General features: G+C 46.9%; 1 long non-coding RNA gene across 2 annotated transcripts; it reads right to left on the reverse strand.

Moving 5' to 3' along the window:
• Positions 1 to 12348: 12348 nt before the first annotated feature.
• On the reverse strand, positions 12349 to 93172 carry LOC112589325 (uncharacterized). 2 transcript variants are annotated; one of them, XR_003113467.1, is made up of 4 exons: positions 93009 to 93172; positions 92817 to 92928; positions 92577 to 92618; positions 12349 to 12618 (listed from the first exon to the last, which is right to left on the reverse strand). It is a non-coding gene; the product is annotated as an uncharacterized LOC112589325 (long non-coding RNA). The 2 variants fall into 2 exon arrangements; XR_003113466.1 differs by having other exon boundaries at positions 92817 to 93172.
• Between the last annotated feature and the right edge of the window lie 51007 nt (positions 93173 to 144179).

Consider the following 144179-nt stretch of genomic DNA (forward strand, 5'->3'; position numbering starts at 1 on the left):
GTTGGTGCGGTCGAGATCCAACCCATTTTGCGATCAAAAATTATTAGCGGAATCCGGCGGGCGGAGAGTCCGCCGACGCCTCGAACTGTATAAAATCGGGCATATTTTTGTGATCGAATTCGGTCTGACGGGATTAGCCGTCAAGCTCACGACGTTGTATCATATAGAATATATTTGTGTGTTCGTAACCAGCAGCCGAACGAGTTATTAACTCCGCGACGAGATCTATTTCGCGGACACGCCCATCTGTGGGACCGATTGTTCTATCACTAGCTCGTTCCACGGTTGTACTTCCGTTTTTTCGCGGTCTGAAGCGAATAACTCCTTCGTGAGAGAGTCCTCGTCTGTCGGGATGCCCGCAGATAGAAAAGTATCCGTCGGTGTGTCATCCGTGACGAGCCGTGATTCGAAGTTCACGTGACCCTTGTTTGATAAACCTGGAAAACATCGAGAGTTATTCCTTGGAAGGCTGTGTCGACTTTTCCGCCCATGTTCTGCAAATATAGATCCAGAAAGCTCGTACACACCTAGGTTATGATCGGTTGACGGCCCCTTCTGACTCGCAGGCGTTGCCCTGGGAGAGTTGGTCAGGTTTATGTCTACCTGGCTAGTATCGTTACCTGGGCGTTACCTCTATGTCCTGCACGGTCTCCCTTTGTATGTCCTGAGTCTCCTGTCGACTCGGGGATACGGCTGACGACGAAGCTGCGGAGGGGAGAAATACCCTAACTTCTCTCTGCGTCAGTGTGTTGATTAAGCGTGCCAGCTTATTTTCAATGCCCGCGAGGCGATCTCTGGAAGGTGCCCCTCCTCTTTTCTTCGACTTATGCGAACACTTACCCATATCGGTATATTAGCTGAAAATTTTGCTGATATGTAGAAAATGCTCACGAAGCTGTTGGAAAGCGCAGCAACAGGAATACAATGAAGATTCCGACGCTCGCAACGGCGAGACCGCTACGAGCGCGCCACCTTTCGCTTTAAGAGGAGTTCAAGCCTGTTGGAAGGGCCGTGACGGAGCGTGACTACACAATTATATTCATTCAGAAAACTATATATCCACTCACGAAAACTAGCATAATTCCCTTTATATCTCGGGTATTTTCTGTGCACATAATATATACACGAGATTGGCCATAACCCTCTTTGGCATCAGTATATGGCAGTAAGTATGGCAAAAACGGTGATGTACTATTGTTTAGGAGCGATAGCTCTTCAGTCTGAAGCAGATCTTCAAATAGTGCGTTGAATACGGTTTTTCGGCATCCATCAAAGCTGCGACTTGCGGCACATCACGGGCCACACGCTACGTGAGAAGTCGCGTAAACCGCCGCTTTATCGCGAGATCAATTTTTAGCGCGTACGGCATTTCGGCACCTACCAAAGTCGCTACACATATATTTACATATATTTTATACCTTTCACATACTTATAAGTTTATGTTACAAAATTGTATGGTCTGTCAAACGATGTCACCTATTTTATTTTCCTATGTTCTATGCTATATAAAAATATTTGTGTTGCAGTTAACATAGCGTTACGTTTACGATTATCCTTCCATTCATCACTCTTGTCAGCGTGAAATACAAAACACACAATTAATTTATAAGTCCCTACAGATGCATTACCACATTGAAATTCCATCATAAAAATAACGCCACGACATACAAGCTGTATGTACAAATATTGCCTTGTTGCACAACACATACATCCTTTGTACACTTGCACGCTATCTTAAGTCGAATAAGTTTCAAGGTTGCGAATACCGACGAATTCTGCTTGTGGAAACAGATACTTTACTCTTAAGCCGAATAGGTCTCGGAGGTGGTTTCCCAGAGAAGGGCAGGAGTACAAAATCTTTGAGTGAATATTTGAGAGGTACAAATTATTATGCTTCGAGTGTCGCAGTACCGATTGATTCCGCTCGTAGAAACGAGTACTTTACTCTTGTACCGAATAGGTTTCGGGGGTGGTTTTTCAGAGAAAGGATGGGGTACAAAATCTGTGAGTGAATATTTGAGAGGTACAAATTATTATGCTTCGAGTGTCGCAGTACCGATTGATTCCGCTCGTAGAAACGAGTACTTTACTCTTGTACCGAATAGGTTTCGGGGGTGGTTTTTCAGAGAAGGGATGGGGTACAAAATCTGTGAGTGAATATTTGAGAGGTACAAATTATTATGCTTCGAGTGTCGCAGTACCGATTGATTCCGCTCGTAAAAACGAGTACTTTACTCTTGTACCGAATAGGTTTCGGGGGTGGTTTTTCAGAGAAGGGATGGGGTACAAAATCTGTGAATGAATATTTGAGAGGCACAAATTATTATGCTTCGAGTGTCGCAGTACCGATTGATTCCGCTCGTAGAAACGAGTACTTTACTCTTGTACCGAATAGGTTTCGGGGGTGGTTTTTCAGAGAAGGGATGGGGTACAAAATCTGTGAGTGAATATTTGAGAGGCACAAATTATTATGCTTCGAGTGTCGCAGTACCGATTGATTCCGCTCGTAGAAACGAGTACTTTACTCTTGTACCGAATAGGTTTCGGGGGTGGATTTTCAGAGAAGGGATGGGGTACAAAATCTGTGAGTGAATATTTGAGAGGCACAAATTATTATGCCTCGAGTGTCGCAATACCGATTGATTCTGTTCGTGGAAACGAATACTTTACTCTTGAGCCTAAACATGGTAAATTCATCGTTGTTTCAAGCGGAATGGATCTATATATCTGCTTGTTTTGGACGGCACGAATAAGCACAAATTCTGGCCGTTGTATTTATACCTTTTCTTCCGTTTTTTTCTTTTTTTTGCATGTGATACTGTTAACTTAATATTAAGCTAACAGCGCCACGATTTTTTCAAAACGACACGTGGAACAAAATTTTTATTAATGGCACAAATTAGCACAAAATAAGTACTAAATAACTAGGAAGTCCCATTTCATTAGCAGTAGGATCTGCAATAAAAGTTGTAAAGTCGTAAAAAAGAACCAATCACAATTGATTATTCTTCGACCGTAAGGAGAATAATCGAACGCGATTGGTTAATTTTCTTACGACTTTACGATTCAGGGCTTTATGACTTCTATTGCAGATCTCGCTCAAGTTGTCCTCTTCACTTGTATGCACAATTAGATATACTGGGTGTTGAAAAAGGACTCAGGACGTTAAGGGCAGATAGTACTCACAAAATGGAGGAAAAAGGTCCTGGTAAACATGGTTCGGAAAATTAATATTGTTAGAGTTGCGAACAATGATTTGTTATGATCAAAACAAGTGACTTACTCGCTTCTGCCGCACGGCCATGCACGGAAATGCATTTCTGCCATTTCTCGATTAGAGTAATGCGATGTCATTCTTACCGCACTGTGAAAACTTTGCTCTCTGGATCCGTTCACTGCTCGCGAACATGTGTGACTAACAATCGCTTGGTGACGCGTGCATATAAATGGGAAGAAAATGGATGTTTGTTTACATTCCGAACGAGAGCGAAGAGACTTTTCGCAAGGATTCCGTTAAAACATGGTATTTTCTCTCTTCACCGATAAATGACAAACTACATCAGAGGATACAAAAGCGCCAGAAGCAGTCACTTATTTTAATTAAAATGAATAATTGTTCCCAACTTCGACAATATTAATTTTTCGACACATATTTACCAGGACTTTCCGCTCCCATTTTGTGAGTACCGTCTGCTTTTAAAGCCCTGAAATAGCGAAAGAACCAGGCAGCATACGGGAAAACTGAAAAGGTTGACGCAGAACGCCAGGTCGTGTGTGTCTTCGGGCACTGAATTGAAAAAAAGTCAACTTCTGCAGACACAAAAGACACAGCCTGCGTATTTCGCCGTACGACGACGGGAAAAGGATAAATAATTAGATTAATGACGAGTAGAGATTGCACAGTTATATAATACGGAAATCTGCCTTACGACCCCCGCGAGTTTCCGCAATAAACTTGCCAAACTTCCGCCAAACACGCAGCAAGGACAAGGTATCAAGGACGATGAAGTCGGGCGTGTTCAATTTCCTCCGAATCTTCGAAGGGACCTCGTTTCCTCCTCGCGATCCACGCGGGGCGATGGCCGCGTAAATATTGAAAAAACCCATTAAGTCGTTCAAAAGACCCGCGCGCCCTCTCCATCGTCCCCTCTTGCTCCGATCAGTCGCGAGTAGTTTACGTAACATCGCAAGAAGGCCGGAACTCCTTGTCGCCGGGGTGACGAAGTTTGGCGGCTCCGAAGGAGGCCTCGGTAGAGGCCGGAGGGCACGTCGCGGCGGGGGCAACTCCGTCGACTTCCTCGGAGAGCTCAACCGCCTCTCATTGTTTGGCCGGAGCTCGATTACGGGTTAATAACGTTATCGTGACCCTCCGCCGTCGCCGCTGACGTCGCTGGGTAAGCAGCGGGGCTCGGCGCGGTTTTGAGGAAGACCGCATTGCTCGCCGTGGCGTAGCCGGTGCATAAAGGAGTCGATCGGCCGATCCAATTACCGGCTAGCTGTTTCTTGCTTCGTGGCTCGTTAACGGCGACGAGGGCGGCCCGAGCGGCGCGCGCGAGCAGCGCCGGGGCTTAAAGGCGAGTTCATAAGACTTCCTCCGCATCTCAGGCCGCCTTCGCGGCGCGGTGTCTCAGCATTGCCCGGCCGATCGCTCTTGGCTCGTGTTACCTAGCCAAGAGCCAAGATTGCACGCAAGAAGAAGCGCGCGCGGGTCTTCGGCGCGCTCCCGAGGGGGATCGCGCGCGCGACCCGCCACCGGCTCGGCTAAGATTTCTTTAAGCCGGCAAACCGCACCACCGAGAGCAGCGAGACGTGCGACCGGAGCACGGAGAAGAGCAACCGGACGAAATCGGATTAGCCGGCCCCGCGTCGCCACGTTAACAAGACATCGGCGCTGAGGAATCCGAAAGCGCGAGAGCTTCCGGCGGCGCGCGAGAGGAGCGCGCGGAGCGAGCGTGACTGCGACATTAGCGCAGGCGAGCGTGCTGTATAATCCGATGAGGCCAATAACAAACGATTATGGCTGATTAAGTTTACGAGGAGCGGAAGGCGGCGAAGCATCGCGCGACGAGAGCGCGAACCAGTTCCAGCGCGCACCGCCGGATCGCTGGAATCGCTCTCTCACCCGACGTCTCGCGTTCTCGCGACTGGAGTCCGGGAGGGAGAGGGGAGGGGAGGGGGGGGGGAGAAAATTCCTCGCGTTGCTCGAGCGCGGAATTGATGGCGACGTGTGGCGCACGGTGTACGTACAAGGACGGATTAATACCCGGCCGCGCGCCTCGGATAAAAGCGCGCTCGACGTTATTTCGGATCCAATTACGTCGAAGTCACGCGCTCACGTGGGGGTGGGAAGAAGGAGGGGGTGGGATGTACATCGCGCACAATTTACCGCCTCCTCTTCGCGGCCGGCAATTAACGCTCGCAGGAGGGAGCTCGCGGTGCGCGCGCGAGCGTGTAAAAGCCTGAGAATTAGCGAGCGCGAAGAAGCGCGGGAAGTTTATTTCAGTTTGGCGACGTCACGTCGTCGCCAAGGAAATCTAGACAGCCGGCTGGCTGGCTGGCTGGCTGGCTGGCCGCGGCCGACCTTGGTCGGGTTCGCGAAAAATTACGGCGGATTGTAAAGAGGATTTAACGACCCCCCATCTCTCCCCCCCCCTCTCTCTTCCTCGTCTGGCCGGCACGCCCTTGCCGCCGAAAACAACGAAAGCTTGCTTGCGCGCGCTCGATAATTTGTGGTTCGCGAGCCACCGGCGTGGAACCGGCCTCGCTGTAATTACCAAGGTAAATAATGCTCTTTCTCTCTCTCTCTCTCTCTCCTCCGTCGCCGTCCAATGGCGTAACGCCGCTCGCGAATAAATTCGACTCTATATACGTGCCCGGAATGCGGAATGTCGTTCCGTGCGTGCGTGCGCCCGTACGAACGCGCTCGCCGAACGAGGAAGCGAAGAGAGATCGTTACGATAATCACGGATTCGTTTTTTGCCGCGCAGAGATTTGTCCCGCCGCCCGGCGGTAGTCGCGGGGAGAGGGGGGTTACATTTCCGGCCGAGGTCCCTAATAAGCCGCGCGCCGGCCGGATCATATCGAGTGATCGGCCGGCGGAACCGCGGAGGAAGTATCGCGCGTATATTTCAACCCCTTGCGCCTCCCCCCTCCCCCCCCCGCCCGAGGGTGTTGCAGTGGGGTGTCATGGGGAATTTCTTACCGAGCCTGATGACAGGCGCTGATAACTTGTCGCTATGGCGGTCAGCAGCGAGCTCGCACGGTGAGCTCACGGTGCTTATTATTGCCGCGTCTCGGTTTAATGATGATTAATAATAATTGAATAACGTGCATAATAACTCTAATAACATGTATGATAATGAGTTAAATAGCGTGATATATACTTTTACGACATGTATATTTACGAGAGTGTGTATTTATTTACGGATATATTTACGAGAAATGTATAGCTTTTGGCATGACGTATGCGCAGAAATTGATTACGCAGAAATTAATCAAAGTTGATGAAGAAAAGGAAGGAAATGCAGGAAGGGACGATTGAAAAAAGTGTGCTCACTCAACGTGAGAAACGTTGTTTGTGAAAAATTGGAGCAATTTAAACGGAATACATTTACAAGGCCCCACGGTGTTGTTTTCTTTGATTATACCGAAATAAAAAAAAAACCGAAAAATAAAAGCTCCAAGACAGTATAAAATAAAAAAAATACGAAGAAATTAAAAAAGTACACGTAGTCCCCTTGAGAGATTGCGCTTTTATAATGTGCAATTCCGCGCGGCTGCATATATGAGTTTTGCGCGAATAAAAAGTCCCGAGGACGATTCGAACGTGGATTGAGCGTTGAGATAATAGACGGAAGCACTCGACGTGATAAATGGTGCCGGTGAAAATTTGGAGAAACTTAAACCGAGCACGTTTACAACGCTTTACGGTAACTCTCTTAGGCCGTACCGAAATTAACAAAAAATATAAATAAAAGATAAAAGTTCCAAAACGGCACGAAATAAACGAATACGAAGAAATTTGAAGAAAACACGTGGTCCCCCTGAAAGATTGCGCTTCTATAATGTGCGATTCCGCGCGGCTGCGTATACGAGCTTTGCGCGAATAAAAAACTACATGATAATATTTCCTGTGAAAATTTGGAGAAACTCAAACCGATCACGTTTTACAACGTTCTTCTAGATCGTGAAAAATTAAAACAAATCCAAAGAAAAAGGACGGAAAACAAAAATTCCAAGCATAGCGCGAGATAAAGAGATTCTAAGAAATTTGAGGGAAACACAAAAGTCCTCCTAAAAAAAAAGCAGCAGTGATCGACGAAGACTTCTCAATGCACGCTGCACTTCTGCAACGTGCAAATTCGACGTGGCTACACATATGAGGTTTGCGCGAATGAAAAGTCCCGAAGGCCGTATGCGTACGACTGGCGCGACGGAAGGGCGCAATTCCACCGGCTCGCTGAGACGGAGGTCCGAAAAAGTGTCGCAGGATCGCGATAACCCGCGGAGGAATTATGAGAGAGCGAAGCTCGGCGGAGCGATATCGCGTAGATTTCAGGTAACGGACGGACGCGCAGCCACGGGTCTAAGCTCGTGCATCAAGCTATGCTCGAGAATCTTCAGTTAAGGCTGCCGGGTCGCGTCGAAGACGGCGGAGGGATTAAGATTGCATTTATTATCCGCCACGAAGGAGGGGGAGAGCGGTCCTTGCCGTGTGGAAATCGCCTTGGCGGCGGTCCAGCGCGGCGCGGGCTGTTCCAAACGTTCGGCGAAATGGGAAAATAATCGAGTCCACTTGAAATAAAGAAGAAGTTGAATAAACTGCGCAAGAGCTGGCGAGAGGAGGGCAGGCAGCAGGGGGGTAAGAGAAACTGAGCAACGGAGCTGCGGGCGACGAATCGCCGTTCACTTGGCCGACGCCGATGACTCTCGAAGAAGGAAGACGCGAACGCGAGGCGACTCCTCTCTCTCTCTCTCTCTCTCTCTCTCTTTCCTCTCCCTGTCTTCCACCCTTTCCTCCTCCATCGCCCTGCTCATCCTTCGCCACCCTCGAGCGCACATTGCGCGCTCTTTCCGGCTCCTTTCGCTGCTTCTCATTTGCCGAAAACGTCTTTCATTCGTTTCCCCGCCGGGGCGGCCGGCGCGCTTCGATCGGCCACGAGCAACGCCGCTCGCCAGACGTGTTTTTCGTCCTTTGATCAGCCGCGGTTCAACTGAATTAGAGATGAAACCCGTCGCGACGGCTCGCCCGCGCCCGCGAATTGTCAAGTCGCCTCGCTGCGTCGCGCCCGCGAGGCGCCTCTCCCCTCCCCCCCCTTCCCGCCCTTCCATTTACAATTGCTTTCTTTCTCGCGGCTCAAAGAGCAATCGCGTGTCCCGCTTCCGGGGTCTGATCGCATGCCTGCCGACGTGTGTGTAGGTGTGTATGTGAATGCGTTGGCGTGTCGTATCTCGAGGAATTTGCACGTTTATAAGGCCGAGCGAAGATTCCGTCTCGATCTCCCGCATTCGTACGCCGCGACGTCTCGTACAATGGGAACGTTTGATCGCGCGACATATATCACATTCTCATTATCGCGGAACGCCGTCGATTTCAGTGGGGAAAACCGCCAATTTGCGCCGGGCGCCGGGGTCCCCGGGGACAGCGCTATTAAAAGTCCTCGGGAAGCAATTGAGCCGAACGAGAGGCGTCACAGGGGAAGCCCCGACGAAGGACTTAATCAGCCGTGCGGTGGGAAAAAGAAAAATAAGTTCCGCGCCTTCCGAGATATATGTAATATATATGTGTGTGTGTGTCGATTTCCACGGATGTAATATATATATGTGTGTGTGTGTGTCGATTTCCACGGATACACTCTCTGAAATCTCGACAAAACTGCGCTCGAAACGTACGAAGAAACGTTCACCCGAGACGCAATGGTAAAATATCACTCGGGATCATAAGAGTGAATGATTCATTCGAGCTTAGAAAATGGATTCCGACCCTGTCCGAGCGAACGTTTCAATCGACTGGAGCGAATTTGTTCCTTTGAAGGTGGAACGTGTCGAGTTCAATCTTCGACAGCGAATCAAAATATTCGCTTGCCCGCGGAAAACTCGCTCTGTATAAGTGAAAAGTTAGTCGCATCTGAGAGACTGGGCTGTTTCCCTACTTTGCGACTGCAATTTCTCGTCAAAAGAGCTTGAAATTAATGAACCTTATTATACCTCGCGTGGAGACTATTGTACCGATCGATAATTTTTAATTCCATACCCACATAGACAAATTCCGTTTCTATTATACATAAACACTACTGTTTTAGATTAATATACAGGGTGAGGCACCTAAAACAGGCCACCTGAATAAATTTGCGAACATGCAAGATAGATAAAAATGTTAAATATAGAAGTTGTAAAGTTTTAAATGGCGCATCACATAGCAGTACTAGTATGACTTTGAACAGCGTCATCAAGGCTACGCAAAGGTCACCTCGAATTTTTCAAGTGAGAATTCCCATTTTTATTATATTTCATCTTTTTCTACCAATTAATTTGGACAATTTTTATCTGAAACATATTTGTTTTGCTTAATATTTTTTGAGAGATTTAAAGAAAATTAGATAACTTTTTTAAATATTTAACTCACAATCGGTGACTATTGGTCAGAAGAAGAAAAGAGACCTTTTTACTCCATTTGAGCTCAATATACTGTTACAATAATGCCTTAACTTTTGTCAACTTGATGATTTTTAAATTTCCAAAGATCATCAAGCTAACAAAAGTTGGGGCACTATTGCAACAATATATTCTTAAGACTAAATAGAGTAAAAAAGTCTAGTAATATCTTTTCCTTCGACAAATATTAAAAACATTACCAAGTTTTCCTTATAATATCTCAACAAATATTAGGCAAATAAAAAAAATGCTTCAGACAAAAGTTGTCCAAATTAATCGGTAGAGAAAAGTGATGTAAAAAATGGAAGACCCACTTGAAAAATTTAAGATAAAAGAGATTCAATGATTTAGAATCGGTGCAATTCACCGGAGATGCGAGCGGATAAGTCGGAGCCGCTGCGCTTTCCGAGACAGTAAAATCTCCCCGCCAAAAATTCCGAAACTAAAAACGTGACGGAAAGACGCAAACGGCCGAGAGTTCGTCGCCTCGACTCGGTCGCTGAACGAAAGAATCATCCAAATCGTCGCCGCCGCGCAATTTCGACCATCCGGACCACTTCAGGCTATAGTGTCCCCGCAAAGCGCACGTAAACGTTTCCCGTCTCGCTCCACGTCAATGTCCCTCGCAAAGGGGCCAAAAAGCACGCGCCTCTCTCTCTTTCTCTCTCTCTCTCTCTCTCTCTCTCTCTCTCTCTCTCTCTCTCTCTCGACGTTCCACCGCGTAAGTACCGCGCGCGCGTGTGTTTAGCGCCCTGGGGGAGCCTCCAATTTGCGCCGATGCCCGGCGATCAGGGTCGCGTCCCCGTGGTTCATGCGATTTGAACCTCGTTCTGGCCTCGTCGACAGGGAAGAGAGCGAAAAAAGAGAAGGAGACGCGCGCGCGTTAAGCCGCGCGGCGGCGGCGGCGGCGGCGGCGGCGGCCACGGGGACTCGATGAAAAGGCAATTAGCCGAATGAAAATGTAACACGAGACCGCACGTGACTACGAAATACGCGGGTCGGACGGGTGGCTGGGGAGAGGAAGGGGAGAGCGGCGGCCCGCGCCACTCGTGCATGCGTGCCACGCGTAATTGTCACTTTGTCAACGCGCAGCCGGCTCGGCAGGCCGAGGGGCTTCCTCGTCTCGGGCGTGAGAATGGAAGAGAGAACACTTCTTTTAATTGGCGCGAAGAGCTCGGCAAGAGCGAGCCCGTAGAGAGGAGCGGACGGCGTCCGCGAGAGGGTGAGAAGACGCGCGCGCGCGCGCGCGCGCGAGAGGGAACGGAGATGAGCGGAGAAATGAGATCGAGTAGACGAGACACACGGAAAAGTCTCTCCTTCCGGTGTCGCGCTCGCAGCTACGAGTCTCAGGAGGCCCGGAGTCAGCCGCGCTCACGAGGAGGAGCCGCTCACGAGGAGCCGCCGCTGCGGAGAGACGCCGGCAGTCTCTCCGGCGTAGAGGGAAGAAATCAAGCGTGATCGAGCACCTTGCCGCGCCCTCGCCTCGCCCCTCCCTCCCTCCCTCCCACCCTCCCGCCGAAAGAGCAGCAGCCCCGACACAAAGGGCGCCGTCGCGAAAGAGAGTCGTTACTATGCCGCGGTTCCTCGGTCTTCCTTCCTTCCTTCCTTCCTTCCTTCCTTCCTTCCTTCCTGTCACTTCCTAACGATGTATTTCCCGCTATCGGTTTCCCGCGCGAACAATAGTCGGGGAAAAAGGAGCGATCTGGCTGGAAGGACCAGGCGAGCGGCAGCGAGAGAGAGAGAGAGAGAGAGAGAGAGAGAGAGAGAGAGAGAGAGAGAGCACGTCCTCTCTCCTCTCGCAATCTCCTTACGAGTAAAGAGAGACGTTAGAGGGAGGCGAGAGCGAGAGAGCCGGCAAACGGAAGAGCGATAGCAGAGGACCCTATCTGAAGGAGCGAGGAAGGAGGCAACAGGGCCGGATCAATTGGAGGTAATCCCTCGGGTAGAGTCTCCCGCTTCGCGGAGCGTGAAATTCTTCCTGTCTCCTCGCTACACAGGCCTGCCTCTCTCCGAGAGTGGCCCTCTCTTTCCGCCTCCCACACGCGACGAGACGAGTGTGGGTGAGGACCGGGAGTTGCACGTGCACGTCCTCGTGCTTCCGTGTCGTCCTCCTCCTCCTCTTCTTCCCTTTCTTCGTCTCTCTTCCGCCCGCCCGCCCTCTCTAATCGCTCCTTATCCGCCCCCTCGGGCCGAGCGGGGGATACGCGCCTTGATTCGAGCCAATTACACCGGCGGTTCACAATTCAATTTCTCCCAGAACAGGAGGAAGAGCGCCCCTCGCGCTCTCCTTTATCTTCCCCGCGCCCCCCCCCCGTCCCCCGTCCCAGCCGCCGCGAAACACGATGTATCGATCGTCGATCCGGCGAAAGAGACGCTCTCGCTCTCGCGATCGCGTTCGATTCTTCTCGCGCGAGTCTCCGAACGCATCCGTCTTGCCCAATCGGAGGATTCTCCCATCGGAGGACTGGTGGAAGGACTCCATTGGACCGGACGGACGCGTGGCGAAAGCCGCGCAGAAAATGACGGACGGAGACCAAGCGGGAATATATTGAAAGCACAAGCGGCAGCTTGCCGTTTCGTGCGCTTCATCGCACGCGATCATCGGTTATTAATTAATTATTTACACCGATTTTATCATATATATATTCGCTTCCTAATTACGCCCCTTTACGCCCCTGCACTTGTAAACTGCTGATCGCGCGGGCGTTGCACGGCGAGCGGATGACTCCCTTCGCCGACGCGTATGAAACGTCGAGCTGCCAGGACGTCGCTTTCTTCTTCGATACATCTCCGCTTGCTGAATTATTCAACAATCATGGGAGGAAACACAGGCTGGAGGCGATGAGGCTGGTCGAGAACTTTTGACAACTATCGACCTGCCGGCGATAAGACATCCGCGGCCGAAGATTTGTGCCCGTTTCGTCTGGAGCGGCAAGTCCAACACAGATGCTTCTCCAGTTCTGCCTGCACACGCAGGAAAATATTCTGTAGTGACAACTGGAAATTTTCTGTTACATGAAGCTCGGCTGCGGTCACAAAAAAATCTGTTTCGCAGACCGAAGAACCAGTCGCATCAATAACTGCTTTCGATTGAGGGAACTCGAACTTTCGATTCCGGAAATTTATGATTTTAAAATTTCCAAAGATCGAGCTAACAGAAGTTAGTGCGGCACTATTGTAATAGCGTATTCTTGAACCCAAATAGAGCAAGAAAGTCTAATACTTTTTTTTTTCCGAAGTTAAATAGTTAGATAGAAACATCCTAAACTAAATATTGAAAAAAGTTGTCAAGTTTTCTTTAAATATCTCAAAAAATTCATTAGGCAAATGAAGAAATGTTTCAGACAAAAGTTGTTCAAATTAATTGGTAGAAGAAGATGATACAATAAAAAATGGCGGCATCCATTTAAAAAATTCGAGGCTGCCTTCCCGTAAGCTTGACGTTACGGGAAGGCTGTTCGAGGTCACACCAACATGTTATGTATTGTGTCACTTAAAAAAAAGACTTTACATACTTCTATATTTAACATCTTTTTCCACCTTGCATATTTTCAAGATTACTTAGATTAGGTCCGTTTTAGGTGACTCACCCTGTAAGAGGTAAAGAGAAACGAAATTTCAGTTACCGCGACCGAAAAGATCCGTTAGATGAAGCCGAATGAAGCTGTCGATGACGCAATTTTCAACCCAACCAAGCAAGCGCTTTCCCCTTCCTTACATATCGGGGAAACTCTGTTTATTCGTGTGAAGAATGGGACTTGTACCCTTGACTACATTAAGTCCAGTCCAGGTGACTGAATACATTTCTGAAACAATAGAGACCTTACTAAGGGAGTTTCTCTCGCGTGGCGAAGAAATTTTCAGTTGATTATTGAGGAACAGAAGCTTTCACAGTTCAGTCATAACTGAAATACAGTTGTACCAACCGAATAATCTTCTGCGTCTGGAGGAATCACCCCAGAGAATCCGTATCAAGCTAGGAAAAGCTTGCGAGTGAGAAATAAAAATTCGCTGGAACGACGTTGACCTCGACTCGCGTCCTTCGGGTTGACTTCCAAATTCCGACTTTCAACAGCCTGGCTTGGTTTCTCTCCAGAAATGTTCTTCCAGATCAGACCAGGATAGACATCCTTTGCCCTACTAACGGCCAATTCCACCACCTTCGATTAACTCAATCAGTCGATTATTCCATTGAAATCGACCAATCGCCTTCGTCGCACAATCGCCTTCTGAGCACAATTAACTAGAACCGATTAATCACGGTGGACGCTTAATCGGTCAATTAAGCCGATCGAAGACGCTAAAATTAGCCCTAGATTAAGCGGAGCGCGAGTCGCCCACGGGGCTGCGTTGCCGTCGAAAAAGCCCGGAGCCTTTCACGATCCTTCATACACACGCGTATCGTTGCGCGCGCAGGCGTGCGCGCGTATATCGATACACCGCCTACTAGACACAGTAGCATTTCTCTCGCGAGTCAAACGCAGATGAGAATCGAGAAACAACAACAACAAAAAAAAGAACGCAGGCACACAACGCTGCGGGGCGACCGCACGTGCATTTTTTATCGGCACGCCGAAATTGATCACCGGCAATTTTTCCGTCTCTCTATCTTCCTGCCCCACCCCGCTCTCTCTCTCTCTCTCTCTCTCTCCCTCTCTCTCTCTCTCTCCCTCTCTCTCTCTCTCTCTCTCTCTCTCTCCCTCTCCGGATTTTACAGGGAGTGAATGAGTGAAAAAGAAGGAGAGGAAGAAAACAAAAATAACAAAGAGAGAAAAAGCGCGAGGGCGAGGGAGAGGGACGGATGATATGACGGTCCGAATGAGTATCGACGGTTCGAGTCGCGTGGGCGAGCGCCCGCGCCTCTTTCCGTCTCGTATATCGCGCCGCGCGCGCATTGTTTCTGACACCGGAGATTTATATTTGCCGCCACGGCCGGCCACTTTTTCCGCCGATTGGGCTCATTGTCCGCGAGACGATCGTGATTAAGAGGCCGCGTTAACGAGCCGCATTGAGCGGCGCGCGCGAGCGAGCACGATAGAGGGCGCGCGCGGCACCTCGTGCTTGTTTCACGATCGTTTCAGGATCGGAGATTCATTACGCGGCCGACCGGCGCGCGCGTGTAACCGATCGCGACGAGAAATAAAAAGGAAAATCCGGGACGGGGGGGGGGCAGGGGGGAGGAAAGCTGGGAGAGCGGAGGGAGAGAGAGAGAGAACGAGGGGGGAAGGGTCGCGCACGCCGCGGTGCGAGCGATCGGACTTGGCGTTCGATAAATTCCTGGCGACGCCATTCTGGCGTTTCGTTTCTCGATTTATAGCGTTTAACGGGACGAGTGTTTTCGTTGGATGTAGGGTCGCTCGCGCGAACGACGAATGCGAGCGAGCGAGCGAGCGAGCGAGCGGCCGCGCGTCACGCCCGGCCGAGCAATCCAACAAACGTATAAAAGGTAAATCGATCAAACAGCGCGCTGTGTTCGTTTACTCGTTTTGCCGGGATTAATCGAACGGACACTCGGCCGCTTCGGTTAGCCGCTCTCGCGATTATTCGCGCCGATCGGCCGAGCCGGGTGATTAATTCCTCGTCGGCCCGGTTAGCGCGCGCGCCGGATAGATCAAGTGATTAATCTTTATTAATCGCGTCGAACACCCGTCGTACACGGCGAAAGTCGGCAGAGTCGGATCGAATGGATTTTTATCGGCGGTTTATTCGAACGGGAAAGCGCCGACGCGACGCGGCCGAACGAATGAGGGAACGCGCTTCTCGGATTGTGACACATTTCACATATCACAGAGAGAACGTTTCCATTCCATAAATACGCGATATCGCGTACCTCTGGGATCTATCGTCCTCGTGAGGTCTTGTGCGCTTCACAGTCGCAATTGAATATAACAGTCCTTCGACGAGATGTTCTCTTAATTAACAAACCGGTCATTTCCGACCGCTCGATGGCTCCGGGCTTGATTGACTTTCCGTGTTTCACGACTGCGTCCATTGCGAAACTATTCGCAGGAGCCGGGCGAGTCTTCGGCCAACTCCGCGAACCTGAACGAGCCCCGGCTGAGTAAACCGAAGGTCAAGCGAGAGCGATCCTCGCGCAATTATGTAATAACGTAGCGCGAGAGAGCGAGGGAGCTGTGCGCGAAGGAATGTTCTTAATTAAGCCGCGCGGACGCGCGTTGTCACGCGCTATCTAAAACGGAAGTTGGCCGATGGCGGCGAACAGACGGTCTTCTAAGTTCCGAGGGTACGATTTCATACACGAGGTGGCGATCATCCACGGGACGCTTTCAGGACACAGCGTGTGGTTCGAATTAAATTTCTCGCGGCGGACTTCCGTTCGGCAGCTCGAGGAGCGAGGGGAGCCCCGAGCGCGGCGCCGCGCCGGCAGGCGATAGGCATCGGCCTTCCGTCGCATGTGTTTTCATTTTACGTGCCGCATCGCCAGGAATATCTCGGCGACGTGGCCGTCGCGCGAATGTCGCTACATCAGGAAAGAGAGTCGGCCGGGAAGCAGCGCGCTAAAAAGTATCGAATCCCGCAAGTTCAAGCGGATCTTGCCGCGTACGTCGCAATCGGGTCAAGTGGAGCAAAAAGCTGCTCGGATCAATGATGTATGCAGGATATTTATTATTAAAGAAAGGGTTTAGGATTTTAAAGATAGTGCTCGCAAAAAATGGGGGAAAAGGGTCGCAGTAAACATGGCTCGGAAAATTGATATTGTGAACAATTATTTATTTTAATTAAAGCAAATAACTTACTCGCTTCTGGCGCACGGCCATGCGCGTGAAACGCATTTCTGCCATTTCTCGATTAGAGAAATACAATATCATTCTTACGTACTGTGAAAATTTTGGGCCCCGGGCACGTATGTGTGACGAAAGATGTAAAATTGCCGTTAGAAAGTCGCTTTGGTTGAATTTTTATCGAGAAGAAACATCGATAGAAAATGACAGACCGAAGATTTATGAGGGGAAGCAGACAGGGGGGTGTATTCGTGTAAGTGAGACACGAGGAGGAAAGCAGTTTAGGTTTTTGCGTAAACAATCGGCTAAAAGAAGCAGTGTTAGATGGTGTCTGTAATAAAAGTCATAAAGTCGTAAAAAAAAAACTGATCGATCACAATTAATTATTCTTCGATCGCAAGAAGAATAATCGACTGCGATTGGTTAATTTTCTTACGACCTTACGACTCAAAACTTTACAGTTTCTAATTATAGATCCCGCTTTATCAAGTTGTCCTCTTCACTTGTGTGCGCAATTAGATATACTGGGTGTTAAAAAAGAATTCAAGATGTTAGTGCTCACAAAATGCAGGAAAAAAGTCCTGATAAACATGTTGCGGCAATTAATATTTTTGGAGTTGTGAGCAATTATTATTTGTTATAATCAAAGCAAATGACTTATTCGCTTTTGGTCGCGCACGGCCATGCATGAAATGCACTTCTGCCATTTCTCGATTAGTGTAATACGATGTCATTCTTACCGTATTATAAAAACTCTGCTCTTTCCAACTGTGCACCGCTCACGAGGATGTGTGACTAACAACAGCTTGGTGAAGAGTTGATATAAATGGGAAGAAAATGGACGTTTGTTTACTTTCCAAGCAAAAGCGAAGACTTTTTTTAGAGATTTCTTTAAAACGTGGTACTCTTCGCCGATAAATGACACAGACGAGTTACATCGGAGAACAAAAAACACCAGAAGCGAGCAAGTCACTTGCTTTAATTGAAATAAATAATTGTTCATAACTCCGGCAATATTAATTTTTCGATTTATATTCATCAGAATTTTTTCCCCTATTTTGTCTGCTTAAAATCTTGAACCTTTTTTTTTAACATCCTGTATAATCAACATATTTTACGGAAATTTCGACGACAATGAAGTTGTCGAAATTGGTAGGTGATTATGTGTGCGAGATAAATACCTTTATTCTCAATTATTGAAAGGTTAAGGCAATGCCATATCCGAGAACTTTACTGACGAAATATCGAAGTTTCGGTATATTGCACAGAATTACCAAGATTTTTACACAATAAAAGTACAAAGCGAAAATGGATTGAAGTATTGCTCAGCGTGTGACGAAAACGATATAAGAAATCTCAAAGCTGACATCTCCAGCTGAGCGACGTGAAGTTTTGCCTGATAAAAAAGTTCTGCAACTTGTACACGCCGAACGTGTATTTTCCGCTCAAGGAAATTTTTCAAAGAACATTGCTGTACCTTTACGATCGAATTTAAAGGCTGAAAAGTACACGACAAGTTTGCAGAAAGATTTCTATACGCGCGTAGTTACGTTCCCCGCTAAATATAACGGAACAGAGCAGCACACATTTATACATAAGCAAAAAAAATGGGAAAGCTAATATGATCGTGTCAGTGCTTAACTGACGTAACTTTTGGACGATCGTCTCCACGTTATCGACATTTTTCGAGCTTATTCCGTCCGCGTTGGTATCCCTTAACCTAACCTGAAACTGGAACATAATGCAAGAGATTCTACGAGGGTAGTCCCAGAAGTACCTGACCTAACAAAGAAAACACAAAAAATTTGGAAAAAAATATCTTTATTTCTCTACATAGTCTCCTCATAGCTCAATACACTTTTCCCAGCGATGTTCAATAGCTTCGATACCCTGTTTATAGTGGGAATCGTCGAGCTCCTCAAAATAGCCATCAAGCCACCTTGGTCCATTGTTTTGACTGTTCCTTCGTCTCAGGTGTGAAGTGATGGACCCATGTTTCATCCATGGTTATGAATCGGCTTTATTGCTGCGAAACTTCGCCAAACACTCGATTGAAACGACATCTTCACGACGCTGCTTTTGTTCCAATCGTGGCACCCATCTTGCGCACAGCTTTCTCATGTCCAAATTTTCAGTCAATATGCGATGTACAGCAATTTTTAAAATGCCTACCATGTAACTGCTAACTCGCGCACTTTCAGTCGACGGTCATCCAATACCATTTTGTGGATTTTCTTCACCATTTCTGGCGTGGTCACCTCATTTGGTCGACCACTGCGATGTTCGTCTTGGCAGCTCGTACGGCCTCGTTTAAACTCTGCTATCCAATATTTTACTGTTGTAAACGAAGGAGCAGACTCCCCCAGAGTAGAATCTAGCTCGGCTTTGATATTGGTTGGAATGAGGCCTTTCAAATGAAAGTATCGCATCACATAACGATGACGAATTTTTTCCATGTTTACAAATTCACTGAGAGCGTTCACTATTGATGGCTGCCAAACAAATACTAAACAACGTAGCGTCGTCAAACTTTAAACTTAAGCTTTATAAGGTTGGTACTTTCTACCGTAGTCATTCTTTTCAAACAACAACCGCTATCTATACGTCAGGTCAGGTACTTCTGGGACTACCCTCGTACCTTTGGTAGAAAGTTAACACTTAAAGGCTATCATGGATGAAGTTTCATCGCTGCAAGCAAAAGCCTTTCTTTAGACTTTTCATCTAATAATCGAAATAATAATAATAAAACATTTAATCGCATTTGTTTGACTCTTTTGATTTCCGGAATGAAAAATATATACGCTGGAGTGAAATATCGCCCATGATAGCATTAATATGATTTTTCCCGACGGCAGCTTTTAAGAGCCAAGTATCGAGAGGTAAACATGAGCAATAATTAGATCAGCTTTACGCTCGCCTCGTTGAAGCAGTCTCTGTTTTGCGCAGAGGAACCCGCAAATTTCACTGAAAGGATCGTAAAAAACAATGATAAAATTTTACTGAAAGAACGGTCCTTAGAAGTGCGTAAGTAGATCAAATGATAAAAATGAAATACCAACAGCGTGTCATCGCTCGTTGAACTAAATTTGGAATTTCTCTCACACAGAGACGACACACTGAGAGAAAATTTCACCGAAGAAAAATCAGGACGATTACTTCGGCCCGATTCGCCATACACGACTCCGACATCGAGTCCTCCCGACACGATTCAAGTCGCTCCTCTCCGATCTCTCCTTTTTGTAATGTACGCACGCGAAAGAATTGTCGACGCGCAAAGTCCTATTCTCGTCGCCACGTGCTTCACGTGTCTCTCGATCCAGCGCGGGCGAGGACCTCCGAGCTTCCCCCGTCCTCGTTTCATGCCGAGCGGATAGGAAGGAAGCAGCAGACTTGGAGGATCCCGCGAGGGCACTCGACGGCAGTCGCACGCAATATCGTCTGTATCCGCGTTACACTCGCCGTCGGCCGCATCGATTGGCATTTTTCCATGCGTCGCGCCGGAATTCCCGTAATTAAATTTTTTAATACATTCTCAGCGCGAGCGGAAGCGCGAACGACGAGCCGTGGCAATAATCCTCCGCGCGATGTACGAAATGATTCGCGCGCGGTGCGCGAGAGGAAACGAAGCGCGGGAACAGCCTGTAAAGCCATTGTCGTGACAACAAAGCCGCCACCCGGCGCGCAACGCCCGGTACTTCGGGCTCGACGTTAAGGAGCCGACGATAGATCGTCGTGGAGTGACGGAGAGGTCGGGGAATTTCGCCCGTTGAATATGGAGAGGCCAGAGGCCTGTCGATCGTCCCTAAACGACGTGCATTCAAGCTCGCGTCCGTTGTCATGGAAATCGAAGGACGACTTCGCGTCGTAGGGAACGTGACGCCGGCGTCAACGCAGCCCCTTCCGGCACAAAAAAAGCCGCGAGATTCCAGCCTCCTCATGTCTGTCACGCGGCCGCGAAATTGATATTTGTAGTGCGGGATCGCCGCGCGGCCAGTGAGATTCTTTTATTAATCCACGAATCGCCCGCGACATTCCCTCCTCATTGCGAAGCTGCGTTTTCGCGCAGCGATGATCTGCGTTCTCTCCTTCAGCGTTTCGCTTCCCTGCCCGCTGACGCAACAATATTCTCTGTGTTTCGAGATGAAAATACTCTTTTGAACCTTGAAGGCCACTATAAATGAAATTTCACCCTATGAGAAATTTTAGTCTCATTAAAAAACGCGACCGCACGCTGAAAGAAAATAATGAGTGGAAAGGACATATTTTTCAAATTTTACACCGAAAAAAAAATAATTTCAAAACAAGCGGAATCATCTAAATTTTAAAGGATTTTACTCTTGTATATGGCCTCAAGAAGATTCCTCTAAAATCAAGAGGAAAGTATCGTAAATACATTATTTTTAAAGTTAGAGGAATTATATGTTATGTATATAATGCAAATCTTATTTTAATATAAATTTTAATATAATTTTAATTAATTAATATAGATTTTAATATAAATTTCCTCTAATACACAGATTACTTAATCTTTTTTTAAGAGAATTATTATTTATTTTTACTGTACTTTATTCTTATACTGATGATTATACTGGTTAATTTGAAAAAATTTGTATAATGTATAGCGAAAAGTAATATATATAGATGTACTCCTGGCTCCGGTTCTACAATAAGTAGGCACGAGTGAAAGAAGATCATCGTAACAAATAAATTTTCAATCAGTTTTGTTACGGACTTTACAGCTACAAAGATGTTCATCATAACCAATTATGTGAAACATAGTTAAAAGAAAGAATATATTATTCAACTTCTTGCAATAGATTATAAACTGTATCTGACTAAATATGTGTAAATTATCTTTGTTATATGTTACTGCAACACACATACCTTTTTTAAAAAGCGTTCCAAATATTTTGACCCATGAGAATATAATTACTTTTTCATTCATGTTTGGAAGACTAGAAGTAGAGCATGACTGAACGAAAGAAGCTGACATTCAAATCAACATATTCCTCTTCATATAAGAGGAAAGTGAACTGATATAAAAGGAAATCCTCTTGAAATAAGAGGGAAAACAATACAGTTAGAATAATATCTTAGATAAATTTTAGATGAATGGTTGACTTTAATCGCTTTATCGAAAGAGGAATCCTTTTCCTGTAAAAGGCTTCGCTTAGAATATGAGACTGTGGGAAAAATCACTTTACAAATAGAATACTTTCTTCGGGTATGATTTAAAGAAAAAAAAGTCAGCGGAAGGGCAAACCTCCTGACGATGCAAACGGGTTAAAAGGGCGAACAGGAAGAGTCCACGACGCCACGTCGAAGATGACTCCTAGCACTCGCGAGGACCAAAGTCCTCGAGACGCGAGACGCGCCCTTTCGAGTCCGAGCGACTTGACTTGGTTTGCAAGGGCGATTGGCCGCCTCAAACGACAAAAAGCAGCGCTTTGCCGTTCTCGTGTGCGATTAGCGAAAGTTCTGGGTATCCGCCAGAGCTGCCGGTATATCCCCGCTTTATCTGTACCATGAAGCCGGGAATGAACTTAATCCGTAATCAGCTTCCCGGGGAAAATCGCATTCGCAATCAGGCTTGCCGGGCATATCAAAAAGGTTCGCGCGTGAACGACTCGCTGAGCAATTACGGTTCTGTCCGTCCGGGATTCTCCTCGTCCGCCCACGTCGGCCCTTAGACCCGTAATTCCGCGCGCCCGCTCCTCGAAAAAGTAACCTCCTCCTCCTCCTCCTCCTCCTCCTCCTCCTCCTCCTTTTCCTCCCCCTAATGTTCTTCCGCCATCCGACCGACCGATCTTGCTGTACGCGCGTCAGCCGAAAAGCAACCGCGACGATATTCGACGAGGGAGAGAGAGAAAGAGAGAGAGAGAGAGAGAGAGAGAGAGAGAGAGGGAGGGGGAAGGATATTACGGTTGCTCCTGCACACGCGAATCCTTTCCGTCACGGCGCGCGACATCCTGCTTGACAGCCCTCCTTCCGCACGCGACCGCCGCCTTCTTGTCAAATATTGACCTTTCAATACGAGGGAGGAGGCGTGCTCCTCTCCTCTCCTCTTGCTCTCTCACGTTTCCTCTCGACCCCGCTTGTCAGCGGGAACATATCGAAATCGCGTCGCGCGGGAAGAAATGAGATTTCGTCACGGATCGCGGGAGACCCGCATCGAGCGCAAAAAAATAGCGAGGGGGTATCCTGCGCGACTCCTGCCGCTCCTGATTCCGACTGCGCGAGTACCGTCGCGGCGATATTGTCATCGTGACGTGAAAAATATGTGAAAAAAATTACTTGGTACTATCAGCTGTTCAGACAGACGGCAGATTTGACGGCACCGGTCGATGTGCGAAGATCGCGTCCCTTGTGAATGGTTCGTATTTGCGACGTAGAAGGACGAAAAGCCGAGGAAACGGATTATTAAAATTTACTCAAAATATATCACAAATTAAGGCCATCACACACAAATAAACGTAGTAAGCAGTAAGACGTAAAGCAGTAAAGAAAGTAAAGGCCATCACACACAAATGAATGTAAGCATTAAGACGTAAACAGTAGAGAAACTGACCAATCACAATCAATTATTCGCGTAAGTTTTAAAATGGCGTCCTTAAATCTCGATTGTGATTGGTCGATTTGCTTGCTGCTTACGTCTTACTGCTTAAGTTCGTTTGTGTGTGATGGCCTTAACAAATTACAATCAATTATTCTCGTAAGTTTTAAAATGGCGTCCTTAAGTTTCGATTGTGATTGGTCAATTTGCTTGCTGCTTACGTCTTACTGCTTAAGTTCGTTTGTGCGTGAAGGCCTTTATAACGTGAGAACGTGTAAATGTTATATGAGTGGAAATGTAAATGAGAATATAAACATAAATGAAATATGAAAATATAAATATAAATAAAAGTCTGAGTGACTTTTCGTCAAATCATCTTCGAAATTCCAAAAGGAGCTTCCTAAACAGTATTTCGACATGCGTTGCTTTTCTCTTTTAATCAGCAGAAAACGGTGGCTGAAGGTGGTAGAATTCTAATGGAAACTTATGGTGATGTCGCTCCATCACTCAACACTCGTTGAGAATATTGGTTTAGACGATTCGAAAGTGGTGTTTTCAATGTCAACGACAAGGATCGCTCGGAACAAGCAAGAAGCTTCAGAATGCGAGTCTGCAAGCATTATTGAACGAAAATCCAGGACAGTCCATTTCAGAACTTGCCGGAGCATTACACGTTAATCGTACAACCGTTATTAAACGTTTGCGTGATATGGGAAAGATTCACAAAGCAGGAAAATGGGTTCCGCATCAATTATCGAAAAATGTCATTGCGAAGCGGCTGAACATTTGCATTTTGTTGATCGCCAGACAAAAAATGAAAAGCTTTTTGTTATCAAATTGTTACCGGGGATGAAAAATGGATCTATTTCGACAATCCCAAACGAAAAAATCATGGCCATTGATCCAGGCCAACCAAACAACATCCACTTCGAGGCTCAATATTCAAACCTGTATTGCTGCGTTTTTAGTGGGATGAAGAAGGTAATGTGTACTATGAATTGTTAGATCCGAATGAAACCGCCACCGCTGATCGTTATCAGCAACACAATTATACAAATTGAAGCGAGAATTGAAGCAAAATCGGCCATCAATTGCGAGCAAACGACGCAAAGTGATCCTTCTTCGCGACAATACTCGACCTCATATTGCATTATCAGCGAAGTAAACGCTATTAGAGCTGGAATAGCAAATCTTACCGCACCCTGCATATTATCCAGACTTTGGCCGCGTTCAGCAGAAACAGCTGCTTACTAAGCAGCTACTGATTGGTTCATTCCCTTGGATTCGTTAAAGATCTAAAAGAATACTCCGATCATAGTTGATAATCACTGAGCGCTTAATAAGCAGCTTTTTCTGCTGAACGCAGCCATTTCTTCAGCCGATTATCACTTGCTCCGGTTGATGCAACATGCTCTGGAGGATATACACTTTCATGACTTCGAGCAAGTGCGAAAATTTGTTGAAAATTGGATCAATTCCAAGGAAGAATCTTTTTATCTCGTCGCGAAATCCATCTCTCGCCAGAAAGATGGAAAAAAGTTGTAGAAAACGAAGGAAAATGTTTTGATTAAGCTATTCGTACATTATCTTCTTTAAGTAAATCAGTCTTTGAAAAGAAACCCTCAAAACTATTGGGTGAGTGCAAAAGTTCGTGCGGAGTTTGTGAGTAAAAGTCACACAGTGATTAGGCAAACAAAAATCTTTATTCAATCAATGATATATTCTCCATCGTTTTCTATAATCTTTTCCCAACGTTCTGGCAGCATATGGATGCCTCGATCATAAAAACTGCGCGGTTTAGATTCGAAGAACGAAGAGACGCCGTTTTTTAAGGCCTCCAAAGAGTCAAAGTTTTTTCCATTTAAATAATTTTGCAATGACCGGAACAAGTGATAGTCAGATGGTGCGATATCAGGAGAATACGGTGGATGCGTTAAGACATCCCATTTCAGGCTCTTCAGTTTGCGCAGCGTCTTTTTCGAAACGTGTGGTCTGGCGTTGTCGTGATGAAAGACGACTCCCTTGCGATTTGACAAAATCGGACGTTTCTCTTTTATTTCTCGATTCAGATTGGTTAATTGGCGACAGTACTTGTCCGAATCAATCGTTTCGCCAGCAGGGAGAAGCTCGAAATAGATTATGCCCTTGCAATCCCACCAAACAGAGAACATCACCTTCATCGGGTGCAAACTGGCCTTTGGCATTGCGTCACCATGCTCACCTGATTGTTTCCATGTCCGTTTGCGCTGAACATTGTTGTAGAGGACCCATTTCTCATCGCCCGTCACTAGTCGATCCAAAAACGACTCGTTATTGAGCCGCCCGAGTAAAGAAACGGCTGCAGAAATTCGCTTGATTTTGTTCTTCTCGGTCAGCAAATGGGGCACCCATATATCGAGCTTCAAATCGAATCCCATCTTTTTTAAACGCCGAAAAGCGGTTGTTCGGTCAACGTTTAGTGCTGTAGCAACTTCTTCTGTTGAAATTCGCGGATATTGAGCACTAAAGTACGCAAAACATCGTCATCAATGTCAGAAGGTCGACCAGAGCGTGGCTCGTCTTCAAGGTTAAATTCTCCGCGCCGAAATTTAGCAAACCATTTTTCCACAGTTCGTTTAGCTGGTGCTTCATCCTGATAAACATCCTGAATGTTTTTTACGGCTGCGGCAACGTTTATTCCCTTCCGAAACTCGTAAAGCATAACATGCCGTAAATGCACCTTATCGATACTCATTTTTAAAGTGATATTTCTCGAAGCAGTTTGTATGAAAACAAATGATTTTTTTTTTAATAACAGCTGAAGACGTCACCTTTCCAACGTTATATAATATGTAGATGGAAGTATTAATGACAACACTTTACGACGCTTATAACTCCATCTATTGAAACTCCGCACGAACTTTTGCACTCACCCAATAGATTACACTCCACTGGAGTGAAATATATATTCACTCCATAAATACAACCAAGCGAATTGTAAAGCCTCCATCATCGATCGCCTCACGATCGTGACGACCAGGAAAGTCTACGTGGGCCTGAGTAACCGATTCGAGGTTCACTGAAAGGCTCGACGTTTCGCTGGTTTCACCGCTGAGAGAGTCAGCGCCGTTGCCGGTAAAATGTCCTCAATGCGCGGTGAAAACTTATCAGACGGGATTAAAATGATCAGCTGAGAAAGTGCCGGGCCATATCTATCTTATCGTACACGCGTAGCGAAGCGACATTTGTTTCCGACACCGAATATCACTTACGGCAGCGCTTCTAAACCCGGTCGATCGTTTGATACAAATCGAGCTGCGGTCAACAACGGCGTCAACTCCATCGCCGTCTCAGGAAAACGCCCCTCGGCTGCTTCTCCCGCTTTTTCAGTCTCTTTTTCGCGGCGCGTGCGAAATCGATGAAATATGTAGCGGCGACTTCCGCGACGCGACATCACTTTAATTACCGCGCGGTGTACGCGGTGCCAAAAGTGATGTAAGACGCTAGATTAAAAGTGGAACTTTAATTAAATGTAATCACGGCGCCGCGTCGCGTCGCGTCGCCGTCGCAGCGGAAAGGGATCAGGAAAAAGGGATCTCAAACCGGTCTCTCTCCGCGCGCCGGCTCGCGTCTCTTATAACTCAGATTATATCATCTTGTAACTCGGATTATATTATAGCTCGAGCAGAAAAAGAGGAAAGGAGCGAGGAAGGGAAAGATGTCCTGCGAGGAATTTACCGCGTGGATATAAATTACTCTCCATCTCCCCCGCGTATTCTCGCGCGTACTTGAAGCGGATTACCGATTAGGCACTTTTTCCGCGCGACAAGCTGAGACGAGCGCTCGCGGGACGAGATTTCGCGCGCGATCCATCCACCAAAGTAAGAATATCCTGACGGGGTGGGGATATTGTTGGTTTGCGATAAATCGAGGGTGCCACTTCAGCTGGCCGTAAATTCGCAGGAACCGCGACGGCAAAACCAAAAGTGTGCCGTAACTTCCTCTTACTGCTAATTAGACCTTCCCCTCGCGGATAAACATGTCATTCTAACTAAGAAAAGGAAAAGAATCGCTAAGCGAAAAGCGATTGTTCAGTCTACTTCCCTTCTTCTAGGTAATGGCTATCTTCGACGAGAAGTAATCAGTAATCAGTCTTAAAATATACGCATCACAAATTTTACAAAAGCTCGTTATTTATTCAAAAGAAGAATCGACCCTCCTCTCGGGAATATTATAAAACCGAAGCTCCGTGTAAAAAGAAAGCCATTTGATATTCTTGATTGAAATGTTAAACTCGAAATTCGGAGAACGTATCTTCGGCAAGTTTTACGACAGACTCACGGATACATAAATTTATGAAACACGCGAAAAAAAGTAACGCTTGTTTGAAAATGTGCGGTGCGTATTTTTCTGCCCGCAGAATGCCCCGTCCAGATGTTCTTACGTCGATGGTTCCGCCGCAGCGGGTCGGAATCGAAAATCGAAGCGGCAGCTCTGCCGGTAATCGCTCGCTCGCGTTCAACTTCATTTGACGATCACGATCGTAAAAAGAAGCTCACCGCGCGCGCGAATCGTCAGGGTGTTGTACGCCGTCCCCGTCCCGCTGACTTCCGCGGAATTCCCTATCCATATATACGCCGTAACTAACGAATCCTCCCTCGCGGTCGTTAGCGCGCCACCAACGAGGGGTGACTTACCCAAATGTACGCGAACTTGTTAATTGCCGATATAAACACTGCAGTTTCCAGGCTGGCGCCAGAGACGCGGCCGTTCCGGCTCGCTCGTCGTCGTCAAAATTCTCCCCCGGCGATTCCGGCTTTTATAACGCCAATAGCCGTTTCACAGCCTGATGCCTGATGAGCTCCGATCGGCGCGGGGGAGTCTACCCTATCTATCCACCGGCGGGAGTCCTTGTTTTCCTGCTGGAACTTTCGCACCGGCCGGCAAAATCCGCTTGCCGCGGGCGCGATGAAATCTGCGGCGTGGAAAAATAAAACGACGACTCTCTCTCTCTCTCTCTCTCTCTCTCTCTCTCTCTCCCTCTTGGATCAACGTGTCTCCCTTTTGGAGCGATATTCCAAGCGACACTTTGACCGTGCGCGTCGGCTCGTCGACGATCGATACCGATCTCCGTGTCGTCCACAGACGTCTACGGAGCTCGGAAGTCAGCGTCTATCTACGGTTCACTCGAGCGCCCTTCCCGAAACGCCGAAACGGGAATAACGGCGAGAGAGCACCGATACGGGGATGACCGTGAATACAAAGCATACCGGAAGATATCTCTCGCGCCTTCTTCTTCTTTCAATCAAAATTGCGCTCGAACGGCAGTTTCTCAGACGCCGGGCAAACTTCTGGCACGTTAAACTTTGGACGATCGAATCGTTTCCCTCGCTCAATCTCCAGTGGATCTGGTTTGAGCAGAATTTTATTAGGAATACGACTGAGTTTCGAGGTTTTCTTCTCAAGGACTGGTTTACCTAAACAAGGTAATAAACGATCTTCTTGATCAAAGTATGTGTCTTCATTTTCTACAACTTTTCCTCTACATCTTTTTTGGCAAGAGATGGATTCCGCGACGGGAAGAAGATTCTCCTTTGGAGCTGACTCAATGTTCAACACATTTTCGCACTTGTTCCGTGTTATGAAAATGTGTACTTTCTAGAGCAGTGTTCTTCAACCTATTTTATCTCACGGCACACTTAAACCTTTATAGTTGAACTTCCGCGGCACACTTAAATTATGATGATCAAGGAAAAAAGTATCAAGTAACAGAATATGCCTTTTTTGATTTATTTATTCACACAAACAAAATGCACCATCACGGCCAGAAAATAAAACGAAACAATTTGTTATAATTTGTAATGAAGGCTACACCCCACCTACTTTAGAAATAAATCGGTGTTTATTTATTATAACAATGATATATTCGTATAATAAATTTAAAGTGATTTTAATTTTGATGTATATACTTACTGTGCTTTGAACTGCTTTCGGAAATAATTTAACCAATGATATTTGAAAATTTTCGCGGCGCACTTTAGATTCTCTCACGGCACACCAGTGTGCCGCGGCATACCGGTTGAAAAACGCTGTTCTAGAGCACGTTGTATCAACCGGAACAAGTGATAATCGGGTGGAGCAATGTCTGATAATATGCGGTAAGATTTGCTATTCCAGCTCTAACAGCGTTTACTTCACTGATAATGCAGCATGAGGTCGAGTATTGTCGTGAAGAAGGATCATTTTGCGTCGTTTGCTCGCAATTGATGATCGATTTTGATCCATTTCTCGCTTCAATTTGTATAATGTTGTTGATAACGATCAGCGGTGACAGTTTCATTCGGATCTAACAATTCATAGTACACATCACCTTCTTTAACCCACCAAAAATACAGCGATACAGTTTTGACCCGTGAATATTAAGCCTCGAAGTGGATGTTGTTGGTTGGCCTGGATCAACCATGATTTTTTCGGTTGGGATTGTCGAAATAGATCAATTTTTCATCCCCGGTAACAACTCGATACAAAAAGCTCTTCATTCTCTCTTCAGTCTGGCGAACAACAAAATGCAAATGTTCAACCGCTTCGTAATTTTCATTAATTTTTCAAACATTAATTTTCAAACATTTTGCAATAATTGATGCGGAACCCATTTTCCTGCTTTGTGAATCTTTCCCATATCGTGTAAACGTTTAGTAACTGTTGATCAACGTTTAATACTCCGGCAAGTTCTGAAGTAGATTGTGCTAGATCTTCGTCCAGTAATGCTTGCAAATCTGCATTCTGAAGCTTTTTTACTTGTTCCGAGCGATCTTTGTCGTTCACATTAAAATCACTACTTTTGAATCATCTAAACCAATATTCACGTCTCTTAATTGATGAAGCAATATCACCATGAGTTCCCATCAGAATTCTATGATCTTCAGTCGCTGTTTTCCTCTGATTAAAAAACAAAAGCATCGCATGTCGAAAATGCTCTTTAGGAAGCTCCATTTTTAAGACGGTATCAACACGATTTTTACTTGCATCTATTGTTAATAAATGACTAAATATCACGGATTAATATTAAAATATTAAGAAATAATAGTTGTGAAATTGAAATGTCTTCGACAAAATTGATATTAATGCTATCTCTTGCAAAATCCTTAAAACTAAATCCTAATAATCCGAAGCTTGGCTTCAAAAAGATATTTTACGTTGAAAATTGAAAGGTCGCTACAACCAATGGCTTTCTTCGTTATTTTCACTGAGGAAAATGCACATCGACGTATTTGCAGGGTGTACTGTCACTTCTCTTGTCACAGAATTGCCAAAGTTGGAAACTGAAAAATCCGGTCGGACCTCCGAAAGAAAAAAAGAGAAAAAGACTGGAAACGTATAGATTCATCAGGGTATATTTTTTCAAGGATATATCAATGGATAAAAAATAATCCGGACACTTTAAATATTAGCTGGACGGTCGGACAGGCACAGACATTGACGGTAAAATCTGAACTGTCCGTCTGAATTCCGAATGTCTGACACTCTTGGTCACAACCGATTATTGCACAATGGCGGCTCTCGATCATTCGACGCGCTCTTTGCCTCATTCTGTTCAACCCTTTGGGGGGCACAGAATTTTAAGGCGAAGAAAACTTCAGTTTTCCACGGGAATTTTATTAAAAAAAAAATATAACACAAAGTGAATTTGTTTTATTTATAAACGATGAATTCAACCGCTGTGCTTCGAGTTATCTTAAAATATTATCCTCTTATCTTTATTATTTTTATCATCTTAAAATATTAAAGCATTAAAATTCCCGCCTTGGAATATCAAAATGAGATGAAGAACACTCCACTGTACATATACAAGTACTAAAAAGGTGCGGGACATTTTTTATCCCGCTAGCCTCAGGGAGTGAAATCGCCTCGCAGCCTTCGCCGCGACAATAATCGGCTGATCGAAGAAGATCCGCGTTTCCGGCTGAACAGAGGAGGAAGCACGCGAGTTCGCGAGATGCCGAGTCTTTTCGCGACTCGTACGGACGATATTACGTGCGTGTGTATGTACGCGTTTGTGTGTGTGTGTGTGTGTGTATATATGTGTGTGTGTACATGATGGTGACGCGCATGCCTGACTTCTGATAGAGCCCGACGCGTGCAACTCTCTCCCGCGTCAAGATATCCGTGCGGTAATTCGCATTTCAAACAGTCTGGCGAATTTCCATTGTGCTCGCAGCACGACGTATGTAATTGCTACGCTCGGATATCTGTAACTGGCTTGTTGCCGCGCTGCTGATTGGATGGCTCGGCTCGCTAGCTGTACAAAACGTTTCGGCCGATTTCAACGAGATCCCAGATTATTTCAATGCGAGGGGAAAGCCAACTTTTTAACGATCTGTCGCGCGCAGTGCGCTCCCTCCCGTGCGCAAAACCGGTGAGTTTGTCTTGCAAAAATGATTAAAGCGGAATTCTCGATTAAAGCGAATTCCGCTCGACGCGCCCGTTCTCTCCTCTTTCCTTCTCGCCACGCACGCGTTTCTTTGCTTTTCCTTTTCCTTCCTCGTTTCTTACCGATCGCGTTGTATCACTTCATTATCGCTCTATCAAACCCGCATCGCTCTGCATTTCGTATTCAATTTTGTATCACCAACTAAACCTCTCAGCAGCTGATTCAAACTTGGCTGAAATGTTAACTGTTCATTGCTGAAAGTCAGATAGTCACGATAAAACAAACTCATCGCGAAATGAAAATTTATTAGCTGATAATAAAGAGTTTATTAATACAGGCACAGATTTTAGGGGTATAAATATTCGGGAAGAAGCCAAAAAAATATGCAGACGAAAATATGCATTAGAAGATGTATGTATTTACTGTGACTTTGGTGTCAACAGTGGTAAAAAAGATAACAGCTAAATGCAGTAGTCCAAGTAAGTAGTCTTATCACGTATATATACAAGTTTTCTAAAAGTAACGGACCCTCCCCTCGGACCCCACCCTCAGAATCTCAGAATCTATGCATTATAGGGAAAAATGACTCGAACAAAAGTTTTAGGGTTCATAAAGTTCTATTTTCTCGTGACCTCAAATTTGACCTTGACCTCGATCTTGAAGGTCATTTGAAGGTCAACTTGTGTTTTCTAAACAGGAAGCCCTATTTTTTATTATACTGTTTTTTTCTACCAATTAATAATTGAATAGCTTTTGTCTAAAATATTTTTTTATTTGCCTAATATTTTTTGAGGTATTTGAGGAAAACTTAATAACTTTTTCAATATTTAACTTACGATATCTCGCTAACTATTTGTTGGAAGAAAAAGTAGTACTAGACTTTCTTACTTTATTCTTTTACTTTAGTCTTTTTTTTTACTATTTACTAACTTTAGTTACTATTACTTTAGTCTCGAGAATATATTGTTACAATAGTGCCCTGATTTTTGTTAATTTGATGATTCTCAAATTTCCAAAAGTCAGTAAATTAACAAAAGTCAGGGCGCTATTATAACAATATATTCTTGAGATTAAATAGAGCAGAAAAGTCTAGTATCACTTTTCCTTCCGACAAATAGCGAGATATCGTAAGTTAAATATTGAAAAAGTTATCAAGCTTTCCTCAAATATCTCAAAAACTGTTAGACAAATAAAAAAATGTTTGAGACAAAAGTTGTTAAAATTAATTGGTAGAAAAAGGAGATATAATAAAAAATTGAGTTTTCTATTTAAAAAAATTAAGTTGACCTTCAACTCACCTTGAAAATGCCCTCCAAATAAAAAACTGATAATGCCATTCTCTTTCCCCTTCGAAATCATGGAACGCGTGTTTTATCTTTTTTTAATATCTTTCATAATTTTCGAGATTTTTTACCTGTTACGTTTGAGATTTAGCACCCTGTATAATATTATGCTTATAATTTTGTTGAAATTCTGATTTTCCGGGACAAAAGACTTAAATTCCGGGACACGGGGCAAACTTAAAAAAATTCCGGAGCAGTCCCGGAAATCCCGGCCATCTGGCGACCCTGCAATTGTGCCCCTGAAATCTGAAAGAAACATCTTAACCGCCAAGGCTACACCCTGGCCATCGCCGCTAATTCTTTCCAGCGCGCAGCTGACGCGGTCGTCGAAACTTGGAGCCCTCGTGGACTTGAAGAACTGCCGCGCGGAATAATCGCGGCGGCGCGGCCGGTCTCCCGCAGGCATTTCTCCGCCCGAGGCGCGGCGCGGCGGTGATCACTCGCGAATTTCCAAGCGGTCCGTATAAAACGCGCGTCCGTTTCCCGCAGCGTCTGAGATATGCGGGCGATCTCGTCGCGAGCTAGTCTCGCACGGGACGGTGTCGGGGGAGGGGGGGAGAGATTTCTCCGCGGGCCCGAGAGAATGATTGCACGGCTGCGCGTATTTACGATATTAGTCCGAGGTAAATCGCTGTCACCTTGAGATGTAATCGTTTCTCCCCCGCCTTCCTTCGCGACGAGTCCTCTCTCTCCGCCGATTCCCTCCCGCCTACTCCTCGCGGAGGGGCCGGCGAAAAACACCCCCCGGAGTTTGTTCTCGCGGGAGGGACCGAGGCGAAGTTCTCCCTTTAATCCGTATCTCGCGTTCACGCCTCGATTGCCGGGCTACGCGGCATAGTTATTAAGAGAAACTTCGCCCCACGGACTTTCGTCTCCCTCTCCCGCCCCTCTCCCTCTCTCTCTCTCTCTCTCTTGTGCGCGCGCGCTATCCTACCCCTATCTGTCTATCCATCTTCTCTATCTGTCTTCTCCATCTCTTACTTTCCCGCGACCGGGCGGCGCTTTGCTGCCGTCGCTGACGCTGCTTCAGTGTCTCCAAACTTTCGAACGTCTCAGGCAGACCGTGAAATCTGTCCCCGGCGAAAATTCCGCGTAATTCGTCGAGGATGCTGTCGCGGAGCGACACGCTGCCGCCGTCGCTCATCGTCGATCGAGTTTCCCTGAACGCGCGCGCTCGTCTCGTCGTGTCGCGAGACAGACGGACAGACAGATAGACAGACGGATGGACAGGCAGACAATCAGTCGCGGGACTCGCGCGTTCCTGCAATACCAGGAGGATGCTGGGAGGATTCGGATTCGCCGCGCGATTTGCCTCGCGAGTTACGCGGCGCGACGGAGGCGGAAGGTTCGAGACGTCCTTCGATCATGCCAGCGGCCTCGCGATTGTCCCGCCGAAGAGGGTGCGTCCCGAAGACTCCTGCGACTCTCATCTCGCTCTTGGCTCGCTACTGAGGCCCTTGGGCCACGCAGGGACTGGCCCCCGAAGGGACTGGGGAAGAGTGCTGAAGTGAGTTTCCTGGCGCGGCTATTGGCGATACTGTTGGACCGACCTCGACGCCCCTCTTTCCGTCAGTACGAGTTCCTCGTCCACAGGGTAAGCACTTGTCGAGTTATTGTGACCTCGCTAAGTGTGTGTCTAATGTTCGCCACGTAAATGGGGGAGCGGTACTTTGAACGGTACCTCGCCCGGCTCGACTCCTCTCGTGACCTTTTTTTCCATAAGCTGACCTGGAAAGCAAGGTGAAGGGCGCCATTTTGAGGCAAGTGGCGTCCAAAGAACCGCGACAGGGGTGGTGAATGAGTTAACGGAATTTCGATCATGTGTTGAAACCGGCGCGTTTTTTTACGAAAAGAAATAATTCCGACCGTGTCAAAGGTTTGAGCGGATAAACGATTTTTATCCGCTCTGTACAAATCTGGTCTTATCTGGCTTCATTCGAGAGAACTATACATTTTTGCGGCAACATTGTGTGTAAGAGAAGAATCGACGTCGTACCTAACTGGGATAAATAGAAGATGTAAAAATATATTGATGGGGTGCCTAAGGTGTTTATTAAAAAAAAAGAGTTCAGCACTTCAAAGGTAGTACTGACAAAATGGGAAAAAAGTCCTAATAAACATGGGTCGGAGAATTAATATCGTGAACAATTATTTATTTTAATTAAAGCAAGTGACTTAATTAAAATAAATCGTTAACTCGGATCCGGCAGAAATGCATGAAACGCATTTCTGCCATTTCTCGATTAGAGCGATACGATCTCATTCTTATCATATTGTGAAAACTTTGAGTCCCAGGCGTCTGTATGTGACAAAAGGCCTAAAATTATCGTTAGAATGTCGCTTTGGCTGAATTCTTATCGAAACGAAAACGAACGTCGGTAAGAAATGACAAGCCGAAAATTTATGAAGGGGAGGAGAGAAAGGTATATTCGTATAATTGAGACACGAGGGAAAAAGCAGTTTAGGGTTTTGTGTAAACAATCGGCCAAATCGACATTTGAAGTTCAATCGAGATGTTGTTTGGTAACTGCGCAAAATGTTAAGTGGGTTCTGCAATAAAAGTTATAACAAAACTGACCAATCGCAATTGATTATTCTTCGACCGCAAGGAGAATAATCGACTGCGATTCGTTAATTTTCTTACGACCTTACGACTTAGAACTTTACAGCTTTTATTGTGGATCCCGCTTTATCAAGTTGTCCTCTTCACTTATGTGCACAATTAGATATACCGGGTTAAAAAAGGATTCAGGACATTAAGGACAAACAGTACTCACGAAATGAAGGAAAAAACATCCTGATAAGCATGGTTGGAAAATTAATATTTTCGGAGTTGTAAACAATTATTTGTTGCAATCAAAACCACAGGTTTTTATTGTAACAGGCGAGCAAGTCAGTTGCTTTAATTGAAACAAATAATTGTTCACAATTCCGACAATATTAATTTTGCGATCCATGATTATCGGGGCTTTTTTTCCTCCATTTGGTAAGTACCTGCCTTTAAAATCCTAAGCCCTTTTTTTAAACACCCTATAGAGATAGTTGGACGATATTAGCCTATTGTTTCATGTACGTTTAACCCTTAAAAGCTACCGTGTGTGAAATTTTACCCCAAGAGAATTTTTAATCTTATTAAAAAACGCAACCATACTGATGATACTAATTTTACAAGTATTTATTCACACTATCGGTAGTAACAACGTTATGATAAAACAGATCAATTCTCGCATATACTTTGTTATAAAAAATAATAAGAAAAGTTAGCTTGAAATGATATTTGACGGTAGCCTTTAGGGGTAAAAGACTGAAAAAAATTTCTGAGCGACTCACCCTCGGCATTATCATCCTTCCGCAGAAAGATTTTTCGCCCCCGGAATCCTTGCATGGATCTTATTGGCTTAAATTAAATTTCAACAATTGAATGTCTGAAAAAGAACTTTTATGTAAAACGTCGTTCTTCATCTAAAGGGATTATAAAGCTCACATTACATTGGAGATAACTTTCTTTAACCCCTAATCAACAATTGACTTGATGATTGCCGACATGGAAATTAAAAAAAATTTTTAAACAAATAAAAAAATCCTCGTGCCCTCTTTTTATATTCTGTCTGAAATTGCTGTCAGCCGAGCATTAGTTGCTCTCCCCGCTAACGTACCCGGAATTATTAATTTCCCGACTATCGCCAAACGAGAAATTATTAGTTAACAGTTGCTGCTGACGACACAGGAAAGTGATCGCAGGCATCGAAGATCGAAAGGACGACGAATTCGAATTCGACGAAACAAACGGCTTCGATCTCCGCTCACGTCCGTTCTCCGATCGTTCACAATCGCGGCAATCTTCGACGGTCCGTTGCGCCGTCCGCGCGAATAATCTTCCACTTGGAAACAATTTCGAGCAGGGTAGACATCTTTGTCCCATCGCTGAGCTGAACGCTTTGAGAGACCGTGGGTGCGCCTCGGCGACGAGATCCCCGCGAGTTGCGGGCCTCCGCGCGACCTGCTCGATACGCGAATGTTGCGCAAACGCCGAGACCTTTATCGCGCGGGCTCACGGCGCGGGCGCAGCGACGATAAATATTCGCAAAGTCGCAACAATGATAGGGCAGAGCGACCCGCTCCGGTAACCGGCGCGCCGCGGTGGTACCGGCGCCCTCGGAGCCGAGGAGGGCAAGAAAGAGAACTCCGTACGACCTCCGACCTTACGTCGTAACCGGTTCGAACGAACGAACGAACGAACGAACGAACGAACGAACGAACGAACGAACGAACGAAAACGAACGAACGAACGAAAACGAACGAACGAACGAACGAAACGAACGAAACGAACGAACGAACGAACGAACGAACGAACGAACGAACGAACGAACGAACGAACGAACGAACGAACGAACGAACGAACGAACGAACGAACGAACGAACGAACGAACGAAAAAAACGAACGAACGAACGAACGAACGAACGAACGAACGAACGAACGAACGAACGAACGAACGAAACGAACGAACAAACGAACGAACGAACGAACGAACGAACGAACGAACGAACGAACGAACGAACGAACGAACGAACGAACGAACGAACGAACGAACGAACGAACGAACGAACGAACGAACGAAGCAGCGAACGGCTCTCTCCGCCGAGCCGGAGAGAGAGAGAGAGAGAGAGCCTCGTACTCCTCTCGTACACGCGCGCGTGCAGCGCGGCGAAGGGGCTTTCCCGTGGGAACGGCGATCTCTCGCGCCGAGCGGAATGCGTCCGAAGGAAGAGCGAGGGACGAAGACGCCACGGAGAGCAAGGATGCGCGGCGGCGGCGCCGCGGCGAAAAGTCTCGCGTCACGTCGCGGTGCCGCCGAACGTCGTACTTTTTAGGCTGCTAAGCGGCCGTTACGTCGGCGACGAAGGTCGCCGGTGCGACGCCGGTACTTCGGAGGTGAAACTTTCACGAGGGTGGCCGAGGAAAATTACGGCAGAAAAGGGGGAGAGAGAGGGAAGGAGAACGTCCTGTCTCTTTCCCCTGCTCGTTTGGAAGTTCGAAGCTCCTGCAGCGCGTCCCGCTCCACGATTACACCCTTCTACTCCTTGGTCCTTCCTCCTTCCTTCCGCCTCGCCCGTCCCGTCCCTTCGTCGGTCTCGGCGAAAGAAACAAAGTTTATTCGTTTCGAGCTGAGTCGAGTCTCTCTTCCTCTTTCTCTCTCTCTCTCTCTCTCTCTCTTCCTCCCCTCCTCCCCCCCACTCTCTCGCCGACTCGCCGTCCCTCGCGCTCCTCCTCGCCGACCGCGTAAAAAGGTTTTCGAGAAGCTGTAAAAAACGTGATTAAACGGCGGGCACAATGTAACTGCTCGTTGGATGCGCGCTCCGACGGGAAACTTGGAAACTCGACGATCGGGGCCGCCCCCGTCCGTCCGTCCGTCCGTCCGTTCGTTTGGCCTCGCCGGCAAAGAGTCCGAACCGCTAATTTAAACGTCGTCGTCCCGGCGAGCCCGCTTTCTCCTCTCGATCGTTTTTCTTTCCTCATGACTTACTCGCGCACGAACAATCGCGAAGAAACAACCGCGCGCGCGGATCGGCCGCTTCGTGAACGAGCCTTCGCTAAACCACTTGTTCCTCCTCCTCCGCCTCCTCTTCGCCCACCGCCGTGATTGATACGGATAAGTCGCCCGCGAGATCTCGTCCGGATTTCGTCCGGAGCACAAAGTCCCGTTATCGTCGCATTCGGCGCTCATTGCGCGCGTCGACTTCTCGTTTCGCGCGCAAAGCGAACGAGTCCGCGGCGGACGAGGGTTCGAGAAAGTGAAAGGAGCGAGGGCCGAGGTCGTGCGAAGGGCCGAACACACACGCACGCACGCACACACGCACGCACGCACGGCCTCGGTCCGGCTGCGCGCGCTGGTCGTGCGAGGCATTTGCGTACGGCGAAAAACAATTAATGGGCGCGGTGTATCTGGCACACTTGTAAGCGAGAAGGGCAGCCCGGCACACACGAACGACACATGGCCCATTACGAATTAATGTAGCATTTCACGGCGAATTAATTACACGGCGCGCGCGCGCGCGCGGGGCTCCTCTCTCGAGTGCCCTTCGCCGAGAGCGAGCGGCGAGGCCCGGCCGAGGCTGACTCACCGAGGTACTCGAGCACCAAATCGTTTTAATGGAACAACTGTTACCCGTTCAACGTGCCGCGATCTCCGCTCGGGGAGATCGCTAAGTATCGCAGCGACGTGTTTCCTTTTTTTTTTTCGCGACGCAGGCGGCCGGCCTGAGAGGGCGGCGAGGCCGGAGCAGGGCTCGGGGAGAAGGGCGGCGGCCCACCGCCGGGAGTATGTGTGTGCTCGGAATAATGCATGGAATTTGGAATTCGCCAGGTTTAACCACCTTCGTGGCCCTGCGCCGAGTCTCCGCCCCCCTCCCCCCACCCACCCGCGACATTGTCCTCGTTTTGTCCTGCGCGGTTCTGTTCTGTCTAACCTTTTATTCTCTCCTGACGGTATGGACTCAATGGAAATATATTTCTGTAAATGCGTTGTTTCCTTTCACTTGGATATTAAAGTATCGAGATGGCAGTAAATTGTGCGATTCCGTGGCGAAGCGCGTAGATTGCCGGAATTCGGAAGGTTTAACCGCGCCTTCGTGGTTCTGCGTTGAGTCTTCACCACCGACATTGTGCGTTTTAGTCCGTTCCAGTCGATTCTGTCCAACGAACTTTTTTTGTTCTGTTAATAGTATATGATAGTTAATAGTGTCAATAGGAATCTATCAGCCTAAGCCGGTTGTTGCGGAGGGAATGCATTTCTGGAACTCGGAAGGTTTAGCCGCCTTCGTGGTCCTTCGTCGAGTCTCCACCGCGGCATCGCGTTTCCTTCTACTCGATTTTGTCCAACTAACATTTTTATTTCGTGTTAACGGCATATTTAATAGAATTATATTACTACAAATGAGTCGTTATGTCAAATAATAGAGTATTGAAATAAAAATAAACTATACGATATCGCTGCGAAGCGAAGAAATTCTCGGAATTTAGAAGGTTTTTAACCGTCTTCGAGGTCCTGCGCCGAGTCTCTGCCCCGCGACATTGTCCGCGTTTTGTCCTGCGCGGTTCTATCGAACCTTTTATTCTCCTGACGGTATACTCGATGGAAGTATATTTCTGTAAATGCGTTGTTTTGTTTCAGGTAGATACTAAAGTATCGAGATGGAAGTAAATTGTGCGATTCCGTGGCGAAGCGCATGGATTTCCGGAATTCGCAAGGTTTAGCCGTCTTCGTGGTCTTTCTACTCGATTTTGTCCTCCAACTAACATTTTTATTTTATGTTAACAGTATATTTAATAGAAATATGTCACTGTAAATGGATCATTATAATCAAATACCAGAGTATTGAAATTTAAATAAACTATGCGATATCGCTATCAAGCGCAAAAATTTCCGGAATCTGGAAGGTTTAACCATCTCGACTCTGTCCAACTAATTTTTTTATTTTGTTAATAGCATATGAAAGTCAATACTGCCAATGGAAATCTATTACTTTACACCGGTTGTCTTAGTCAAATACTAAAATAGACTATGCAATATTGTCGCGAAGAGAATGAATTTCTGGAATTCGCGAGATTTAACCATCTTCGAAGTCCTCCGCTCCGCGACATTGTTCGCGTTTTGTCCTGCTCAATTCTGTCTAACCTTTTCTCCTAAAGGTATACTCAATGGAAGTATATTTCTGTAAATGCGTTGTTTTGTTCCATTTTGATACTGAAGTATTGAGATGGAAGTAAATTGTGCGATTCCGTGGCGAAGCGCATGAATTTCCGGAATTCGGAAGGTTCACCCGCCTTCGTGATCCTGCGTCCTCTACACTGATAGAAAAATATAGTTGAATCAACTATAATCTCACTATATTTTATAGTTCACTTTGGCGTCAACCATATTTTTATAGTTCGCGGAACCTGCAAAATATAGTAGAATAAACACAAATATATAATCAATGATTGTCTTGAATAATTGTTTACTTACTTTTACCACATATATGGTAATTTCTCATTCACAAATATAGTGAGATTTAATATTCATATGGTTACATCCATCATCATTTAGCAAATATTCTAGTAATATTGACTATATAAAAGAGTTACTTTATCTACCATTTTATATTTATATCCATACAATAATTTTAGTTTAACTTACTACAATTCTTTGTAAAAATATTATACGGTTGGTTATACTACGCCTATATCGTAATTATTACCGATATTACGGTAATACTTAAATATAATATTTCGGACTATAATTTAGTTGCTATATCATTATAGTTCCAAATGTCATATATTTTTCTCTCAGTGTAGCCTGATATTGTGCGTTTTGTTCTGATCGGTTCTGTCCAACCAACTTTTTTATTTCGTTAATATAATAATATATAATAATTAATAGTATCAATATATTACTTTAAACCGGTTGTTCCAGTCAAATACTAAAGTAGACTGTATAATATTGTTGCAAAGAGAATGAATTTCTGGAATTCGGGAGGTTTAACCGTCTTCGTGGTCTTCGTGGTATAAAACCACCTTCTTTCGGCGGGTTTCCATCGCGACATCGCGTTTCCTTCTACTCGAATTTTGTCCAACTAACATTTCTATTTCGTGTTAACGGTATATTCAATGGAAATATATTACTGCAAATGGGCCGTTACGGTCAAATACCAGAATACTAAAATATAAGTAAACTATGCGATATCGCTGCCAAGCGAAAGAATTTCCAGAATTCGAAAGATTTAACCGTGGTCTCTCGCCGAGTCTTCACCCCGATATTATGCGTTCTGTTCTAGTCGATTTTGTCCGACTAACTTTTTTATTTTGTTAATAATATATAATAGTTAATAGTATCAACGGAAATATATTACCCTGAACCGGTTGTTCTGGTCAAATGCTAAAGTAAGCTATGCAATATCGTTGCGAAGCGAGTGAATTTCCGGAATTCGAAAAGTTCAACCATCTTCGTGGTCTTTCGCCGAATTTCCATTACTGTGTGTCTCCGTTACAGTATATTCAATAGAAATATACTGTTGTAAATGGGTCGTTTTGATCAAACACTAGAATATTGAGATAAAAGTAAACTATGCGATATTGCGTTGGGAGGCGAATGAATTTCCGGAATTCGGGAGGTTCAACCACCTTCGTGGACCCGCGCCGAGTCTCTGGTCGATTTTGTCTACCTTTTTACTGTGTCGACAGTATATTCGATATAAATCTACTGCTGTACATGCGTTGTATTACTTTAGTCAAATATTAAAGCATTGGAGTAAACTACGCGACACTGTCGCGGGCTAAATGAATTTCTACGGATTGGTTGCTCGGAATAATGCGCGGAATTTCGAATGCGCGAATTAATTTATCCACTTGGTGATACGCCGAGTCTCTACCTCGACATAGTTTTTCGTTCTGACCCGACCCTATTTAACTAACTTTTTATTTCGTTAACGGTATATGCAACAGAGTCATACATCACCGCAAATGTGTTGCGTTAGTTACATGTAGAAATGTGGAAGTAAACGCAAACTATGCGGCATTGTCGCGAGGCAAATGAATTTCTGCGGACCGGCTGATCGGAATAATGCGTGGAATTTTGAATTACCAAGGGTCAACTTTCCGCAGTCGTGCCTGCTCCGACATCGCGTTTAGTTTTCGGTCCATTCCACTGACCAAAGTTTTTATTTTATTAATGATATATTCAACACAAGAACTATTACTGGGAGATTTAGTTTCGAAGACTTTTTTTCTCAAAAACTGATTTATTTGAACAAGATTTAAACAAGAGACAATGAATGAATTTTAATCGGAGTATTTTCCTTCGTTTCTACAACTTTCTCCCATATTTCTGACAAGAGATGGATTCCGTGACAGTAAAAAGATTTTTCGTTGGAGTTGATCCAATTTTTAATAAATTTTCGCATTTGTTCCAAGTTATGAAAGTGTCTATCATCTAGAGCGTGTTGTATCGATCGGAACTAGTGATAATCGGATGGAGCAATGCCTGAAGAAGACGCGGGGTGCGGTGAGACTTGCCATTCCAGCTCTAAGAGCGTTTGCTTCATCGATAATGCAACATGAGGTCGAGCATTGTCGTGAAGAAGGATCACTTTGCGTCGTGTCCTCGCAATTGGTGATCGTTTTTGGTCCAATACCCGCTTCAATTTGTGTAATTGTTGTCGATAATGATCAACGGTGACAGTTTCATTTGGATGTAGCAGTTCACAGTACGCAACGCGTACTTTCTTGACTCTACCAAATACACAACAATACAGCTTTGAATCGTGAATATTGAGCCTCGAAGTGGACGTTGCTGGTCAACCCATGATTTTTTTCGTTTGGGATTATCGAAATAGATCCATTTTTCATCCCCGGTACTACTTTTCGATGAACAAAAAACTGTTCATTTTTATCTGCCGATCAACGAAATGCAAATGTTCAACCGCTTCGCAATGGCATTTTCCGATAATTCATGTGGGACCCGTTTTCCTTTTCAGTGAATCTTTCTCATATCATGCAAACGTTTACTTACTGTTGGACGATCAACATTTAATACTCCGGCAAGTTCTGAAATGGATTGTGCCGGACGAAGAATACTTGCCAAAATCTGCATTTTCAAGCTTTTTTGCCTGTCCCGAGCAATCTTTGTCGTTAACCATTGAAATCACCACTTTTGAATCGTCTAAGCCAATATTCAGTTACTCACATGTCTTAATTGATGGAGCAAAATCATCACAAGTTTCTATCAGAATCCTGACCTCCAGCCGCCGTTCTCTCCTGATTAAAAAACAAACGCAACGCTGCAATATCGAAAATAGAGAAATTAGAGAAAATTAGAGAGCTCCATTTTTAAAATAGTATTAACGCGATTTTACTCCGTCTATTGTTAGTAAACGATTAAATATCATGTCATCAATATTAAAGCATTAAGAGACAGCTGTGCTTGAAATGTCCTCGACAAAACTGACATTAGTGCCAGCTCTTGCAAAACCTTCGAAACTAAATCACGCTCCTAATACTATAGAAACGTGTTGTTGCGAGAATTAAATACAGAAATATCGGAATAAATGCGAAACTGTGCGACGTAATTGCGAAGTAAACGGACACTTCCACGGATAGGTTGAGACGAGAACTCGAGAACAATCCGGACCTGACAAAAGGATAAAGCGAGAGCCGTCGAGTGTCGCCTTTGATGGAACGAATCTTATCGAATTAATTACGAGGAAAGATTTTTCCAATCGGCAGGAAGGTGTTTCGCAGATGAAGGAATTTGCAATTTTCCCGACGAGACAACCGTGAGATGCGCAGAGAACGGAGTCGCCGGACGATTAATCCATCGAATAAATTAAACGTAACTATCGAAACATCAAAGAACGAGTATCGTTAATTCCGAGGGAGATAAATTCTCCCTTTCCTTCGCTCTCCTTTCCTCTCCTTCCTCTTCCTTTTCTCTCAATCCTAGGCAGAAATCGTAATACGAGTCCAATCGCTTTTATATCCACCCGAGATCTTCCCAATCTCTCTGACCGTCGTCTTTCACTCCCCCTCCTCCCCCCCTCTCTCTCTCTCTCTCTCTCTCTCTGGCTCAGGTAAAAGGATTAAAAATTAACAGATTCCCAAAAGCCCCGGACGCGTCGAGTGTTTACACTGCAGATTTTACTTCTTGCGGGACGCGACAGCGAGGACGCGAGGGAAAAACGGGGAAAAAGGAAAATGAAAAAGGAAAAGTAAAAAACACAAAAAAGATCGGCAGGACGCGACCGCTAAATTTCGGCAAACGAAATCTCGTAGGTCGTATGTATCGCGCGCGCGCAAGCGGGCGCGACCAACCCTCGCGCCGTTTCTCGTTCGATTTATGACGCAATCAGATACCATGGCGCACGGAACTGACCATAAAACATGGGAAACTACGTTGTCACCCAGTGGTGGGTACAGTCCTGGCTAGAAATCATCGGTGCCGGTTCTTTCACCCTTTTTTCCTTTCCCGCCCCGACGCTGTCGTTTCAGTGTCTCTCTTCCTCCCGACTCGAGAGAGAGAGAGAGAGAGAGAGGGGGTGGAGAGAGAGAGAGAGAGAGAGAGAGAGAGAGAGAGAGAGAGAGAGAGAGAGAGATAAAGGGAGAGGAAGAGGAAGAGGAAGAGAGGGGGGGGGAGAGGATCTGGGAGCGGAATAAAAATTATTACGCGCGCGGCCGAACGCGTCGGTCGCGTCGAATTAATTATTCCGCGTTTAATAGCCGGCAATAATTCGCGACTTCGCCGCGCCGGACAATGAACGCGAAGCTCTGCGCATACCGGTGCTACGTCATCGCGTTGTTGTACGCGCGCGCGCGCATATGTATGTGTGTGTGTGTGCGTGTGTGTGTGTGTGTGTGTGTGCATACATGTGTTACCCGTTTTTGCACTCGAATTTGTAGTGTAATCGTAGCATAATTGTGGCTACGAGAGTGCCGGCCCTCTCGCCTCTCCCCCCTCTCTCTCTCTCTCTCTCTCTCTCTCTGTGGCCCTCTCCCCATCTCGCTACGACAAGTACTCACTCCGCGTGTCGCGCTTCTGTCTGGATTTTGACGCGACGCTGCCATACACAAGCAATACACAGGCGCGCGCGCGCGCGACGCACCTGTCACGTTTGTCGAAACGTCCATAAAAATGAGCTGCCATTCCGGCCGTATAATCTCGGGGACGACATCTGTCGTTTAAATTACCGCGTGTATTTTTGCCAAAAATCAATACGTCGCGATCGCATCGCCGCCGCCGCCGCCGCCGCCGCGGCCGGCTCTCGCCCGCGACTTCCATAATAACCGGCGGCGCCGCGAGCGGTCGCGGCCGAGGAGGAGAGAGGATCGTTTCCAATATTCGCAATCTGCGAAAGCGATCGCGGACGCGCCGGGCTGTTTACCTTGGCCGACGGCGCGTCTCGATAACTCACGAGATCGCGACTCGATAAACCGAAATGATTGGCGTGCATCGAGTGACGCGCGTGTATTTCTCCCCTCCCCCCTCTTACCCCCTCCTTACCGTCCGCCAGCCCCGTCGAGCTACGAGCGAGCCGCGGCCGCGGAAACGCCGCGAAGGCTCTTTTTCTCCCTGCTGCTGTCGAAATCGCGCGCGCCGTTCGGGGGCGGGAGGACGAGGGGGAAAAAGGGAAAAACAGGATCGCGCAGCGTCAACCGAGTTTTTAATTCGATCACGGCGTGTGACTCACGGCGTGGCCGCACGCCGGCCGGCCGAAAATCCATAAACCAAGGGAGAGCGCAGTTTCGCGCTCGTGCGTGCGTCGTGTCGCGCGCGGCCGGAAAACCGACGCGGCAGCCGAAAATCGAATTATTGCTCCACGGGCGATAAACGTCCGTTAGCCCGGCCCGTGACGGCCCGGCTCGTTTCGATTTCGATTAATCGAGCAAGGCGCCTGGCGCAGACGCCCGCTCGGTGGCGGCGGCGGCGAGTTTCCGTCCTGTCGGGCCGGGTGAAAAGGGAGCGAAAGAGAATTGTAACGCGCGCGGAATTGTAACGCCCGCCGCGCCGGCCAGGTAGAGCGAGAGAGAAGGAGAGAGAGAGAGAGCGGGATGGATTGGCAGCGGCGGCGTGGCGGCTTCGGCAATTTGTTTAAATTGCGTTTCCGGCTAAACTGCGACGGTCCGTGGCTGCGGGCGAATTATACCAGCGGATTCACGCGCGTTCTCGCTGTCGCTCTCTCGCCCGGCTCTCGTCCTTTTTCCGCAATGGCCGGCGAGCGAGCGAGAATCCTGCGGCTCGCGCTCCTCCCTCGTTAGAAGCGAGCCCGATCGCGCGTCCGGGTCTCTCCTGCGGACTCCAGGCGGCTCGGATCTTCACCCGCCAGTTTGCGACTCCCGCGCGGCCCAAGCAAAGAATTGTTAGGGCCATCTTCACGAAGCAGAAAGCCCCGATAAAGCTGCAGGTAAGATGTCCTGAAAAGGGGGTGCCTGATTATTACCACATCAGAGCCCATCAGCCGAGATGGATCTTTTAGAGGTATCTTAAATTTTGCAAAATAAGACTCTGATAGGAAAAGCTGAGAAGGGCTTTAGAAGGATTTTTTAGGGACACCTTAGGTTCTACGAAATAACGCTTTAACATGGAAGACCGATATGGGTCTTAGATGGATCTTTCAAGGATTCTTTAGGTATACAAAATCAAATTTTATTATAGAAAATGAATAAGATCTGAAGCGTGTAATAAATAAAATTGTCATAGTTTAGTATTGTTTTAGCAGGTACGCTCTATCTGGTTCTTTTAAAGATTCTTTTTATTATACCGTAATTAAAAATAAATTTTATTGGTTCTGTTAGTTGCCGTATTCGTTAGTCTCTTCCAGGGATTTTCCTAGTATTTCTAATATTCGTTTTGAAATGCAGCAAACAGTTAATAAAAACAGTAGCAGAATTTTTATGTATAAAGAATGCTATATTGTAAAGTTTGCTATATTTTTAAAATAAGAAATTCAACAAAGTTATAAAGAAATAAAGAAATTACAGTCTAAATTTCTTGGGATGAAAAGAACGAATATTTTTACTCAAGCAATAACAAAAATATTTCCTTACAAGGCCCTCATAATATTGCCTTGCAAGAATCCGTTAAACTATTTGTTTGTTGCACATCTTGCAGGGCCCTTGTCTTTCTATCCCTATTAAGGTCTGATTAATATTAGGGGAAAATAATCAGGCCCTTAACAGAATCTTATTAATTTTTCTACTTGTTGGAGGGGAGTCAGGGGTTTTATTAAGTCGGGGGTTGAGAAGTGACATTGTTCACGCGAGTGTTGTTTGTTAACGTTGCATTAACGCCGCTTCTTCTCGAGATTGGTCGCGACTCGATAGCGCCTGGATTCTTCTTCGCTCGGTAGCGCAATCGCGCGTTACGGGTTGTTCAGCGAAACGCGTGACAATAGGGAGGCGCTTTAGAAGAATGACAAGTTATTTTTCTTAAAAAGCGACCCAGCAGGGAAGTAACGCAAAAGTTACGACTCGTCGCCGCACGAGTAACAAAGACGATGACGAATCACTTAAAAAAATGACGAATTACTCCTTGGAGGTAACTTTTCCAACTCTGCGCGAAGGGAGTGGGAGTAGCGCGCGGAAATTGCAACGACTCCGTGTGTGTAGCAACAACGGTGACGAGTGATTTTTCCGAACGAGCAACCGCGGTAACCGTCGACTTTTTTCAGTGGCTAATGAATGAACGGTAAGCAGTTGCTTACGTAGAACGCAAGTTCCCTTGTGATCAACACCGGAGATCGCAGGCCGTTTCCGGCCGTCGCTCCCCCCCCCCTCTCTCTCTCTCTCTCTCTCTCTCGCGACGCAAATGACGATAACGCGCCGGGAGTATTAATCACCGCCAACCGCCGTCTTAATGTCATTATCATTCTTATCTCGGCGAATTAAGGTCCGGCGCCGAGGAGAGTCAACGCAGCCGCGGCCGGCTATCTCGCGCCCGGCGGCTTCGCGATCGCGGCATAAATCAAATGGGCGACGGGCAGCGGCGAGCCGGTGAATCGATGAGAGGTACGCGTTAACGACGATATTCTTCCGGTGCGCTGCGCGCGGTTCGCTTAACTCCCGTCGGGCGAGAGACAAAAAGGCGTGCGTGTGCGCGCGCGCGTCTCGGAAAGATATATATCGCCGCCGACGGAACCTAACGGCCCGGCTGAATACGACGCGCGTGCATTCAATCAGGAGAACCAGGTAGGCAAATAATCACGGAGCGGAATAATTGGAGCCGTGGTGCGCGGGCTCCAACTGCAAGGGTACGCGCGCAAGTTCGACGAGCGTCGGCAGAACTTTATACGCGGCTCCGCCGCCGAGAAGTTGCGGCCAAACTTGCCACCTCGATTTGCCCGCCTGCCCGCAGATCGACAGGATGGGGCCTCTCTGAAAAAAAGGGCAGTTATATTAATGATGATGATGATGATGATGATGATAATAGCAATAGGAATAGCGATAGCAATAGCGATAGTAATAATAATAACAACAATAATAATATAACGTACTATAAACTCCACATACCTGTCATTTATTATATTTATATTTAACTAATTACATTTGTCAATTATATTCTTTAATCAATTTACTAATCAATTATATTAATTAATCAATATTAATTAATCATATCAATTATATTATATTTATTATATTTATGTATTTTATCATTATCGGAATATGGCACCCGTGAAATAAAATCAAAATTTCTGTAGTCGCTTTTTTACTCTGAAAGTGTATTCAGTGTTGCTCGAGACGTGCTTACAACGTGCTTCGCTCTGAATTCGAGGTATATTTATAAAAGCATTGCCTGGGAGATCTTTTGTCTTTTGACCGGAAGTTCGGAGATTTTCTTCTTCGCTCGAAAACTTCTAACGAAAATCAGCTTGCCCGATAGGTCGCTTAACATCAGAGAATTATCGGCGATTGACACGGATTCCATTTCCAGCGGAGCGGTCGAGATGACAGGTGTTTCTGAAGAAACACCTTGTGCAACTTTGAAGGTTCATTTGTTTCCTTTTTTTTTACTTCTAGTCAGCGTCCATTAAAAATGTTAACTGCGTCGTTGGGTGAATTTGAGTAATTTTTGAAGAAAACGGAACGGTTACTTTTTACCACCGTGTACTTAAGCTCTGATGTTAACGAAGCAAAATTTGTTCCCGCCGACGCGTGAAATAACGCCTTGCGCGGAGCAACGCGTCGTTGCGCGGTTCTTTTGATGGAATAAAAACGTGCCGTCTTTTTTATCCCGTGATTCTGTTTTGTCTTTCCGCGACTGCGCGCGGGTAACGCACGGAGAGACGAAGAACCGGTTGAATTAAAACGTGACAGTGGACGAATAAAGCGCATTTTGCGGACGGAAGGAACTGCGTTTCCGGAAAATTCCGGGAATTCTGTGGCCTTCGACCGAAACGCGCTCGCCTCGTTCACACCGTCACGTTAATTTCATCGATTTTTTTCTTTCCGTGCTGTAACGTTGGACCACGGAAGATTATGCGACGTCATTTGCATTGTAATCTATACTATTTCAAATATCTGATATTAATTTATTAATGGTAGTAATCATTTATACCATTCTTTTCCTGTAGAGACGTGCGAACTATTCGAATTCGAATCGAATCGAATCGAATCTAATGTAATTCGATTCGATTCGAGTCCGAATTCCTATGATTCGAATCCGAATAATTCGAAAATTTCGAATCGAAGATTCAATTACGAATAAAATATATTAACGTGCATTATATTTACATGCATCAGGTACAAAACGAGCCATCTGGGCCTGTATATTTGAACCCTCAACTTGTAATTAACTCAACTTATAATTAATAACTTAATTATAAATTACTTTAAATATTTAAATATATATTTTACTGTAAGATGATATTACAATATCAATATCCCCTTTCATATTAAAATCTTCCATCATTACGTGCATGTTTAATAGTCATGTTAAATTTTTTAATGATTCGATTCGATTCGAATTCGAATGAAATTTCGTGGATTCGATTCGAATTCGAATTAAAAAAATGAGATTCGATTCGATTCGACATAAAAATTCTTGATTCGCACATCTCTATTTTCCTGATATTAATTTACTGATCGGACGCGCACGTCCGTTCGTATATTAACCCTTGCAGAGATTTTTTGAACGATTTTTACAGCCCTTGAACTGGAATTTTTTCACACGTATCAAAGGTCAAATTGGAAAAAAAATAAAACAGTCCACTGTAACTCTCCGAATTGCAAAGATTAATGACTAGACTAATAACTAAATAAAGCTTTTTGTATCAGCAAATTCCTGCCAGCTCGCTCTCTTGCCTATAAAGTTGCACACAAAAGAGGAGTTGGGTTTTACTGAAAAAAAAAAAAAAAAAAAACAAGACTTCTACTCATTATTCCTAGAAATCATGAATCTGTACGAGACTTTGCCGCTGAGTAATCGTTAACAGTTTGTTCACTCATCTCGATATCGCGAGTGAAAATTTCTCTTCATCTACCCTCATCAGGCGCTGCAGTCGCGCGGTTCCGAGCGATTTAAAAGCCCGTAAAATCTTTCTTAATTCGCCCCGTCACTCTTCGCAGGGTGACTTCTCATCGGCGATCAATGCGATTTATGTACTACTACGTACACTTCGTGGACTTCGTTCAAATTGTAATCGGCAGTTCGCGCTGATATCCAGTGACATCCGGGCCCGCGCAGACCGTTCAAGCCTGCGAAACCTTCGGTCGTCTCTCGTCCCACGTCGGTTGCACTTCATTTCATTCACTTTACTTCGCTGCGCCGCACTGCGGCGCATTCGCGACCGCGATAACACTTTACGACGTTTAGCGATTGAAAAGTACGCGATAATAAGTTACAACGCTCGGAGAATGCGCTCGCAAGCAGCGGATCGTCTGTGAAAAATCGCAAATCGAGCATCGCGACCGAGATAAACAAGGTCGACCTACCTAACAAGATCGAGAGAGAGAGAGAGAGAGAGAGAGAGAGAGAGAGAGAGAAAATAAGGAAAATATATCCCATCCCGTAGACGTCCATATGCAGACTTTCAACCAGCACGAGGTTCTCTTATATTCCGCGGCAATTTTAATTTTCCACTTCAACTTTGACCTCTCACTTCGATTTCGACCGAATTGTAGCCCGATGCGCGTGTAAAAATTTACGATATTGGCGGTCGCGGCGACCATAGAATTTATTGCGAACAAAGTAAAAAGAATCACAAATCCCACCTGTGCTAGATAACGTAACTCTGATACGCAAATTCCGCTGCCCAAATCTTGATGCGCGTCCCCGGTGTGCTTCTAATACCGCTTGGAACAATAGAGAGGGATCGTAATAAATGGATCGTATGGATGATTTTAATTCCTGAATAAGAAAGACCATAAGTGTCAAGATATTCATACATACAAATAAATTTGCTGTAGTTTGATAGAACACAGATTTAAAAGAAAAAAAAGGAAAATAAATATTTGGATATCTTTACAGCTTTGAGAAAACTTGTGGTAAACTAAAATCTTATAGCGACTATGATAATATTATAATTTCAAGAAAAACGTATTCAATTGTTGAAATATTTAATAAAGAAGACAGTTATCCGAAGAACAGTCCCTTGGTTATGTCAAACAATACATTTCAATAGACGATACAAACATATACGGTGAGGCATTTGAAACAGACCACCTGAATAACTTTGAAAATATGCAAGATAAGAAAAAATGTTAAATACAGAAGTGGTGAAGTTTTAAGTGACGCATTACAGTAGCAATACCAGTATGATCTTGAACAGGTCATCAAGGTTACAGAAAGGTTCTGGAAAGGCATCTGGAATTTTTTTAATAGAAACCCCCATTTTTATTATATCATCTTTTTCTGCCAATTAATTTAAACAACTTTTGCTTGAGACATTTTTTTTATTTACATAATAATTTTTTAGATATTTACAGGAAACTTGGTAACTTTTTTAACATTTAGCTTACGATCTTTCGGTGACTATCCGTCGAGAGGAAAAGTACTACACTTTTTTACTCTATTTGAAATCAAAAATATACCGTTAAAGCTAACTTTTGTAAACTTGATGATTTTGAAATTCCCAAAGATCATCAAGCTAACAAAAATAAGGGCAGTATTGCAACAATATATTCTTAAGACCAAATAGAGTAAAAAAGTTTGGTATCACTAAATGTATATGCATATTATTCAATATATACAAGGTGTCCGAGATCTTTCGGAAATGAAAAGAATTATGAAGATTAATCAGATCGAAGTGAAAAGAAAAGTCAAGTACCATTTTGCAAAAACTGCAATATTAATTAATAATTAAATATTATTAAGTTATTAATGATTGAAAATGACCACATCTGCAATCTCTAGAAGGCTCTTAATTGATAAGTTGAAAATTTGCGTACTTATTTGCAAAATAGTAAAGGAATTTTTGTTCAGCAAAGATCGGAAATCATGCACAACGTCTCCCCATCCATTTCATTTCCCGTGAAGAAACTGTCGCGATTATTTACGTCCGCTCGGCAATTGGCAAAGTCACGAGACTGGCAACCAGCGAGAGAGAAACACCTCCCTGAGCTCCGTTACGATGCCGATTCGTTGAATTAAATTTCGCCGTGCCGCAATTTTAACTGTATACATCACTCGACGATTTTTAATCGCCCCGTGATACTCGGAACGTTCTCCGTAACCGTCGAAGTGCGCAACGATCCAAACGCGAGATAGCCAATCGGCATCGTGGAAACGAGAGGCAACCATGAGATAAAACACAAGATTTTCAACAATAAGATTGCCTTATACTAACGCTGATGCAAGGAATTGCACAACGCGAAGTAACGAACGCCGATCGCGCTGCGATTGGGAAAGGTCAGAAGAAAAAGAAGGCTCTCGACGAGATATCGACGAGACGAGGAATCGATCTTCCTTTCGATCGCGATTACGAACATTTCGCGCGGTGGGAATATTTCGCGCGAGCGCGGGAATGACTCTCGATTTTCCGCGACTGCTGTCCCGCGGCGATCGTTAATTCCCTACGGTACGGTTGAAGCACGTGCGTGCAACGACTAAATAAAAAATAAAAAATAAAAAGAGGAAAAAGAAAAAGAAAGGAAAAAGGAAAAGAATCGAGAGGAGCGGCCCCGTTCTCACGTAGGACGCGAACCGGCGCGTTTACGATCGCGCGACGAGGCGGCGTTCGTCGTCGCGGCGGGAGACAGGACGAGGGACGTCGATTGAGCGAGAGGAGGAGGAGCGGACGGAAAAAGGACGAAAACAAGAAGACGAGATCATCGCGCGATGTTGTAAATCCGCGCAAAGTGCGCGCGCTCGTCGCGCCTCGACCGTGTGCCGATCGATCGTGATTTAGGGCGATCGGTCGCGTGTGTCGCGTGACTCCGGCATTAACGACCCCCCTTCTTCTCCCACCCCCACTCACCTTGCGCTCACGAGGATCGTCGCAAGGAGAGTCCCGCCCGGAGGAGCGTTCGCGGGGGCGAACGCGGACGAGAGGTCCCGGGATATTATTGTTCTCGCCGTTCGAGACACGATCCTGCGATCGCGTCGTCCGTTTCCCCCCGCCGCCTCCCCAGTCATCCCTCCCTCCCGTCGCGCTTACGGGAGCTTTTTACGTTGAAAAAGGGCCGCAATCTCGCGAATTTTACGTGTACCGCCTCTTATCAGCGATATACGCCCGATTGCAGTGCACCGTAGCGACCGTGAATGAGTAAGGAAAGGGGGGAGAGGGGGAGAGAAGGGGAGAGAGAGAGAGAGTCGTCCCGGCCATATTCATTCACCCCTTCCGCTTACTGCCGCTTTACTACCCAATTCGCCGTGGAAGGAGCGCCCGAGGGAATTAGGTTCGTTCCTCGGGAATCTCTTCGGGAATTTGCCCTCGTCATCGGTCCCGGGAGAGCCGGAAACGATTCTCGGGGCTCGAGAGTGCACGCGCTCCTTTCCCTCCCTCGCTCGCTCGCTCGCGCTCACCTCCTCCCAATCGTTTTTTGGACCGAGTGGATGAAAACGGATTAGGAGAGCCACTCTCCGCCCGAGGCGGAGGCGTCGCGCCGCGTATTCTCCTCAGTTTCCTACGTATCGTTCCGAGGTATCGACGGTAAACCCGACCGGTAAAGCGCTCCCGATGATTGAACTGTGCTTTAAATGATGGCGCGCGCCGGCGGGGAAGAGGGGAGGGAAGGGGGATCCCGCGACCCTCTGATCGCGCAGGAGGATGAGGAAACAATCTGGGATTCGTGACGTTCGCGTTCGAGAGAACACCGCCGGAACGTCCGGAGTGAAGTACGCGAGAAAGAAAGTCGAGAGAGAGAGAGAGAGAGAGAGGGGGGAGTGGGGGGGAGCGAAAACAGCCCTTCGCAGCCGGCAAAAATACAGGCGTCCCGGCGAATAAGTGTGATACAATTGCGCGATTCATTATATCGCGGAATTCGAATACAATTCTAGATTCCTCCTCTTTCGCGGGGATGTACAGGGTGTCCGCGAAGTAAGGAGCGAGCCGCGTCTCTCTCGCACTCGAGGCCTGCGGTTTCCGCGATCCTTCCTCGCGGCTGATCCGTCATCACCCTCCTCCCCGCACACGGGGGGGGGGGCGACGACACCCCCGCATGCGTATTAATTGCGCTTGCGCCGCTGCCGAGAGGTATTAAATATTTCTCTAGGCACTAATTACACTAACGCTAACTTGTCGCGCACTTTTATTTGGAAAGGCATTACGAGGCGTAACGAGCGGGCGAGCGAGTGGGCGCGAGCAGTTTTTCAAGTCGCTAATTACAATGAGATTATTTCGTTAGCGTCGCAGCTCGGAGGAGGAGGAGGAAGAGAGAGGGGGAGAGAGGAGAGTGAAAAATCGCGGTCCCTCTCGCACCGCCAAACCGCACCTCCCCTCCGTCCCCCCCCCCTCCGCTCGAGAACGAGAACTTAACATACAATCGCGCGAGCGTCGAGCACACCCACCGGCGCAGAGAGGCGAGAGTGAATAATTTATTTCAATAAAAATTAATTAATTCCGCCAGACACAATCATCTGCATTTCATAGCGGGATTAAAGCAGTTTGCCCGCGACGTTAATTATTTCTCTCGCTCTCCACTCGTCGCCCCGCCACTCACTTGTTAAGGTCCGAAAGAGAAAACACCCGCGACGTCATCGTCCCACTGCCTCCCTCCCTTTCGGTTGTGTTTCTTCCGTTTTCTCCCTCCCTTCCCAGCTCGTGCGAGAGCGAGAACGCCGCGTAAAGCTCGCGGCTGGCCGGCCAGCCAGCCGTGGGAATTAGCATTAATTAACCTCGATGCGCGGCGCGTCTCGCCGCTCGCGCACGGCGGAGCGCGAAAAATTTAGCGGGCGCGAAACGCGCCGGCACTAATAATTAATCAAAACCAAGTTACGCGCGCGCGCGCGAGGTGCTTCCCCTAACGAGCTATCCTCGCGACGCCGAAGCATCCTTCGCTTTTTCGTTGTAATTTTGCCTCGTCCACTCGCCGGCAACGGCAAGCGCCACGACCGCCGCGCGGCTTCACGAGCAAAGGTCGTTGTTGCCGTCGTTGTCGTCGGCGTCGTTCTCGTGGCCGGCGGTGGCCGCCTCGTTAGAATCGCGGTGGAACGAAGGGAGTTTTGTTCCTCGGAAGCAGGTAGGCGCGCAGGTTGGAGAGGCGCCGGCCCGATCGCCCCAAGCGCGAAGCTACGTAATTTCGCGCCTGGCTAAACAAGTGCCTCGTCTCATACGAGGACGCAGGTAAAGGTGAAAAGCGCTGCCTCGCGATGCGCGGCCGCTTCGGCCCGACGCGACGGCTCCACCTCGCCCTCGGCGGCTTGCTTCTTCCCTTCTCGATCCTCACCCCCCGCCCTCTCTCTCTCTCTCTCCTTCTCCCCGGGGGAGTCCGTCTCGCTCGGCTGTCGTGACCGCCGCCGTGGAAATTCGACGAACGCGCGACCTCGGACGCAATTAAATTAATTTCACGCGACGCGGGGCTGCCGCGATTGGTCGGCCGACCGCCGCGCCGCAGACGTCGCGCGACGACCACGTGCACGCGCCGCTGGTCGGCTGCCGAGAAAGAAAATTTCTCGGCGACACCGAGCGAAGGCGCAGCGAAAGCGGCGGGAAGGTCTCATCCCTTTGCCGCACGTATATCTATCAGAAAATCCGAATCACATGTAAATTTATATACAGGGGTCTCCGGGGTCGCTGATGACGAAGCTGCTGTCAAATTTTCGAAATTCAAAATGGCGGACGCAAAAGTGAAAACTCGGGATAATTTCGGTGACAGTGGGTATTATAGGGTTTCTGGAGTCGCTGATTACGAATCCGTTATCAGATTTTTAAACTTCAAGATGGCGGATTCAATGTGGCGGCCACGTATACGAAAAATCGCGATAATCTGGGATCCGCCATCTTGGAAAATGAATTTTAGAATGTGGACCTCAGATTCGTAATCAGCGACCTCGAGAACTAATCAGAGTACAATTTTAGCTAATTTAATAAAAATTCTACGATCCGCCATCTTGGAAAATTAATTTTGGAACTTGGGCCTCAGATTCATACTTTGCTTATTTATAACAAATGGACAACTTATGCAAAACATTTTTTAACCTTTCGTGTATGTTTCCATATCATATAAGAAGCTGAAAAACGCAAAAAACCTGACAAGAATCCCTCAAATATGAAATATTTCATGAAAATGTGAGAATAAATAGATGGCAAGTATACTTACCACTTTGCCTCAAAGGGTTAATGAGTTCTCGTTTGTCCTTCTCTGCGCGCACGTAACGCGGTAATTACCGGTAACGCGGTTTGGGCGCGGCGACAGGGGTAGGGACGCGGGCGGGTTGAGGAGGGGTAATAAACGAGGAAAAAATTCTTCATACTTCCCGCCGCCGCGCCACGCACCGCGGAGGTTCGTCATCTCGCGAGTGTTCCTGCTTGCTTCTCTTCATCTCTCCTTTTCTCTCCTTCCTGCTCACTCGGCTGAGCGTCGCGCGTCTCACGGGAATCAATTTCCCGTTGTGCAAAGCGAGCGTGTCTCTCGGAAAGGTTAATTGTCGGCGTAAGGCACCGCTCTCCTCTCTTCTCCAGACGGGACTCCTTCCAGCGGCGAGCGCGCGAATCCGCTTTCAACGCCGTTTTTCCTCTTCGCAGCGGCCTCCTCCCGCCCCCTCCCCCCCCCGCCGCTCTCATCCACTTGTCGCGCGCGCCTTCGTTTCGGACGGAGCAGAGACGGCTATCTGGACGCCGTCGAGTGGTTATAATTAAAGTTTCGCTAACGAGAATCCGTTCAGGCCGAGATAACGAGACCTTCGATTTAAAGAGACCTCGGGAACGCGCGGTGTGGAAAGAAAGAGAGAGAGTCGCTTCTCTTTCTGCCTATTCTCTGCGGAGAAGCGATGCCCCAGAGAGAGAGAGAGAGAGAGAGAGAGAGAGAGAGAGAGAGAGAGAGAGAGAGAGGGAGAGAGAGAGAGAGAGAGAGAGAGAGAGAGAGAGAGAGCGAGGGAGAGAGAGAGAGAGAGAGAGAGAGAGAGAGAGGGAGAAAGAGGATCTTTACTGCCAGCGCGAACGATGCGTGTGCGCGCATACATTTGTGTGTGTACACACGCGAGCGATGCCTACGCAAAAAAGTAACGAAAAAAGGAAGCGTATTCAGCGGAAGGGAAAAAAATCGACGGCCTCGCAGAGGCCTAGAGGGAGGCTCGCGCGCGCGTTGCCTCCTTCCTCCCCCGCGCATTCGATTGGTCGGTTAATATTTTATTCAGGACGGACTTGGATTTGCATACGTAGTGGGACCCCGTTCCCCTCTGCCTTTCTTCCTCCTGGCCCCTCCCCCCTCCCCCCTCCTCCTCTCGCTCTTCTCTCTCTTTCTCTCTTTTTCTCTTCTCTCAGGACGCGTGCGTTTGTGTCCGGGATATAATACGGATGATGCTGCAGTCGGAAGACGAAGAGTGCATCTCGATCTGTGACGAGGAGCGGGGGAGGGAGAGAGGGCGAAATTTCAATTCCGACTCGCGCACTCCCGCCAGCGGGCGATCGTGTGCAGCAGAATTCGACTCATCGCGTTCTCCCGATGCGATCGGATTTTTTCAATCAGAGTGATCAATCGCGATCGATCTCAGCGATCACGTGCTACTTGCGCGACTTGCAATAAAACACCTACACTGAGGTGAAAAATTGTATTAAAATTAAACAAGTATTTATTCAAATACGACTGTGAATATATTTACTTAAATTAAGTAATTATTTTCTAAAATTCAAGAGAAAAGTTTGCATTCGGAGAACCTCTGTATTTCATTTTAGAAATTAGTCACCAAATTTGAATGAATATATTCACAGTCATATTCGAACAAATATTTGTTTAATTTTAATACAATTCCTTCTCAGTGTAGGATGTTATTCAGGGACAATGCGCAAGATAATAATCTTACTTTAGTCCTGGCTTAGCTAGTCCTTCAATCAGTCTAGCCTGTCCATGGACTAATGTCATGAACTAGAGCCATATTATTCAAATATTGTTGAAAAAGGGTGTAAATTTGGTATCCGGACTAAGGAAATTAAAATCCTCCGGGCGGTATTCATAGTAGGACCTTATATTTAATTATCTGAAGTTTATCTTCAGATACTGCGTAGCTGATGAAATGCAATCATCAGGGAATTGTCGAAGCACGACTGTTGAGGTTGTTCGTGTTTACATTGTGAGACCCTTTTTTTCTTTTCTCAATTTGTAACAGTAAAATTATTCTCTAAATGGATACATCGAATAAAAAAGGAGAAAAGTTTCCTGACAGATTTGAGAAAAGATATACGGACACAAACACGAACAAGGCCAAATTAGAATATTGGGAGGAAATTCTTCATGATATCAATAGATATGTCAGAGCGTATAGAGGCTGAGGCACCCGAAAGAACCCACCTGAATAATTTTGAAAATATGCAGAATGGAAAAAGTATAAAATGCAGAAGTTGCAAGGCTTTAACTGACGCATTGCTGACACCAATACGGGTATGTGAAGTTAGCAACCCAACTTTAGTTCTCGATAGTTCTGATTAGAGTTGCAGCTTCCTTTTGAAGAGTATAAGAGTTCTTTTATATTAATGAAAAGAGTTCCGGCGATTAACAGTACTAAAATAGCAATTAAAAAATGGGGTGCTAACTTCACACCCAACTTCAAGATCAAATAGTTCTGAGTAGTTCACTCGATGTCTTTTGACGAGTACTAGAGTTCCTGATAGATAAAAAGATATTCTGAATTTTTTCCAAAAAATTAAAAATTTCGAAAAATTGAACATCAAACTCGAACAGTTCTGAATGGCCTATCTGATTTCTTTCGATGATTCCTAGAGTTCCTGATGTAAGAAAAAAATTAAATTCACAGAATTATTTAAAAAATAATTACTAACAGTATTACCGTAACAGACGTTTGACGTCAAATAACTTTTCAATTAATGGTCGGACAGGCTTTCGACCATTATAATTTCTTAGAACTCTTAGAATGCTATCCAAAGCTGCCCTCAGAACTCCTGAGAACTCTCAAAAAAAATTTCGCTCAAGACTTAGCCAAATTTCGCTCGCCGGATCTTTAAGGTGGAATAAGTTCTAAATGGTTGGTCGGATCGCTTTTGACCGTTATAATCTCTTTTAGAACTCTTAGAATACTATCCAAAACTGCCCTCAGAACTCCTGAGAACTCTCAAAAAAATTTCGCTCAGTACTTAGTCAAATTTCGCTCGCCGGATCTTTAATGATACTTTGAAACGCAGCTTATGATTATCCGCCGAGTCCTCATCGGACACAACTGCACCTATAATATGCACTTGCTTGTCACTCCGAGGGACACAGCGTGATATGCTAACACATCGTGACGACCATTTTCTTCTATTCCGCTCTGAAAATTCCCCCCGTGGACCTTCACACGAGAGAAGCGACGGCTGAGTCATTCGGGCGACTTTTCACGACTCGCACAGAAGGAGGAAAGAATCGTCCGCTCCGAGTCATCGAGAGTATCGTCGTTTCCGAACTCGAAACTGAAGAACGAACCCCACGGTATCCCGCCATCTCGCAAGGAACAAACCGACTCGGGGAGATGACGAACCCGAACGACGGTGTTTTCACACCGCTCGTTGTGTCGCTCTTGAGAGATTTCACCGCGACAACTTTACGAAGCGCGACCTCGTCGATTGTTCGCGATTACGCAGCGAAACGCGGGCGAGCGCGCGGAGAGCCGCCGGAGGCAGTAGCGCACCCGGATTTTCTCCTTCTCCTTTCTTTTCTCTCTTTGTCTTTCTTTTCTCTTTCTTTTTTTTACGACAAGGAAAACAGCGTTGGCGGCGACAGGCGACGCGCGCACGCGAGCTTTATACGGGCGCAGAATGCAATAATGCCGGCGCTATAATATGGCCTGTGACATATGCATATAAGCGGCGTCTGTGTAACGCAAACCCGCTCCATTGTAACCGGGCCGGGCGCAGTGTAAAAGATTAGTACGAGTTAACGCGACATTTCCATAGCGCGCGATGCAATATGCATGAGAGGAAGTACCGCGGCATCTGCGGGCCAAATAACGAAAGCGGGTCAGCGATGTTTCATTCGGACGCATTTTACTTTATGATTCTTGCGCGCAATATAACTCCTTTACGAGCAAGCGGCGCGGCCGCGCGCATCCTCCCCCACCCCCTTCCCCTTCCCTCGTGAGATGCACTCCGCGATGGGACTCGTCGAGGATCTCGTTAACCAGCGGCAATTATGTCGCTCGTCAACAATCGCAGCGGAGTCGACGAGATGAACAAGGCGAAGGGACGGGAATCCGAAGACGACGGGAATTTTTGAGAAGCGCACGCACGGCAAGCCGGATTATAATCGTTACGAGTCCTCCGACAACAGCGGCCGCTTTATCGACATTGTCCAATTAAAGCGCGTGAATTTATGGCGGCTCGAGAACTCGTAAACACACACAATTTGACTAAAGTTTGTCAATGACTGCCAATTAGCCGCGCTCACGCCGCGCCGAGCTTTCACCGCCACCGGCGACAACGAGCGTGCGAGGACGAGCATGAAAATTCAAACCAGCCAGAGTCGGAAAATAGGAGAAAAGAAAAGAGAATAAAAGGATCCGCGCACCGCCCCGCGCATCGCGAATAAATCGCATGGTAAGGTCGCAAGGTCGCCATGGGTAAAATTTTATCCCGACATAAATTCTTTTTATTTTAGAAATAGAGTCAAACGCAATCGAACGAATGTTTTATTATTATTAAATATTGGATGGAAAATGGAGAAAAATGTTATATGAAAAGTAGAGAAGCTATATCGTTTGCAGGAGATTTAACATTTAAGATTTAAGCAATTAAACATTTACACAATTTAAACATTTAAACAATTAAGCAATTTAACATTTAATAAGAATGAGGAAAAAATTCGCATTGGGTAAAATTGCACCCAGGGTAGCTTTTAAGGGTTAAATCAAGTGAGATCGTAGCGTTTCAAGATGTCACGATTGAGAACCGTTGCTGCTGCGCATCAGTGATTGTAATAAATTTGCCCGGTTTCGTCACACCTCCCAACAACCATCTTTCAATTAAAGATATCCGTCGAGTGACAAAAAATTCATTTTCTTCACTGAAGAAGCCTCTGATTATGTATGCGACAAATATCTATTCTTCATACCATCAATTTTCGACGTGTACTATTAGGAGTGTGATTCAGTTTTGACAATTTTTTTTCTCAAAAACTGATTTACTTAAATAAGATAATGAGCGAATGCTTCATCAAATTATATTTGCCTTCATTTTCTACAACTTTTTCCTATCTTCCTGGCGGGAGACGGATTCCGCGACGATAAAAAGATTCTTCTTTGAAGATAATCCAATTTTTAATAAATTTTCGCACTTGCTCCAAGTTATGAAAGTGTCTATCCTCTAGAGCATGTTGTATCGAGGGGAACAAGTGACAATTGGATGGGGCAATGTCTAGAGAATATGCGGGGTGTGGTAAGACTTGCCATTCCAGCTCTAACAGCGTTTGCTTCTGCACTGATAATGCAACATGAAGTCGAGCATTATCGTGAAGAAGGATCACTTTGTGTCGTTATACTCGCAATGGGTGATCGTTTTTGATCCAATGCTCGCTTCAATTTGTATAATTGTTGATCGAAACGATCTGCGGTGACTGTTTTATTCGGATTTAACAGTTCATAGTATACAATACCTTCTTGATCCTACCAACTGCACAGCCATACAGCTTTGAACCGTGAATATTGCGCCTCGAAGTGGATGTTGCTGGTTGGCCTGTGATCAACCCATGATTTTTTTTCGTTTGGGATTATCGAAATACATCCATTTTTCACCCCCGGTAACAATCTGATACAAAAGACTCTTCATTTTTTGTCTGGCGATCAATAAAATGCAAATGTTCAACCGGTTCGCAATTTTCCAATAATTGATGCGGGACCCATTTTTCTTCTTTGTGAATCTTTCCCGGATCATGCAAACGATTAGTAATTTGTTGTACGATCAACATTTAATGCTCCGGCAAGTTCTGAGATGGATTGTGCTGGATTTTCGTCTAATAATGCTTGCAGATCAGCCTTTTCAAGCTGCTTTGCTTGTTCCGAGCGATTTTTGTCGTTAACATAAAAAAAAAATCACCACTATTGAATCGTCTAAACCAGGGTTTCCCAATCTTTTTTTGTATTTCGCACTCCTAAAAATTTATCAATAAACCTTCGCACCCTGCAAAGAAAATTATTCGTATGTTTTATGGTAAAAATTAGTTGTTAGAATTTTAAGAGATAAGGTTTTAAGAAGTTAATTTATAATAATTTTTTATTACATAGTGTTGTTGTATAAGAAATTAATTGTCGTTTTAACATTATAAAATTATTATCCATGTATGAAGCTTCGCATAGCGATACGTAATGAATATACTGTACATACAAATACGTAAAAAATATATAATTTTAATAACATTTTTGTTTTAATTGGTGATGGTAAAAATGTCGAATTATTCCAGAATTCATCCGAATCATTATTAATTACAATCACTTTTCCTCACACCCCCAAGAATGCTTTTTGCATCCCCAGAGGGTGCGAGCACCCCCGGTTGGGAACCTCTGGTCTAAACCAACATTCACGTTTCTTAATTGACGATACAACATCGTGAGTCTCTATCAGAATTCTATGACCTTCAGCCGCCGTTTTCTCCCAATTCTAAAAAACAAAAGCAACGCATATCGAAAATGCTTTTTAGGAAGCTCCATTTTTAAGATGCTCCATTATTAGCACGACCATTTTGCCGCGCCTATTGCTGATAAATGACTAAATATCATGGATTGATATTAAATCATTAAGAAACAATAGCTGTGATTGGGATTGGGTCTTCGACAAAATTGATATTAGTGCCATCTCTCTCTTGCCAGATCCTCGAGACTAAATCACATGCCTACAATTCTATTACAAATTAGATCTCCAGTCGGGGAAAAGAGAGCGCGAGCCGTTTAGCGTGCACGCGCAGCCCGAGACGCATCGCTAATTAGTCGATTACCTATTCGCGCGCGCGCTCGCTCGTCGCGCCTACCGATCGCGCCGCTCGCGTTCCTCGGACTCGGCAAAGCCGGGCGGCGCGTCGCGCGTAATCTGATCACGCGCGGGGAGGCAGTAACGCGCCTGCAAATACTCCTCGTCACGTACCGGAGCTTAAGGTGGGATACGGCGACCCTGGACGCGCGCGCGCTCGCGCGGACGCTACATTTCCATCCATCTCGGCGGCGCCGTGAAAAATATCGCGAGACTCGGCAGTCGGCCGATCAGCTAAAAGCGTTTCCGCGCTTCCACGACGCGCGTCCGGCGCGGATGCATGCATATTTATACGGGGATCAATCGCGCGGCGGCGATCAGATTCGACGACGCGCGACGCGGCCGAGAGGCAGGTGAATGTGCGAGCGCGGCGAAAATTAAGAAGATTACGGCCGTTTGTTTGCGACGCGGCTGCGACAGCGAGGCTGAAAGAGAGAGAGGGGGAGGGGCTGATCGTCGGAACGCGTGGCGATAAATCGATCTATCTATCCACCTGTCCGTCCATCTATCGCTCGACAGTTCGTTTGCGGGGGAATACGACAGGCATAACGTTATCCGAAGCGAGGAAACAGCACGGATACGCGGAGGGAAGGTGACGCCTGTTATCCAGCCGCGATGACTGACACGAGCGATCTCGAAAAACGTAACACGGGTTCCCGAGGGCGCGCGATGGACGACGACGGCAAGATAGAAACACTCTGAGCGGAAAAGAAATTGTCGAATTGATGTCGTTGAATATACGCATGATTAGATTTTTGGACCCAACCGTGTCTTCTTGGTGTCCTGAGAGAAGGAAATGCGAGGGAAGATGGCTGCAGTCTACATGTTTTGGGTCATCCCATAAGCAACGCGGTTCTTATCAAGGTCAAATAGAAGAGATTTTGAAGTTAACGACCCATGAATTGACCAAAAGTCGCTTGAACAACTAACTCGATCAAAGGTTAGGTTGGAAAATTAAATTGACTCTTGTCGCAAAGTCCAAAGTTAATTGTGCTAACGATAACAAGTTACGCGCAATAAGAAATATAATATTAATAATAAATAATAGTAAGTCAATAGTTATGCTAAGCTATGCGTTTTTTGCATACAGTTAACCTTTCAATTGTGCTTTCAATTGAATTTGGGTAAACCACCGGAATAGCTGTATTTGCAGTCACTAATATATCGAGAAAGTGAAACGCAGAGCAAAAGAGAATAGAAGAGGAATCGTTATTCAGTGTATGTTGTTTCGTCATGAACCAAGTGCAAGAATTTTTAGAGAAAATCGACTTAAAAACGTGCTGGCCTATATTTTAGCGTAAATACATACATATATCCATTCATCGCATCGCGTTGCACACTACATTAAATGCCATTTAGAATATGAAAACTAATTGCGACGAGTTTCCGGATAATCAGTGTAAGCGGAGCACTAATTGGAAGCCGGCCCTATCACGTTGGAGTCGTTAGATGACACTTTTCGTGGAAATACGGTCAAACATAAAATTGACCCTGAGAAAATAGGGAGGAGGCCTACCGCCATCTGATAAGAGAATTACGGTCGATTTGATATATAATACTTCGCATATTGTCGATGTTTGGTCGATTTATCATTGCTCGTCGAATAACTTTATCTTCTTCCCCGAAAGCATGACTGAAACTTCACCCTGTGCGAATTCTGTTTCGTTCTTATCAAATGTTAAATTATCCGCTGCACAAGATAACTCCTCTACTTTTCATCCAATATTCAACAATAATAAAACGTTCAATCGCATCGCTCAAAAAAAAAAAGTAATTTCAGAACAAGCGGAATCATCTAAATCTTAGAGGATTTTATTCTTATATATGATCTCAAGAGAATTCCTCTAAGATTAAGAGGAAAATAAACACATTATTCTTAAAGTTAGAGAAATTGTATGTTATAAATATGTATGATGCAAATCTTCTTGATTTTAATATAAATTTCCTCTTACGCACAGATTATTTAATCCTTTTTCGAGAGGATTATTATTTATTCTCACTGTACTTTATTCTTACTACAACTTACTGTAGTTATACGTTCCTTTATAGGGAAAGGAGAGAAAATTATTGTGAAACTGTCCAGAAAGGATTCTAGTTAAATGTTTTTTACTTTCCGCTGAAAAAGTAGGAAGAAACATAAATTTGCAATTTTTATGTATTCTAAATGGCATTTAATGTGGTGTGCAACGCGATACGTTGAATGGATATACGTACGTATTTACGCTAAAATATAGGCCAGCATGTTTTTAAGTCGATTTTCCCTAAAAATTCTTGCACTTCGTTCATGACGAAACAACGTACACTGAATAACGATTCCTCCTCTACTCTCTTTTGCTCTGCGTTTCACTTTCTCGATGTTGTCCATGAAACAAAAGACAACGGCGACGGTCATCATACGCACAGAGAGTCTCTGTGCGAGTAAATAGAACGGGAAAAGCGATCAAGAGTTCCTCTTGATATAGGAGGAATATTAATTGATACAGGAGGAAATCCTCTCGAAATAAGAGGAAAATAGTTAGAATATCTAATCAATTTTAGATTAATGCTTCACTTTAATCGCTTTATCGAAAGATCAGAGACGCTTCGCTTAGAATATGAGACCGTGGGAAAACATCACTTTACAAATAGATTACTTTTCTTCAGCGATCACAGTTTGAACTTTTCTTCATTTCTAAAATAAACAATACATATCAAGATGAGACTTCGCACTCATCACAGTACGAACGTGATTTTCCCTGACGGCAGCTCTCCAGGATCAATTAATTAATTATCCGCCGCAATCAACCTGCCTCGGCTCGCATTGGCCTTTGATACGGCCTCGCGCGACTGGCGAATCTACGAGCTTCGGATTAATCCGCGAGTAGAAGGCTCGCGCAACTCCGCGGCGGCGGACGGCGGCGTCCGCGTCGTTATGAGCCGGCTCATTAAAAAGCGCCCGCTCGCTCGCGGCGCGGGAAGAGGCCAGAAGATCGCTCCTGTGACAATCGCTCGGCCAAGACACCTTGTTAATCTCATCGCCGGTCACGTCTCTATCCCGGCCTGGCGTCACATCGCGAAACGGACGTTCGACCGCGTAACGAAAGCGGATCTCGAGAGACGCGCGCGACCGGTCGTCCGCCGGCAGAATTAAGCGACGAATAGTCGTGTACGAGGCAGAGAGAGAGAGAGAGAGAGAGAGAGAGGTGGAGAGCGACGATCCTTTCTAAGTTCGCCTCTTACCAGTCCCGCCCTTCCTCGCGCGGCGCGAGTAAGTAGTACGTATCCGAGAGTACATGCAGAGTCTTGTCACCGAACAGGAGACTGGTTAGAGGAGGCGCTTATCGTAAGGAGGGATCTCTCTGACAGCCGCCAATTAAAACATGCTAACGAGCTGCTGATCCTGCGATATCTCGAAGCGGAGCCTAATTAAACTCGCGGACGAGAGAAACGGAGAGCGAGCGAGCGAGCGAGCGCGCGAGCGAGAGAGAGAAGGGAGACAGAAAAAGAGAGGGAAAGGGGGAGGGGGGAGGGGGGGAGGGAGGGGAGAAAGCGGCGGCGCGGAGGAACGAAGCAGAAAAGCTGGAGGAAGCGGAGGATCTACGAGATCCTGAAGCATCTGTACTTATCGTCGACGGGCTCGGCGACGATCTCACCTACCGCCGGTGAACTCTAATGACGCGATTTCCAAGTTCGCGATAGAGTTCTCTCCTCCCGGCTGACTCCGCTCGTGCGGCGCGGCCCGCGCGCATTGTGCGCGATCGCTCTGTACGAAGCGACGTCAGGCTGAATTCTCGATGAGAGACACCCGCGATGTCCGCTTTCTCTCTCTCTCTCTCTCTCTCTCTCTCTCTCTCTCGCTCTCTTTGCGACTCAGTGGAATTTCCGCGAAATTGCGAGGCGCCGCGTCGCAAGGAGAAGAGGGGAAAAGAGAGGGCGAGAGAATGAGGAAGAGGGATAAAAATTACACCGCACGCGTGCAGAGTCGTGTATTTCTTTCGCGAGATACTTTAAAGTTGCAAATAATTTCCACGTGGACATGCGCGCCTATCTATCTACTTAGCCGCCGCCTAGCGAGATCTCTCTCGCGGCGGCGAGAAAAATCCGTTTGGCGTGTAACATGACGACGGCGAGGCGGCGGAATACTCGACTCGGAATCGACGCGGAACTCGGAGTTTTCTAAGAACGCGAGGGGGATTCCCCGGGCATTATCGTGCGAGATGATTTGTAATTCGTGGTACGACCGCGGAGGGGACGACGTTTCGGCGAAGAAATATGTATGAGTTAAGGAAGAAGAATAACATCTTCGCGTCGGACCCTCTTCCCCCACGCGGCCGGGGGAGAAAATCGCTTTAGAGATCGAAACACGTGAGCTTAATGTTCCCTCTACCCCGTAACGTCGCATCAATTTTACTTAAGGCCGCGTTGATTTCGCGTCGGAGCCGCGTGCAAACATCTCGTTGTGAGTTAAGATGCGCGGATTCACCGTAAACATGAGATTGAAAATCAATTTCTCTGTCGGAACCGACGACGTTCGCGCGACGCTGCGAATATCTCATTTCATTGTCATTTAGTTACATTGTTCACGGGGATCCCCCCTTTCTTTGTGCGCTACCAGGCGCTCTAAGTGTGAGCGAAATATTAGGAGAATGATTTAGTTTTGCAAGAGGTGGCGCTAATGTCAGTTTTGTCGAAGACATCACAGCTATTATTTCCTTAATGCTTCAATATTGATCCGTGATATTTAGTCATTTGCTAACAATAGACGCAATAAAGAACGCATTAATACTATCTTAAAAATGGAGTTCCCTAAGGCGCATTTTCGACACGCGTTGCTTTTGTTTTTCAGGAGAATCAGGAGGAAACGACGGCTGGAGGTCATAGGATTCTAATAGAGACTTGTGGTAATGTTGCTCCATCAATTAAGACATGTAAGTATTGGTTTAGACGATTTAAAAGTGGTGATTTCAATATTAACAGCGAAGATCGCTCAGGACAAGCGAAAAAGCTTGAAAATGCAGATTTACAAGCATTATTGGACGAAAATCCAGCACAATCCACTTCAGAACTTAGCCAGAGCATTAAACGCTGATCGTACAACAATTATTAAACGTTTGCATGATGCGGAAAAGATCCACAAAAATAAAAATAGGTTCCATATTAATTATCGGAAAATGCCATTGCGAACCGGTTGAACATTTGTATTTCATTGATCGCCAGACAAAGAATGAAGAGTTTTTTGTATCGAATTGTTACTGAGGATGGAAAATGGATCTATTTCGATTTCGAACTGTTAAATCCGAATAAAACTGTCACCGCTGATCGTTACGGACAACAATTATACATATTGAAGCGAGCATTGGATAAAAAATGATCACCAATTGCGAGTAAACGACGCAAAGTGATTCTTCTTCGCAACAATGCTCGACCTCATGTTGCATTATCAGTGAAGCAAACGCTATTATAGCTGGAACGGCAAGTCTTACCGCACCCCGCGTATTCTCTAGACATTGGCCCATTCAATTGTCACTTGTTTCGTTCGATGCAACATGTTCTACAGGACATACACTTTCATAACTTGGAACAAGTGCGAAAATTTATTGAAAATTGGATCCAAAGTAGAATCTTTTTATCGTCGCGGAATTCATCTCTTGCCAGAAAGATGGGAAATGTTATGGAAAACGAAGGAAAATATTCTGATTCTGAAGGTACTCGTTCATTATCTTGTTTAAGTAAATCAGTTTTTAAGAAAAAAGAAACCCTCGATGATAAAAGGACGCTCCTAATAAAAGAACAACGAATACGACGAGCGAAGAAAAGTCGCAGAAAGCGAAGGAAAATATTCTGATTCCGAAGGTACTCGTTCATCATCTTGTTTAAGTAAATCAGTTTTTAAGAAAAAAAAAACCCTCAAACTTAATCGCGCTCCTAATAAAAGAACAACGAATACGACGAGCGGAGAAAAGTCGCAGAAAGCGAAGGAAAATATTCCGATTAAGGTATTCGTTCGTTATCTTGTTTAAGTAAATAAATTTTTGAGAAAAAAAGCCTCAAACTTAATGACACTCCTGATAAAAGAACAACGAATACGACAAGCGGAGAAAAGTTGCAGAAAGCGGAGGAAAATATTCCGATTAACTCGTTCCTTACATCTTGTTTAAATAAATCACAGTTTTTGAGAAAAGGAAAAGAAACTCTCAAACTTAATCACATTTCTAATAAGAGAACGAGGAATGCAACGAGCGGAGAAAACACGTCTGAATTCCTGAACGGAGCATTCCACGAGGCGAAGCTCTAATTAGCGGTGAGCGGAAAATTATGGTAAAGCGATACAAGCTTGTCCGATATATATTCGGCTTTGCAGCGGCTCTCGTTGCAGTCGTCGCGCGTTCGCGACCAACTAATCTCTGAAAAAAAGACCGCAACGTATCCATTTATCGCGAGCACTCAATGTATCGCACGATTTACACAGGCAGAATACGCGCGAGCCGAGAGTACCGTAACTTTCCCCTTACCGCGAATTGGGGCAGCCTCTCCAGCCAAATTAACCGTACGGTAAATTTCCCGTCGAGCGCACACCATTGCGCATAAACATTTGCCCATATCGCGATTGCTGATTATTAATCAATTATTAATTCGTCAATGCGCCGATATTTAGACGCGACACGCCCGACCGGACATTTCAAACGTCAACATGCCGGGGAAAGTGACTGCACTTGTAAAGTCCGGTGCACCCGGAAACACCCACATTACCGGGGGAATATCAGCGGGGAGGGGAGACACGGAAGGGGAGGAGGAGAGAAACATCGCAGAAGTGAGACCGTCCGAGAAAAATCAGGCCGACGATTTAGCGGCGATCCGTTTCGCTCTCGCGCGTATCACGGCGGATTGCGGGGATGATTAACCGCGGGGCGAAACAGGAGTGCGCCCTATCGGCTAAAGGTCGTCGGACACGAGTTTACGCGAGGTGTTTCTGATAAGCGCGAGACGGAGTTCCCGGCGACGGCGATAAGCGCGGCCGCGAGGCTCGACCTGGACTCGCCGGAACTTCGGGCCGCGTTTTAAGGCCCGTCGGCGATATTATCTCTCGCGAGTGCTTTCACGCTCTTTCATTAATGGCGGGCGACACGTTTCCGTATCCAGCTTCGAGATCGCATAATGGAAGCGAGGGCCTTGTTAAGAGGACGCTCAGTCACTTACTTCGCAGATGTATACATTTTATCAGCACTTTGCTCGCCGTTACCGCCGGCGCGCATTACCCTCCGCATTATCTCGAGAGGGACGGAGGGAGAGAGAGAGAGAGAGAGAGAGAGAGAGAGAGAGAGAGCCAGAGGAAAGAGAGTCGCGCAACGTCGCGCGACGTGGAATCGCCCTCTCGACGGCTCTCGGCCGCGAATCGCTTCGTGCAATCTCGCTGCTTCTCTCACGGCGCTATCGCTTACTACCGACTGGACGCGCGTAAAACGGCCGAGGCGAGCGCGGCGTTCGCGGAATATCCGCGCTCCGCAGATCCGGTTCCCTGGCCGCCCTTGTCGCCCTTCGCCGGCCGGCTGCGAAGTGCAAGCGCGCTCGTAAGTATCGGCGGCCGCGTCCAACGGTTCCCGCTCGCCGGCGAGGATCCTGCCGTAGGACCAAGGGGGACGCAGGCTGCCGCTCTGAATAACCGGGATCTCTATTTGCAGCGGGATTTTGGAACTAAGCCGAGGTTTGCCCAGACAGATGCACCCACTTGCCGGCCTTAATAGCGTAGCTTACGCACCGGCCGTCGCGTCGCGTCGCGTCGCGTCGCGTCGCGTCGCGTGCTCGCCTCTCGTCCTGCGGGCGTTCCACCCCTCCGAGAAGAATAGAGTCCGCCGCCGGGCTCGATTGTCGGGAGATAGACTCGATCGGACGCTGCCAATCGCTCGCTCACGCCCATCCGGAGGATTTTATTTCAATCGCGCGCGCGCGTCCCCCTTGCAAGATTGGAGCACGGATTAAGCGCTTAAACGGCGGCCGATATCGCATTAATACCGCGCATAAAGAGACCGGGCTAAGGTACTAATTACGACGCGCGAGATATACGTGAATATCAATATTAATGAGCGCGCGTGTATAATCCGAAGCGGTGATTTAGGGCCGCTCCCGAAAATATCGGCCGGCCTTAAGCCACTGCGAGAGCCTCTCGCACAGCTCGACGAGAGGCTGCGACAAATCATTCGGCTGACTTTCGAGGAGCTCGTGTACCTCTTCTTCGGCGCATTCAAGCGGCACGCCCACTTTTGCATACAGCCGGCTGATTAAAAGTCGCGGCGCTTTTCCTCGGTGAATCTCGCGGCACAAAGTCCCGTATGTGTCCGGCAGGAGAGCGCATCTCCCGTGAGAATTTTACGAGAGGAAACATTCCGTCGTCGGTGAAACATTAGAATAGGGCCTTTTCCGAATTTTGCTATTTATTTGCTACTCTTATGGTAAAAATCTTTGCTGTGACTCTGACAGTGATAATCAATCGGGGGACTCCGAAAAAAATGTTACCCACTTATTTTTTGAACAATTTTTTTGATAAATATTCAGAGGTACTATTATATAAGGAAACTATACGTTTCCTTGTTCAGTAATTTACAAAACTAGCTGTAAAAAGACATGTGTACAAAGTTTTATATATATATTAAGAGATAGGGGAGGGGTGCTAAGATCTTTATAGGAAAAAGCACGAGAATTTTATTCCATATATTTAAAATTTTAAATATCGATTTTATACTGATTAAATACCGTTCGCAGTTGTTACTCGAATCCTTCGCCTTACTAAACAGATGAGTCTACGATATATACTGATAAATGGATACTGAAAAGATTAACAAGACCCCTAAGCAAAGTAGGACGTGTCACAAATTACAAGTAAAATAAAGCAGAGCATTATTCACAATCATGCTCTGCTTTAATCAAAAGCACAAATTTATATTATAAAGTCTAAATTATAGCGGAGAATAGTTTACGTCTTTGATTTATTAAAGTTCATTGAGTTTTTATACTTTTACTCAATAGTTTAAATTTGGTACATTTTTCCCTCAGAGTTTTTATAAAATCCGAAAAAGCTTGAAAAAAGTAGGTCGGTAACATTCTTTTCGGGCACCCTCCATTGATTATCATTGTCGTAGTCATAACAAAGATTTTTATCCAGCACGTAGCAAAAATATATCAAAATTCGGGAAAAGACCCTATTCTAAAGTTTTACCCTACCGTCAATATATGGAATGCTTTATCGTAAAACTCGTCCGGAAAAAAATGTTGCAATCTTTAATTCGGCCAGCTGATCGGAAGCGAAGGATGTCGATTTCGATCGCCGTACTCCGCGAATTCAAGTGTTATTTTTACACGTATGAAAATAACAAATTTAACTCGAGCTCTCGTTGCATGTCTTTTCGCCGTCTCAAGTCGCGTCGTTTAACGCGTTTCAGCGTATCAAATTATGAGTGAATACGTTCGAAAGCGTTAAATAACGTGAGAGACTTGAGATAACGAGAAACGTGAAGGATCTCAGCCGAAATGGGACACTTGAACTTAAAGCGCGCGTAGTGAAGTTCAGATGTATTGTCGATCTTTCTAGCAAAATCAATTGATGGAAATCAACTGATCGATCAACAGGGAAACTCTCCCCACAGACTACCCTCTGTATTTTCCTTGTATGTATTTTTATGGAACAAATATTTCCTTTATACAGACATAGAAAGAAAGATAATGTCGCTGTCACATTAACGACGCTGGCAGCAAACAAGCTGATAAAAAACTCGAGCGAAGTTATCGATTTCTCCAATAGAGTCGCATACCATTATAGGTCGCCACACTTCTCTTCAATAAGTTTTGTAACCAACCCGTAACCAACAAAAAAATATCTTCCGGCTAAGAAAGAAGCAATTTCTCCGACTGGACGAGAGGCAAAGCTCACCGACGAAAAGCAACCGTAACCTTCATTCAGCCAATAAAAATCAATTAACCCATTAACAAGAAAACCTCCCCATATATCTCTATATTCTTCCATGTATTTTTATGGGAAAATTTTTCCTGCACAAATATAGGAAGAAAAATAATGGCTGTCACATTTACGACGCTGGTGGCAAATGCTAATAAAAATCAAATCGACCGAAGTTACCGATTTCTCCAATAAAGTCGCGTATCATTATAGGTCGCCATGCTTCTTCTCAACGAATTTCGCAATGTATTCTATAACCAACAAAAGAAAGAATATCTCCAGACTAAGAAAGCAACTTCTCTGACTGGACACGAGGCAGAGTTCGCCGAAGGAAAACAATCGCAACCTTCGCTCAGCCAACAAAAATCAATTAACCCATTAACAAGGAAATAGGGTGACCGTATGTACTCTTTTTAAGGTGGTAAAAAGAGTACTTTCTACTTTTCACGTATCGTACTCTTGTATATACTCTTTTTTGATACCATTATAGCTCGCCACACTTCTCTTCAACGAGTTTGCAACGTACTCCATGACCAACAAAAGAACATATCTCCAGACTAAGAAAACAACTTCTCCGACTGGACACGAGGCAGAGCTCACCGAAGAAAAGCAAGCGCAACCTTCACTCGGCCGACTCTAGCCCGACGCAAAAACACCCGACACAGGATCAAGCCGGAGCACAGTGTTGTGATACAGGAAATTGATGTTCAAAAAGGTCTGCAGCATTCAATTTTCAATCGATTGGAACGATTCTCTTTTTAATACAAGGTTTTAAAAGAAGATTACCTACAATTCTGTCGAGCGATATTTTCGATATCAGGAATCCTAACCTAATCCTTAATAGACAAAGTATGAGATATTGATACATTTTCAGAAGATGATTTTTTCTACTTCTGTCAACGCGCAAACCATTATAATTGCTAAACTATGAATCCATGGATGGTAAATCTTTGACTACTCAACTCGTAAACTCCAAACCTGCGGAGCAAGCTGCAAGCCGCAGAAGCAAGAAACAAGGAAATTCGAAGATTCAGACAGTTCAACACGCGGAAAATTTCCCGAGTAGCAACGAGTGAAGATTTAACGCATAAGCTATTGATTTCTTCGGATTTATATATCGCAAGTGTAAGAAGACATCGGAAGAAAACCGATACCCATAGTTTGGCAATTTTATGCAACGGTTTGCGCGTTGACAGAAGTAGAAAAAAATCATCTTCTGAAAATGTATCAATATTTCATACTTTGTCTATTAAGGATTTGGTTAGGATTCCTGATGTCGAAAATATCGCTCGGTAGAATCGTAGGTAATCTTCTCTTAAGAAAACCTTGTATCAAAAAAAGAATCGTCCCAATCGATGGAACATTGAACGCTGCAGACCTTCTTGAGCATCGATCTCCTGTATCACAACACCGTGCGGAGTAGCAACGCCGCCCGGCTACAGATAATGTAATCGAGCTGGGTCCCACCCCGCGCCTTCGACAGTCTCCAAAGACCAAAAGGCGTACGTATCGCGGCTCGACGCGAGTGAGAAGAGCGCATTATAATGCCGATACTAATTAAGCCGGAGTTGGAGCGTGTCGGGTGTCGACGTCATCCGTTCGGCGTCCTCGTCTCCTGTAATTTTGCATTTCACAATGCGCCGACTGATTAGGACGCCATACACCGCGGGCTCAATCCGCGCGCGTCTATTCGCTCGCTCGCTCGCCCGCTCCATGTAATCATCGACGGTGCTCCAGGCGGACGAGGACCAGGCGGATGGGGATGAGGTTTTACGGGAGCGCGCCATATCCGCACGCGCGGCTTCTATCCGCACAATGCCGCTGTAACGAGATGATTACAGGCGTCGTCGATGCTTTTGGATCTCGTGGATCAGCGCGGGCGCGCTGCCTCCGCCCCGGCCTCCGCCACCGCCGCCGCCGCCGACGACACCGAAAACGGTCCCAAGAGCGGCGTGCGCTGTGCTGTTGGTAACGAATTCCCGTGTCTCGATTTAAGTGGACTCGGTGTGAACACCGAGAGAGAGAGAGAGAGAGAGAGAGAGAGAGCCCGTGCCGGGATTTGTCCGAATCTCCGCCTGGAGGCGAGCAGCCGCCGTCGCTGCGCGAGCATTTGTATTCCGGCTACGTGCGTCGCCGCTTCCGCTTCCTTTTTTTTTCCCCTTTCTTCCTTTCCCCTCCCCCCCGGCGGAGATCTCGTAAAGCGAGCGTGTGATCTCACGGGCGAGCCCGAGCGGTATTTGTAAAATGAAAGTTCCGACAGCTGTTCCCGCCGTGTAACCTAACCTGGGAATTACAGTTGCACCGGCGCCGCCGCGCCATAGCACCACAACAACAACAACAACAACTTGGTCGAAAGTATCTTGTTGTAATTGAGAACACATCGGTATTCCGCGTGTCCCCAGCGTCGCGGCGACGCAACAAAGCGCAAACTTGCGCGACTGCATAATGTATACGGTATACGCACAATGCAAACTCGACCGATCGTGCGTGCAATGCAGAGAGCGAATTTCGTTGCAGGAATCATTGCTGATTGCTTGATTCCCTGCGCACTCTCTAAAGTGCAATCTTCGTGAGGTACTGGTGTTTCAGTTGTAAATAATCGCGATCAGTGAAATCTCGTTGAGAGGATAGACAGACATTTAAATGCCGGGATTAAGAACCGCTTAAGAACATGCTACGCAAAGCAAAGCGGAAGGATAACTTGAAGAAGAGCCGCAATGTTTGATGACAGATTAGCTGTGTTATAAAATCAGCTTCAAATAATAAGGCATCGGACTGTATGGAATAAGTTGACGAAATATCGATTTCTAATCCTATTCTAATCTAACTTCTGAACAAAAAGAATATTTGCGCAATGACCATATCAGGCTATTGAAGATTGAACATGAATCAAATCAGGATAACGCGAAACAAGATGAAATTGGATGAAATTCTGTGGAATGAATTCACGAAAAATGTCGATTTCTAGTCCTGTTTTAATTTGTTCTGATTAAAAGAACATTTGCGCAATGACCAGATCAGGCTATCGAAGATTGAATCTGGATCAAGTCAGGATAACACGAGACAAGATGAAGTTGGCTGCTTGTAACGAACTCGAAGTTTTAATTCGGATTTTCCTCGGTCTCCAGAGTCTAAGATGAGTTTCGACAAATTCGATGAAGCTAATCGACGACCGACTCAACGGCGGCCAACGTGAGAAATAAAAAACAGTCTCTCACTAGGATCTTCTTCCTAAGAGATTCATAACGGAGACGGATTGTCTTCATTTATTTTATCTGCTTTCTGGAAATAAACTCAATTTGTCTACAAGAAAATTTTATTCTCTTTATAATTTACATCAGGTGTTTCGCCAAATTCGATGAAGCTAGTCAAAACGCTTCACTCAGCCGGCAGAGCTGCCAATGTGGAAATAAAAAATAAATGAGATGGGAAGTTTCAAAAGTGACATGTCGAGCTGCTCGACGCAAGGCTTTGCCTGTTGAGAAAAAGTCCTGCAATCCTTGCATGTGCCGAACGCGCGTTCGCTGAGCTCAGGAAAATTTCAAGGGACATTGCCGTTACGATTGAATTTACAAGCATAGAAACATACGAGAAGTTTGCGCAATGATTTCTACGTCCACGCGCAGCTAGGTTTTCCGTTAAATACGATCAAACACAGCAGCACACATTTATCGGCATTTCTGACCGAGTGGATCGTCCACTCTAGCATCTCCTTGAGAGAGTTATGCACTTTGCCTTCATGCAAGTTTGCCCGGGTAAGCGCTCCGAGCGCGACAGCTGGGTCGCCCGTAAAAATCAGACGAACTTTAATTAGGGCTCCTCCGCCGATTTTTGAATCGCCGTGTATCAGCAAGCTGGCCCGTGTAAGAACCGCCCCTTCAGCCAGTGTTCCAAGGTATACCGCGGTTATGATAAATACCGATCACGTCCCTCATCTCGAGAAGGAAATCTGCGAGCGAGCGAGCGAGCGAGAGAGATAGAGAGAGAGAGAGAGAGAGAGAGAGAGCGCAAGGAGGCGGGTGGCGGCTGTCGCGAGAACTTGAGAATAAAACGAAGAACTGTGCTTTGGGGGTAGCGACAGCTGGCTGTTAGTTTCGTCGGGATCGACGGCGGCAGCGACCTGCGCCGGAATCGTCGCAACTCACTCAGAACCCAGCTGACGTTACGACCCTTACAAGGAGGAGTCGGGCTACACCCCCTTTTATATCCCCCCGACATCGAGGAGAGCCTACTCACCCTCACCTTACCGCCTACGCTCCAGCAGCCGGTGGTACAAAGTGGCAGGAGACTGTTTTTCGAATAACATCCGCCCCGTTTCCGATCCACTTTTCGGAGTCTATCCTTGAAGAGCGGTATCGTCGAGAACCTTTCGACGCCTCTTTCTCTCTCTCTCTCTCTCTCTCTCTGTCTCTCTCTCTCCCTCGCGTTGCTTACTCTGGCTTTCAACTACCCGCCCGCGCTTTCGCACGACACGAAATAGAATCGAGCGACAGGAATTACGATAATTCGACGAAACTAACGCCCGCTGGATTCGCAATCGAGATGGAAACTAAGACGGCGGCTTAGTAACGAGCTTGGTTGTTAAAAGTTGGTTGAAAAAAGTTATTTACTTTTTTTCTTTTTCAGTAGCAACTCGGTGAAGGAATTGTCTTTCTTCGTTAATAACTATAACGCAATTATGGTTCACGAAGTAACGAGCGCAATTGTTGTTTCAATCATCGCTGTGCACGTGAAAGATGCAAAGTTTGAAAAATGTCTTGAACGCGAAATTATTCATACAAGACGAGCGGGGCGGCAAATCTGCGAGAGAAAACGGTTTGGAAATTTCTGACGAAGGAAGCAACGGAAATTACAACAACCCGAGTAGGAAGATTAATAGGGCTCTGACCTTATTATTTTTCTCTAACATTAATCGGGCCCTAGTAGGGATAGAAAGACAAGGGCCCTACTAGATATGTAATAAATGGTTTAATGGATCTTTATAAGGCAATGTCAACAGAGCCTTCTAAGGCAACATTAAATAAGATCTTGTAAGAAAATATTCGTATTATTATTTAAATAACATATTCGTATTATTATTCAAATAACATATTCGTTCTTTTCATTCCAAGAAATTTACACTGTAATTTTTTTATTTTCTTTATAACCTTGTTAAATATAGTAATATATAACAAAAATTTTTTATCTTAAAAACAGCATACTTTGAAAATAGCATACTTTACGGTAAGATATATACCATAGCATCCTTTACACATAAAAATCTTGCTACTGTTTTTATTAAAGTTTGTTGCATTTCAAAATGAAATGCAATATTAGAAAAATCCTTAGAAGAGACTCATGAATATGGCAACTAATAAAACTAATAAAATTTGTTTTTAATTGTGGTATAAATAAAAAATCTTTAAAAAAACCACATAGAGCATACCTATTAAAGCAATACTAAACTATGACAATTTTGTTACACGCTTCAGATCAACAAAACTTGATTTTGTACATCTAAGGCATTCTCTTAAGAGATCCTTCCAAGGGCTTTCTCAGCTTTCCCTATTAAAGTCTTATTTATTAAGTCTAAGGCATCCCTAAAAATCCTTCTAAGATCCTTATCAGTTTTCCCTATATATCAAAACCTTGTTTTAATTTAATCAAAGGTACTCCCAATAAAACCATCTGAAGTCTTTATCAGTTTTCCTTATCAAAACCTTATTTTGTAAAATATAAGGTATCCTTAAAAGATCCATCTTGGGGCCTGATGTGGTAATAATAAGGCATCCCTTTTTAAGGCATCCTACTTCCAGCCTTATCGGGGCCTTCATGCTTCATGAGGACGGCCCTAACAATGTTTTGCTCAGGGAAACTCGTTTCTCGAAAATGACAAATTATGTTTTCGGACAAGTAACGGCAACGGTACGCGAGATCCTTCTTCAAACAGTTCAAACGAGTCGCTCAAAAAAAAAAAAGAAAAAAACATCACTCACAGGATATTCTCGAATGCAAATTTCAGTTGCTTTTCGAACAATAGCTTCAAGAGTGACCGTAAAAGCATAACTACTTTTTTTACCTGGAAACTTTCAAGAGCCACCTTTGTGAGGCGACTCTCTGGACAAATTAACCGGTCGCAATGCAAAGAGCCGCGCATCGCTAATGAATCCCGAGAAAGAAACGATTCAATCCGTCGCCTCCCTCCAGCATTCGCGCATCGATCATTCTCCCCTCGCAGCCCCTCCGACGTCGGCTCTCGAGCGACAGGCTTCTCGAGAGCCGCGGCGGCGCGTGATTCCATATATCGACGCGGGCCCATCGCATAATTGCGAGCGCGTCCCTCGAGTGCTCTCGCGATAACGTCCTCACACGGTCGCGTCGTACATCAGCGGATCAAATTCTGCGGCGGTTAACTTCCGAGGCGGCGAACTCGCGAGATCCGCTCGCAAAGATCCGCGCGCCTTCGCGTTGCTTCGCCGAGCGACGAACCCGCGCGGCCAGAGACCCTCTCGGCGGAAACCCTCGGCTAAGTCGTGCCCCCCGCGCCCCCTCTCGCCACGCCCAGCTCCCTCTATCTCGGGCGCCTCTCGTTCAATTATCAGAAAGCCTTCAGTTTCGCCGATTGCGAGTACTCTTTCCCCGTCGGCGTGTCCGCGTCGCGGCCGCGGCTCGCGATCCCGCGATTCGGACAACATTATTCGACGCTGGGCGACGCGGCGGTGCGGGGCGGGGGCGGGGAGGAATGGGCGATGCGACGTGACGCCAAGAGCCCGGGCGCCGGCGGGCGCAGGCAGGCAGGCAGGCAGGCAGGCAGGCAGGCAGGCACGGTTGCGCAAACTCGATTAAAACGAGCGTTAAGCGATCGAGCGAGCGCCCGCGGGGGTGGAAAGCGCACCGCTTAATAGGGTGTGATAGATCGGGTAAATTGCATCGGTGCTAATGGGATTGCACGCGATGGTGCTATAACCATTACCGCGGCCGTAGAGACTGGTATCCATGGCCCGAAACCACCCCATAGAGCAATCCTGCCCCGGTCCCACCTCTCCCACCACTCTTGTCCTCCTCCCACCCTCTTTGTCCGTCTCGTTCTGTCCTTCGTTTCCTGCCGGCCCGTCGCTCTTTCGTTCTCTCTACGCCACCTTCTATCCCTCGTCTCTCGTCCGTCCTGGATGCCCACGCCGAGCGCGACGCTGCCTATCCTTCTCTTTCTTCCTCCCTCCCTCCCTCCCTCCTCTCTCTCTCTCTCTCTCTCACTCTCGTGTAGCGATAACGCTGCCGGATTTAATAATCCGCCGCAGACGAGACACCCTTTTTCCGTGAACAAGAGTCACTCACGGATCGCTGATTGCGCTGGAGCGCGCAGGAGCGCGTCCGTCAGGATCGATCGGCATCAGATCCTTATCGAGCGTGACGTACGAGCCGGCTGGTCATGCTTCAAAATTCGGACAGCCTCCTCCTGGAGGGTAAACCGCGCGTAATCGTTTTAGGGGTAGTTTGAAATTTCATGGCAAATTTATCGAGCCTCGCCGCGGCGCGGATAAAATTCCGGCCGGCCGCTCGGTGTTTTGCCGACTAGAAATTGTATTAAGCGCGCGCGCGCGGGGCCGCGACGCGCGCTAACGACCCAAGGAGACTAATTAGCGCGTTAGGCTTCCGCTGAACAGCGACGCCGACACCTGTCGTGTCCGTCGCGAGCGCACGCTAATTGGCAGACGGCGGGCCTAACTGCGTCGCCCTAAGCGCGTTCGTCTATTCTTCGTCGATTGGCCGGAAACGACAGAATTTGGCAAATAATTTGGGAAATAACGCGTTGCCACTTGCAGCTGGCCGTCGCGAATTACTTCCTGTCTCATAGGCAACTTCTGTCAAACTATAAGATGTCATCGTTGATTTGTTTAAGTTTTACAGGTAAAACTTCAATTAATATGTTCTTAAGATCAAAGAAAGCCAAAATATTGATGAAGTTTCCAAGTTTTCCTTTAATATCTCCAAAAGTATGATATTAAGCAAATGACAAAATGCTTCAGACAAAAGTTGTTCAAATTAGTTGGTAGGAAAAGATGATGCGATACAAAATGGAGGTCTCCGTTCAGAAAATTGAAGGTGACCTTCCCGTAACCTTGGTGACGCTGTTCAAGGTCATTCTAGTACTGCTACGTGATGCGTCACTTAAAACCCTACATCTTTTGTATTTAACATTTTTTCTACCTTGCATATTTTCAAAGTTACTCAGGTAGCTTGTTTTAGATGAGCTTCATCCCGTAGCAGTTGAGGAGCTAAACCAACCTTAAACTACCCCTGGAGGTAATCTAAATTTAAGAAGGGCTTAGTACAAAATTATATCATAAAAAAGTGCCTCTGAATATAAATATCGTTAATCTTCTCTTGTACCATCGTTAGACTACGACTAAACCCAACCCGTTTTGTCTCTGAATAGCACCCCTGCTCGCCAGACAATGCCCCATCTGATTTCCATTTATTCAGATCGATGCAGCACGGCTTATCCGGTACACGATTTACCGATACCGAGGGAGCCCGAAAATCGACAATTTCATTGCCTCAAAGGATGTTCCTCAGAAATGGGATCAGACAATTACACGAAAGGTGGCAGGGTGACGGCAGATGTTTCGATTAAAATAAACGGATATGTATATAACTTTTTTCTGTGTTGATTAAACAAATGCATTTAAAAATCCCAGCAACTTTCGCGAACACGTAATTAATACAAATACAAGGCCCGATCGGATCAATGAAAGAAACGCACGAAGTGATTCAGATGCTGATCCAAATCGCCGCGCTATGTTACAATAATTTATTATTATTTATTATTTTACTTATTTTGTTATAACTATTACTATAACTGTTTTTTTTCCATCATAACTATTACTATAATTATTACTATAACTATTTTACTTATTTTATTATAACTATTATTTTTTGAAACGTTATTATTATTTATTACAATTTATTTATTTATTTATTTATTCAAAATAATGACAAGTATATTCCGTGGCGATCAAGCGGCTCATAAATTCGTCGCGACCCATAAATTTCCTTGTCCGCGAACCGCAAATCAATTATCACGACACGCTGCAGAGAACTGTGTAAGTATACAAGCAGCTCTGGCCGAAAGACAAGATTCCGATGATTGTTTACCGGCAAACCTCATGATTCCGGACCCTGGGGAGAGCGGCGGGGCGGTCGGGAGCACTCCGGCCGAGGCGACACAGAAAACTTCGGCGTCCGTCCCCGGCAAATATCAGCCGCTCTGACAATTCGGTCTTATCGTAGCCCCCCTGCTCGTAGCGGCCGAGGAGAGCCACGGGCGGCGGGGGGGTCCACGGATAGTTGGAAAAATCAGTGCCACGACGCGCTGGCTGGGGAGCGACGCTGCGAGGGTTGCGAGAGACGTGCACCCCTCCGCCGTCGTGCGATTGATTTCTCCCGCGACGAAACGTAACCGCCCGAGACGGTTCCTTGAGCTTCCGCTCGGCAACGACGACGACGAGCATCGGCGATCGGCATGATCCTCCTCTTGCGAGCGAGTGAGCGAGCGAAGGAGAAAAAGAGAGAGAGAGAGAGAGAGAAAGAGAGAGAGAGAGAGAAAGGAGGAGGGGGTGGAAGAGAATCGACGACGAGCGAGGCAGAAGGAGAGACCGAGAGAGAGAGAGTTTCATTGACATTTAGCGTGGCGAACAAAAAGCGCGGACGACAAGGGGACAATGCCTGTCGAATTCTTTGTCTCGCTCCTGCTCTACGGTAGATTTTTAATAACGGCGCAAAAATAATGGAGACACCACGCGCTCGCGGCCGGCGACAATGGGGTGAGTCTTCATTAGGGGATCCCGCCGTTCGTGATCAAATACTTGTCTAGCGGCCGCCGCCGCGCGTCGTGTCGGCGGTTTGTAGTCGCGTGATGTAGCAAGGACGAGAGGAGAGAGAGAGAGAGAGAGAGAGAGAGAGAGAGAGAGAAAGAGAAAACGGGGAATTTTACAAACAGGATACAGCCGTTTCGACGCCTGTCGAGCGACGTTACGCCCCGTTACCGCCGCTCGTTGCAGGATTCTTCGGAAGGACGCGAGAGTAATTTGGATTCGCCTTGGGCGCCAGATCAGGTGAAAGAGAGAGAGAGAGAGGGCGGGGGAGGACCATCCGGAGGACGATTCGGCCGGTGAGTTAGCGCGCGCTGCGCGGAAATCGCCGAGTCAAATAATGCCGGGGCCGAAGAGTTACGGGCTCGTTCGCCGGGCGGAGCGCGAAAAACAGCGGCATTTTACCTCCGCCGGCCGCGTGATGACGCGAGGCTGGTCGCCGTCGTTTCCCGGATGCAGCGGTTACAGCGGCGATGTAAAACTCAGCTGTACGGGGAGAGGATGAGTCTCGGTCGTTCCGCGAATACGACGCAGCGGTCGCGAGCGCGAGCGCGCCGGAAAATCGCGTCGATTGAGCGTTCCGCTCGGAAAAGCGACGTCGCCGGAAAGCAAAAATCGACAGGAAAGTGAACGAGTGATCCCGCACACGCGCGCGTGTGTGTGTGTGTGTGTGTGTGTGTGTAGGTGTAGGTGTGTGTAACCGCAATGTTTTGCACACGTACTCGTTTGTCAGACGATCCGAGCAGATTTTTCCCCGATAAGATTAACCCTTAAAAGATATCATCGAAAATATCACCCCAAGCTAACTCTTCTTGTTTATAGCAAACTGTATGCAAGAATTGATCTGTTAGAATTAGCTTAGATCTACCAGACTAACTGTAATTTCTCTCAGCAGAGTTCATGGTCTGGTGAAAAATGTTTCTACACGCAAAAGTTTGTTCTTACAAACAAACTTTTAGTTGGCAGCATGAAACAACTGCAGAAAGAATGCGGAAAGAAGAAATATAATCGCTTTCTCTCCCCCCCCCCTCTCTCTCTCTCTCTTTCTTATATTCTTATCTGTCTTAAGTAAAACTAGATGCGGATATACAGAGATCTTCTGGAAACGGAAGATTGTAAAGATTAATCAGATCAAATTGAGAAGAGAAGAAAAGTACCATTTTACAAAAATTGCAATAGTTATTGAATTATTAATGATTGAAAATGACCATACTTAGAGGCTCTTTTAATCGATAACTTGAAAATTGGCGTATTTATTTGCAAAATGGTAAATGACTCGTTTTGTTTAGAGTGACCTAATCTACAATTATACGACGGCTATTGTGTCTAGCGATAGATATGAGTTGAACTTTGAACCCTGAACCTTTCTGAACCTGTCGCCAGGCACAATAACCGTCATATAACTGTAGGTTAAGTCATTCCGAACAAAAAAAGTCCTGTATCGTTTTGCAAATAAATACGCAAATTTTCAAATTATCAATAAAAGAGTCTCTAGATGTTACTTTCAATCATTAATAACTATTGCGATTTTTACAAAATGGTACTCGATTTTTCTTCTCAGTTTGATCTGATTAATCTTCACAATTTTTCCAAAGGACACCCTGTATATTCTTATCCATCATGCAGGAATATAGCAAAGGATGCCCGACGACAGCAATGTTTACACCTTGTATCATTTTTGCGACTCTTGTCACGACCGGCATAATAGCTTTAATATACAAGGTGTCCAACATTCCCTAATCAAGAATCCCTTTCCGGGAATTAAGATAAAGCTACCACTGCGACCGAAGTACCACTTTGGCAGAAAGTCCTTCCACTTTGAACGATCAGCAAATAACAAATCAATGCTGCGTACGATTAAAAAAGAAGAAACAACCCAATTGAACAAAGAGTCGAGAGACTATTATGGCGGTCTGCGCACATCGGCGAGTGGTTCTCGTAATTGCGAGCGAGCGTGCATACACGCCGAGAAGAAGATTGATGTCACTTCACGGGGAAGATAATTGAACGGGGCGCGGAGAGGGGGAGGGAAAGGAGGAGTAGTTTGTTGCATGACAAAAGAAGCCTGCTCAAAGCGCGAGTGGCGGAGTATCGTCGGCGGGACGAAGCGCGGCACGATCAACCGTCTGAATTCGTCCCGAATGCGTCGTCCTCGGATGCAAATTCGCCGCAAGACACGAGGACTTTTTTGCGATACTCGGAAGAAAGAAGCACGTAATGCGCACTAACGAAGGGCCCTGCGCGCTCTCGTCGCTTCGCGGATCGCGGCTGCCGGCGCACAGTCGCGAAAATAATTCGCCGTCGATGTCTCTCGCGCAGTCACCTCTGCCCTCTTGCTTCTTCCCCTCTTCGACTCTTTCCTCTCTACCCCTTGCTTCTTGCCTTCCTTCCTTCCTTTCTTCCTTCCTGCCTGCCTCCTTCCTGGCCCTTCAGCCGGTCTCTCCGGCAAACGCCCACCAGGACGCGATGTCATCCGCGCGCCGCCCGCCGCCGACGATCCCTCAGCTCGGGTCAGATAAATAAATAGCAGCGAGACCCGGCAAATATTTGAAGAGCCTCCTGCGCTCACCTGAAGAGACGATCTCGCGGCAGCGTGTAGTGGATAACCCACTCGTCGTAAATACCACCCTCGAAATTTAATCTCGCGTCGCACCCCCCTTCCTCCCTTCCTCCCTCCCCCCCGCCGCCGCCGCCGCCGCCATCGGACGTTCTCCCGCGCGAATTAGCCTCGCTATTCGCCCGTAGCGATCAGCTCGCCGTTGTCGCATCCTCGTTGCCGTGATTTCCTCGTCCTGCCGAACTGATCTCACTCTCCGTTGCGACGGTTGAATCCCCCCGGGTGATTCAACCGTCTTACCTCGCGGTAACTGAATAACCGTGATCGAAAAATGACGTTAGTCAGCGCGGTGTCAAGTATGAGAAGGATAACGATCAAGCGATTATTTTCGTCAACTCGCAATTTCAACGCGATCATCGATCGGGGCGATTGGAATCGACTGTTTCACCGTTAATGCCGACTAATCGTTTAAGCCCGCGCAGGTATAAATCAATAACCAAGTAATCGTCCGGTGGTAGCGACATTCATCATAGCCGGATCTCCAATATGAGACCATCTTGGTTTCATCTTAAAGCCGATACGATTTATGAAGGAAGCTATCTATTCCCACAATAAACGTTGAACACCACCAAATTATAGGTGGCCATTTTTCTTTGACAGTTGGGCATAATTTTATCAAGTACTTATCAGAGTGTCGGATAGAAACAGTGAAATATTTCTAACGTAGTGAGAAAAAGAACAGTTAATTTTATTACAATTATAATTATTTTCGACGGCTGTATCCTCCTGCCGTTCCGACGTCAAATTGATAGCGATATACAGAGTGTACAAAAAGTAAGCATCGAAAACTAAGCATCTTGGAAAAAAATATTTCAGACAAAAGTTGTTAAAATTAATTGGTAGAAAAAGATGGTGCAACAAAAAATTGGGGTTTTCATTTAAGGAAAGTAATGATCAGCGAGTATCTCGAAAGCGGCGCCATCTATAAACAAAATTATGTACTTGTTTCATGCCCCCCTTGAAGCCATACAACTTTTGCCTGAAACAGGCAAATTTTTTTCTAAAATATTTAGTTTTCGAGATATTTCACCATCCCAGTACTTTTTACACACCCTGTATAAGATTATCACAAACACATTACGACACTCCCCAAAAAAACGCTTCTCCTGAGAACAACTCCTCCCTTATGCGATTATAGTTGCAAATATGAACTATCTTTTCTCAACGAGTAACCTTCTCAGAATCCGCGCAGAACTCCAGAAAAAAATATTAATTTTTCGACCCATGTCGAGCAGGACTTTTTTCCTCCATTTCGTGAGCATCATCCGCCCTTAAAGTACTCAACTCTTTTTCCCAAGCACCCTGTGTATAATTTAAGCCAAGAATATCGATACATCGCAGTACATGGTACGAACAAACTTACCAAGTGCTACGGAGGATTAAACAACCGGTTCCTCCGGAGCGGCAGTAATTACTCCACAACAGTTCCAGCGAGATAACCTCAAACTCACCGCTGTTCGCCCTCTCAGCCCGCGCGAAGCGTGTCACCGGCAGATCCGCTCGCTCGGTCTCGCCCGCTTCCTCGCGCGCGCGTTCAGATTTCGTCGGACTTCTTCTCGCGGCATCACCTCCTACCGAACGCACGGACAAAGAACCGCAGACTCAACTAATCGAGACGTATACACGCGGGAAAGGACGTAAACGCGAATTATGGTGCGCGCTCGCGCTCGCGCGCAGAGATTACGGCCGAGGGTGAGAGACGCGGCCGCACTCGCGCCTAACTTCTCATAAAGCCGCAGCGCGCGAGCTAGCTAGCTAGCTAGCGAGGCGGAGGCTGTTTGTTAATTCATACGCCGGTGTCACTGTAAAGCGCGTCGCGCGTCTCGCGTCTCCGCTGAGATACGCCGCCATGACGGTTAGCAGGCGTTAGCGCGGTCCGCGAGAGCGCGGTGTAACTCGCGCGCGCGTTGCTCGCGAGGCGTGCATATTTCACGCTTCTAAATATATCCCGAGCGAAGAGAGAAGAGATCGCGCACGAGACCGCACCTGGAAGAGTCGCAGAGCTCGGCGAGAAATATTCCCACCGCAACGGCGCCGGTTAAACTTTCAGTCGCGCGCACAGCACGACGTGATTGAATTACGCGTCGCGATGCACGCATCGCTCGTATGTCAAATTGCGTGGACCGTCCCTCCCTCTTTTCGGCCACCTTCGCGCTCATCGCGTCGAATTGTTTGAAGCGGCGTTGCCTGCGAAACAACAATAACTGGCTTTACCAACTAGCTTCACCCGGTGAGCCCGAGATCAACGTTTTGTGCCAAAGCTGGTGCGAGCGAATAATTTCGTATTTTACATGGAAGCTCATCTATAAGGGCTTTTTTGAGTGACGACTAGGGCCGAAAAATTTCAAAAGTCAAAGTGTTATCTTTGATATTCCATTATGGATGCGTATCAAACTCGGTATGTTTTTTTCTTGTCACGCAGATGACGGTTATCATAAATCTGAGCCATTCAGCAAAGAAATAGTTTTCTTCGACATATTTCATTCGCAAATAATAGAAGTGAGCAAGCGTATCCCACAATGGGACACTATTACTCACTAGAAGCCGCCATATTGGATCCACCATTTTAGATTTCGCAATTTCGACCGGAGATTCATCATCAGCAATCCAAAAAACATAACCATGTCGAACATGATCTTCCACAAGATGGAATAACAAAATCGGTCACTTAGAACCGTCATATTGAACCCGCTATTTTGAATTTTGAACTTTTGATCTCAGGTTCGCCATCAGCAACCCGAAAACCCCTCTATAAAGCAGATTTCATACAAAATCAAGCGGGGATATTCATTTTAATAAATATTCTCCGAAAACTGACAAAATTGAGTATTTAAACGCCGCCATATTAATCCGGATCCGCCATTATAAATTTCTCCAATTTGATTCCGGAGTTCGTCTTAAGCTTCACCGCCAAGCAGTTTAGCCACAACGATACGAGAGGCGCGGCGAATTGTCACGATTGAGGTTATGTTAACCGGGTATGGCAAAATGACAATATACCCTAGCGGTCAAAAAAGTTTCAAAGTACTTTTGAGTTTCCAAAACGCGATTTTTTTTATCTCGTTCGATGCGATTTCATGTCGTTGATCAAACTGCAAACTGTAGTGGAGGAACCAACATGATTCTCATTAAAACAAATGACAGCACCAGCTCCGATGAACTAACGGTTATCAAACGATGACCTCCAACGATCAGCTGTCAGCTATTAGCCGTCGAGGAACCGGCAAAGCTGATGACGTCATTTGTTTCGAGAATCGGTTTAGATTCCCAACTAAATATAATATAAAGAAAATTTCATACAAAATCAAATGAGGGGGATCAATCATGATAAATATTCCTCAAGAACAAAGACAAAATTGAGTATTTAAACGCCGCCATATCGGATCCTCCACTATGAATTTCTCCAATTTGATTCCGGAGTCAGCGACTCGAAACATACGGCTGTGTCAAGTTTCATGCAAATCGAAAATCGGCAGAGCCACTCATGGCGCTCATGTATGGAGCCATCAGCAGTTGTGGCATTTCTTTCTTTATTTTGTTTTTTTGCTCATACGAGTCACTACTCCGGCGAACTGGTTAAACCCATCGTGCCCTCTCGTGCGTCAAATTATAATCGCCTTTCTCTCTCAGCCGCCTTCACTGAGAAATGGCTACTTCGTGCGTTTGTAGCTGCGCACGTAAGCGCACAGCCGGAGAATTGCGGAGCCGAGAGAGCCACTTTTGCGGTAAGTGTTGCCGTTCGGTGTCCGCGACGATAACCATACAACCGCTATAAAGTGATAGTCGCAGTACGCGCTAAACATACACGCATACAGGCGATTAATTGCCATTAATTTGTCGCCGTGAACAACGAGCACGAGAATAACGATAATTTCGGTGGCGAAAAGAAATTTGTCCTTTCCAGCGTTTGGCTCGCCCGCGAATAACTAATTGCGCGCGGCCGCAGCGGCCGCATTGTTGGCGCGGCTTCCGAAAACTTTTCATGTCAAGTCGAATCTCGTGGATATTACATTGACGCTGCAGATTACCGGTGGGAGGAGGGGGCCCGGGAGCCGGCGTTTGCTCAGTACATATTACGAGCCACCCTCATTCTCGGTATGTCAAATATTTAACCGAGTTTCAACGCGGAATATCAAATGGCGCGGATCGATAGGAGTCAGCGCGCGCGCGAGCGGTGGCTTCGCCGACGACGGCGGCTCGCGTCGCAAACCTCCCTCGTCGACGCGACGTTCCACCGCTGCACCGCTGCGTAGTCGCCCCCCCCCCTCCCTCCTGTGCTTTTATCTTTCATCCTTTCCTCCTCCACATTTCCCCGCGTCGTGAGCGAGACGCTCCTCTGCGCGGCCAGCGCGGCCTTTCTTTCGGCTCACGACTTTCTCCCGGGATCGTAAACGTGCGCGAGGATTCGAAATATATTCGTCCCCAGGCAAGCGTATCATTTTACGGCCCCGCGGTCGGTATAATCGCGACGTATGAATTATTCGAATCGGCCAAATCTGAGGAAAGAAGGATTCGCGCCGAAGAGCGCTCGTGCCCGCCGCGCGCGGGGGGGTTGGAACGAGGGTGAGAGCGAAGCGCGCGAGCGGGGGCGGCGGGCGGCGCGAAATGAATCCCGAGGAAAGAAATCCGCGAGAGAGCCCTTTCTTGCGCGACTGCTCGAATATTCGCGGCCGCCATTTGCATCGAGGACTATCTCTTGTTATTGGATGTGAAATTGCGTGTTTCTTCCGCCCCGCGATATCTGCGCTGCGATATTCCCCCTACCCAAGTGGACGTGCATATGTATAATGCATGACGCGCGCGCGTGGGGTGGAGAGGGAGGGAGGGGCGCGCGCCGATGAGAGAGTTATTTTCCTGATTTCGAGAAGCGGCGGGATTTATCGAGAGTGCTCCGCGTAAAATATACAAAAGTGCTTTGTTAATATTACGGTAGTTGTCCGCCGGTCCATCGGGATCGAAAAAGAGAAAGAGAGAAAGAGAGAGGGAGAGGAAGGGAGTGGGAGAGAGTGAGAGAGAGAGAGAGAGAGAGATTCTCTATCGCTTCGCGAAGCGCGCAGTAACGCGCGTCTATTTGTATTATTTACCACAAAAGGACAGGCCCCGGAAACGCGCGCGCGTCATGTTCACATCCATATCCCGCGCGAGTCCTTTTTTTTCAATAATTTCGCACCGTCGACAGCGGTGACTTTTCATCGGTAATCAATGCGACTCCCGTCTGCGCCCCGCGAGCGTTCCAATCGCGTGCTTCGTCAACTCGGCGTTCGCTCCTCGCTCACTTCGCTTCACACCGCGTTCGTTATTCGTGACCGCGAAACAAAAATGTGTCTCAGGTATATAGAAAAGAAGTACGTATCAACGAACGGCGTTGAACGATTCGATGAAAAGTTGGGTATGAGTTACGACTCGCTTCGCGAGTCGCGCGTAAACAAGTCGAGATCGTTCCGCCGAGATCGAGAAGGGAAAAGAAGACGTTTCTCTTCGAGTGCGTATCGCGACACAATTCTAATTTTCGAGTCGGAAGTACCGAAACATGCGCGAATCGGTTTTGACTTGTGTGGGAAATGCCGGGAATAGCGGCGATAGGGAAATTAATCGCGAGCAAAGCAAGTCCCGCGTGGCGCAATTCTGATGGCGCATTTCGATCGACGACACGAATACGTAGACGCGAAACTGCACAGAGTGAAACGTGCCGGCTATTTGAGACTGAACAGATATCTGTGGTGAGCATCAACAATGAAATAATTCTAGTCAGGAGGTTTATTTTTACAGACAAGCGCTTCGTTACTAATATGCAGGGTGAGGCATTTAAGAGAGGAGCCACCTGAATAACTTTGAAAATATGCAAGATGGGAAAAAGGTGTCAAATACAGAAGTTGTGGGGTTTTAAGTGACGCGTCACATAGCGACGCTAGTATGACTTTGAACAGCGTCATCAAGGTCACGGAAAAGTCACCTCGAATTGTTTAGATAGAAATCCCCACTTTTTATTACGTAATCTTTTTCTACCTATTAATTTGGACAACTTTTGTCGGAAACATTTTCTTATTTACTTAATATCTTTTGAGATACTTAGAGAAAACTTTTTCGATGTTTAAATTATGATATCTCGGTAACTATTTGTTAGAAGAGAAAGAAAAAAATACCGGACTTTTTGCTCTATTTGATTTCAAGAATATGTCGTCACAATAGTGCCCTAACTTTTGTCAGCTTGATGACCCTTGAAGACTTCAAATCACCCTGTACATATTTTTTAAGCGACGGAGAAATACCGCCAGCTTTGAAAATGGCGGATTTGCAATGAGACCGACCGTTTTTTTTTTCTCTCAGTGTGCACGCAAAAACTCTACAAATTCGGTAAATCGCTATAATTCTTTTCATAAAGACCCGCCACCTTGAGTTTTTGTTTTGAACTCACCGAAGTACCGAAGACTCAAGATCGGTCACGTTCTGCTACAATCTGTAAGAAAAAAAAAAAAAATATATATATATATATACGTATAATTCCGTCAATTCGACGTGGAATAACGAATCGGAACGCGAGTTCATTAGCCCTTTGCGATCGTGGCGGCTCAATGACTTTTATCCCGACACAAGCATATCTCGGTTTTCGATCGCAAGGACTCGAACGCGGAAGAAGAGAAGTCTGTAAAGCTACCTTCGAACCGACCCTGCTCAGCCCGAACCGGATCCTCCGGTTCGGCATTCACCGAATCCGCATCCTCGAGGATTCATCAGGTCCACCGTGTGCTTGCAACCTGTCTGGCGCACTTGAAGCAGAAGAAAAAATCCCCGATTAGTTATACCGACAGATGTCGATACGTCGAGATGCCCCAGAGAAAAAACTGACAGTTTCTCATTAAAACTAATAAAATGGCAGAATGGAAGTTATCCTATGGAGACTACACAAGACGCCGCTCCACTCGAGATAATCGCGATACAATGCGTTTCACGCACACCACGACCGGACCGGAGGAATCGGGAATCGCGCGCGAGAGTCGTCCGATTCACTCGCCTTCGCGACAAGGACTGTTATCATCGCTCGGCAGTCGCATTCACGGACACACGGGCGTTATTGTTGCCGAGGCCACGTGACTTTTAGCCGACGAGACGCGTTCGACAGCACTGTTATGTTTCCTGTCTATTTGTTTTCAATACTCTCCACATCACGCGACAGTTTATTTACTTCTCCCTTTCATTTGAAAGATCAAAAAAGTAATATTAAATATTATCATATCAATTTATATTATTTATCTCCCTCTTGATTTTCCAACATCAAAATAAATAATAATAATAACAGTATCTTATAGGACATAATAATAAATAATAAATAATAATAATAATAATATCTTACAGAACGTCTTATAGAACGTCTAGTTTTTATAATTGACAACGCATGTGTGGTAAAAAATAAACGTCAGAGGCACCGAGCGATGAAAACGAAGCAGTCTGTAGCAAAGTTTCTTACAAAGGTTGTTCAAACTTTTTCATATCCCCCTCCAGATGTATTTCATTAACCTTTAACGCACGTTGGATAAAACTAAGAGAAATAAACAAACATTTCGGCTTTTGTTTAACCCTTTGACGCCTAATTTTTTTATAAGTGTTTTAAGAGTAAAATTTGAGTTTCTTCGAACTGAGACTATAAATAGCGATAACCAAAAAAATATCAGAATATCATATTGGTTTGTTTTATCGTTCGCTTTTTGTTCATTGGTAAATATAACTTGGATCCTAAAAGCATACGCACGAAATGAGCAACCTATACAGAGAAAAATGAAGGGTAATCTATACGACATAGCTCTGATAGTCAGCTTGACATTTTTGAGCTGAAACTTTACTGTATTCGTGAGTGAAGTTTACCATTCAGAGCGTCGGGCTTACTATTTCAGAAGAATATCTTATAGATCACCATTTAGATAGTCAATCGTCCCTTCATTTTTCGCCGCATAAAAAATTGTAGGTCACCAGGTTTCACGAAAATAGGTTGATTTCTTGATTTTCGTGTCCGCTACATTGGATTCGCCATTTTGAATTTATGTATTCTTTCAATTTCACATTTTGCATCTGAGAAAGCTTCCAAATGTATAAAATTACAACAGATACCAATCTATTCATTTATAGTGCACTTCTCAGATGTCAGTAACGATGCTAACTATGCCTACTTGGAATTTGACAAAACATGTTATCATTAAAACTGAGCTAAAAACAGACTGAACCGAATCTACATACAATCTATGTACCATTTTTTAGAAGAAGAATTCACCTTTGCAGTGATGCGAAGAAAACGAAAATGTCTCCTTTTTTGAAGTTTTTGGCTTATAGATTCTTAAATGCGTTTCTGCTAATTATAGTTACCGGTAGGCGTTAAAGCGTTGACATATTTCCACGAAAACTTCCATTTAAAAAAGAAAAAAGAGAAAGAAATCGTTTCGCTCCGGTGGGAACAAGTCGCGTCGACCATCAATAATCCCAGCGTCAAGCAACGATAATAACAAGCAAGGCGACCAAACGGCGCGACATCTTCGTCAACTGATAATTGTATTCGCATAACACTTTCGCGCGATTGCAGCCGTCGAGGCGAGCGCCGAGCTCGGCGCTGCGCGAGGAGAAGAAGCAACAATGAGATGACACGCTTCTTTGTTACGAGAGCAGCTCGTCGGAGGAAAAAAGAGGAGGAGGAGAGCGAGACAAAGGAGCGAAACACACGAGAAATCGTTGCGGTCGGTCGCGACGAATCGCTTCCTTGCGAAAATCGCACGCTCCTTACCGAGCGATTTTCGTTATCGCCGCATCCCCATCCCTCCGGAGCAGAAAGAGGGGGGCTCCCGCCCCCTCCCGCCAGGGGACGGCACAATACGATCGTTCAAGCGTGTCGCCTCGATATCTCTCCCCGGTATCAACGAGGCCCCGACGATTCTCCCACGTCATCATCCAGAATACATCGGAAGTACCTCCGAGGAGAGAGGGAGGGACAGAGAGAGAGAGAGAGAGAGAGAGAGAGAGAGAGAGAGAGGGGCGAGAAAGGGATAGCGAGAGACCGCGAAGTTCGCTCGGCTGCGAAGGGAACACGCTCCGAGGTATGCGGTAACCTATGAGAGTCTAAGTATAAACCAGTTATGCTAAAATAGAATCGCCCGGCTTCGTGCTTCGGCTTTCGAGCGACGCGGCGGCCGCGCCGGCGTTGCCGGCGTCCCGCCGTTGCCAAGTGAAATAGGGATTTATCCGCGAATGTCAAATTAATAACGTTCACGCGAATCGGCCGTGCGGCGCGAGGTGTAATTTAACGTTTAATTCGCCCGCCGGGCGGGACGGGGAAATATAGATTCGCAACGGCGCGGCGCGGCGCGGCGCGACGATGTCGCGACGACTCGCCGCGCCGGCGAGTTCGTCGCTCGCGATAATAAATTCCCGCCGACGCTCGCTTTCCCTCGAAACCCCGATAACGGCTCGCCCGCGCCGCCGTGCGGGCCCGCAAGATTTTCCCCTCTTTTTCCGCGCTCACGCTTCGCGCTAATTCATGCGAGGTCGCGACACGTCGGTATCAGGCGCGCCTCCGCCGCGGCGGACGATGATTCCTCTCACGTAAGGATTACGATTTACGTCGGCACGTGCTCCTCGTGATTCCTCAAGCCGTCGGGGACTTCCTCGGGATAATGGTCGCGAGGAGCGAGAGAGAGAGAGAGAGAGAGAGAGAGAGAGAGGGAGACCCCGAAGAAAGACGGATGGACCGGTGAACTCGGTGAATTCGACGAAGCCGAGGGTCTCCCGGTCTTCTCCAGCTTATCGATTCTGGAAGCCGACTCGCGGGTGGTCCCTCGACGTCTTCTCGATCTCCTCTCTTCTCCTCTCCCCTCTCCGTGGTCTTGTTCTCTTTGTACAAAAGACGGCACGAAAATACACAGGCGCTGGCCCGCGAACTGCCCCCGTGGGAGGGGGGAGGGGAGGGGGGGAGCCGCGGCGGATCCTTCTCCACGTGGGTGGCTCTCTCGCGTGCCGGGCCCTAATACGTTTCTAATTGAAATGTTTATCGAGAGGCTCCGCGGGATCGCCGGCGAACGACTTAGATGGATCCTCGATTAATTGGACGATCGAGCGCGAAAGGGAAAGAGAGAGGAGAGAGAGAGAGAGAGAGAGTCAAGCGAGCTGGCCGATCGTCCGCGGTTAACCGAGAGAAACGATTAGCTTCTGCTAATCATATCGCCGATACGCGTTTCTCCCGGCTGCTTAACCCTCCTTTAATCCCACGGGGGGAGATCGAATCGATCGGCGATCGAGCAGCGCGCCGAACGGCCGCGAGTCGCGCACTTGACTCGAATTACAGGCGAGAGAAAAAGAGGAGTAATGATCCGCAGATAAAAGCTGGCGAGAGAGAGAGAGAGAGAGAGAGAGAGAGAGAGAAAGTCACTTCACTCTCTCCTTCTCTTTCTCTCCTTCTCTTTCTCTCTTCCCTTGTCCCTATTACGAGTATTCAAGTGCAGATATCTGAGATCTTCTTTGATCCGAAGTTTCTTATCCGCAAGAAAGTGTCCTGCCAAACGCGGCGAAATGAAAGATCGCAAAGGAGAAAACTGTCTGTCTGCCGTTCCCCGCTGCATCCCCGCCTCCCCCCTCCCTCCTTTCCCGAGCCGGCCCTTCGTCCTCTCGTGGCACTCTAGCGCAGACGGCAGGTCATAATCCAGCTTAACCGATTGTGGGGCTCGATGGCACGTGCACCGAGGGGATGTTTGTCATTGCTCGTCGGCCTCGCGTCTTACGCTATGCGTAATTGATTTCGCGCTGGCACCGAGTCCGTCTGGCCGACGGCGGCGGAGGTGAACGTGCGAGGAGAGAGATATCCTCGTCTCCCTTCGAATTACCTCGCGACACGCAGCAGCCACCGTACAGTCGCCGCACCGTAAACGATCCGCGCGCGCTCCGGGATCTACGGCGATTTCGGGCTCGTACACGGGAATTAACCGTTAATCGAGTTGCCGCAGCCGCACGCGAGCGAGCGTTGCGAGTCGGCTCGATTCGGCTCGTGCAATTCGCGCGAAATTCTTCTCACATGCCTCCCGCGACCTTTACTGTATCGTTGCGTTGTGAAATATATATACCTGTGCTTTTTTATCACGCATAAATATTTCGCCAGATTTGAAAATCTTTCTCTCTAGTATTTTACTAGAACACACACTTTACTTTAGTAAAATTTCACTGCTCTTTACTATTTTGTTATCTTAAAATTTTACTATTTTACTATTTCACTATGCGCGAGTAAACTTTTAACAAAGTAAACTTTACTTTAGTAAAATTTCACCATCTTGTTTTACTGTCTTGTTTTACTATTTTGAAATTTTATTATTTATTTATTTTACTGTTTTACCACGCGAATATGAAATTTTAATAGAGTAAACTTTACTTTAGTAAAATTTTACTATTTTAAAATTTTACTATTTTACTACTACGTATTACGTGAACACGTAACTTTTGTTAAAGTAAACTTTACTAAATAATAAACGCTTTCATTTTTTTGCTAAACTAAGCTTTACTGAATGGTAAATCCTTTCGTTATCATACTGTTTTTATTATACATATAAAAATACACTTGCACGCAGGGTGTCCCGTTTCATTCGACGCATTCTCGAATATCTCAAGAACTAAGCAGGTTATCGAGATCCGGATTATTCAGATCGCAACAATTCGAAGCGGATAAATCTCGCGAGAAAAATCCTCGCAAAAAATTCCACCTCGGGTGGAATATACACCTCTATTATTAGGTTAGCGCAAAAACAATTGCGATTTTTATCATTTTAAGTTTGGCGCCGATTTTTCCAGCTACCGTCATCCTTCCCAGGATTCTATCTCGTAGGGAATAAACAAACTTGTCCGCCGTTGGGAGAAATATACGCTGACCAGTGGCCTTTATTTTGATTAATAAATATAATTTTTAACTGACATATGCGTCTTTATACTCGATACGTAAAAATCGCAATTATCTTTGCACTAACCTAACATCCTACCTTGCATAAATATCTGCTTCTTTTATATTTATTTGCATACATCTCCCTCGTTCTCATATTTTTATACGAACGCGGCGCGATAACGCATTAATTGAATTATCCGAGCGTGGGGCGGTCGAAGGACGAGGGCGGCGCGGGAGGAGCAGGAGGAGATAATTAATTCCGGGAGCTGGAGCACAATGAAGCCGACGCGAGCCGGCACGACGTAGGCCGACGGTTTCGGCCGTCCACAAAGAAGCACGAGTTGTTTCGTCCGCGAGATACGACGCGCACGACTCGAGTGTCTCCACTTTCGAGCGAGCGGAAAGACCGGAGACCGCGCGCACTGTACTCCCGCCGGTGGTCCAGAACGTCCACCAGGCCCGCGATCGCGTGCACCCGCTCTCTCTCTCTCTCTCTCTCTCCCTCGCCCTTTCTCTCTCTCTCTCTCTCAGGAACGCTTAGATCCCGCGCGACAAATTCTCAAGCGTGCCGCTTCGTAATTGCGATTTACGACCGCGGTCCTCGCTCCGTCGCGCCGTGCTCTCCGCCGTCCTCTCCCCCTCCCCCTCCTTTCCGTCGGCCCGAGCACTTAATGGCGTGTTGAATAACGGATTTATATACGGGGCCTGAAATACGCGCCGGGACGCTCGCGATACGCGACGGACGTGTTTACGACGCCGAAAATACAAATTGCGCCGCCGCGCGCGCGCGCGGCTCCGCGGGACGTCGCAAAAAAGCTCTCCTCTCCCGACGGGTTTATCAAAAATGAAAGACCGTGCCTCCCTGCGTGCTTCATTAGGACCGGTGGCCGACGAGAGACGAGCAGAGAGAGAGAGAGAGAGAGAGAGGGAGAGGCGCAGGAGGAGAAAGAGAAGAAAGGAGAAGAGGAACTGTCGGAGAGGGAGAGATCTGTCGGGTCCGAGTTCCTTGTTAACGGCTCTCAGAAGTGTGTTACGTCTCTCCGCTTGTATCCGGTCGTCGCGAACAACTTTCGTAAGCTAATCACGGATGTAAATCGCAGGATGAGCGCCGGGCGGCGGAAAGATCGCTTTCGCGGCCGGGTAATCATAGGTTGCGCCGCGTGGCTATTTTGAGCAATCTCGTTGCGTCCCGCGCCGCCGCGCCACATATATCTCAATGCGAGGCTTTTAGCGTTAGCGTTAGCGTGCTGCACGCTTATTTGCATAATCGCTTTAAAATTATCGCCCGGCCCGAGGTGAGAGCGGCCAAGAGACGGCCAAGTATCCGTAAGATTTTTCTCTCGCCAACACCGTCTCGTCTCCTCCTTCTATCCCTCTCCCTCGCCCCCCCCCTCCCCACCCTCTCTCTATCGCTCTTTTCACTTCCCGCTTCTCGTTATCGCGACGACCCGCGCGAGAGAGGATAGAGCCGTGGAGGACACCACGCCGCGTGGTTTATCGCGTCACTTCGCCTCGCGAGCACCGAAGCGAGCGGCCGAGCGAGAGGGCCGAGCGAGAGGGCCGAGCGAGAGGGCCGGGAGGACTCCGGGCGCGCGCGTGGCCGCGGTCCGAGCTCGCGAGGAGGGCGAGCGCGAGGAGGAGCCGTAAGTAAGTTCCATGCGGGAAATGCAACGGCGCGCAAACGTAGCCACCGCAGGCACGGCCAGCGTCGATGCCGGAGGTCGGGGGAGGAAGTGAAAGTAAGGTAGGGATAAAGAGAGAGAGAGAGAGAGAGAGAGAGAGAGAGCGGTTGTGCGCAGAGCGCAGAGGGAGGACGGGAGACGACGGGTGGACTCGCCGGCGTGTACTTGGCAATCGAAGGAAGCGATAAACCACGAAGACAATGCGAGCCCTCCATTGTCGAAGCCACGGAGTCTGGGGTGGAGGGTTCTCCTCGGGAGAGACGGGCTGCAGCGAAGGAGACAGAGAGCGAGAGAGAAAACAGATAAAAAGAGCGAGAGAAGGGGTGGAGAGAGGAGGGAGGAGAAGATCGAGGGACAAGCGGGAGGAGTACGAGAGGCAACGTCGCGAAGGTCCGCGCAAAAAGTAAACCGACTATCCCGGGCTCTCTCTCTCTCTCTCTCTCTCTCTCTCTCTCTCTCTCCTAGTCCTATTGACTAACTTCAGCATTCACCGCTGCTCGCCCGCTCCCTCCGCTGTTTTCCCACCCCCTCCGCCCCCCCCTCGCCCAACCCCACGAGCGCCCTGTCCTCCGCCGCTTCTGCAATTAATTAGCTCTCGACCACGGCGATCGGGCACGCCGATGTTCGGCGAACTTTTAATCCCGACCGCTCTCGTGACTCCCCCCTCCCCCGCCGCCGCGTCGCCGTGCGCTGAGAATCCGCTGGGTCGGTACTCTTTCTACTTCTTCTGCATCTTCCTCGGCGTCCGACGCCGGCGCCCTCGTTCGTCGTCTTCCGCACCCCCTCCCCCCGGCCTCTGCCACCCTCATAGCGGAACTCTTTCTTCGTGTGGCCGTCGTGTATTTCTTGCAGTCGCACCGCGCGACATGTGCTCGTCCGCCTCCTCCTCCTCCTCCTCCTCCTCCTCCTCCTCCCCCGACTCGGCCCTCCGAGGGCGCTTTTTGCGCCGGCGAGCGAGCGAGCTAAAGATCGAAGCTGCATCCGCGTAATTGTGAGACGCGACTTTTTGCCGCGCCGGAACATCGATCACGGTGTCGGGAATCATTGGGGCGCGCCGGGGAAGGGAATTTATTGTAATGTTGTCCGACTGCTGATAGCGCGAGCAAATATCAATAAAATCAATATCGTCAGTGTGATTACGTTTTTCATCGAGATCAAAAATTATAGTATGGGGTGAAATTGCACCGCTAGCCTTCAACTCGACTAGCAACGAACGAAGCAAGAGTTCGCTGGAAGGAAACAGGACTCTTGCGGGTGGCGGATGCGCGCGTGAGCTCGACTTACTTCGATGCCGGGTGAAAGCGAAGCGTGGACTGGACTCCGCAGGAATTCGCGTCGCGGCCCTTACGAGGGCCGTTCCGTTTCTGCCGACGGACTTCGAGCGGGATCGAGGAATAAGCATAAAATATTCCGGAGGATTTGCACGGCAGAGTAAAAAATCTCCACCCGCGCAGCCGAGCGGAGACTCGCTGACGGGGGAGAGGGGAGGAGGAAGAGGAGAGAAACCAATGTTCCGGTAGATAAAATATCTCCGTTACCGCGGCCGGAAACGCTCGTCCGAACATTCGGTTGCATTAAAACACGTTGGAGATAAGCGAGAGCGCGCTCGGCTGAGTGGAAACTTCCTGCGGCAGCCTCCTAGTTTTTACAATCGAGCGTCTTCGTCTGCTCGGGCGTCGACCGATCGAGCGGAATTTTCGTCGGCCAAAACGATCAACGTTAACGGCGAGTAAGTCGCGATCACGAGTGCGTCCATCGATTGCTCTCATCTGATTAATTAGCACGCGGGCAAAATATTTCGTTAAGTTCCTCGTTCTTGTGAAGCGACTTGGAGAAGCAGGAATCCTGTTTCCTTCCAGTGAAACGCGAACTCTCGCTTCATTCGTTGCTAGCCTTTGAAGGCTACCACGGGTGAAATTTCAGCCTATACGAATTTTTGATCTCAATGAGAAATGTAATCACACTAACGATATTAATTTTATTGATATTTGTTCACGCTATCAACAGTGACAACATTATAATAAAACAAATCAATTCTTGCGTGTACCTTTGCTATGAACAACAACAAGGAACACGTTAATTTGAAGTGATATCTAATGGTAGTTTAAGAGTCAATCGCATTAATTAAAGCAATCTTTTTTCTGATATACAGGGTGGGGAAAAAAAGAAACTTTTGGAAAATCATGTGTTAACAAAAGATAGAGCGCTATTGTAACAGCATATTCTTGAGACCAAATAGAGCAAAAAAGTCTAGTACTGCTTTTTCTTCCGACAAATAGTTGTCGAGATATCGTAAGCCAAATGTTGAAAGATTTTGCCCAAGTTTTCTCTTAAATTCCAAATTAAGGTCCAAGTTTTTCCTCGACTATCTCGAAAAGTATTAAGCAAGTAGAAAATTGTTTCAGACAAAAGATGTCCAAATTGATTGGTAGAAAAAGATGATGTGATAAAAAATGGGGGTTTCTATAAAAAACATTCAAGGTGACCTTCCCTTGATGACGCTGTCCAAGTCATACTAGTATCGCTATCTGATGCGTCACTTAAAACCCTGCAATTTCTATATTTGACATTTTTTTTTCTATGTTGTATACTTTCAAAGTTATTCAGATGGCCTGTTTTAATGCCTTTTTTCTCACGGTTTTTTTTTATCACGGTGGGGAAATCCTCATGGATACACCCGTCCCTTGGGAGGGGGGGGGGATTATGCCAAACTCTTACCGGCTAAAACTCCACCGGGGTGTCTTCCAGGTGGGCCGGAGTGTGGGGGGAGTCGAGGGAACTGCGCCTGCACTCCCTCCCCGAGGCCTGTTTTAATGTCTCACCCTATATACAGAATGTCCGGGATCTTTTGGAAAGGAAAAATTGTGAAGATTAATCGGATCAAACTGAGTAAAAAAGTCAAATACCATTTCACGAAAATCGCAATAGTTAAGTTAAGTTATTAATGATTGAAAATGATCATGTTTAGAGATTCTTTCGTTGATAACTTAAAAATTTGCACAATTATTTATTTGCAAAATGGTAAAAGACTTGTTTCGTTCAGAACGACCGAATCTACAATTAAACGACGGTTATTGTGCCTAGCGACAGGTTCAAAATTCAGAGTTCAAAGTTCAATACTCGTATCTATCGCTAGGCACAATAGCCGTCATATAATTAGTAGATTAGTCATTCTGAACAAAAAAGTCCTTTACCATTTCGCAAATAAGTACGCAAATTTTCAAGTTAGCAATTAAGAGAGCCTCCATTTCCAGTCATTAATAACTTAATAATAATTATAACGATTTTTCCAAAATGGCGCTCAACTTTTCTTCTCAGTTTGATCTGATTAATCTTGGCAATTTTCCGTTTCCAAAAGACCCCGGACGCCCTGCATATATGATGATCGATTAAATTATTTACAGTTGCAAATAGAACAATGAATAAATTTTCCGACTACCGACTGGCCGATCACTTCGCTAAATTGAGATTTTCATCGACGGCGCTGCCGTCTGTCGTCAACAAAGAATCCAGAACAACACTGACGCAATTGTCTCCCCCCCCTCCCCCGCGCGTGGCAATTCTTTCCCCTCGCCTTCTCGCGCAATATCGAGATAGATGCGATAGGAATGACACTCAAATATATCTCGCGATCCAATTAAGCTCGAACGATCCGTCCCATCGCGCGCTCGGCTCGGACATTCCCGGGAAAGTGGCCTAGCCTATTCTCAGACGACGAGAATATCTATCGATTACCCCCGTGGCGGGCGATCCGTTCGATGCCATTTTTCGTACGTCCTTCTAAGGAACCTTTCGTCCTGCGGACCATATAAATGATTGTCTCCGTCCGTTCGGTGCCACCGCAAGCGTTTTTCTCCACGGCGGCTGGAGGTCCTCACTCACCGCCGCCGCCGCCACCACCGCCTGGAACCCTCCGCCGCCATACGGATTTGTCCTCGACGATAATCGACGGGTGGATACCGGCGTCTCGTGCATTATCAATCCCGAGTGGGATCCCGACGACAATCGCTGCCAGCGGCGCGAGGACGCGTCGCAAGAAAACCGCCGGAAAAACACGTCTGTACGTTCGCGGAGATTTCCCGCTCGAGTTGAGGAAGAGGGAGAGTAAGAGAGACACAGGGAGAGGGAGAGAGGACAGGAAGACAGGACACCGCGAAACCAGAAGAGCCAGCGGGACGAGAGGGGCAAAGAAAAGGGAACGGCCCAAGGAAGATAGAAAAAAGGCGAAGCGGTCGTTTCCTCGCGGAAAATATGATTCCCTTCCGGCGCGAGACGTTGATCGAGAATCCCTCGATTAGGAGGGCTTCCTCACCCTTTTTTCTTCCTTCTCCCGACGTTTCTCTCGTCCCTCTTAAAGGAAAGAGATTTCTCGGCGCTGCGCGCGCGTGAAGTTGGCGAAAGGGAGGAGGAAACGACCCATTGCCAACGTCCTTGCAACTTTGCCGCGCGCGGAGACGCGATGAGAGAAAGAGAGGCTGAGAGCGTGTATGAGAGAGAGAGAGAGAGAGAGACGGAAAGTTTATATTCCGTCGCTGAAAAATACCGTCGCATTGTGGCTCGCGGGGAACGCGCGGGCGCGGATGAAAACTCGGGAGAAAATGTAGCGTGTAGCTGCACACACGGCTCGCGAAGCGATTTATAACGGTTATAACTCAGGAATACGTTAACCAACCTACCGTCATCGAGCGCCGCTCGGACGAGGCGGGAGCGCCTCGAAGGAGACAAAGCGCTTGTGCGATGAGCTCCCCTAGCGCCTCGCGGAGCGTTCTTAATTCTCCGTAACGCCGTGTAACCTTCAAGTCGCACACTGGTGAATATATCGGTATTCTTAACTTAAATTAAATACGAGGGTAGTTCTGTAGTAGTACCTGACCTAACAAAGAAAATACAAACAGTTTGGGAAGAAATATCTTTATTTCTCTACATAGTCTCCTCATAGCTCAATACACTTTTCCCAGCGATGTTCAATAGCTTCGATACCCTGTTTATAGTGGGAATCGTCGAGCTCCTCAAAATAGCCATCAAGCCACCTTGGTGCATTGCTTTGACTGTTCCTTCGTCTCAGGTGTGAAGTGATGGACCCATGTTTCATCCATGGTTATGAATCGGCTTTATTGCTGCGAAACTTCGCCAAACACTCGATTGAAACGACGTCTTCACGACGCTGCTTTTGTTCCAATCGTGGCACCCATCTTGCGCACAGCTTTCTCATGTCCAAATTTTCAGTCAATATGCGATGTACAGCAATTTTTGAAACGCCTACCATGTAACTGCTAACTCGCGCACTTTCAGTCGACGGTCATCCAATACCATTTTGTGGATTTTCTTCAGCATTTCTGACGTGGTCACCTCATTTGGTCGACCACTGCGATGTTCGTCTTGGCAGCTCGTACGGCCTCGTTTAAACTCTGCCACCCAATATTTTACTGTTGTAAACGAAGGAGCAGACTCCCCCAGAGTAGAATCTAGCTCGGCTTTGATATTGGTTGGAATGAGGCCTTTCAAATGAAAGTATTGTATCACATAACGATGACGAATTTTTTTCTTGTTTACAAATTCACTGAGAGCGTTCACTATTGATGGCTGCCAAACAAATACCAAACAACGTAGCGGCGTCAAACTTTAAACTTAAGCTTTATAAGGTTGGTACTTTCTACCATAGTCATTCTTTTCAAACAACAACCGCTATCTATACGTCAGGTCAGGTACTTCTGGAACTACCCTCGTATACAAGGTGAGGCTCTTAAAACACACCACCTGAATAACTTTGAAGATGGAAAAAAAATTAAATACAGGATCAATTGCAGAGTTTTAAGTGACGCATCAGATAGTAATACTGGTGTGACCTTGGACAGCGTCATCACGGAAAGGTCGCCTTGACCTTTTTAAATAGAAATTCCCATTTTTTATTATATCATCTTTCTCTGCTAATTAATTTGAGCAACTTTTGTCTAAAACATTTTTTCACTTACCTCATATTTTTTTAGATATTTAAGGAAAAGAGATATTTAGAGATTTAGATATTTAAAAACTTGATAACGTTTTCAATACTTGGTTTACGATTTGTCGGAAGAAAAAGTGGCACAAGACTTTTTTATTCTATTTGATCTCAAGAATATGCCGTTACAATAGTATCCTAATTTTTATCAGCTCGATGACCTTTGGAAATTACAAAATCATCATGTGGATGATTCAGACTTTTCTGAATCTTCAGTGTTTTTAAGGCGAGGTTCGGCAAATTCGATGAGACTAATCGACGACTGACTCAGCCGGCAGAATCGCCAAGCCGTGGGAAATAAAAAACAGTCTTTTGCTAAGAAGATTCTTCCTAAGAGATTTATAAGAAAATAAGACCGTCTTTATTTATTTTATTTACTTTCTGGAAATAAACTCAATTTATTTACGAGAAAATTTTTTTTCTTCATAACTTATATTAGGTGTTTCGCCAAGTCCAATGAAGCTGATTGACTCAACCGGCAGAGTCGCCAAGTCGTGGGAAATAAAAAGTAGTTTCTTATTAAGAAGATTCTTTCTAAGAGATTTATAAGAATATAAGATTGTCTTTGTTTATTTTATTTACTTTCTGGAAACTGAATTTATTGAGAAAGAAATTCTTCTTTCTTCGCAACCTATATTAATATTAGATGTTTTTAATTAGTTTTGAGAGTTGGCGATGAATGGATTATTCATCATTTAAATTATTTCAATCGAAATATTTTCCATCGCTTGCTGCAACCTCTTCCCATCTTTCTAGCAGTAAGTGGATTGCAATGGTAGAAAAAAGACTTATCTTTAGAAACAATCCAGTCAACCTTGAATTGATTAACCGAAGCACCTATAACATATTTACAATTGCTGTCGGAAGGTGTTTCCTGTTTTATTTCACTAACATACAGACGATATTAATGTCTTCTTTTAATATTGTAAAAATTGTACAGGATTAGAAACTACTGTTGGCGATCTTACCGATTAATCATCAATTAATTTTAATCGAAGTTTCCTGGAAATCACCTGCGATCTAATTTACATATAAAATTCTTCTAGACAACGCAAAGTGAACCTATCTTTGCTAAACTTGCCTCACTAGAACTAATAAGACTCGGAACGACTCGTTAACACGCCGTTTTCCACTCGGCAACATTCAACGAAAACGCGTCGAAATCCTCGTCAACTCGCCGCGCGTCGAAATTTCGCGGTTTCCCGCACGCGCGCGCGCCTCCCCGCCCGCGGAAAAACGAAGCGCGGAAAGTCCGTAATTTCATTTCGCAATCTCGCGTGCGCGCGCGCGCACGCGATTACGAGTAATTTCTCAAATCCACGGCCGCGCGGCAATTATGACATTTTTCTCCAGACGCGAAACCACGCTAATAACTCATCCTGCGGAGAGCAGCATTAGCGAACGCTCTCTTCTCCCTCTCTCGCGCAGCGGAGCGTGTCTTCTCCCTGAGAGCCTCGTCGAAAAGAGTACTCTGGCTGAAAGAAAAAAGAGAAAGAGAAAGAGAGAGAGAGAGAGAGAGAGAGAGAGAGAGAGAGAGAGAGAGAGAGAGAGGGGAAAGGAAGAACGACAGGACAGGAAGAGAAGAGAAGGGAGGAGGGTGCAGAGCGGAAGGAGGAAGAGCGAGAGGAAGGACTCTCTCGTCCTGGTTCGGGTTCCCACCGGCGCGAAATTGCAAGGATGACCCCGGAGGTCGCAGGACTAATGTATGCGGACGTACAAGTTCTTTACGTGCGCTGTGCCCCACCTTCCCCCGGTCTTTCCGCTGCTCTTCCTCTTTTTCTCGTGATTCCTCGCGTCCTAACCGACGATCCTCGCCGCGTGTACCTATGTAAAAGACGCGTCCGCGCGCTGAGCACCCTCCCCCTTGCCCCCCCCACCCCTGCGCCACTGCGCCGTAGCTGGCGTACTTTCTCGTGATTTTAAGCGACCGAGAGGGCAGGAGAGAGAGAGAGAGAGAGAGAGAGAGACTCCGCGAGAGACGACGCTCGCCGCGGTAAATCCACCGGCCGGAGACTCCGGCGCGTCGCGACGAGATTTACGCGTCAACGACGAGGAATGTCGTTTGAAAATCACATTTCCGCGATTCGTTTAGCTTCCCGAGCGCCGTGCGCGTCCGACGGACCTCGTCGCCGTGAATTGTGAACGCGCAATTCGCTCTCAGAAAATACAACGGTTGAGCGAGAGCGCTGTCTTTGTCAGCAGGATACTCTTCCGGGCCGAAAGTACGCTTCAATCGCGGGCAATAATAATCACTCGACGACTGAGCGGCCTTTCTCGAACACACCTGTGTTGAACTTCTCGGTCCTTATTTTCGATACAAACAAGCGGTACCGACCGCTGCGATCAGCACCTACGTCCATATTCATTTATGCATTTTAGCGATGGCGATACGAGTATTGCCGGTGAAATGGAGATTTTATAAAGCAAAGTTTCACGACACCGACGCGTCATTTCAGCCGACGAAGAAACAAACGGATTTAACTCTTAAATAGGTGCAAAATCACACAAATGGACGCGTGAGGTCAGCAGTAAGCCCATTCTCCCTTTCGCAGTTTAAGTCCACCAAGAGGCATTCAATAGCAAAAACAATGCGGTTTGATAATTAAAGTTTACTGGTTTAACAAAAAATCAAATAAGTTCCCTTTAAGAACAAACATTTTCCTATATATACCGAAGTATTTTCCTATACAACTTAAAGTCAGTCTGCTCTGCCCCCTTGAACTCTTAAGGATTAAATATATATTATGCAAAGTGAAGCATTTATAATGTTAATAACAAATATCTCATAAAGTTATGAAAAACCGTTTCAGACAAAATCTGTTTGGTATCAAAGGGAACACGAGAAGGACACTATCAGTTTTATTATAGTTAACCAAAGGTTCTATTTTTTTTTTTAATAAAAACCCCCGTTTTTATTATTTTATATGAACGTAGGAATAAAGATAAATAATTTCTATTCGGAGCATTATTTTATAAAATGCAAATTTTTCAAGATAATCGACACCAAAGACAGATAATTTGTTTCATGATCTTTTGACAGACATCTATGAGATTGCTAATTATTAAAAAGATCTCGGAGTAAAAATGATAATTTTATAATATAACTTAGTAATTATAAATAATTTATTCATCGATCGCATCAAATTATTGTACGGTTTGCGCGGAAAGTTGAAAACCTGTACAATAATATGCTATAGTAAAATAAAAATGGAGATTTCCATCTAAAAACATAAAGCTGTCCTTTGTTTGACTCACAATAGCGCTATCTACGATAAAATTGATAATACCATCCTGTATCCTCTTTGATACAAACTTTGAAACAAATCTTGTCTGAAACATTTTCTCATAAGATGATTATTTCATCAGATATTTGTCATTAACATTACAAATGCTTTATCCTATATATATATACAGGATGTCCGGCATTTTTTGGAAATGAAAAATTATGAAGATTAATGAGATCAAACTGAGGAAAAGTCAAGTATCGTTTTGCAAAAGATCGCAACAGTTGTTAATGGTTAAAAATGACCACATCTAGAAGCTTTCTTAATTGATAACTTGAAAATTTGCGTATTTGTTTGTAAAATGGCAAAGAGCTTTTTCATTTAGAATGACCTAATCTACAATTATACGATGGTTATTAAGCCTAGCGACAGATTCAAGATTCAGGGTTCAAAGTTCAATATACTGATATCCGTATCGCTAGACACAATAGCCGTCGTATAATTGTAGATTAAATCATTCTAAACGAAAAGAGTCCTCTACCATTTTGCAAATAAGTACGCGAATTTTCAAGTTAGGAAGCTTCTAGATGTGGTCATGTTCAATCACTAATAACTTAATAACTATTGCGATCTTTGCAGAATGATGCATAACGTTTCTTCTCGCTTCGGTCTGATTAATCTTCACAATTTTTCGCTTCCATCTCGGACACGCTGTGCATATATATTGTGCATATATATTGTGCATATATTGTGCATATATATGTGTGCAATACTACTGTGATCAAAAAGTATTCGAACTTTATTTTTGTTAAGTCGCAGATAAACTTTTTTTTAAATCAAATCCGTTTGCTTTCTTAAGTTGGTACACATGTCCTTCACACTTGGTGAAAAAATTATGGCGTTTCTTCGAGCCACTTGAAAGCGTCAGTTGTTGTTCATCTCAGTGAAGATTGTTGTGCACGGCGATTTTTACGATGTCGAAAAGTATGGAGCAAAGAATCTGTTTGAAGTTTCGTGTTGCGAACGAAATTTCGTTCACAAACGCATTCAAAATGTTGCAAAAAGCTTATGGCGACGATTGTTCGTCGAAAACAAGTACGTTTGAGTTTCTGCCGCGTATGAGCGATGTTTCCAGGACTGGATCAAACGCTGGCATATGTGCGTTGCGAGCAATGGGGACCACTTTGAAGGAGACTATAAGAATCTTGACGATTAAATTGTAATTTTGATTTTAGAAAAAAATAAAGTTCGGATACTTTCCGACCAGAGTAGTGTAACACAGCGCTAACAAGACACAGACGGAAATTCCGGTGCGTAAAGCAGCCGAGAAAAATGACCACGCGAATATCCTTTCTGCACCGAAGAGATCCCACCGCGACCTTCCCCGCCGTTTCTCATCGAAACGTCATCTCCCTCGGCCAGAAGCTCTCTCGCTTTTCGACTTCCGCCAACGCAACGATTCAAAGCACTCCACTCCGCCGATTCAGCCGTCGAGTGCGGCGCGCTCAAAGGGTTCGGCGCACCCCTGCGCGTCTTCCGCACCCGGAACAACCCCTGTACATCGCGATACCACCAGCAGCCCCGGCCACGCCGCCTATCATCTATCCATATCCCGATATATCCGACGGCCACAGCTATCCATCAATCGCGCACTTGCCGCGCGCGGCCGCGTCAAGCCTCATTTTCAGGAACTCGCTTTTAGGCTCCGCGCGCGCGCGCGCGAGCTCTGTACGAGGCAGCCGCCGATCGCCACGCAAATGCACTACGGCAGCCGCGTAAACGACGTGTCACAAAGCGCCGCGCCGGCCCGAGCCAGTCGAGCCTCCGAACGAGCCGCGCGCGCGCGCGCGATTATCTCTCGCGCATCTCGCGTAACACAATTTGTAACGGCGCGGCCGGACGGCTCGCTTTCATCACGACAGACAGAGAAAGACAGAGGACGGGGCGAGGGGAGCGGGGGGAGCGGACGAGCACCGGTCACTTTCCGTGATTAATGACGAGGTCCGATGATTTAGTGGGCGGTTACGCGCGAGCGCGCAGCGATGCGATCGCGTGACTCCCGGAGCAAGCTGGAGCGACGAGCGGCGGCGAGAAAAACGCCGAGTCGATGGCATTAAAACGCGAGTTTCTGCCGGCCGGTGTCGCCCTTCAAAAGCGGCCGGGGGTCGCGTCTGACGACGGCGGCGGCGAATTGCCGGCGCGCGCCTTTGGAGTCCGATTTCGCGGCGGATTCGTCACGGCTACGTTACGCCCGGCCTGCCTTACCCGGAAGCGCGGGCTACGGTGAGGGAGGGAGAGGGGGGGGCAGACGCTTTTTTCGGCGAACGCGAGTGTTTAATTAAATGAATACCTACGAGGTGCGCGGCGCAGCGAGCGATTCGTGTCAGCGACTCGACGACTCCCGGGAACTGGAGGAGGGTGGTGTCGGGTGAATTTCGCGCGCGCGCGCGGCAAGGAAGGGGCTGAGGAAGGCAACTTCAGGGCTAGCCGGTCGCATGACGACGGTCCGTGAGACCGTTGCACCCTCCGCTCGACGCGCGTTTCCTCCGGCTTTAATCGCTTCCTCTCGATGATCCCCTTCCGCTCTTACGCGCGCCATTTTCGAGGAACGCCTCGCCCCCCCGCCGCCGCGACGAAGGATGACGGGCGCGTTACTTCCTCCCTCCCGCGGCGCCCTCTTCGCCCGCACGGTCATTTATCACGAGGACGTCGCCGCCGCGGCGCCCGGAGGGGCAAGAAGCGTCATCGCGCCGCTCCTCGTCGTCGACGACGTCGTCGCGTACAACCTCGTCAGGTCGGGTACGCATACGGCCGAAGCGGAAGCCAGGCCAGTGGTTTGCAAGAGAGGAAGAGGGGAGGGGGGGGAGGCGAGGGAAAGAGCGAGCGGATCCTGCGGCGGCGGTATCGCGCGGGTTTGGACGGTATAACGACGAGCGAACGGCATTCCGGATTTCGCCGATCGGCTTAACCTGAGCCACCGTGAGCTCGCTCGCAGCTGTCGTTCGGAGAGCGGAAACTCCCTCGTCCCCGCCGCCGCGCTGTCGCAAGCGCGCGAGGGCGACCCGCGAACGGAATCCTGTCTGTTGCGACGACGACGACGACGACGACGACGACGGCGACGATGACGACGACGAGGACGAAGCCGTCATTACTTATGCAAGCCCCACTTACAGGCCGCCCTAAAAGCCGTTCGTCCCGGCGTCGAAGAATGCGCTCCCTCCTCTTTGCCACCCTTCGCCCTCCTCCCCTCCGCCCTTCGTATCGCCCGCCGGTATCGTCAACCCCTCAAGATCGCCGGTACGCGCGAAAAGCGCGCGCCCGCTCTCTCCAGTTTTCCGCTGTTTTCGAATGTCTCGAGAATCTGAGAGCGTTAGGATGACGGCGGAGGGAGGGAGGGAGGGAGGGGGCGGATTCTCCGCTAAACAGATGCCATTAAGCGACGAGCCCTCCGTGCGCCGGCGAAGACTCCGGAGGGACGCTCGGTGGTAGTTTCTGCCACGCGTCTATCGGATTTCAAGGTAAAAGTGACGCGCAGCTGCAGCCCCCCGCCGTCGTTCGCGCTGCCTCCCCCCTCCCCTCCCCCCCCTCCTCCGACCCGCCAAACGGCTCTCCGCTCAGTCGCCTCTCGATCCTCGCGCGTTGCAGTGAATTAGTTATTTCCCTGGGACGGGTAAAACACGGAATGACAATGAGCGTCGCGGCTGTGCACGCGGGTAGTGTAGTGTAGGCGCGGGCGGGGGGCGAGGGGGAGGGGGATTTAAGAGAAACGCTTAACAACGAAACTTACTTTCCCGCCGATGAACGGCGGCGGCGCTTCCACCGCCGAAAAGTTCCGCCTGCTCTCTCTTTTCAACCCCTTTCTACGCGCCCCCTCCCCCTCCTTCTTTTACCGTCTCTCTCGCTCGCCCTCCGTCTTCTCTGTGTGCGGCTGAATATTCCGGCTGAAATGCCGCGGCTGATATATTCGCGATGATCATAGATCGACGGTAATTGCTGAAACGTGTAGCGCGAAGCGGACCGAGCGCGATCGAGGAAACGCATCTCTCTCTCTCTCTCTCTCTCTCTCTCTCTCTCTCTCTCTCTCTCTCTCTCTCTCTCTCTCTCTCTCCCTCTCTCTCTCTCTCTCTCTCTCGGCGGCCTTTGTTCTCACGTGGAAGTACGTGCGCGCCGACTCCGGCAGGTTTCTTTCTTCAACGACGACGACGACGACGACGACGACGACGACGACGACGACGACGACGACGACGATGACCCCGAGAGGCTGCGTGAACGGGCGAGAGCAGCTCCATAACCACAAAGAATCGTCCTTAACGACCGAAACGAGGGCGTGAGCGCGATTTACGCGTCGTCCTCTTCCTTCTCTCTCTCTCTCTTTATCTCTCTCTCTCTCTCTCTCTCTCTCTCTCTCTTTCTTTCTTTCTCTCGTCGTGCCCTCGACGGCCATAAAGTCTTAATTGGTCGGCATCACGGCGCTCGACGGCTGCCGACGGGCCAGCCTCTCCGTCATCTCCGTCCTGGGTCGTCGTATATCGGCCGCATCGCCAGCGCGACGCTCCATCTCCGTTTCCCCTTCTTCCCCTCCGCTCTTTCCTGCCGCTCTGACCTGGTTTTAGCCTCGCGTTAAATTTACACGCGCCCTGCGCCGCCGGGCGCAAGATCGCCGGACGTTCTTCGCGGAGGTGTCCTTTTGTCGAATAATGGGCGCTCGCCGGCCTCGCTGAGTATCGAACGGCGATAATTAATTCACCAGCGGCGGAAATAGAAATAGAAGTAACGCCGCGCGGCCGCCGCTATATAACCGCGATCAATGATGCGTTACGGGACGACGACTCGATCGCGTGATAGCATCTCGTGATCGCCCATCGTGCCTCGGCGACTTGTTTCATGGGAGCGAGGTAGAGAGAGAAAGAGAGAGAGAGAGAGAGAGGGGGGAATTTTTGCTCGATTTTTCCTCTTTTTCTTCTTCTCGTCCCCTGCCTCTTCGCTATCGCGTCCCGTTCGCTATTTCGAATCTTCTATTCACGACGCCGCGAGAGACGAGCGCGGCAACGACGCGACGCTAAATTATGACCGACACGACACGCCCGACCTCGTTCAATCGGTCCGCTCGATGGCGTTTCCGCGACGGCGACGGCGACGGCGAAGGCAGCGGCGAATTCATCGGATAGCTCGGCGCGGGTCTCGCGGGTAAGAATTAGCTGCCGCGCGTCCGCTATGTAAAAATCACATGACGTATTTATATCGTTTTATGATGGGACAGGGAGCCCATTAATCCTCAACGAGCGGTCCATTATGGACATTAAAGATGGACATTACCGAAAGTGCCCATTAAACGTCGCGCTGCCGGACATTTGCAGGGTATCGGCCGTAATTATCCGCCGGGATAATTGGAGATCAGGCATTACCTCTGATCAGGCGGCCGGCCGTTTTCCGATCAAACGGTACACGAATTCGGCCGCGGACGGCCCCGCTCGTCGCGGTCCTCCGGACTCGCGTCCGCCATTGCGCGCTCATCCCGCGCGCGATCCTGATGATCCTCGCGCGCAATCGGCAGAAGAGGCGGGCGCGTTAAAGAAATGGACGCGCCGTATCGAGCCCGCGCCCGCGCCAGCGAGACGCGGTTCGGTCGTTGCGGGGGTTGAGGGGGGCAGAAGAGCGGCAGAAACATATTATTTAAACAGCAGGCGACTCTCGCGAGAGCGGAAGAGCTCGGCCGAAATCAAGTATGCACTTTGCCTCATCCATCCGGCAGCGCGCGACGGCACGTCATTAATACCGATACGCAGAGCGGGTGATCGATACCCCGAACAATACACCATATCGCGCACCTCCCCCCTCCCCCCTCCCCCGCGTCCCGATCTCCCTCGCCGCAGCGGCCCTGAGCGCGGATAATGGCGACTATAAAATTAAAGTTCCGTCCCTCCGCGGGCGGCTTATTACCCTCCACTCTTCCCTTTATCGTAAAAATTTCCTCCCTCATTACAGCCATTCGCTTCATTCCGCAAATGGTCGCGCTTCTTTCTTCTCCCGCTGCTTCCCCTCTCCCTCTCTCCCTCTTTCTCTCTCTCTCTCTCTCTCTCTTTTCTCCCTTTCCGCACCTCCTCGCCTCTTTCTCCGTCTCTTTTCGGAACGCGCCGTCGACAGGAATCGATAGGACTTGTTAAAACGACGAGCGAGGAGCGGCGATTACCGCGACGAGATGCCGTCGAGTTCCCTCCGCGACGACGATGAGCTTCCCCGTCGCTGCCACCCCCGCTCGCCCCCGACGAGGTTAACCCGACGAGTTGCGCGGCGCAGGCGACTGCCGCTGAGAAGCTTCCACCTGCCGCAGCGCGGCTCGCCGCGAGACGGAAGTCCCCCGCGCAGGGTTGTTTGAGTTTCGCGGCGGAAGAGGACGAGCGCAGCGAAAGAAGACTTCGGGGGAGCGTCCCCGAGGGGGCCGAAGGGGGAGACTCGGGGGGAGGGGGGAAGTTTCGGCTCGGGGTGGCGTCGCGCTCGTACGGATTCTTCCTTTCCCGAGGTTCTTTATTCTGTCGGCCGCAGACACCCGACCGCTATGATTCATAGGGAGACGTCTTACCCTGCCCCCTCCCTCCCTCCTCTCGTGCTCGCGGACGAGGGCTTCTTCCCCCTCAAGTGGCCGCAAGTAGGGGATCGATCGCGCGTAGATCTCCGTCGCCGGCCCGGGCCCTCGTAAACAACGCGACGGGCGGCAGAGTTCCGCGCGGAAGTCGTCCGGTCCGCTCGCAAGGGGGCAGGGAGGAGGGAGGAAGGAAGGTGCCGCGCCGGCAGATAAGGGCGGGACTGCCGGCGAGGGATGAAAAATTCGTAAACGCGACTCGCGGCCGCCCATGAATATTGCATCGCGCGAGCGTTGGTCACAGTATACCGTCTCACGTGTGCGCGCGCGGACGGGGAGGGGGGGGGAAGAGGAGGGGGTGGCTTCCTGAATTATTCCCGGCGTGTCTCACTCCCTGCTGGAAACGGCGGCGTCGCGGCTCCAATCTCGCGGATACGCGGCATGCGGCCGCGGCCGCGCCTAATAACCGACGCCCGGCACGTCCGCCAGCTTTGTTAGCCCGGGATTTTTAATTATCCCCGCGACGTCCCCCCCCCTCCCCCGCGGACGCAGCGCAGTGGCAGATAAAAGGGGCGTCTTACGTGCATCTCGCCCTGTCTGTCGCTTGAATAAGAATCGCTCGGCAACGGAGCTCGTGTAACGTAAGTTCCGATCTCGCGGCGTTTCACAAATGGCGCGGCGATACGGTTATCTCGCGACGACGACGGCGAAATGTCCTCCGTATGCAAATCCTGGATCCGCGCTGACAACGCGCTCTCAACGCGGCTAACCGCCGCGTTACGTGACGTACGCGGGAGCTTGCGCTCGTGACGCCATGATCTCCAGATCACACGCAGCTCTTCTTGATACGCTGACGAATGAATGAATGAATTAACTAATTTGCCCCCGGTTAGAGGTAATTTGATGACTGCGAGTAAATCGATGTGGTAATTAGAATTTTGGCTGTAAAATTTGTAACAAAGTGACGGTGATATTTTGTAGTTTGATAGAGCCGGGAGCCAGAAGGTGAAATTAATCGGATTGCGGGAGAAGAGTTTCATTCGAAATAATTTCGAAAACAGTGAAATTGGCACTAACGTCCAGTGAGAGTGAGAGTTAGATCTGTCATCTTTGATGAAATTCACAGCGATAATTTATCCCCGAGGAAAAATGTTTTTCTAGGAACATGAATGTTTCACAGAAAATATGCACTTTTTTAACTGTAGCTTTCCACGAAAACTATTGTTTATTCTATTTGAATGAAAGCGTTTAGAGATTTAATTAAATATATTATTGTTACCTAGTAAAAAAAAATATGTTCCACCTCTCAGACGTTTTCTTGCCTTCCTCGCAAGCCGCGAGGTAATTCGCACTCGGCAGTCACTCGCGTCAACACGTCGCGCGCAGATTTGCAATAATTTCCTCGAAATTCAAACATACAATCAAAACAATCTTCGATATTAATTTCCCGATATTTATTGCTCACAAAATATTAACGGCGAGCAGAATGTCCAGACGCACCGCGGCGCGTCTTCGTTCCCCGGAAGAATGGCCGCGAATCGGCATTCGACCTCGACACTCGAGGCTGAAGAAAGAACCGAACACGGTCGATCGCCGATCCGTGAAAATGCACAAGCGAAACTTTCGGGGCGTCCGCGCACGCGAGTCGTTTCGACCGCGAAATCGTATCGCCGCGACGTGCTGAGTCCAATCGATACAGGGCACAAGCGTATGCACGAAACGAAGGGAGGGACGAAGAGAGGGAAGGAGGACAACACACAAACACACACACACACACACACACGCACGCACACGCATACACGCGCGCGAGTGCGCTTACGGCCCGCCATCAATTCTGTCCAATCGCGATAAGCTAAAGTCAATGTGCGCGGACAGTTGTGTCAGACATTAGGGTCGCTTACGCATGAACTGTCTGTGCAATTATATGCGACGCGCCGCGCCGGGGTGAACTCGCTATAGTCTCGGTAATGGTCAAGCAAATCACAGCGGCATGCGCGCACCTTGAAGGCCGGCCCGGACCCGGGACCATTGTGCGGCCGGGCTGAATGCGCGATGTCAGAATGGACACGTTCCTCCCTCCGATGCTGACCTGGAAATCACCTGTGCGGATTAGCGGCGTCGAATTAGCCCGGCCGAATCGCGCCGCCTCGAGGGTGCGCCGCAGCGCACCCCCGTGCGAATTTCCGGCCGGCCTTCGCGCGCCTCTTTCCCATCGCGGCGTCTCAGGGGCCACCCCATAACCGGTTATTAAGCCGTGGACCACGTGGTCCTCGAGATTCTTTCGTAATCGCACGTTGGAGAGAGGGGGGAGGGGGAATGAGAGAGGGGAGAAGAGAGAGTGCCTCGGGATTCAGGGCCCCAGGGGGCCAGCCGCTCATCACGGCGAGGGAGGTAAACGCGAGTGGTGAGAGAGGAGAAAGAATCACGGGGGACGCGAGACTCGTCGTCTCCCCCCCCCTCTCTCTCTCTCTCTCTCTCTCTCTCTCTCTCTCTCTCTCTACACAACCATTAGGACTAATTTGCGTCAAATCGCATTGGAACGCGACGGCGGCTTTTTCGAGAGGAATGCCGCGCGGCGGAGGTGCTCCAGGGGCGGCGCCAGCACTCGTCAGCGCCCGCGGCATGTGTGTCCCACGCGTTGCCTACGTGACGCGGACAAATTGTACCAATTTCCTGAGCGCGCGAGAGAGCCCCTCTTCCTTTTCTTACGCACACGGCCCATTCGTCTCGGGGCCGCGTTCTTAACGCGAGCGCAGATTTTATCGTCCTCCGGGACACGCGTGCACGCACGCACCACGCGCCTGCAATTACTCGCACCCTTAACCGACTGACACACGCGAAGATTTCGGACGCGGCCTCGCACCCTTCGCCGCCGCCATGGCTTCTCTCGCTTTTTATCGGGCGATACACATTCATGAGGCAGGATGTGGTACTCGTAAACTTGCCGATGTTACTTATTGATAAAGGCGGAATTGCTTCGTATCCTCTCTCGGTTGCTTCGAGGGAAGTCTCAGTGGAAACGGCGGGGAATTCGCTGGACGCGATAATAAAAGTTTGGCCGCTCGCGGAATTCACGAGAATGAATGTTTCACTCAAGCCTGGATGGATTCTTAATCGGTGCGAGTAAATGTCTCGGTCGAGTAGCGTCAATTTGTTTCTGTGACGATGCACGCAAATCGATACAACCTTAATATAAAGTGTTAATAAGGTATTAATCATATAATTATCTTGCTAAACCGAAAAAGAACAAATATGCAGAAAAGGTGAAAAAAATATTTGTTTGTTACGTATGCCAATTTTTTTTTCAATAAAACAAACAATTACTCTCATGAAGAGCTGCGATTTTAAGAGGAAATACATAGTTTCTCATTTGGGAAAAATATTTCTCAGAGTAAAAATATGTATATACAGGATGAGGCACCTAAAACAGGCCACGTAAATAATTTTGAAAATATGCAAGATGGAAAAATGTGTTAAGTACAAAAATTGTAGAGTTTTGAGTGACGACGCGTCACACAACGATACTAATACGACCTTGAACGGCGTCATCAAGGGAAGATCACCTTGAAATTTTTTAATGGTAACCCCTATTTTTATTATATAATCTTTCTCTATAAATTAATTTGGATAATTTCTATCCGAAAGATTTTTTTATTTGCCTAATATTTTTTTAGATATTTAAGGAAAGCTAGGTAACCTTTTCAATATTTAGCTTCAATATTAGGCAAATGAAAAAACATTTCAGACAAAAGCTAAATATTGTAACTAACGATATCTGAGCTGGGCTGTTTGTCGGAAAAAAGTGGTATGAGACTTTTTTAACCTATTTGGTCTCAAGAGTATACCGTTACAAATATAATCTAACTTTTAACATGGTGATTTTGAGATTTCTAAAAATCATCAAGTTGACAAAAGTCAGGGTACTATTGCAATAGCATATTCTTTAAACCAAATAGGATAAAAAGGTCCCATATCATTTTTTCTTTCGACAAATAGTTATCGAGATATCATGAATCAAATATTGAAAAAGTTATCAAGTTTTCTTCAGATAAAAAATATTAGGCAAACGAAAAAAACACTTCAGACAAAAGTTGTTCAAATTAATTGATAGGAAAAGATGATACGATAAAAAATGGAAGTTTCATCTAAAAAATTCAAAGTGACCTTGTCATAACATATTTTCAATTTATTCCGGCCGGTTTTAAGTTACTCACCCTATATATTTATATATTATTATAATTAAATGTGTCATTAATACGCAAGGAAAACAAATGCTTTTAGCTTCTCAGATATTTTTTCTTCCATTGTACTATTTTTCAATCATATCCATTTTATTTCTGGAGATTAATATAGATTCATCGCAATAACAGATTGCTATTTTGACACATTGACTGCGTTCCGAATACACAGCGGTTACACAGAACGCACAACGTTTGAATAATCCATCAACGTTGTTAGTCTAAATGTAAGGATGTGTCTAACAATGAAGATCAATAATCACCGATTGCCGACTGCGCGCTTGACTTTCCGAACGCAGCCGTTGTTTCCGCTTGGTTAAGCCGTAAATCAATAAAACTCACAACTGGAAAATCCAAATAAGCCAATTGCGCAAACATAATTATACCAGATGTTCAAGAAAAGAGTTTAGGACCATGAAAGAAGAGAGTTGAAAGGAAAAAGAAAGAAAAAACAATCCACGCTTGCTAGAATTATTTTCCACCATTTTATGAGTACTACCTGTGCCTTTCTTTTTTTCTAACACCCGGTATAAGTCTACGTATTCGATCCACCGCTCATTTTGGAGGGAAAATACGCTCGACGCGCTGCCGATCGGAGAATTCGCCGCGAACGGAACGGGACGTCACGCGAATTCGAGGGACTCCGCTGTCGCTCCACTCTGCGAGTGAAATTTCTTCGGAAGAAATGCGAGGGAGCAAGCGCGCGGCGACAGCAGGGCGAAACTTGTTCGAGCCGAAGAGACGCACCGCGCGATAATTTTCCATGCGAACTCACGCTGGCGCTGGCGGCGCGCTCACGGCGATAATCGCGGCGAAGGAGGGCGCGCCAAAGTTTTTAATTGCAAACTCGCGCGCGGTATCGCGCCAAGGTGGTCGCACTCGGTCCGTCGCGAATGCGATACGAGAGTTCACGCAACGCGCTCGCGCTTCGCTAAATTTCAGCTCCAACTGCGTCTATCGTTTCGCGGTTTTTACGCTAACGAAGTGAATGATAACCGAGCGGAGCGCGCTGATAAAAGCGCCATAAAAGCGCGGCAGGAAGCGACGGCTGCGTTCGGGCAATTATGTTAATTCTTTCGCTGTAGAGCAAAGCGCTCTCTCTCTCTCTCTCTCTCCCCTTCTCTCTCGCGCGCGCGCGCGCGCGCGCGGTGAGCGCGGCACGACGCTTTTACCGCGGGCAGCGCGATACATTCGTTTATCCCAATTAACTTAATCGTCACGTACTCGTCGCGCGACGATATCGCGGCGGCAGCGAGTTAAGGAGACTGTAAGACGGGAAGCCGCGTATTAAAATGATAGTCATTAATAACGGTGGTATGCGACGACGTAATTTTTAACCGTTAGCCCGCGGGGCAACACGACTACCGACGGTGTGATTACCAATCTGACGGGCGAAAGATTGCGCGAGGAAATTGATATGCGGTTGCGATCGCGCTGCTAGTTATTGTCATCTACGGTCGTTATGCGTACGTGCGTTGGAAGCGCAAACCGGTTGAGAAATGTCTTCATGGCCTGTCATCGATAAGCCTCGCGTAAACGGGCTTATGAGTCCTGTAAAAATTCCCACGCTCACGTCGCCGGCGCGAGAAGAGAGACGGAGAGACAGAGAGAGAGAGAGAGAGAGAGGGGGGGGGGACGAAGAGCGCGCGAGCGCCCTAAGAGATTCTCCGTGGAAGCTTATTAATTATTAATGACCGCGCGCGCAACCTTCGAGCGCGCATCGCGAGCGCGTGCGTTCCGCCGTCGAAGCGGCGCGACTCGACATTTTCCCGTGAAAACTCGCGCTCGATCCGCGCCGGCCGACGCGTAGACTGCCGCGTCGGTGACATCTCGTCGCTCGACGCCATGTTGAAAGCTCAACGTGACATTTTAACGCGCCGAGGTTCATTATACTTGTCATTCGGTAAAACTCGCGTCACGAGTTCCTTTTCGAGCGTGCGTTATTGCTCGCGCGTGATAAAGTTGACAATTCAAGACTCCTGGCGTTCCTCATCAGTTCGTTGGTGATGTCGGAGGGGGAAACACGCGCTGAAAATTCCCACAGAATACGCGCTGAGCGGGAGAGACGGCTCATAATCGATCGGTAAGATAATCCGAGCGCTTCTCCCTGCGGCTCTCTGCGGATAATCGACAAAACATCTAAATATTAACGTGACGCGCGACAAGCCACCTTTTCAATCTCTCATCTCACCTCTCGACTGTTATTTATTTACCAATCGCAAACCTGTCACCTGGCGGACGTATCTATTTATCTCAACGTATCGTGCTCGAGGACTTTTTGAATATATCCCCCTTCGCTCTCGAGACGTGACAATTCGAGATGATGACAGCGAGGAGAGAGCGACGTTTCCAAGTCTGCATTACGAAAGCAAAAGCCACTTGCTTACGCAAAACCGACATCCGAGCGACGGTTTATATTCGGAAATTGTTCGGGAGGTAATTTCGGTTTTTTTCAAATAGATGATGTTGGTTGGACTTTCAAGCAGTTAGCCTCATTTTATATCAGAAAATCGTGTTACATTTCTACAACGCACATTTGAAGCTTCAGTTGAGAAAAAATTGTTTCGGATCTCCGGAGTCAAGTTGTTTTTGTTTGGCGTCGCATCAAAAATGGAAAACCAACGCGAGCATTTTCGTCACATTTTGCTCTTCTATTACCGTAAAGGCAAGAATGCAGCGCAAGCAAGAAAAAAATTGTGTGCCGTGTATGGAGAAGAGATGTGTTGACTGAACGCCAGTGTCAGAATTGGTTTTCGAAATTTCGTTCTGGGAGTTTCAACCTCAAAGGTGCATTACGTTCTGGAAGGCCACTTGAGGCTGATGAAAAGCAAATTTAAGGCATGGGTGGACGCAAATCGTCGTTTGACAACACGAGAAATTGCTGAGAGATTTGATTCGTCGCATTACCATCTACGATTTGCTGTTGAAACGTAGGGGAAACGATCCGTTTCCGAAGCGACTCATAACTGAAATGAAATTGAACGGAAATGAAAAATGGATCGTGCACAACAATATTAAACGCGAAAGATCATGGAGCAGACGTGATGAAGCAGCTTAAAGCATCGAAAGCTGATATCCATCAGAAGAAGGTGACGCTCTCTGTTTGATGGGATTGGAAAAGAATGGTTTCTTAAGCTGCTACCAAACAACCAAACGATCGATTCGAATGTGTATTGTCGTCAATTGGACCGATTGAATGATTCCAACGAGCAGAAGAAACCAGAATTGGCGAACAGAAAAGGTGTTGTGTTTCATCATGACAACACCAGACCTCACACAAGTTTAATGACTCGCCAGAAGCTGTTAATCGCTACCTCATCCACCATATTCACCTGATCTGATTCACCATCCGATTATCACTCGTTTCGTTCGCTGCAAAATTCTTTGGACGGCGAAGCTTTCGATTCACATAAAGGTGTCGAAAACCACTCAATTCAGTCTTTTGCCAATAAGGACCAGAAGTTCTACGAGCGTGGAATCACGTCATCACCTCAAAGATGGCAAAAGGTGTTCGAGCCAAATGGTCGATACCTCAACAGAATAAAACCTTCCTTTCCGTTAGAAATATTCTTTTTCATTTCCGAAATTCAAAAAAACCGAAATCACTTGCCGAACAGCTCCAATATTCACCGATCGCAATCACGTCATCTGGCGGACATATCTATTTTGTCTCAACGCATCGTGCGAGGACTTTTCGAATATATCCCCCTTCGCTCTCGAGACATGACAATTCGGGGAGTGATGACGACGAGGAGAGAGCGGCATTTCGAGGTCCACATTACGAAGGCGAAAGCCACTCGATCACGCGAAACATCCGAGCGACGTTGTTTATAATTCAGCCGACAAATCTCGAAGGCCGACGAACGAGTGTCCTGCGAGCGGGAAATTTACAGCCGCGCGCCGCTCACAGAGGAGACCTCCGCGCGAGTGTCGACTCGCGGAATTTTGCCTCGTACATCAGCGACACGAGATAACTCGCATTTCGTAGGCAGCGTGTAAAGGAACGCTTAGCATCGCGCACTTTACGACGCGAACGTGCGAGTCGCGCGCGCGCGCGCGGCGCGGTCGTCTCTCTTGCCTCGGCAGCCGGTTACATTTCGACGTTGACGCGACCCGGCCGGCCGACTCTTCGACAAATTTTATCTAGTGGAAGAGATTTTACGATTATCAGAACGAGACGAGCATTCTGCGCCATCGCACGCGCCCGCGCCTCCTCCGGCTCCGATGGCCGTAAACTTTACGTCGCTATAAACGCGCGAGTGAATCTCCTTTATCGTCCCGCCTCTCTGTCGCTCGCCAACGCGAACGAGCGCCGGAAGCGCCGGGGGCGGAGGGAGGGGGGAGGAGAAGGAGGAAACGGCGAAACGAAATTTTTCAGGATTTATTAGAGTCGCGTTTGAAGGGAACGCGCGCGCGCGCGCGCATTTCCTCCTCTTCGTGCGCGTCCTCCGGAGAAAAAGCACCTAGTCATTACCTGGCCGCACTCTCCCGTCCCCGGCCGCCTCCTCCCCTCCTCCGGNCCCCCCCGGCTAACAGCTGTAATTTTCCGGTGTGGATTTCTCACCGCCGCTGCGCCGCGCGGATGCTCATTCGCGCTGATCACCCGCGAGTGGCGAGTCGCGGGCCTCGGGTAATTTGCGACAGTCGAAACGCGGGGATGAGTGGTATTAGGAAAGAGAGAGAGAGAGAGAGAGAGAGAGAGAGAGAAAAGTCTGGTCGGCGCAAATGCGGCCTCGCGTGATCGCGTGGTCAGGGATTACAATCCTATTCCAATTGCCTCGCGGTAATCACCATGCGACAACGGGCAAGAAAAATAGAAAGAAAGAAGGAGAGCGAGAGAGAGAAAGAGAGAGAGAGAGAGAGAGAGAGAGAGAGAGAGAGAGAGAGAATGCCTCGACGCAGGTGCAAATATCGTTCGAAGTAGCCACTTAAAAGATTGCCTTTGCATAATGAAAAAAGGGAGTCCTTTTTTCCCTAATTTCCCGAGTTCCGCCGCGATCGGCGCGTTGGCGCGAAAATTAAATGTCGACCTCTTCATCCCCCGCGAACGAGCGCGTCGCTTTCACGACCGGCATTTCGCGCGCCTCCTTCTCTTTCTTTTCGCCGCTTCTTCTTCGTTCTCCTCTCTTAACAAACGGCTCGGTTTTCTCTCTCTCTCTCTCTCTCTCTCTCTCTCTCTCTCTCTCTCTCTCTCTCCCTGCCCGGCTCCGGAGAAATAATAACCTAATGCACGCCGGTTGTAAAGTGTAATCTGCGTTACTTAAATCGCAGGGTGTAATTTCGCTCTCGCGACCTCACCCTCGACGCGCCAACACGGCGTATCGTCGCGACGTAGACACGCCGAGGATGACGTCGAGCGCGACGACGGCGACGAGGAGGACGAGCTTGCGACGCGTCGCGCCGAGACGAGCGTGTATAGTGGAGGAGTTCCATTTCTTCTCAGCAATTTCCAATAAATCTCTCGTCCGCGAGACACGCGTTCGCGTCTAGGGGAGAGAGAGTGAGAGAGAGAGAGAGAGAGAGAGAGAGGGGAGAGAGAGAGAGAGAGAGAGAAATACTAGCCCCGGGAAGAGATTGCGTCTCGACTTCCCGCTGAGAAGGGAGATTTAGGGTCCCCTAACCGAAATTCGCGCCAGCCTACGCACGACCTCGGCATTATATTTTCATTTGCGAGGCGCAAATTTCGAAATCGCGCCAACCGGCGGGACAATCGCCGGCATAATACGTAAATGATGGCCGCGTCCCGAGACATCCCGGCTGCGGGAAACGCGGCTCCGCGGGAATTCGCCTCCGGTCATATTTAACATCCCGCGCGGCGCTTACTAAATATCGCGCCATCCTTTTAATCGCCTCTGCGTTGCGCGATATAAATTGTGAATTTATCTCATCGACGTGGGCAGTGTCCCTTTCGGAGTTATTATTACTCGCGGCGACACCTCGGGGTCGAAACGAGAATCGACGATGAAAGCCATGCGGGGTCACGAGAGTGAATGTTTAGCCCTTTGTGTGTGGCAGTAATGAATAGTTAGCACCATTTACCCCACGTTTTTACGATAAATTGTTTATGGGTTAATGAAAGTAAATACAATCTCACACGTTTCCCTGATGTATTGGTTGATGTATCGTTTCACATGTTTCTCATGATTCTTACATTCGATCGCTCATCTCAATTATTTGTAAACAAATAAAGTTGGATAAAGAGATTACAAAATGATCTAATGCTTCTTGGAGAGTATCTAAGACTAAAAATTTTACTGAATATTCTTCACGTGCCAGAATGTAATATACAGGGCATCCGGGATCTTTTGGAAACGAAAAATTGTGAAGATTAATCAGATCAAACTGAGAAGAAAAGTCAAATATCATCTTGCAAAAATCGCGATAGTTATTAAGTTATTAGTGATTGAAAACGACCACATTTAGAGGCTCTTTTAATTGATAACTTGAAAATTTGCGTACTTACTTGCAAAATGGTAAAGGATATTTTTTATTCAGAATGAGCTAATCTACAATTATATGACGACTATTGTGTCCGGCGATAGATATAAGTATAATATAATTGTAAGTTACGTCATTCTGAACAAAAAAGTCCTTTACTATACTTTGCAAATAAATGCAAATAAGTGCAAATCTTCGAGTTATCAAAATTATCAATTAAAAAAGCTTCTAGATATGGTCATTTTCAATCATTAATAACTTAATAACTATCGCGATTTTTGCAAGATGATATTTGACTTTTCTTCTCAGTTTGATCTGATTAATCTTCACAATTTCTCGTTTCCAAACGATCCTGCACATCCTGTATATTTTTTCCAGAACTCGCACGCCTTTTTTACAGACAAATTACTTAGACGAGTTTTATAAATCTGACGTGAAATTTGTAATTAACAATCTGGAAAGACCTTTATATCGTGTATCTGATTTATATTTATTCATATATTGGATTTACCACTTTGAATTTTTGAAATCTGACTTCGTAGATTTGTACGCATAGCGACCCGAAAAACATAGAAATGCAAGATTTCACAGAAATCCGTCAGGTAGAAAAAATATACCGCGTAAAGGATTAACTCGATCGCAGAGTGAATTTTTAATTCGTACGTGCAAATGCTTCTCTCTTAAAGCGGATATTTACTCAAGTCATGTCATCATACAAAGAGAATATCGCGGCTTCCTTCGGATGCATTTTTTAATAATTACTGAAATACAAAATTTGCAATATAAAACTGAAGGATAATTAATTGACCTGACATATCGACATGTTTCTCGCTTACCAAATTCAATCGTGATTTTCGCAAGGTTGATAGTAGCAAGTAGTTAATCAGTTAAAAGTTAAGTTAAAAAGTTAGTAACTTTTAACCTGACTTTTGTCAAGTCACAAGTTAAAACAATTCATCGGTATTAAAGTCCTGTGAAAACGGCCCACGATAGTTATTAAGGAATTGATCAAACAGTAGGTAGTGAACGAATCAAACAAGAATTTTGTTTAAAAAAAATTAACTTACTTAATCCTGGATTTAGCACAATTAATATAGCATAGCTTAGCATAATTAACTTTTAACCTTCATAAGTTAATTTAACATTTCAACTCAACTTTTAATCTAGTTAGTCGTTTAAGCAATCTTTAACGTGAACTTGGCCAATTTATGAGTCATTGACTTTAAAATTAACTTGGTTTAAAAAAAAGTAATTTACTTGATACTGGATTTAGCGTAATTGATATAGCACAGCTTAACACAGTTAACTTTTAACTTTAATAAGTTGATTAAATATTTCAATTTAATTTTTAGTCGAGTTGGTTATTCAGGTAACTTTAACTTGGCTGATTTATCATTGACTTTCACGTTAACGTGGTTTAGAAAAAATTAACTTACTTAATCCTGGACTTAGCATAATTAATATAGCACAGCTTAGCACACTTAACATTTAACTTTAATAAGTTAATTAAACATTTCAACTTAATTCTTATATCGAGTCAGTTATTTAAGTAACTTTAACGCAAAACGTTGGCTAATTTATCATTGTCTTTTCAACGTTAACTTGCTTTAGAAAGGAATTAACTTACTCAACCCTGACTATCATCGTGACTAACGCGAAGCAACCGCAGCGACAGATTGTTGCTTGGACGCTCCCGCTTCTTCGAACGATCATCGAACGAGGAATCAGCAGAGCGTGTAGTTGGAAAATTCCGACAATATTGATACCAGAATCTCGTTATTAGAATGTAATCCAATTAAATCGCACATCGCGAGTGTCGCCGGCAATGCTCAGATTCTACGTTCGATTTCGAACGAGAACAGCGCGCGCGCAACTCGCAGCGGACGGATTGGCGCGAGCGACAAAATCTCTCTGAATTGTGTCTCGGATCTCTGCTCCTCGCGCCGCTCCTCCAGCGGAGTTCCAGCCGAAAAAACACCGAGAGGGCGGAAGTAATTGTCGGCTCGCAGCGCGGAGCAGACGACGCCGCACATAGCGAGCGGATCGCCTTGTAAGTACACGCTCCTGCGCGTTTTCAAGGATTTATATCCAACGGACGCGAACGTGTGCACCCCGCTTCATGAAAACTTTATCACGCTCGGCGAGGTACATACTAAATACGCAATTCCGTAGATGTTTTCGCGCGCGCGCGCGCGAAGGAGAATGATTCGTTTTTGTTGTTACCGCGACGGCTATTCGAATTCCGTCCGGCGCGGCGCGGCTCACAACAGCGTGGAATCCTTCGCACGATCCGTCTGTCCGACGCTCGGCGCCTTCGAGGGGCGACGGAGGGTGGCTGCGCGATACGAAAAGTGGCGCAAAAGGAAGAGGCCGAGTGCACGCGGAGAATAAGAAAGCGCGGCGGCCTTTAGGGAAATAAATACTAAACACATCTCCGCCGTTTCCGCTTGCCCGCTCGGCTTTATCTCACTCGAGTAACGCGCGGGCGGCGCGCGCCGCTTTCCGCGTGCTTTTCCCGCGGAATTCCAGAACGAAAAACGCGTTCGGGCCGCAGACCGCGCTCGGGCCGCTTTCGGGGGGGAAAGGACGTACGTCTTATCGGACGGAAACCGTCCGGGGGGCCGCCGTGAAAAGCGTCCATTCTCGGCACGGCCGAGTGATAAAGTTGCCTGTGATATCTCGCGCGGAAACTGCGAGCGCGCGCGCGCGATACAACTGCGAAAAGTGTGTTACCGACGGAAGATCGTTACATCGGCGAGACGAAGTTGCCCGCCGCAATTTCGAAAACGTCGGCGGCCCTCGGTGGGCGGCGGAGAAGTCCTCGCACGGCGAAAGGAAAAGAAAAAAGAAAAACAGAGACAGAGGCAAACGGAGCAAGGAGAGAAGGAGAGAAAGAGAGGCAGGAGGGTGAGGTGGAAGGGCGGGAAGATGGAGGAGCCGACGGGAAACGGGTTTATTATATTCTCGAATGCAAACTTGCCTAGCCCGCTCGCTCGTCCCGATGAGGAGCGCGAGCGGGAAAGTTTGAACGTTAAGAAACTCATAATCAGAGAGAGAGAGAGAGAGAGAGAGAGAGAGAGAGAGAGCGGCGGAAGCCGTAGGAACACCGGCAAGACAAACACACGACCGAGCGAATGAGATCGCGATTAAATTTAAAGGGACATTGTCTCGCGCGCGGCGCCACGACTCTCTCACTCTCTCTCTCTCTCTCGCGGTCTCTCGCGAACTTCGTTAATAGCTATCCGAGGCTTCCGCGCTTGTCCCTCGCGTTACGGCAGACGATGTTATCGTGGAAACTCAATTACGTCTCATCCATGTGTCTCAGCAAATACACACATCCATCGGCGCGCCGTGACGTTGTGATTTCTATCATCTGGCCGGATAAAATCGAGCCAAGTTGCCTCTCCGCAGGATCAACACGGCAGAGCGGCAGCGCCGGCGCGAACCGGCCGGGCCGCGCTGTGCGACGTGCAAGCGGAGAACAAAGAAAGCACGAGGGAGTTATACGGAGTGTCTAATAATTGGCGATGAGGCGAGGTAACGAAATCAACTTTTAGTGTGTTTTACGCGGAAGCTTATCTATGAGGGGTCTTCTCGGGTCGCCGGCGACGAATCCAGGGTCGAAATTCCAAAATTCAAATGGCGGATCCAATATGGCGGCTCCAAGCTCATATTCCATTATGGATGCGTATGAAACTTGGCATTTATTTTTTGTCGCAGACGATGATAATTCCGAGGTTTCTACCAGAGCCATTCAACAAAGGAGCAATTTCTTTCAACATATTTCATTTGTTAATAATGGAGGTAAGAGTAATATATATATATATATATATATAGAATACCGTTGGTTACTAGAAAAACTGCCATGCTGGATCCACCATTTCAGATTTCTCGATTTCGACCGGATTCATCAGCAGCAATTCAAAAAACATGAACATATCGAATATGATTTTCCCTATAATGAAGTAACAAAATTAATCACTTGGAACCGCAATATTAGATCTTCCATTTTTTACTTTGAAATTTCGACTCCGAGTTCGTCATCTGTAACCCGAGAAACTCTCTATAAAGATTTCAAATCAAATGAGGATACAAGATCAAATGAGTATATGAATTTTAATAAATATTCTCCAAAAACTGACAAAATTGAGTGCTTAAGCGCCGCCATGCTAGATCCGCCATTATAAATTTCTCAAATTTGATTCCGGATTTATAGTCAGGGATCCAAAAAAATATGAGTATATCAAGTTTGATGCAAATTTGTTGAAAATTGGCAGAGCTATTCGTAGTGCTCGTATATACAGGGTGTCCGGGATCTTTCAGAAACGAAAAATTATTAAGATTGATCAAACTGAGAAGAAAAGTCAGGTATCATTTTGCAAAAATCTCAATAGTTATCAAGTTATTAATGATTGAAAATGACCATATTTAGAGGCTCTTTTAACCGATAACTCGAAAATTGGCGTATTTATTTGCAAAATGGTAAATGACTTGTTTTGTTTAGAGTGACCTAATCTACAATTGCAATAACGGCTATTGTGCCTAGCGGCAGGCACAGGTTCAAGATTCAAGATTCAAAATTCAATATACTCATATTTATCGCTAGATTTTGCAAATAAGTATGCAAATTTTCAACTTACCAATTAACAGAAATGTGCGAATCAAGAATTTTTATCTCGAATCAAATCGAATCGAATCTCATTTTTTAAATTCGAATTCGAATCGAATCGAATCGAATAGTAAAAAATTTAACATGACTATTAAGCATGCAAATAATGATGGAAGATTTTGATACGAAAGGGAATAATATTGATATTGTAATATCATCTTAAAGTAAAATATATATTTAAATATTTAAAGTAATATATAATTAAGTTATTAATTATAAGTTAAGTTAATTACAAGTCAAGGGTTCAGACATGCAGTCCCAGACTGCAGACCAGTACTATACTTTGCAAATAAATGCAAATAAGTGCAAATCTTCGAGTTATCAAAATTATCAATTGAAAAAGCTTCTAGATATGGTCATTTTCAATCATTAATAACTTAATAACTATTGCGATTTTTAGAAAATGGTACTTGATTTTTCTTCCGAGTTTGATCCTATTAATCTTCACAATTTTTCCTTTTCAAATGATCTCGGACACCCTGTATATGAGTTAGCGCTTTCTTACGCTCATATGAGTCGTTACCAATGAAATCAAGCTGATATATTCTGTTCGACGGTAACGACAATGGGTATACTTTGTTAGCAGTACCAATTTAGGAATAATTTCACTGTGCACTGCGCGGGAAGTAATAAAATTCTCTACGCGCGCGGTAATTTCGTGCACGAAGAGCACGAAGAAGCTGCACACGAATATTTCCCAGTTCTTCTTCTCGGCGTTTCTCGGCGAATTGCTGACAAACTGGGTAGCATCTGAGAATATAACGAACTACGCGAAGTATATCCGTTACCGGAACGCCGCGGGTAAATGCATAACGAGACTTTAGACGACTGACTTTATTGCGTTTCCACTCGCGCCGCACGGAGGAAAGGAAAGTCAAGGTAAATGTGTTTTTCATGCGGTGTCCTCGGTAATTTGCGTATTCCTTCATATTTACCGCTAAATACCGACTGATTGCAAAAGTTCCGATGGCTCTTCCCCGGAAATGTCGTCGCGATTTTACAGCGCTTGCGAGTGCACGCGAATGTATTACATAATGCAGCAAGGATAATAGAGGAAGACAACAGGCAGAGATTCGCCAGAGAATGAATTCGTCCGAAAGTAGTCGGTCAATTTCTCCACCGCTAGGTCCATCAGAACTTCCGCACTCACCCGGGATAGGGAAAACTCGGCTAAAAGATGGCCGTGCTGTGTAACATTCGTAATATTGTTGTTTCTCTGTCGCTGTTTCGCAATTATCGGGGAAATTACAGTCCTCAGCCATCTTCCTCGCAGGCCGCCTCTCTCAGGCGAGTTCCCCTCCTCAGACGCAGCCTTTTCGCACTATCCGCGGGCGAATCTCGATCTTTCACGGCCTCGGCCGTTCACGAGGCAGGTGAATGGCGGCGCGAAAACGGACGCCCCGCCGGAAGAATGGCCATCAAGGAGCGCGACGACACCCAGAACTCGTCGTCACGCCGCGCGCGCGATTGCGGTGACAATTGCGTCCCTCGCCCGCGCAACCGGAGGTTGCCGTAATGGCTCGTACTCCGGCGCGCCACACATCGGAGATCTCGAGACGACAATGGGGAAGGTCCGCGTTAAAACGGCCATGGAGGAGTACACACACCCGACGGCCGGAGAGTGCGCGTCTGCCAAAGAGGGTGAAGAAGACAGCGGCTGTCGGGGACGTCGCGGGACGTACGACGGGGTCCAAGGGGCCAACCAGAGGGGTGAGACGGGTCCCAACGACCTGGCCGAAAGCTCTCAGCGCGCCGACGGCGCGGTGGCGAGGGGGGAGGAATTGTCCCATCCACATGGCGGCATTATTCTTTCGAGAGACTCGCGGACCACCTTCGTCGCCGCGGCCGGCGACCACGCGAGTGGCGATCAACGACCGGCTATCTATCCGGAAGAAGTCTTCCTGCGACCGATCGACCGGCCCGGCCGGCCGGCGAGACGCGCTGCGGCTCAGACGAGGCGGCCGCCTCGTGTTTGCAGGAAGGATCTCTTCCGTTTGCGTGGCGGCGCGCGCAGATTTACGAGCCCTCGGCGGCGCTCGCTCGCGGGAGGATTAATATCCTGCGCGCATTGCCGCTCGCGAGCGATGCGTCATGCCGCGGCCACGGCAAGTAGTCGAGAGCGTGTGACTCCTCGCGCCTCTGTCGCGCACGCCGCGACCTTCCCGCTCGATAATTCACGCTACCCGGACAGCGAGCGCGCGGCCGCACTGGGAAAGAAATTCCCGCCGCCGCAGGAGCGCCCCGATCCTCGCTCGATCCTCCAGTCGTTATCGAAGAGCTCCGTCTCTCTCTCTCTCTCTCCTCCTTTCTCCTCATTAATGCCGCGCAGGCTATGCACTATTCGTTAAAGTTGCATCCTCGCGTGCGATTTGGAGCAGCCACCGCGAGGGGGAGGGAGGGAGAGAGAGAGAGAGAGAGAGAGAGAGATCGCTCCGTCCTGGCTATATCGATTGCGCCATCCGAGCGGAAGCGGACACTAGCTACGTGCTCCGCTCACGATCTTTACACTGAGTGGCTCGATTAAACGCGGGAGGCGTTTCTTCTCGGATGCCATCCGACGCGCGGTAATGACTGTAAGGACCGTCGTTTCCTGACTGCCGAGCTTCGGGAACTTATCTCGTCGCCGGGCTGAAGCCCGGAGCGCGCGGAGAAGCCGGGGAAGAGAGCTTCAGACGCCGAGTGAGAGAGAGAGAGAGAGAGAGAGAGCCGGTGGGAAGAGGGGCGAGGGGGACGGAGAGAGAAATCGGCGTGACGGCGTTGCTCTCAGCAGACGAGATTAATCGGCGTCCCGTCGACGTCGTCGTCGTCGTCGTCGTCGTCTCGGTTTTATCGTCCCGACTATATACCCCGTCAGATCCGTTCGAACGCTTTGTCAGGGAGAAGTTTTGGCAGCGGCGCCGCACGCGGAAATGGAATATCGCCGATTCGGCTCTCTCACGCCGGGCGGCGCGCGTCAACGTACTGCGCGAACTTTTCGTACTTCCCGGCCAACTGCTAACGATTCCTTCCACTCTTCCCTTCTGCCACCCGCTCGCCCGCAGTACGAGGCAAGCTCTCCTTCGCTACCATTGCAGAGAACGGGCGGGGAAGGTTACGTTTATTCGTAAATCGGGGGGAATGAATCGCGCCGGAGTGCGGAATCCCGGGATTAACCCCCTCGGGGCGCGGGCGCTGACTAGAGTCGACAGCCGCTCGTCGTTTATTTTCTTATTAATGGGGTGATTTTGCGACCGCGGTGCGATCTCTCTCGGTTTCCGCCGCTGGCGATTCCTACGTCGACTTGTGGTTTCTTTCGCTAGCGGAAGAAGACGTGGCGCGTCGGCGGGCCCTCGCGACTTCCCGAGTGGAAAAATTAATAGGGCTCTGCTAAGAGCCTGATTACTCCCCTCTAACTTTAATCGGGCCTTGGGATAGAAAGACAAGGACCCTGCAAGACGTGTGACAAATGGTTTAACAAAGTTGTCTTTACAAGACAATATCAACAGGACCTTATAAGGCAATATTAGAAGGGCCTTATTAAGAAAATATTTTTATTATTGCTTGAGTAACAATATTCGTTCTTTTCATTCCAAGAAATTTAGACTGTAACTTTCTTTGTTTCTTTGCAACCTTGTTAGTATATGACAAGAATTTTTTATTTTAAAAATATAGCATACTTTACAATGAAATGTAGCATTCTTTACACATAAAAATCCTGCTACTGTTCTTATTATTAAAGTTATTCTTATTAAAGTTTGTTGCACTTCAAAACGGAGGCAATACTAGGATCCAAATCCTTGGAAAAGACTAATGAATATGGCAAATAATAAAATTAATAAAATTTGTTTCTAATTGCGGTATAATTAAAAAATCTTTAAAAGAACCAGGATAGAGCGTACCTACTAAAACAACTTTAAACTATAATTTTATTACACGTTTCAGATCTTATTATTAGATGTACAACTTTGCTTCCGCCGCTTTTCCTATAGATGGCTTTAGCGGTAAGTAGTGGTCGAAATAAATAGATCATAGACGTCATGCAATAAACTTGGGCATCTGTCAACATAACCCCATAGAAACATCAGTCGATTTGTGTCTGCATCATAAAGTTATTCTCGATTGGAAATGTCAGTTTACGAGCCAAATTCTCGTCATTTGCGGGAGATTTCAATTTTCTGCTACAATACGAAGAAATCTGCGGCTGAGGCTCATCGAATGCTCTCAAATACTTACGGTGAGGCCGCTATTAGTGAAAGAACGCGTCGTGAGTGGTTTCAACGCTTCAAGAACGGTGATTTTCACGTCGAAGACCAGCATAGCGGTGGAAGAGAGAAGGTTTTCGAAGATGCAGAATTGGAGGCATTACTTAATGAAGACTCGTGTCAAAGTCAAGGAGAATTGGCACGATCATGGGGAGTGACTCGACAAGCAATTTCAAAACGCCTCAAAGACATGGGAATGATTCAGAAGCAAGGAGATTGGGTGCCGTACGAGTTGAAACCGAGAGATGTTGAACGGCGTTTGTTTGCTTGTGAACAGTTGCTTGAAAGGCAAAGACGGAAGGGATTTATGCATCGCATTGTGTCTGGGGACGAAAAATGGGTTCATTACGATAACCCCAAGCGCAGAAAATCATCGGGCATATCCCGGCCACGCTTCCACGTCGACGACCAAACCGAATATTCACGGTTGCAAGGTCATGCTCTGTATTTGGTGGGACCAGCTCGACGTAGTGTATCATGAGCTGTTGAAAGCGACTGAAACAATCACAGGCGATCGTTATCGAACGCAATTAATGCGTTTGAGCCGAGCATTGAAAGACAAACGGCCGCGATACAACGAGAGACACGATAAAGTGATTTTGCAGCATGACAATGCTCGACCCCATGTTGCGAAAGTGGTCAAGACATACTTGGAAACGTTGAAATGGGAGGTCCTACCCCACCCGCCGTATTCTCCAGACGTTGCTCCCTCTGACTATCACTTGTTTCGATCAATGGCACACGGTCTGGTTGACCAGCACTTCCGGTCTTATGAAGAAGTAAGAAATTGGATGGATTCGTGGATCGCTTCAAAAGATGACCAGTTTTTCCAACGCGGGATTCGTACGCTGCCCGAAAGATGGGAGAAAGCAGTGGCCAGCGATGGACAATACTTTGAATCATAAATGTATAACCAGTTTTTTACAATAAAGCCTCGAATTTCGGGAAAAAAAAACGGCGGAAGCAAAGTTGTACACCTAATAATTTTCTATAAGAAAACTTGATATATCTAAAGCATCCTCTTACAAGATCCTTCTAAAGCCCACATCAGTTTTCCATGTTAAAACGTTATTTCGTAAAATCTAAATCATCCTTAAAAAATTCTTCTAAGGCCTTTGTCAGTTTTCCTTCTATCAAAGCCTTATTTATTAGATCTAAAGCATCCCTAATAAATCCTCCCAAGGTCTTCATCAGTTTTCCTTATTAAAGCATCATTTCGTAAAATCTAAGGTATCCCTAAAGGATCCATCTCGCCTGATGTGATACTAATGAGGCATCCCTTTTTGGGGCATCCTATTTTCAGCCTTCTCACAACCTTATGCTTCATGAGGATAAATATTTTTTGCTCTGGTTTGCCGTGCAAGAAACGTCGGTTTTGCCCGCTGAGTGATTCCTCGCAGCGGAAACGCACAGATAAATGCACGCCGCATATTTTCAAGCGCGAACAGTATTTGTTTGAACTATTTTTTCTTTAAGTTTATATCTTCGTGAAGCTATCATTTAACTTTATTCCTAAGCATGAAATTTGCTCGGAATATTTCTTCCTCTGACTCTCGATAAGTTTAATCTCAAAGCTTCCAAAAAATCAAGGAAGTTAAATTAGAAGAAAATTTCAGTTTGCTTCCTATAAATTCCTCCTATGAAGTACAAATTTCATAATATTCCTGAAAGGGGAAGAGACTCTCCTTCCGAGCACATGATAATGTTTAAAATTTCGGGCATTTTTTAAGACCGTTATGCAGAAAATAATTCTCGTTCAAGATAACCATTAACGGAAAAGAAAGCAAACTGAACAATTACTTTTTTAGTGCAATAATGATCTTTTTTCTCCGTGTATGTGCCGTGATCAAAGGGTTACGGCGGGATCACGGCTGAAGGATGCTGCGGTAACGCTCCTGAGACGGCTTGCACAAATTAAAATAAAAAGAGAGAGAAGGAGAGAGAGAGAGAGAGAGAGAGAGAGAGAGAGAGAGAGAGAGAGAAAGCAGAAAAAGAGAAAACGAAAGCTGTCTACGGAAAGCTTTGTGTATTCTGTTTTAAGCACAATAATAAATCAATTTCCAAGCAATTAAGTGTTATTGGATTTTCCCTCCTTCCTGTCGATGTCTCAAGAGGAACGGCGCCGGTTTTCCGCTCGCTCGTCGAAGATAGCGCGGGCGCAGGTAAAAGAGAGACGATTTTATTGAATGAGACGGAACAGTTTCTGGCGCTAAATCACACCGCGGGTAGTCCGACCGTTCCGCCGGAAAGGGCCTCATAACTTCACGCACCCAGCGACCACCCTCTCTCTCTCTCTCTCTCTCTCTCTCTCTCTCTCTCTCTCTCTCACCCTCTCCGGGGCACCCCTTTTTACCGCGCCGCTCAAACCTGCGGCCTCGCCCTTTCCATTTTCTCAACGCCGGAATAGCCCGGCACATGAAATATTAACTTCGCCGCTGTTCCGGATGTTGGACAAAAAACCAGAGAGAGAGAGAGAGAGAGAGAGAGAGAGAGAGAGAGAGAGAGAGAGAGAGAGAGAAAGGATAAGTGCGTACAAGAATGGTGTGGCGTCGTTCCGAGATCAGCACACAAGCTCGCCAGCACGCATCACTTCTATTGTAACAACGGATCGTTGCTTCCCTCAACTCTCCTCTTCTTCTCTTTCCTCGCGCGTGTTGCAAATCCAATTCTCGAAATCTTATTCTCTCGCGTTTAGCGCCGAGAGAGGCGCGAAAGGGATTACTTCGCGCGAGCGAGCGAGCGAGCGAGCGAGCGAGCGAGTGCACCTCCACACGTTCGCGCTCGTATCGACAAAGCGAATTAGTTACCTAAGCTCGTTTGATAAACAACCGTACGCTCGCCGAAAGCCGCGCGGAAACTTCGAATAGACCGGTCCGACCGTATAATAACCGGCGGTAAACTCTAAACCGCGCGTGTATCCTGTTTTCTATCGCAAGTCGGGACGAAATTCCGGCGCGACCATGCCGGTGAAATTATGCGAAACGAGATAACTTTACGTTCCCGTATTTCGCAACGTGTTTCATTACAAGCACGAAGACAGGGAGGAGGGGAGAGAGAGAGAGAGAGAAGGAGTACACGCGCGCATGTAACTAAGCCGCCGCAAAGCGAGGACGATGATTGCGTGAAACATCGGCGAGGTAAAAATTACACCCCGGCGGGGTGTGATTGCGCCGTGAAACACGCAGCGAAAGAGAAACGCAAAAGCCGATTCGCTCGGAGCGATTGAAGGGATAAATTGCTGAAAGTTGCGAGACCCTCATTTTTTGGTTGTCGGTTTTTTTGTCAGTCTTTTTTTTTCTTTCCTCGACATCTATTAAGAATATAAAGTGTTCATCGTTGCATAAATTAGAATAATCAATTTTTGAGTAAATTAATTCTTTTGAGAAATTACGAACCGGTCACTTTCAACCGCTTGGTAGTTCTCGTATGAAAAACAGCGGTGTTTCGCAGCTTTCAAAGTCGAGCTTTCCGTCCGTTTCAAAGAAAGTCACTAAAAATTGAAGATTTTACTCGAAAACTTCAAATCGCCCCCGCGAGAAATATTTCGATGTTTCATAGCTTATTTTCCACTTAACGTCTCTTATGACATCGAATTGACAGAAATCCAATATATAAGTGATACAACGAGTCACTCCCTTGCATAAAAAAACGCCCGAAGCACCCGCGACGCTAAACGAGCGGCGCTCAAAGTTGGCAAGAACGTCTCTCTCCGCGAAGCAATCACCGACGAACGACGAACGAGGTTCTCCCGCGACCGAGACGGAAATATCGATGCTGAAATTTCGCTGAAATTTCGACGATGCTGTTTTTATTTGAACACGCCTCTTAATTCGCTGGCAAAGACTTCGAGACGCTCGATTGTTGAAAGCTGGGCATGTCCAGCTTGTCGCAATGACTAGACGTCGCGACCTCCGAATCTCGAACACTAGCGAATAAAACTTAAGCCTCCGGAGGAAGTTTTTATCGCCGAATTCGTTGGCGAATCAAGAAACTCGCTTCAAAACGAGCGAAAACAGCAGCCCAAGTAGAAAATTTAATAGAGCTCTGGTAATTATTTTTTTCTACCATTAATCGGGCCCTAGTAGGGATAGAAAGACAAGGGCCCTACGAGATGTGTAACGAGTGGTTTAACAAATGGTAATGGTCCTTACAAGGCAACATTATAAAGGCCTTAAAAGACACTAACAAGACCTTGTAAGGCAATATTAATAGAGCCTTACAAGGAAATATTTTTATTACTGCTTCAGTAAAAATATTCATTCTTTTTGTTCCAAGAAATTTAGACTACAATTTCTTTATTTCTTTATAACCTTGTTACAACCTTGTATACAACAAGAATTTTTTTTATTTTAAAAATATAGCGTACTTAACAATAAAATACAGCATTCTTTACACATAAAAATCCTGCTACTGTTTTTATCAATGTTTGCTGCATTTCAAAACACAGGCAATATTAGAAAAATCCTTGGAAAATACTAATGAATGCAGCAACTGATAAGACCAATTAACTTTGTATTCAATTGCGGTATAATTAAAAAATCTTTAAAAGAACCAGATAGAGCGTACCTACCAAAACAACACTAGACTATGACTAATTTCATTACACCCTTCGGCTCTTACTAATTTCCTATAACAAATCTAGATTTTGTATATCTAAAACATCCTTAAAAGATCCTTCTAATTGTAAGGCCCACATCAGTTTCCCATGTTGTCGAAGCGTTATTTCCTAAAATCTAAGGCATCCCTAAGAAATTCTTCGGAAGCCCTCGTCACTTTTTCCTCTATCGAAGCCTTATTTCGTAAAGTCTAAGATATCTAAAAAATCCACCTCGGGGCCCGAGTGTGGTAATAATGAGGCATCCCTTCTTAGGGCATCCTACTTTCAGCCTTATCGGGCTCTTATGCTTCATGCAGATGTCCTTAACAATTTTTCGCTTGGGGCTGCGTGAAGCAGCCCTTAACGAGAAGGGACGTACCGCCGCCGCCGGCCGGCGGCGACAGCGGCGGTGACAGTGATTCAAACGGCGGTGCCGGTCAAGACGCAATTAAATCCGCGGAGTACGACGGCTGCTAACGGAGGATCCGCAACAGCTCATCTATTTCGAGCGGAGTTAATCCCGATGTGACATCCGCCGGGGAGATCTCACCGCGAGGACGCGTCAACGCTCGGCCGGTCAAGTTGCAATTAAATCGGCGGGGCTGCGCGGGCGGGCAGGAAGGAAGGAAGGAAGGAAGGAAGGAAGGAAGGAAGGAAGGGTCGGGAGGACTCGGGAGGTCGCGCCGAGACGGATTTTCGAGAGGAGACTGCGGGCGGGGCACGCCGGTGCCCGCGGGGTTTGCAAATAAGGTTAGTTAACGGCAACGCGTGTATAATTGGGACGCCGACGCCGTCAACAACGAGGCCTCGCACATCCCACGGCCAAGTTATAATGAACAGGGGCTCAAACCGAGGCCGCGGGACGTCTCTCCGCGGCTCCGCGCCGTAAGAAGAAGCGGCGGCTGAAGCGAGCCTTGTGTGAGAAAGAGAGAGAGAGAGAGAGAGAGAGAGAGATGGAGGAGAAGGAGGAGGACGGAGAATCGCGCCGCGTGTTCAGCGTTGCGTACGCGTATCCGTCGCGACGACCGCACTGCTCGGCGCGGCGCGGCGCGGCGCGGCGCGGCAAGCCGCGCTTAATCGACGAACTTTATCGGAGTTGTCGGAACTTCCGCGGGACGCAGCGACGACGCCGCCGAGTGCTCTTCGGCTGCTCGCTGAGCCGGGAGAAAGCACCGGGAGCAGCGCGAGGAAGCGCCGCGCGCCGCGGGAGAGCTTTAAAGACGCGCGTTTGCACGCGCGCTCGTCGCGCCGGTGATTACGAGACGAGAAGCGGCTGGGCCGTTACAAGCGCCGCGTTACGCCGTGCCAGGAATGGATAATCTCGCCGCGCGAGACCGCGGCTAATCCCACCGCCAAACCACGACGCGGTTTCTGATCGAGCGACGCGGCGCGCGCTTGACGAGAGGCGGTGGCGATCGCGAAATTGCCTTCCGCGAACGAGAGCGTCTCGCTCGTGGAACGGCAGTTTCGAAGAAGTCTTCCGCTTTAGCAGATTGCCGAGAAGCTCTCTTTTTCTCCTCCTCTCTCTCTCTCTCTCTCTCTCTCTGCGAGAGCGGGCGAAGCTCTCGCCTTGAGGATGGAGTCTGCTTTATTTCACGGGCGTCTGCCGCGATGAACGCGGCGGCTCGGCAGACAGCAGGCGGACAGGAGGGCGGGGGAGGAGGGGGAGGAGGAAGAGGAACGAGGGGCTCGGGGCTCGGCCTCTCTCGAGACTGGATTGACACTTTAATGAACGAGAAAGACCTTCGGCCTGTATCGATTGTCACGAAAGGGAAAGCGACGTGGAAAAAAGAGGCGAGGCGCGCCGAGGAAATGGAGCGCCCGCGCCGCCTCGGCCGAAGCGATAATGTCTAGCGCCGTGGCGCGTAATTGCCTTCGTTTCCACTCGGCTTCTATCACGCAAGCGGCAGCGAGAGGAGGGGGAGGGAGGGGGGGGGAGGAGTCGAGGAGGAGGCAGCAGGTGAAGGCGAGCTGAAACGAAGGGCAAAGAGCCTTCGCGCAAAACGCCGTTCGCGCGGTGTAAATTCGCGGTGGACCTCCCCCCCCCCTTCCTTCCCTGCCTTATTATTCGAGAGATCGCGCGACGTCACTGTCGCGATCTCTCTCCCCCCCTCTCCCTCTCTTTCTCTTTCTCGCTCTCGTCCCTCTCTCTCTCTCTCTCTCTCTCTCGCTCGTCACGAACGCGTCGCGGGCGCGAAAGTCGTCGGTCGACTTAATTCGCGGGGATTTATTCGCGTCGTATAACGTCCGGGTTTTACAACGCCGGCAAGTGGAGAAGTAAGCATGAACTACGGGGGGTTGGACGGATTAAGGGATCACCCAGGCGCTGCATCCGCCGCGCGCCGCCCGGCTGGCCGGGCCGGCGCAGCCCGGACGAGACGCGAAACTTTATTTTCACACAAGCTGCTTAGCGCGGAGAACAAGAGGCTGACAGTAAATATATCAATGGTATTAAGGAATAAATATAGAGCCGGTGCGCCGCGCGCGCGGCCGACGAAAATAAGCGCAGGCGGGCGACGGACGCTGGGAAATGGTGCCGCTTCGCGATATCGACCCGGCGGCGGCTGCTGCTTGCCGCGCGCGACTTCCCCGCGTCCTACGTGAGAAAATGTCGACGACATCGCGGTAATATCGCGACACCACGCAGCGCGCAAGAGTCTCAAACTTCCGCCCCCCACTTGTGTGTGTTGCAAGCACCTAACGTTCGCCGACAATGGAGAAACGCTGCGTGTAGACGCGCCTGGCCGGGCGCGCGCTGTTACTCCGGACGGCGTTACATTCAGGGTAAGTCCGGGATGGATGAACATAGGGGATAGAATATGGTGAATTGCTATAATTTTGTTAATATATGCTAGGCGTCAGCGCTGATCGCGTCGTCAGTCGTGAATTGGATGTACCATACACCGAGTAGATGCGTCTCTTCCTGATGCACAAAAACACTGTTATTGTGTGCAAATAAATGTTTCATGTTTCTATTAACCTCCAAAAAATGTTTCACACGTCGGAAAAATATCTTGCGAATTATTTTCAGTTACATTATATCTGGGTTTAACCCTTTGAGGCATGTATTTTTCAGAAAATCCGAGTCACATGAAAATTGATATACGGGGGTTTCTAGAGTCGCTGATGACGAATCCGTTATCAGATTTTCGAAATTCAAGACGGCGGCCACAAATATGAAAAATCGCGATGATTTCGGTGACTTTCAGCGACCTTGAAAGCTAACCAAAGTAGAATTTCAGTTAATCATACAAAAATTTTATGATCCGCCATCTTGGAAAATAAATTTTAGAATTTGGACCTCAGATTCGTAATCAGCGAGCTCAAAAACTAATCAGAGTACAATTTTATCTAATTTAACAAAAATTCTATGATCCGCCATTCTGAATCCGCCATCTTGGAAAATTAATATTGAAATTTGGACCTCGGATTCGTAATCAGCGACCCGAAAAACCCCCAAATCTTGATTTTGCAAAAAATTCACCCATATTTCGTGGAAAATGATTTTTTTCTGTAAAAATGTGTATTTTTCACACTTTATTTATTTATAATAAATGGACAACTTATGCAAAACACTTTTCAACCTTTCATGCATGTTCCCATATTATATAAGAAGCTAAAAAACGCAAGAATCCTTCAAATATGAAATATTTCATGAAAATGTGAGAGTAAATGGGTGGTAAATATACTTACCACTATGCCTCAAAGGGTTAAACGACTAAAGAAACATCGTATTTGCGTACTCAACTTCAAAATTCGTCACCTAGACTACGTTACTCGCGGTCTTTACGCGAACTTTCCAAACGGGATAGATGGCTCATTTTTATCAGGCTTAGATGGGCAACCTACTCGGCGAGAAAATAAAATAGCAAGCAATGGACATCGAATTGACGTTCTCTAAATGCTTTAGGCGTATAAAAGACGTCGACCCGATATCCACTCGATCTGTCATTTTTGCCTGGATAACTAACATTAAAAACTCCAGTACATTTTGAACAGCTCTTGTTTCGTTTAAAACTGCCGAATAGATTTCTTTCTCTTTCCTCTTTTTGATAAACAATGCTTTCCCATAGAGCCTTTTTCTGAGTCGCCACTTTTCAACTTTCTCTCCAATGTTGTCCTTGGTTTCTATAAGAAACTTGCGGAAATATTTTATTTTGTTAATAATCAATATGAGGAATAATAAAAAGGTTAATAATTAATAAAAGGATGTATAAAATATTAAGAAAATAAATAAAGATAAACAAATGCCTACATTATTATAGACATGCCCAGCTATCCTTTCGCGTACGACGATCTCTAACCCGGACATCTGAATATTATAAAATTATTCACAGAAAAATGTCCACAGAACATTTTTAATATTTCGTTATTATCGGCGTCCCGTGAACTTTTCTTTTCGCAAAAATTCCGCTGTACGTTAAACATCATTCTCTACTGAGTGTGTTGATA

The sequence above is a fragment of the Harpegnathos saltator genome, unplaced genomic scaffold (genome assembly GCF_003227715.2).
Source record: "Harpegnathos saltator strain DR-91 unplaced genomic scaffold, Hsal_v8.6 scaffold47, whole genome shotgun sequence".
Lineage (NCBI taxonomy): Eukaryota > Metazoa > Arthropoda > Insecta > Hymenoptera > Formicidae > Harpegnathos > Harpegnathos saltator.